The sequence below is a fragment of the Odocoileus virginianus genome, chromosome 6, assembly GCF_023699985.2.
Source record: "Odocoileus virginianus isolate 20LAN1187 ecotype Illinois chromosome 6, Ovbor_1.2, whole genome shotgun sequence".
NCBI classification, from domain to species: Eukaryota; Metazoa; Chordata; class Mammalia; order Artiodactyla; family Cervidae; genus Odocoileus; species Odocoileus virginianus.
Window position 1 is genome coordinate 59,813,155 of NC_069679.1, and position 144,179 is coordinate 59,957,333.

Here is a 144,179-nt window from a genome sequence, read left to right on the forward strand (position 1 = left end):
CACTAGACCATTCAGGTATGACCTAAATAAAACCTTGTATGATTATACAGTGGAAGTGACAAATAGATTCAAGGGATTAGATCTGATAGACAGAGTGCCTGTAGAACTGTGGACAGAGAGGTTTGTGACATTGTACAGGAGACAGGGATCAAGACCATCCCCAAGAAAAAGAAATCAAAAAGGCAAAATGGTTGTCTGAGAAGGCCTTACAAATAGCTGAGAAAAGAAGAGACACTAAAGGCAAAGGAGAAAAGGAAAGATATACTCCTCTGAATGCAGAGTTCCAAAGAATAGCAAGGAGAGATAAGAAAGCCTTCCTCAGTGATCAATGCAAAGAAATAGAGGAAAACAATAGAATGGGAAAGACTAGAGATCTCTTCAAGAAAATTAGAGATACCAAGGGAACATTTATGAGCACAATAAAGGACAGAAATAGTATGGACCTAACAGAAGCAAAAGATACTAAGAAAAGGTGGTAAGAATACACAGAAGAACTATAGGAAAAAGATCTTCACGACCCAGATAACCATGGTGGTGTGATCATTCACCTAGAGACAGTCATCCTGGAATGCAAAGTCAAGTGGGTCTTAGAAAGCATCACTAGGAACAAAGCTAGTGGAGGTGATGGAATTCCAGCTGAGCTATTTCAAATCCTAAAAGATGATGCTGTGAAAGTGCTGCACTCAATACGCCAGCAAGTCTGGAAAACTCAGGAGTGGCCACAGGACTGGAAAAGGTCAGTTTTCATTCCAATCCCAAAGAAAGGCAATGCCAAAAAATGTTTAAACTACCATACAACTGCACTCATATCTCATGCTAGCAAAGTAATGCTCAAAATTCTCCAAGCCAGGCTTCAATAGTCTGTGAACCGTGAATTCCCAGATGTTCAAGTTGGATTTAGAAAAGGCAGAGGAACCAGAGATCAAATTGCCAACATTCGCTGGATCAAAGAAAAAGCAAGAGTTCCAGAAACATATCTATTTTTGCTTTATTGACTACACCAAAGCCTTTGACTGTGGGGATCATAACAGACTGTGGAAAATTCTTAAAGCGGTGGAAATACCAGACCACCCGACCTGCCTCCTGAGAAATCTGTATGCATGTCAAGAAGAAACAGCTAGAACTGGACATGGAACAACAGACTGGTTCCAAATAGGGAAAGGAGTACGTCGAGGCTGTATATTGTCACCCTGCTTATTTAACTTATGCAGAGTGCATCATGAGAAATGCTGGACTAGATGAAACACAAGCTGAAATCAAGATTGCCAGGAGAAATATCAATATCCTCAGATATGCAGATGACACCACCCTTATGGCAGAAAGCAAAGAAGAACTAAACAGCCTCTTGATGAAAGGGAAAGAGGAGAGTGGAAAAAGTAGGCTTAAAACTCAACAGTCAGAAAACTAAGATCATGGCATCTGGTCCCATCAGTTCAGTTCAGTTCAGTTCAGTTGCTCAGTCATGTCCGACTCTTTGTGACCCCATGAACTGCTGCACGCCAGGCCTCCCTGTCCATCACCAACTCCCGGAGTTTACACAGACTCATGTCCATTGAGTTGGTGATGCCATCCAACTATCTCATCCTCTATCATCCCCTTCTCCTCCGGCCTTCAATCTTTCCCAACATCAGGGTCTTTTCAAATGAGTCAGCTCTTCGCATCAGGTGGCCAAAGTATTGGAGTTTCAACTTCAACATCAGTCCTTCCAATGAACACCCAGGACTGATTTCCTTTAGGATGGACTGGTTGGATATCCTTGCAATCCAAGGGACTCTCAAGAGTCTTCTCCAACACCACAGTTCAAAATCATCAATTCTTCCGTGCTCAGCTTTCTTTACAGTCCAACTCTCACATCCATACATGACCACTGGAAATACCATAGCCTTGACTAGATGGACCTTTGTTGACAAGCAATGTCTCTACTCTAACATGCTCTGTAGGTCGGTCACAACTTTTCTTCCAAGGAGCAAGCGTCTTTTAATTTCATGGCTGCAGCTACCATTTGCAGTGATTTTGGAGCCCCCCAAAATAAAAGCCATCCACTGAACTTCATGGCAAACAGATGGGGAAACAGTGGAAATAGTGGCTGATTTTTTTTTGGGGGGGGGGTGGCCTCCAAAATCACTGCAGATGGTGACTGCAGACATGAAATTAAAAGACGCTTGATCCTTGGTAGAAAAGCTACAACCAACCTAGACAGCATATTAAGAACCAGACACATTACTTTACCAACAAAGGTCTGTCTAGTCAAAGCTATGGTTTTCCCAGTAGTCATGTATGGATGTGAGAGTTGGACTATAAAGAAAGCTGAAGAATTGATGCTTTTGAACTGTGGTGTTGGAGAAGACTCTTGGGAGTCCCTTGGACTGCAAGGAGAATCAACCAGTCCATCCTAAAGGAAATCAGTCCTGAATATTCATTGGAAGGACTGATGCTGAAGCTGAAGCTCTAATACTTGGCCATCTGATGTGAAGAACTGAGCCACTGGAAAAAACCCTGATGCTGGGAAAGATTGAAGGCAGGAGGAGAATGGGATGACAGAGGATAAGATGGTTGGATGGCATCACTGACTCAATGGACATGAGTTTGAGTAGGCTCCGGGAGTTGGTGATGGACAGGGAAGCCTGGCATGCTGCAGTCTATGGGGTCGCAAAGAGTAGGATAGGACTGAGTGACTGAACAGAACTGAACTGAATTCATCTAATTGACTTCTGATCCAATTTCTTAATCTAAAAATTTAGATATTGAAACTATTGTTATCTATACACTCTATAGTCAGGTCATCTTGTTCAATTAGATTTTCAGAGATGATAATACAAATCAGATTTTTCTGGTTCTTTTTTAAATCTCCTAAACCACAAATCTTTTAATTAATTTTAGTTAATTAATGACAAACTGAAATTTCTGAGGAATAAAAAACATGCAAGTAAAACTTATCTTTTTCTATGTTTATGTATGTTTACATTTATATATGTTATGTAAACGGTCAATATTACAAGTAAAATATTTGAAATGAAAATATAGTAAAATATCTGCAGTCATATGTTTCACAAGAAAGCAGTTTTAAAATATAGTCTATTGAATGAGGCAGCCACCTGGTGACAGAAAACAGAACTTACACTATATTGCATGAACCGAACGTCATAAATATTCTACATAAATCAACCTCAAAAAACATAATAGCGCTGTCCAACAGAAACATAATAGAAATCACACAGGTAATTTAAATTTTCTAATCGCCTCTTTTAAAATGTAAAAACAAAACAAAACAAAACAAAAAAACCCCAGTAGTTTTAATAAAGTATTTTCACGTAAACCAATATATTAAAACTATTTATCATTTCAATATGTGATCAATACATATATTTTTCATGCTAGGTCTTCAAAACACAGTGTGTGTTTCATAGCACATCTCAGTTCGGACAAGCCATCTTTCACGCGGCTGTAGCTAAATGGCTCCCATGTGGAACAGCGCTTATCTAGAGAATGAAATGAGACCAGCAGTTTGATAGCCTAAGTTCATTCATTTCTCAGCCCTCTGTCCACTCTTAAAAGTTCCTCCCACCCCCTCTTTAAATTTTACTTTATTTTGTAAAAGTTTGGCCACCAGTATACTTTGGAGTGCTTAAACGACCCTCAAAAGCCTGTTGGCGAACGACAAGAAGACCGTTGGAGGGTCCAGGTCTTCTCTGCAGATCACTAGGGCGTTAGGTTGGCCTGCGCTGTCCTTCGATTCTGCTCGCTCTGCGCTCAGCCGCTTCCGGCTGCGGTCAGGTACATTCCTGGAGAGCGGCGGTCGCCGGCGTTTGGACCGAGGGGCGCGTGGGGATATCAGGGCCTGGGGTGTCTGGCCGCCTTGTGACATCACAGCATCATGCTTTGGGGGTTCAAGTTCAGCGAGGCTCCTGGCTTCCAGACCCCGAAGGTCAAAGATTTTCAGTGGGAAACAGCCGGGACTGGAAGAGGCAACGACTAGGTACCCGCTGTAAGTCGTTGCTTCCCATGCGGGCCTGTGATCTGGCGAAGACGGGTGAAACGACACATGCAGAGTCCAAAAGACCCACGGAGCGGGGCGTTCCTCCCCACCATTTCCCAGGAGCACCAGCGGGGTCTTCCGGATGGACCCCTACCTCTGCTGATTGGGTGTAGCTTGCCGCCACGTGATCCAGAAACGGGCGGCCACCGCTTTCCCCCGCCCCTCTCACCCCCTCCCCACCCGGAGGTCGCGGGAGGCGGAGAGCAGGTTTCCTAGGAAACCGCAGCGGGCAGTTGTGTACACACCAGGCCCCAGGAAAGGGAGGGTGTCCAGCCTGCTGCTGCAAGACCAGGATTAAGAGGCGGGAGTGGACTCTACTCTGTCTCCGATTGCCCCGGAATCCATCCTGTCTCTGGGATAAGGTGAGTGACTGTAACCTGGTGGCCTTTGGGAGTACCTCACCTCTAAGCAAGACCCAGGAGTCTTTGCTCCCCTCTCCTCACTCTCTCTCTGGCCACACCAGGAGGAAGATACGAGAAAAGCAACGTTGAGGTCAAAAGACCCTTGTAATGGTGCAGTGGAGATGATGATAATAATGAGAGACAGTGACGTGACTTTATCTGAGGCCATCAGGTTTACCGGAGCAAAGCTGAAGAAGAAAAGGAGAGGGAGGGTGGCACACAGCCATCTGGGCAGCCTTTGCTGAGAAAAGGAAGTGCTCCTTGGACACCCTTGGTACCGCTCACCTAGAACTGGAAGGGCATTTGTTTGGCGCATCAGTAATAATAGATGGAATTCTGATCGCTTTATACCCAAGGCAGGAAACAATTTGACCATACAGGCCTTCTAGTTTGTAGAAAAGAAATTGATTTTCTCACAATGACACTCTCCCCAGCTCTCATGGCAGACAGAAACATGGTCCTTTGAACTCTAATTATTGTTCTACTCTGACCAGTCATGTAAAACTTAAGGTATTGATTGGGTTGGCCAAATGCTTTAGGTATCATCTTGTGGAAAACCCAAATGAACTTTTTAGCCAACCCAATATTTCTTTAAGTTATACCATATAGGACCCTGTGGCATGACAACTAATTCAAACCATACAATAAATTGTTATCAAATACCAAACATGTGTCAGGCACTGTGATAGGGTCATTGTCCCTGCCTTCAGTGAACATGTAACCTGGTAAGGAACAAAGACCTGGAAGTATCACAGTACAGTAGGACAGGTGTATTTATGCCATATTCTGGCCTTTATTGGAATTATGAGCAGGAGAATGATTATAATACAGACAGAATTAAAGTCTTCACACAGAAGACCCTTGATTTAAATTTTTAAGGGCATATGGAGTATGCCATAAAGTCAAGGGAAAGTTAGGGAGGGGAAACAGCATATGCCAAAGTACAGAAATATCCCATGCCATTCAGAGAACTATAGTTGTGGCCAGAGCAGAGCCTGGGATGCTCCCAGGAATTTGTAGTTGATGAGCTTGAAAGTTAGGCAGGAGTTAGAGTTTGGACACCATGAATACCCTGCAAGGGTATTCTTGCCTACTCCCCTTAGTAGCGTGAGCAAATTTCCCTTTTGGGAGGTTGCTGGCTTCCCAGGTGACTCAGTGGTAAAGAATCCGCCTGCAGTGCGGAAGACATAGGAGATGTGGGTTCAGTTTCTGGGTCGGGAAGGTCACCTGGAGAAGGATGATGGCAACCCACTCCAGTATCCTTTCCTGGAGAATCCTATGGACAGGGGAGCCTGGCAGGCTACAGTCCATGGAGTCGCAAAGAGTCAGACATGACTGAGTAATTGGCGTCATGGTAGTGTAGAGGATAGATTGTCAGGAAGTGAGACTATAGGGAAAACTTCAGTTAAGTTGAAGTAATGAAAACCTGAATCAAAGCAGAAGCAATTGGATAGAGGGGAAGGGGAAAAAAAACTTGATAGACATTTAACAAGTACATTTTAGAAGTACGTATATGCGGAATGATTTAATGAATGAGCAAAAGTGGGGGAAAGAATGAAAGAGTGATTGAGCATCAGTTCCAGGCTTCTCACTTGAATAATTAGAACAATGATGTCATTTACCAAGAGAAAATATGCATTAGGAGAAGCAGGTTGGCTAGAAAATATAATGAGTTCAGTTTTGAACATACTGAGTTTGAGACACATTCTGATGGAGCTTTCCATGTGGGTAGTTGGGTTATTGCACAGAAAAAAGCAAGATAAAAATTAGTAATTTTTCACCAAGCAGGAAACTATTAATCAGAAAATTAGGCATTAAATAACAAGTAGAGAAAAGTCAAGGAGAAAAAGTCAAACCAAAAAAGAAAACTTAAAGAGTCATCAGCATCATCAGATTTCATCTCAGAGTCAAGTTAAGAGCTGAAAGATGTCCAGTGTCTTTGGCATTAAACCAGTGTTGACCTGGAAAAAGAAGATGCAGTTGCCTGAGGTGTCCCCACTGAGACAGCAGTAAATTGAGAACTGAATAGAGGTACTGAAGTGTTGCTAATTACTCCCTATGTTTGCTAATGCTCTAATATGGTGCTAATGACATATCTAAAAGGTTTTTGTAAAGGGATCTAAAATCAGCTAATCATTGAATATAGGATAGGAGAACTTTTTTTTTAAGATAATAATGACCTAATATTTGTGTATGAAGAGAAAAGAGACCCTAGAGAAGGAAAGATGGGAATAAATGAAAAGAAGAAAAATTTGGCAGATCAGTGTTCTGAAGAGTCTGAAGAGAATGGGTTGAGTACACAGGAAAAGGGATTCATTTGGGACAGGAGAAAGAATACTTTTTCTAAGATGAATCAGACAATGAAATAAACACAGTTGACTCTTGAACAATCCACGTATAACTCATAGTTAGCCAGCTTATCCTTCATTTCTCCTTATCCTCAAATTCAAGAAGTCATGGACTGTGTCAGTCAGTCATTTCAGTTGCTCAGTCGTGTCCGACTCTTTGTGACCCCATGGACTGCAGCACACCAGGCTGCCCTGTCCATCACCAACTCCTGGAGCTTGCTCAAATTCATGGCCATCGAGTCAGTGATGCCATCCAACCGTCTCATCCTCTGTCATCTCCTTTTCTTCTTGCCTTCAGTCTTTCCCAGCATCAGGGTCTCTTCCAATGAATCAGTTCTTCACATCAGGTGGCCAAAGTATTGGAGTTTCAGCTTCAGCATCAGTCCTTCCAATGAATATTCAGAACTGATTTCCTTTAGGTTTGACTTGTTTGATCTCCTTGCAGTGCAAGGGACTCTCAAGTATCTTCTCCAACACCACAGTTCAAAAGCATCAGTTCTTCACCACTTAGCTTTTTTTATGGCCTAACTCTCATAAGCATATATGACTACTGGAAAAGTCATACCTTTGACTAGACGGACCGTTGTCAGTAATGTCTCTGCTTTTTAATATGCTGTTTAGATTTGTCATAGCTTTTCTTCCAGGGAGCAAGCATCTTTTAATTTAATGGCTGCAGTCACCGTCTGCAGTGATTTTGGAGCCCAAGAAAATAAAGTCTGTCACTGTTTCCATTGTTTCCCCATCTGTTTGCCATGACGTGATGGGACCAGATGCCATGATCTTAGTTTTCTGATTGTTGAGTTTTAAGCCAGGTTTTTCACCCTCCTCTTTCACTTTCATCAAGAGGCTGTTAGTTCCTTTTAGCTTTTTGCCATAAGGGTGGTGTCATTTGCATATCTGAGGTGTTGATATTTCTCCCTGCAATCTTGATTCCAGCTTGTGCTTCATCCAGTCTGGCATTACGCATGATGAACCATGTAGTACTGTAGTATTTACTATGGGAAAATATCTGCATATAAGCGGGCCTGTGCAGTTCAAACCTGTGTTACTCAAGGGTCAGCTATATATTTTAAGAGGTATGGGAATTTAAGAAGTGTCTATCTCATGACATCATGGCATCATTGTTCTCTGTGAAAATAGAAACAAGATCATCTACTGAGTGAGAGACAGAACTTGAGGTGAGTGGTGAAAGTTTAAAATAGTCCAGATGTTGTGAATCTCGGGTCTGTATCTCTGGTCCTACTCTTTAGGAGAGGAAGTTGAAGAGGAAAATATAAAATATCTGTTGTTGGATTCAACTGAGGTTAGAGACCGTGCATTCGTAGTGATTTCAATTCACATGACCAACCAGTCAAGTGAAATCTTTCAGCAGCACTCCAGAGCAGAGATCAGAAGTGACTGGATCAATCCAAGGCTTGAGATTTGAAGGATGAAAGCTATAGATGCTCCTGGTGGCTCCTGGCTCCCTGGAGAAACTTGAGAAGACCTGCAGTTTCTGAGATAGACAGGTCCTGAAAAGAGTGAGTACAAGCTGGGCATCAGGACACTCATCTCTAGATGGAATCGGAAGTTGGAAGCCTTAGGACCACTTTAGTTTGGAGAAAACATGGGAGGTTTGTGAATGCCAGGAAGGTCCATAATTATGCATTATTAATTATGCATAATCAAATAATCAGATGTAGTTATAAAAATTATATAATTTGAGGGCTTTAAGTTAACTTTTGTTTCACTAATTAACTATTGAATTATAACAGGGTTTTTCCTAAGTGAGGGCATTGGTGAAGAGAAGTTAAGATGAAGTGAAAGAAAGGTTGATATCACAAATATGCATATTTCTCTCTGAAGAAAAAGTAGTCTTTGAAAAAGAATAGATTCATGTATATGTATAACTGAATCGCCTTGCAGTACAACTGAAACTGTCACAACATTGGTAATCAACTATGCTTCAACATAAAATAAAAAGTTGGAAAGAATAAAGAAAAAATAGTCTTCTTGAATAAATGGAGAGTTATATCTTGTTCTAAAGGAAGATTCAATACTGGAAAGGTGGAAGTTCTCCCTAAATTAATTTTTACAATCTAATTTCAGTCAGAGTCCCAAGTGAATTTTTAAAACTAAGTGAAAAATAATTATAAATCTTATTTGGAAAAATAAATATGAAAGAATAACCAGGAAATTTAAAAAAAAAGAAATGAGGTAGAAATTTACAATATAAATCAGTTATTAATATAAGATAATACTGTAGGAATAAATAGAGCTAATGGAAAGCACAGATTAGAAAGTCCAAAATTAGACTCAGGTACATATGAGAATTTAGTGAATAATGAAAGGAGCAGTTAATATCTTCTCTAATAGATATCTTGGGCATAGACTATAGGCTAGAAAACTTGGATTGCTGTTTGGTGACTCTGGGGGTGCTAAAGGCAGGCTTTGTCCCTTGTGTGGTGGTGGGCAGACAGACTTTTCCTTTGGTGCTCACAGACATTAAACCAGAATGTAGGGGCCCTCCTTTACTTGGGATGCCATCCAAATAAACCTGGGAGGAAAGACTGTAGTCTGCATCTCTATATGGGCCTCTGATGGGGTATCTAAACTCCTTCAGGTAGTTCTTTGCTGCATGCTCCCTTGTCTGGCCACTCCTATGCTGTAATATTTGGGGATTGTCCAAGAATAGTATAAAGAGATAGCTGCCAATTGGAAGCAGGGAAGGAATGATCAGTATTACTTTCAGTAGATCTATCATCTAACCACTGCTTACCATCTTCACTACAACCACCCAGTTCCAGCTGCCACCCTTTCTCACCTTATTACAACTGCTCCTTGACTGATTTCCTTGCTTCTCTCATCAACCCCTGCAGTCCATTTTCAACACAGTAGCTAGGGCAATCCTTTTCAAAACCCAAGACAGCTTGTGTTATTCTTTCATTCAAAATCCTCATATAGCTTTACATCTTATTCAAAAAGAAATCCACCCCACAGTACTTCTCTGACTTCATATCCTACCAGTTTTCCACATGCTAGCAAGGTAATGCTTAGAATCCTTCAAGCTAAGATTTAACAATACATGAACTGAGAACTTCCAGATGAACAAGCTGGATTTAAAAAGGGCAGAGGAACCAGAAATCAAATTGCCAACATCCGTTAGATCATAGAGAAAGCAAGGAATTAAAAAAAAAATCTATTTCTGCTTCATTGGCTGCATTGAAGTCTTTGACTGTGTGGATCCAACAAACTGGAAAATTCTTCAAGAGATGGTAATACCACCTTACCTGCCTCCTGAGAAACCTGTATGCAAGTCAAGAGGCAACAGTGAGAACTGGACATGGAACAATGAATTGGGAATTCATTGTTGAATTGGGAATTCTCCTTTCAGAATTGGGAAAGGAGTGCGTCAAGGCTGTATATTGTCATCCTGCTTATTTAACTTGTATGCAGAGTACATCATGAGAAATACCGAGTTGGCTGAAACTCAAGCTGGAATCAAGATTTCAGGGAGAAATATCAATAACCTCAGATGTGCAGATGACACCACCCTAATGGCAGAAAGTGAAGAGGAACTAAAAAGCTTCTTGATGAAGGTGAAAGAGGAGAGTGAAATAGCTGGCTTAAAACTCAACAATCAGAAAACTAAGATCATGGCATCTGGTCCCATCACTTCATGGCAAATAGATGGGGCAACAATGGAAACAGTGACAAATTTTATTTTCTTGGGCTCCAAAATCACTGTAGATGGTGACTACAGCCATGAAATTAAAAGATGCTTGCTCCTTGGAAGAAAAGTTATGACAAACCTAGACAGTGTATTAAAAGGCAGAGACATCATTTTGCCAACAAAGGTCCATCTAGTCAAAGCTATGGTTTTTCCAGTAGTCATGTATGGATGTGAGAGTTGAACCATTGAGAAAGCTGAGCCCCGAAGAATTGATGCTTTTGAACTGTGGTGCTGGAGAAGACTCTTGAGAGTCCCTTGGACAGCAAGGAGATCAAACCAGTCAAATCTAAAGGAAATCAGTCCTGAATATTCATTGGAAGGACTGATGCTGAAGCCGAAACTCCAGTACTTTGGCCACCTGATGCAAAGAGCCGGCTCGTTGGAAATGACCCGGATTCTGGGAAATACTGAGGGCATGAGGAGAAGGGAGCGACAGAGGATGAGAGGTTGGATGGTATCACTGCTCAATGGACGTGAGTTTGAGCAAACTCTGGGTGATAGTGAAGGGCAGGGAATCCCGGTGTCCTGCAGTCCACAGGGTCACAAAGAGTCAAACAAATCTGAGTGACTGAACAACAATATATTAAGACCAGGATTCCTATATCTTTATTTTTATTTATTTAAATTATTTATTTATTTTACTTTACAACATTGTATTGGTTTTATATTTTTCTAAAAAGTATTTATCTGGAACAATATAATGAATATATTACAGTCTTTTGGACTCTGTGGGAGAGGGCGAGGGTGGGATGATTTGGGAGAATAGCATTGAAACATGTATATTATCATATGTGAAACAAATCGCCAGTCCAGGTTCAATGCATGAGACAGGGTTCTCAGGGCTGGTGCACTGGGATGACCCAAAGGGATGGGATGGGGAGGGAGGTGGATGGGGGGTTCAGGATGGGGAACACATGTACACCCATGGCGGATTCATGTCAATGTATGGCAAAACCAATACAATATTGTAAAGTAATCAGCCTCCAATTAAAAAAAAGTTTATATTAAAATAAAATAAAAATTAATGACTGTAGCCTACATTTTATTGAAGGTATGTAGTTATTTAGTATTTCATACCATTAAGAAGTTGACTAGTTCATTTTAATAAATACTTATTGCCATGCCTGTGTTATGTTACTAAGTCCTGAGGATTCTTTTCTTTGCTAACTATACTTAGAAAACTGTATTCAGTTTGGGACATCACAACATAATAGAAAGAATGAACTGGAACTGATTCAAGGAAGAAAAACAAGAATCTTTCTAGTAAGAGAACTAAAAGTCATGAACTTGGGGCAAGATAAAGGTATAGATGAGAGCTGATTATGTTCTTCAACTATTAAAGGCTCATAAAGTGGAAGAAAAATTATGCTTGTTTTATTTGAATGCAGGAGGTAAAATGACAGTGAACGGGGAGGAGTTATGGAGAGACAGAATTAAGTTCAGAATAAAAAAATAACTTTCTAAGAGAATATTTCAGATATGGAATGGACTGTCTTGGGGTCTAGACATTCTTGGTAATGTACTGTTGGAAAATGTTAAGTCACAGGTGAGTAAATCCACCTAAGTAATGTTAAGATTGCTTTACATGATATGGCATGATTCTGGTACTTATTTCAACTTTTCCTTTTTCTTAACAGATATATTATTATAACCTTTATTTTTAATGGAAGATGATTGAAAGTGAAAACGTAAACCAACACGACATAATTAAAGAACTGGTGAGTCAAAACCAGATTTCTTTTCAACTACATTTGTAAGAATATTAAATGAAACATTTTTACACCTCTCTGGAGTTTATCTAGAGATTTCTTCTATGATCTTTGGAAGTAGAGAAAAACCATATATATGGTACAGCTTTTCTCCTTGTGAGTCAAAATGTCATCAATAAAACACAGTTTATAACTTCTAATATCAAAAATAATTTATTATCTTACAAAGGTAATAACCCAATTCCTTTTTTGAAAACAGTGTTTATGCAATGGTTTATCTTATGAGATGATTGGACAAGAAGGATCAGATACGTCAAAACTGGAAATGTTTTTCTCAGGGTATCCTCGTATAGTTGGATTGTCATTATTTCCTAACTTAACAAGTCTCACAGTTGTTGCTCAAGATATAAAAGAAATTTCAGGACTAGAAACTTGTTTACAGCTTAAAGAACTTTGGATTGCCGAATGCTGCATAGAGGTAAGTCTAAACATAACCTTACGTGAAGTATTTGTACTAAATTATTTGGCTTTGGAAAATAATTCATTGAAGTATATGCTTGAGGCATGGATCAAAACAGATAAATTCATACATGATGAATTAAACCCTTCACCCAATAAAACAAAAGAAACATTTAAATGGGCAAAATATAAAAATAGATGTATACAAAGGATAAAATAGAAATAACCTAAAAATAGACACATTTTACTTTTTAATAATCAAATCAGATCAAGTAATACCCAGTATTGCTTCATAGTAAAACTGGTTTATTTTAACAGTATTGGTTGTGTGAAAATTATAACATCTGTATTGAAAAGCCATATTGCAGAATAAATCAAGAGCCAGAGATAGGTATATACCTTTTGACTCAGAAATCCCTATTCTAAGATTTTATCCTAGAGAAGTAATTAAAAGCAGAAAACTCTATACATAAAGTTATTTGTTGTAATATTATTTATAGTAGTTAAATTTTTGAAACAAATAATCATATGAGATTATTTCTAAGAAAATTATTATAAACATGAAATATTTTGTAAATACTGTAATTTGAAAGATTATAAAAACTTTTTTTAGATGGCTTTAAGTTTAAAAATCCCACAAAATTGTCTAGGTATTATGATTATAACCATATAAAATAGGTATCAAATTGATTAAAATTTAGAGAATATGAAAATGGAAAATAGATGTATTTAAGTAGAGCAATTATATGATTTTTTAATTTCAGTTCATTTTGCTGGGTATTGATTTTGCAGTCTATTCTGAAAATGTGATTTTTAAAGGAAAATGTACTTAAAATGTACCTTATTGGAAGGATTAATAAAACATAAATATTCAGTCTCCTCTTTTTTTTTTTTTTACAGAAAATTGGAGGTCTTCAAGAATGCAGAAGTTTAGAAAAGCTATACTTATATTATAATAAAATTTCTAAAATAGAAAATTTAGAGAAATTATCCAGATTGGAGGTTCTTTGGCTGAACCACAATGCAATTAAATATATTGAGGTAAGATAATTTCAGTGATTTATATTTAAAGTCAATACTCCTGTAGAGTTTAACCAGTGTCCAAGAAATATTCATGACTAGTTTAATTATTGTTGAGAACTAATGCATATATAGCATATTATAACATATAGAGAACCTCATATGCATAAATTTCTTTATTCCTTCCACCATGTCTGGGAGGTAAGATGTTATTTCTTCTTTAAGAGTTAAAAATAAAAAGGAGGTTTAGAGAAGTTTTATATATAACTAGCTCTCTATGTGTTCTTTTTCCTCCACCTCCTCTTTTCCTCTCTACTCCGCTCCCTGTTCCCTTCTCCTTCAGTAATTCTCTCCAGCTTCCAGAGAACAAGGTAGGCTGCACTGAGTTCTGAGCTTGTAAAGAAAACAGCACCCAGTGCTTGAAACACCAGGAGAGCTAACCAGCTTGCTCAGATGACTTATAAACATAGATTTTAATGATTTCTTCTAAATTATATGTTGCCTAAATTTTTAGGGCTTGCAAACTTTGAAGAATTTAAGTGATCTCAACCTTGCTGGAAATCTAATAAGCAGCATTGGTATGTACAGTTTCATTTGAAATATGAGATAATGTTACAATAATTTTTTGTTAGTATAAAAAGTACAGTCTTAGATTTCTTTCTTTTAGACTTTTTGTATGATGTCTTTACAGAGCATTTCTAAATCTACAGTTAAAGGACATGGAAATACTACCCATTGATCAGTGGTTACTAAATGTGCAACGTTACTGTTAGGAAAAGATGGTCACATACAACTCAGAAACATGACAAGATAGGAATAGGAGGCAAAAGGAGAAATGTAACTTTTTTCTCATCTTGTTTTTTTAAATTTAAGGTCGCTGTCTTGATCCCAATGAACACCTAGAAAGATTAAACCTTTCTGGTAACCAAATATGTTCTTTCAAGGTACGTTTAAGTGGAATAATTTATTTTTATTTATCAACCTGAATCATGAGCCATGTTATTGCAGAAAATGGACTAAATATTCCCCTCTTAAAGAATAATTTAATTGTTTTGGGCTACAGAATACTTCCACAAATTTTCGCATTATCTGATAAATTGGCCCTAATGATCTGACACTATTAAAACCAAAAAAATAACTATTTAGTTGGTTTTTAGGATACCACTTTCTCTTAGTTTTTCTCCCATATTTCTGGCTATACCTCTTCAGTTTTCTGGTTTTTCATTCTCTTCTAGCACCTAAAAAATGGATTGTCCCAAGCTGGTCCAAGATCTTTTCTCATTTCTATCTGCATTCATTCTCTAATCACTCTAATCATCTTACAACTTTAAATACCTTTAACCACTGAGAGTGAAAGTGAAGTCGCTCAGTTGTGTCCGACTCTTTGTGACCCCGTGGACTGTAGCCCATCAGACTCTTCCGTCCATGGGATTCTCCAGGCAAGAATACTGGAGTGGGTTGCGATTTCCTTCTTGGGTTCTCTCTGACCCAGGGATCGAACCCAGGTCTCCCTCATTGCAGGCAGACGCTTTAAGCTCTGAGCCCCCAGGGAAGCCCCACTAATTACTCCTAAATTGGTGTCTCTATTTTGCCTAAAAAAATCATAGACATCTCCTATGCTAACTCAAACTGATTTCCCCTTCACCAAATCTTCATCTCCTGCAGCCTTCTCCCTTTCTCTTAAAAGGCATCTCTACTCTTCTGATAAATTAAGCCAAAATCTTTAGAGTTATTTTTTATTCCATGCCCTATATCCAGTCCATCAGCAAATTCTGTTGGCTCTACCTTCAGAATATGTCCAGAGTCTGACCATTTTTTAACCGCCTGTATCACTGTTAGCCTGATTCAAGACACCATCTTCTCTTTCTTGCATTACTGAAAAAAAAACCCTCCTACCAGTTCTCCCTGTGTTTACCCTTCACTATACTCAGTCTGTTCTTTACATAGCATCCTGCCCCTTTAAATATATGTCAGATCAAATCACTTCTACTCAAAAACCCGGCCTTGGTTTCTCATATCTTTCAGGGTAAAAGCCAATTCTTACAATGGCCCATCAGATTCTATATAATCTAGTTTCCCCACTGTCTCTCTGACTATACCTTCTATCACTCTCTGCTTTGTTTACATCATTCTAGCCTCTCTGGTCTCATCACTGTTCCTTAAATATATTTAAGACAGTCACCTTCAAGCCTTTGCACTTGCTGGAATATTCTTCCCCCATATATCTTCATGGGCTTCCCTCGTAGCTCAGTTGGTAAAGAGTCTGACTGCAATGCAGGAGACCTGGGTTCAATCCCTGGGTTGGGAAGATCCCTTGGAGAAGGAAATGGCAACCCACTCTGATATTCTTGCCTGGAAAATCCCATGGACAGAGGAGCCTGGCAGGCTACCATCTATCGGGTCGCAAGAGTCGGACACGACTGACTAAGTGCACAGCGTGCTCACATATATCTTCATAGCGCATCTCATTTCTTTCCAGCCTTTATTTGAATGTTATGTTCTTAGCTATGCCTTTCTTGCCTAATTTAAATAAATAGCAGCAATCCCCTACTACCTCTCCCAACTGGAAGCATTCCCATCATTTTCCCCCTGTTCTATTTTTCCTGTTGGAACTTATCCACAAAGCTTACTAGAATACAAGCTCCATGAGTACAGAAACTCACCTGTTTTATTCACTGCTATATCCACAATACTTAAAGCAGTATTTGACTTGTAGTAAACCTCAATAAATATTTGTGAAGTACATAAATGAGAGAGAAAAAAACAAATAAGAAGACAATGTTTATGGCATATAGTGTGGGTAAAAATATATAGCACTAATAATTTTGACAGTGTCAGAGTGAAGTACATATTCAAACACTTCCTCTAGGTAATACTGAAGAAAGGTGGGCAGATTTACTATTTAAATAATTCTGAATTGATCAATATTAAAGTAGGCATTCTTTTACTCAAAAAAGATTATAGAACACCAAAAAGCTATAGAATGAGGCAGAGTGTTTGAAGTGAAAGTTGCTCAGTTGTGTCTGACTCTTTGCCACTGCATGGACTGTAGCCCACAAGGTTCTGTCCATGGAATTCTCCAGGTAAGAATACTGGAGTAGGTTGCCATGCTCTTCTCAAGGGGATCTTCCTGACCCAGGGATTGAACCCAGGTCTCCTGCATTGCAGGCAGATTCTTTACCATGAGGCAGAATGTTATAAGCACCTTAAAAGAAATTTAAATAAAATTTAATTTTATTGATAAAATTAAAGAGGAAATATTTGATGTGAACATTGAAGGGCTGACAGAATGTCAACAGGCAATGTAGGGAGAATCTTCTACAACATAGTAGGAAGTAGGCATTCCAAAGATGAGAAGAACCATATGCAGAAGTGGAGGTAGGAAATCAAGGGGTTTATTTGTAGTAACAGCAGCAACAGAGATCAGAGGGAGCTATGAAACATACATTCAAAATGCTGTGGGAGGTAATATTTAAGCCAACAAATGAGACATGAACTGGGGTTACCTAAGGAAAGAGCATTCCAAGCAAAGGTGTGCAGGACCTAGGTGGTGGAAAGATGGTGGCAAATTAAAAAAACTAGAAATCCTGTCTGGAGCAGAGTGAGGGAGAGAGTATGAGTCGAGGCTGAAGAAGATAAGTGCAGAATGCTGGGAGGATGAGGTATCACCCTGCCAAGAAGCCATATGGAAGCTTCTCTCACCCTGGTCTGCCATGGCAGCCTTGTGGCGAAGAGCAGAGGCTGGACGGCCAGGAAGACTGTCATTCTAGCCCTGCCGCAAACCAGGGGCAGCACAATACAACGGAAACGTGATGCTGAAGTGACATAGTAACAGAAGGTTCTTAGAATAAAGACTGAACATTATAGGCTATTTTATTACTGCTCTCACTGTTAGAATGTTAACCTATTTCAGTCTCCTCACCAAAAGAATGGGATTAAATAGGACTATTGCAAAGATTCACTGCATGGCATAAAATTAAAAAGGCTGTCTACAATAATGGCAGCTACTTCTCAAAAAAACATTGAATATAACTCAGCAACTTTTACTATTCTCATACTAGGAATGTTCCTGAAATACTACTATTCTGAATGTTTATGTCTAACCTTTCCAGTCACCCTAAAAACATATTATCTTGGTGGTGATGAAAAAATTTGTGTGCCACTTTCCATCTGTACCAGGTACCATACCACTAATCTTCAGTGAGATGTTGTGCTTTCATAGATTCCAGTGTCATCTAACTTTAGCGTGTAGGTGGAAGATTCCTGCGGAAGTCTTCAAAGATCACACCCACCATAGCTTAGACTAATGGTCAGATGCAATCCAGCCACCCAGAAAAGAGCTTCTTCATGCTTCAGAACTATCAATGGTTTGCCTTCCTTGCCCTGCAGAATTTGACCAAATAAGTCTCTGCACAAGTCTATTTAGCACTCTCCTCTCTAGAGAAACACTGCTTAGTGCCACTCCTGGGCTATGGGCCCAGCCATAGCCTCAGGTCCAGGCAGGAAGCCAAGTTCTCACTTGTCCATAGATAGCTGGGACACACATTGTCCACCTCCTCCTTACTGTTGATTCTGGCAGCCTGACTTCATTACTTGTTTCCTGATTCCATTTGTACTTTATCTTCTAAATTAGAACCTCCTGATTCTTGCCTTGGATTTCCTTTAATTATGATTCTGAGTCCCCTAACTAGCATTGCATTCCATCAAGTCCAGCTCTACCACAGTACCCTCCTACCCCAGGCCCCTATTATTACCTAATATTACCTATATATTACCCTAGTAATATTGTTATCGAGAAAGATGTGAGGATGTCTTAAAGATTGGTGGAAAGTAATAAGCATTCAGTTCAATCCATGTTATTTATTTAGTGTCTGCTGTGTTCTAAATGCTTAGTGCTGGGAATGCAATGTTAATAGGACACAAAGTCTGCTCTTAAAGAGTTTATCTCAGGAGTTGCCAAACTTTTTCTATAAAGACCAGGTAAAATAATTCAGGCTTTGTGGGCTACATATGGCCTGTGTTGCACATTCTTCTTTATTTTTCCCCAAGTTAAAAAATATAATCACCATTCTTAGCTTGTGTACCAAGGACATGTGCTATATGCTGTGCTAGTGTGTGTGTGCTAAGTCGCTTCAGTCATGTTTGACTCTGTGACCATATGGACCATAGCCCGCCAGGCTCCTCTGTCCATGGGATTCTCCAGACAAGAATACTGGAGTGGGTTGCCATTTCTCCCTCCAGGGGATCTTCCCGACCCAGGGATTGAACGTATATATCTTATGTCTCTTGCACTGACAGGCGGATTCTTTACGAGGCGGATTCTAGTGTAGTGCTATCTGAGAAGCTCGGTCACATCCAATTTTCCCGACAAGAGTACTGAAGTGGGTTGCTATGCCCTCCTCCAAGGGATCTTCCCGACCCAGGGATTGAACCCACATCTCCTGTGTCTCCTGCATTGCAGATGGATTCTTTACCTGCTGAGCCACAGGGGAAGCCTGGACCAAGGGCATACCCTTGGTCTATAACTTGTGGGTAATTGGCAATAAGGTGTGATAAATTCTTTCACAAAGGTAAGGACAGTGGCTAAGCAATTTCATAGGAGGATCATAAAACCCAAGCCTGGGGGATGAAACAAGGTCCTAAAAAAATGATACCTAGTTTGGATATTGACAGATTAAGATATAAAATTGGGGCAGATTTCAGTCCATTCAAAGGCAGAAGCATGAGTAAATGTCTTAAGATAAAAAAGGGTCTGGCCCATTCTGAAACTTCAGGTTGTTCAGTATGGCTAAAACGTAAAATGTCAGGATAAATAGAAGAGACTTCTATTTATAGAAGGGCTTCCCTTGTGGCTCAGCTGGTAAAGAATCTGCCTGCAATGTGGGCGGATTGACCTGGGTTCAATCCCTGGGTTGGGAAGATCCCCTGGAGAAGGGAAAGGCTACCCATTCAGTATTCTGGCTTGGAGAACTCCATGGACTATATAGTCCATGGGGTTGCAAAGAGTCGGACACGACTGAGCAACTTTCACAAATAGAAGAGACAAAACACAAGAGTTAACCAAAGGCCAGATGCCAAGTAAAGGAAGGTGTAAACAATGATTGTAACTTCAAGGTAAAAGATGTAATTACATTACCAACCCCTACCCTTCCAGAGTCTGTGAGGAAAATGAGGGCCTCAGGAGAAAGCTAGATTTCAGTTGCCCTTAATAGGCAGAAATGGAATTTATAGAAACAAAAAACCTCAAACCAAAAGAAAACCTAAAACTCAGGAGTTCAGTGGTAATTATGATAGAACAGAGGTGCCATAGTCTTTGGTGATAATGACAGAGCTGGAGGCTGAGGAAAAGAGTGAGTGGTGGTCAGTGTGGGGAGTTTGATGAAGCTTGTAGGAGACCTGCACCCTTGTTACTGCTGGGCAGTTGTTAGCAAAGGGGCTATGCAGAGAGGGAATGAGGTCTGAAGGAATAAATGGGCTCCAAGATTTCATGTGGAATACATGATTTAGTAAATACTCTTTGGCCTTCTACATTTAAAACGCATGGAAACAGAGTCTGCTGTTTAATTATTGATCCATTTTTCAAGTATTTAGCATCTTTTTCACTAGAGAATAACATTTATTCATCTAAATCACTTTGACATATTAAGGTACATAATTAAAATGCATTAATTAAATTATGGGTGGTCTTAAGAATTCAAATGCCTTTTTTAGAAATGGACAGTTGAAATTAGTTTGTTACTGTTCTAGGACCTTACTAACTTAACCAGGCTACGTCACTTAAAGGATTTATGTCTGAATGATCCTCAGTATAAAACCAATCCAGTTTGTCTGCTGTGTAATTATTCCACACATGTGTTATATCATTTGCCTTGCCTTCAAAGACTTGATACGATTGATGTGTCACCAAAGCAGATCAAGGAACTGGCAGATGTAAGTGTATCCCAATCAGGTATCTGTGACTTAAGTTTAATTAACTGCTTCTTTCTGGCTATGTCAACATGTGGTAGGTAGTATTATTTTGTCAGTGTTGTTACCAATTCTACTTCTGCCCAGTGAGCTGGATATTTCACATAAATGCATATAAATAATAATAATATTAGTACTAGAACCTCAATTTTGATGACAGTACTAGAAGGTAAAATAATAGAAAAACATTTATAACTTATATAAAGCTTAAAGAAGAAAATCTGAAAAATTATCATCAGTGCTAAGAATATACGAAAATTAATAAAATCTAAACAAAGTAGAAATGAAACAAGTAACTTCCTCTCATTTGAAATATTATATATCAAAATTAGAAAATACCAACATGGCTACCAGGATTAGGTAGATTTTAATCTAATTAAAGATGGTTTGGGGTTCTCTGTAAGTATAAGTGGATCCATCCACACTGCCAAAATCTTGAAGATGTCCAAAATCTTGAAGAGAGCTTTTCCTGGGCTGTCACTGATGGTGAATCTCCCAGTAAAGGGGTTACTTTGACATGGTACTAAAGGCTTTGTAATTTGAGAATAGAGTTCATAGGAATTTACCATGTTTATTAATATTCTTTCCACATATTTCTACTTCTCCTTCCAGTCCATTGAGTCCCATTTGTTCATTTAGTTAACCATTCAATAAACACTTTATGAGTATCTAGAATGTGCCAAGCATGTGGATGCCCCCACATAAAGCCCTTCCATTCTTTCCTTGTGGTTCATCCATTGTCTCAACATAGATGAAGAATGTCTTTACCCATTTATCTTGTTTCTCTTCTCTTGTTAGCCTGAGGATTTATTCTCAAGTTCCCTTCTTTCCTCTCTTCTTTTCAAAACTGAGATTATCTTTTCTCCCATTCCAGTCTAAGAAGTGAGCTGTCTTGTAATATTGAGCAAAGGGCTAGAGAGTTATTGTCTACTAGCAGAGGTTCAGAGTCTTTGGAGGGTCAGGTAGGAATGTCTTCTCTAACAGTGTTAAGTCAAAAATAATTACAAAACTTTGCAGTAACAACCATATTTTTGAAATTTCCATTATCATCTCTGTGTTTTTTAATCACACACTTTCTAAAAGGTGAGCAGGGTGAATGCGCTTCACTAAACTACTTGTCTGATTAATTTATCTAACAAATATTTAATGCCTATTAGACATTGAGACACAGTTCAGGGCACTAGGAATAAAATGACCAAAATAGATAAAACCCCTGCTTCCATATGGAGTTTACATTCTAGTGAGAGAAGACAGATAATAAAGACTAAATGAGTAAAAAACTAGTATGTCAGATGGTGATAAATGCTATGGAGAACAACAGGGTGAAGGAAACAAGATTGTTGGTAAGCACAGCAGAAGGGCTGTTGGCTCTTTTATATAGAATTGTTGGGAAATGATTTATTTAGGCAACATTTGAGGAGAGAACTGAGGAAGTAAGGGGGCAAGCTCTTCAGGGATCAGCAAGAACAAAGGCCTTAAGCAGGAGCATGCCTCTCGTATTTTAAGAACAACAAGGAGGCTAGTCTGACTGGAGCTGAGTAAATAAAGAGGAGAGAGAGATGAATATGGGAGTGGCGGGGGCGGTAGGGGGAAACCATGTGAGATTGAAGAATGGGATAAGAACTTTGGCTTTTACTTTAAGTGATGTGAGGCCACTGGAAAATTTTGAGAGGAGATGAAACGAGATGCCTTATGTTTTAAAGTATTAGTCACTCAGTCATGTCCGACTCTGTGACCTCATGGACTGTAGCCCGTCATGAAATTCTCCAGGCAAGAATACTGGAGTGGGTAGCCATTCCTTTCTCCAGGGGATCATCCCAACCCAGGGATCAAACCCTGGTCTTCCACACTACAGACAGATTCTTTACTGCCTGAGCCACCGGAGATGCAAAGGGATCTTTTTTTGGATAATGAATTAAGAATAGAGGATTCGAGGGAAAAGGTGAAAGCAGAGAGACCAGTTAGGTTCCAGAAACTTGGATGAGAGATGTTGATGGTTTGATACAGGACACTATAGAGAAGGTAGTAAAAAGTAATCAAATAGTGGTAGTAGTTAGAACATGGAACCCATCTGGATTTGCTGATAGAATTTAAAGTGTAGGAGAAGAAAGTAGAGAATAATTCCAAGCAACTGGCCCAAGCAACTGAAGGAAAAGGAGCTGCTATTTGATGAGATGAGGAAGAGTATGGGAAGAGTATATTTAGAAGGAAGAATCACAGTTTAATTTTAAGCACAGAAGGCTTGAATAATCTTTTGAACATCTGAGATAGATATGAGTCTATTTAAGAGAGTTGCCCAGGTTGAAGATATAAATATGAGAATTGAAAACAGAAGGATATTACCAAGCTGAGGACCGGACGAATCACCGAGGGCATGGTGTGGATGGGGAAGTGTGTCACTTGGGTAGGTAGGTCCTGACTTTATTTGCTACTTGTAGGCAAAAAAAAAAAAAAAAAAAAAAGCACCATTTGCCATTTCCTTAGTTAATGACTTTTTTTTTTCCTCAGTGGCACCCAAGAAACAAGCTCTTCTTGGTTAGGAATTTTTATCTGCTAATCATCACACAAAACAGCTTTCCCCACTCTTAAACTCTCCACTTTTATGAATGCCTTATTTTTTGCACAAGAATTAAATGATTTCAGTTTCAGAATTTCATAGTATGTGTGGGAAAGGGAATTATTTTGCTTTTTCAGCATGCATATATTTGTTTCCATTCCATCTTTTATGCCAAATAATTCTGTCGGGATCTTGACTATCCACTCTCTACTCAATAAATCCAATAACAGTATACAGCCTTCCAACTTATCTGAAGTACAGATTTCCTGATAAAAAGAAGTCTCTTCATTATTTCAGGTAAACAGTTAAAACCAGCTAGTTTATTTGTTTATTTTCTTCTCAGCTAGTTCTTTTTACTAGTATAACTCATAAGCACCATTTACTTTGTGTATTTCTTTTTTGTATTCTTTTCTTTTTTTTAATTTATTTTTTAACTGAAGGATAATTGCTTTATGGAATTTTGTTGTTTTTTGTCAAACCTCAACATGAATAAGTCATAGGTATATATATATCCCCTCCTGTTTGAACCTCCCTCCTATCTCACTCTCCATCCCACCCCTCTAGGTTGATACAGAGCCCCTGTTAGTTTCCTGAGCCATATAGAAAATTCCCATTGGCTCTCTATTTTACATATGGTAATTTAAGTTTCCATGTTACTCTTTCCATTCATCTCACCCTCTCCTCCCCTCTTCCCCATGTCCATAAGTCTATTCTCTATGTCTGTTTGTCCACTGCTCCCTGTAAATAAGTTCTTCAGTACTATTCTTCTAGATTCCGTATATATGTGTTAGAATACTATATTTATCTTTCTTTTTCTGACTCACTTCACTCTGTATAATAGGTTCGATATTCGTCCACCTCATCAGAACTGACTCAAATGTATTCCTTTTTATGGCTGAGTAATATTCCATTGTGTATATGTACCACAACTTCTTTATCCATTCATCTGTCAATAGACATCTAGGATGCTTTCATGTTCTAGCTATTGTAAATAGTGCTGTAGTGAGCAATGGGATACATGTGTCTTTTTCAATTTTGTTTTCCTCAGGGTATATGCCTAGGAGTGGGATTGCTGAGTCATATGGTGGTTTTATTCCTAGTTTTTTAAGGAATCTCCATACTGTCTTCCATAGTGGCTCTATCAGTTTACATTCCCACAAACAGAGCAAGAGAGTTCCCTTTTCTCCACACCCTCTTCAGCATTTATTGTTTGTAGACTTTTTGATGATGGCCATTCCAACTAGTTTGAGGTGATATCTCATTGTAATTTTGAATTGCATTTCTCTGATGATGAGTGATGTTGAGCATCTTTTCATGTGTTTGTTAGCCATCTGTATGTCTTCTTTGGAGAAATGTCTGTTTAGGTCTTTTTCCCACTTTTTGATTGGGTTGTTTGTTTTTCTGGTATTGAGTTGTATGAGCTGCTTGTATATTTTGGAAATTGATCCTTTGTCAGTTGTTTTATTTACTGTCATTTTATCCCATTCTGAGGGTTGTTTTGCTTATTTCCTTTGCTGTGCAAAAGCTTTTACATTTAATCAGGTCCCACTTGTTTACTTTTGTTTTTATTTCCATTATTCTAGGAGGTGGGTCATAGAGGATCTTGCTTTGATTTATGTCATCAAGTGTTCTGCCTATGTTTTCCTCAAAGAGTTTTATAGTTTCTGGCCTTACATTTAGGTCATTAATCCATTTTGAGTTTATCTTTGTGTATGGTGTTAGGAAGTGTTCTAATTTCATTCTTTTACATGTAGCTGTCCAGTTTTCCCAGCACCATTTATTGAAGAGGCTGTCTTTGCCCCATTGTATGTTCTTGTCTCCTTTGTAAAAAATAAGGTACCCATCGGTGCATGGGTTTATTTCTGGGCTTTCTATCTTGTTCCATTGGTCTATATTTCTGTTTTTGTGCTAGTACCATACTGTCTTGATGACTGTAGCTTTGTAGTATAATCTGAAGTCAGGAAGGTAGATTCCTCTAGCTTCATTCTGCTTTCTTAAGACTTCTTTGGCTATTTGCGGTCTTTATTGTTTCCATATGAATTTTGAAATTTTTTGTTGTAGTTCTATAAAAAGTGCTGTTGGTAATTTGATAGGCATTGCACTGAATCTGCAGATTGCATTTGGTAGTACAGTCATTTTCACAGTATTGATTCTTCCTACCCAGGAACATGGAATATCACTCCCATCTGTTTATGTCATCTTTGATTTCTTTCATCAGTGTTTTACAATTTTCTGTGTTCAGTTGTTTTCTCTCCTTAGGTAAATTTATTCCTAGATATTTAATTCTTTTTGTTGCAGTGGTGAATGGGATTGATTCCTTAATTTTTCTTTCTGATTTTTCATTGTTAGTATATAGAAATGCAAGTGATTTCTGTGTATTGATTTTGTATCCTGCAACTTTGCTAAATTCACTGATTAGCTCTAGTAATTTTCTGATACTATCTTTAGGGTTTTCTATGTACAGTATCATGTCATCTGCAAGCAGTGAGAACTTTACTTCTTCTTTTCTGATCTGGATTCCTTTTATTTCTTTTTCTTCTCTGATTGCTGTAGCAAGGATTTCCCGAACTATGTTAAATAATAATGGTGAAAGTGGACACCCTTATCTTTTTCCTGATCTTAGGGGGAATGCTTGCAGTTTTTCACCATTGAGAATAATGTTTGCTATTGGCTTATCATATATGGCCTTTACTATGTTGAGGTAGGTTTCTTCTATGCACGTTTTTTGAAGTTTTAATCATAAATGGGTGCTGAATTTTGTCAAAGGCTCTTTCTGCATCTATTGAGATGATCATATGGTTTTTATCTTTCAATTTGTTAATATGGTGTATCACATTAATTGATTTGCATATGTTGAAGAATCCTTGCATCCCTGAAATAAACCCAACTTGATCATGGCAAATAGATGGGGAAACAGTGGAAACAGTGGCTGACTTTGTTTTTCTGGGCTCCAGAATCACTGCAGATGGTGATTGCAGCCATGAAATTAGAAGATGCTTACTCCTTGGAAGGAAATTATGACCAACCTAGACAGCATGTTAAAAAGCAGAGACATTACTTTGCCAACAAAGGTCCGTCTAGTCAAGGCTACTATTTTTCCAATGGTCATGTATGGATGTAAGAGTTGGACTATAAAGAAAGCTGCGCACCAAAGAATTGATGCTTTTGAACTGTGGTGTTGGAGTAGACTCTTGAGAGTCCCTTGGACTGCAAGGAGATCCAACTAGTCCATCCTAAAGGAGATCAGTCCTGGGTGTTCATTGGAAGGACTGATGTTGAAGCTGAAACTCCAATACTTTGGCCACCTGATGCAAAGAGCTGACTGATTTGAAAAGACCTTGATGCTGGGAAAGATTGAAGGCAGGAGAATAAGGGGATGACAGAGGATGAGATGGTTGGATGGCATCACCCACCCAATGGACATGGGTTTGGGTGGACTATGGGAGTTGGTGATGGACAGGGAGGCCTGGCGTGCTGTGGTTTATGGGGTCGCAAAGAGTTGGACATGACTGAGCGACTGAACTGAACTGATCATGGTGTATGAGCTTTTTGATGTGTTGCTGAATTCTGCTTGCTAAGATCTTGTTGAGGATTTTTGCATCTGTGTTTATCACTGATATTGGCCTGTAGTTTTCTTTTTTTGTGTTGTCTTTGTCTGGTTTTGGTATCAGGGTGATGATGGCCTCATAGAATTAGTTTGGAAGTGTTCCTTCCTCTGCAATTTTTTTAAAGTTTTTTCTTGAAAATTTTTGAAAGAGTTTTACCTTGTGGTTCAACTGGTAAAGAATCCACCTGCAATGTGGGAGACTTGGGTTTGATCCCTGGATTGGGAAGGTCCCCTGAAGAAGGGAAAGGCTACCCACTTCAGTATTTTGGCCTAGACAATTCCATGGACGTCCATGGGGTCACAAAGAGTTGGACACGATAATGGTGGTATTAACTTTGGGCTCCCCTTTTGGCTCAGCTAGTAAAGAATCTGCTTGCAATCTGGGAGATCTGGGTTTGATCCCTGGGTTGGGAAGATCCCCTGGAGAAGGGAAAGGCTACCCACCAGTATTCTGGCCTGGAGAATTCCATGGACTGTATAATCCATGGGGTTGCAAAGAGTCAGACACAACTGAGCAACTTTCACTTTGAAGGATAAGCATTAGCTCTTCTCTAAATGTTTGATTGAGTTTTCCTGTGAAGCCATCTGGTCCTGGGCTTTTGTGTTTTGGGAGACTTTTGATCACAGCTTCAATTTCAGTGCTTGTAATTGGGTTGTTCATAATTTCTGTTTCTTCCTGGTTCACTCTTGGAAGACTGAACTTTTCTAAGAATCTGTCCGTTTCTTCCAGGCTATCCATTTTATTGCCATATAGTTGTTCATAACAGTCTCTTATAATCCTTTGTATTTCTGCATTTTCTGTTGTAACCTCTCCTTTTTCATTTCTGATTTCGTTGATTTGATTCTTCTCTCTTTTTTTCTTGATGAGTCTGGCTAAAGGTTTGTCAATTTCATTTATCTTCTCAAAGAACCAGCTTTTAGTTTTATTAATCTTTACTATTGTTTCTTTCATTTCTTTTTCATTTATTTCTGCTCAGATCTTTATGTTTGTTTCCTTCTACTAATTTTTTTTTTTTGCTGCTTTTTCCAGTTGTTTTAGGTGTAAAGTTATATTGTCTATTCGATGTTTTTCTTGTTTCTTGAGGTATTGCTATAAACTTCCCTCTTAGAACTGCTTTTCCTGCATCCCATAGGTTTTGACAGGAAGCAACAGTTAGAACTGGACATGGAAAAACAGACTGATTCCAAATCGGGAAAGGGATATGTCAAGGCTGTATACTGTCACCCTGCTTATTTAACTTATATGCAGAGTACATCATGAGACATGCTGGGCTGGATGAAGCACAAGCTGGAATCAAGACTGCTGGGAGAAATATCAATAACCTCAGATATGCAGATGACACCACCCTTATGGCAGAAAGAGAAGAAGAACTAAAGAGCCTCTGGATGAAAGTGATAGAGGAGAGTAAAAAAGTAGGCCTAAAACTCAGCATTCAGAAAACTAAGATCATGGCATCTGGTCCCATCACTTCATGGAAAATAGATGGGGAAACAGTGGAAACAGTGGCTGACTTTATTTTTTGGAGCTCAAAAATTATTTCAGATGGTGACTGAAGCCATGAAATTAAAATACGTTTGCTCCTTGGAAGAAAAGTTATGACCAACCTAGACAACATATTAAAAAGCAGAGATATTACTTTGCCAACAAAGGTCCATCTAGTCAAACTATGGTTTTTCCACTTGTCATGTATGGATGTGAGAATTAGACTATGAAGAGAGCTGAGTGCTGAGAAGAATTGATGCTTTTGAACTGTGGTACTGGAGAAGACTCTTGAGAGTCCCTTTGGACTGCAAGGAGATCCAACCAGTCCATCCTAAAGGAAATCAGTCCTAAATATTCATTGGAAGGACTGATGTTGAAGCTGAAACTTCAGTAATTTGGCCATCTGTTGCAAAGAACTGACTCACTAGAAAAGATCCTGATGCCAGTAAAGATTGAAGGCAGGGGGAGAAGGGAATCAAAGAGGCTGAGATGGTTGATTAGCATCACTGACCCAATGGACATGAGTTTGAGTAAACTCTGGGAGCTGGTGATGAACAGGGCAGCCTGGCGTGATGCAGTCCATGGGGTCACAAAGAGTTGGACATGACTGAGTGAACTGAACTGAACTGAACTGATAGGTTTTGAATTGTTGTCTTTTCATTGTCATTTGCTTCTAGAAATTCTTTGATTTCCCTTTTGATTTCTTCAGTAACCTGTTGGTTATTTAAAATGTGTTGTTTAATCTCCATGTGTTTGTGTTTCTTACAGTTTTTTTTTTTCTTGTAATTGATGTCTAGTCTCATAGCATTGTGGTCAGAGAAGATGCTTGATATGATTTCAGTTTTCTTGAATTTACTGAGGTTTGATTTGTGACCCAAGATGTGGTCTATCCTGGAGAATGTTCCATGTGCACTTGAGAAGAAGGTGTATTCTTCTGCATTTGGATGGAATGTCTTGAAGATATCAGTGAGATCCATTTCATGTAATGTATCATTTAAGACTTGTGTTTCCTTACTAATTTTATGTTTTGGTGATCTGTCCATTGGTGTGAGTGGGGTGTTAAAGTCTCCTACTATTATTGTGTTACTGTCAATTTTTCCTTTATGTCTGTTAGTGTTTGTCTTATGTATTGAGGTACTTCTATGTTGGGTGCATAGATATTTACAATTATGCCTTCCTCTTGGATTGATTCCTTATCATTATGTAGTGTCCTTCCTTATCTCTTGTAATCTTTATTTTAAGGTCTATTTTGTCTGATATGAGGATTGCTACTCCAGCTTTCTTTTGCTTCCCTTATGCATGGAATATATTTTTCCATCCTCTCACTTACAGTCTATATGTGTCTTTAGGTCTGAAGTGGGTTTCTTTTAGACAGCATATGTATGGGTCTTGTTATTGTATCCATTCAGCCACTCTGTGTCTTTTGGTTGGAGCGTTTAACTCATTTACATTTAAAGTAACTATTGATATATATGTTCCTATTGCCATTTTCTTAATTGTTTGGGGTTGATTTTGTAGATCTTTTTTCTTCTCTTGTATTTCTAAACTATGTAAGTCCCTTTAACATTTGTTGTAAAGCTGGTTTGGTGGTACTGAATTCTCTTAACTTTTGCTTGTCTGAAAAGCTTTTTATTTCCCCATCAATTTTGAATGAGATCCTTGCCAGGTACAGTAATCTTGGTTGTAGATTTTTCCCTTTCAGTAATTTAAGTACATCCTGCCATTCCCTTCTGACCTGCAGAGTTTCTGCTGAAAGATCAGCTGTTAAGCATATGTGGTTTCCCTTGTACGTTACTTGCTGCTTCTCCCTTGCTGCTTTTAATATTCTTTCTTTGTGTTTAGTTTGTTGGTTTGATTAGTATGTGTCTTGGCATGTTTCTCCTTGGGTTTATCCTGTATGGGATTCTTTGTGCCTCTTGGACTTGATTGGCTATTTCCTTTTCCATGTTGGGGAAATGTTCAACTATAATCTCTTCAAAAATTTTCTTATACCCTTTCTTTTTCTCTTCTTCTTCTGGGACCCCTATAATTTGAATGTTGGTGTGTTTATATTGTCCCAGAAATCTCTGAGACTATCCTCAATTCTTTTCATTTTTCTTACTTTCTTCTACTCTTCAGAAGTTATTTCCATCATTTTATCTTCCAGCTCAGTGATTTATTCTTCTTCTTCAGATATTCTGCTATTGATTCCTTCTAGGGTATTTTTAATTTCAGTAATTGTGTTGTCTCTGTATGTTTATTCTTTAATTCTTTTAGGTCTTTGTTAATTGATTCCTGCATTTTCTCCATTCTATTTTCAAGGTTTTTGATCATCTTTACTATCATTATTCTGACTTCTTTTTCAGGTAGTTTGCCTATTTCCTGTTCATTTATTTGGACTTCTGTGTTTCTAGTTTGTTTCTTCATTTGTATAGTTTTTCTCTGCCTTTTCACTTTTTTTTTTAACTTACTGTGTTTGAGGTCTCCTTTTCCCAGACTTCAAGGTTGAATTCTTTCTTCCTTTTGGTTTTTGCCCTTCTAAGATTGGTCCAGTGGTTTGTGTAAGCTTCATATAGGGTGAGATTTGTGCTGAGTTTTTGTTTGTTTGTTTTTCCTCTTATGGGCAAGGCTGACTGAGGTGGTAATCCTGTCTGCTGATGATTCAGTTCAGTTCAGTTCAGTTGCTCAGTCATGTCTACTCTTTGTGACCCCAGGACTGCAGCACGCAAGGCTTCCCTGTCCATCACCAACTCCTGGAGCTTACTCAAACTCATATCCATCAAGTAGGTGATGCCATCCAACCACCTCATCATGTCCGCCCCTTCTCCTCCTGCCTTCAATCTTCCCCAGCATCAGGGTCTTTTCTAATGAGTCAGTTCTTTGCATCAGGTGGCCAAAGTATTGAAGTTTCAGCTTCAGCATCAGTCCTTCCAATGAATATTCAGTACTGATTTCCTTTAGGATGGACTGGCTGGATCTCCTTGCTGTCCAAGGGACTCTCAAGAGTCTTCTCCAACACCACAGTTCAAAACCATCAATTCTTCAGTGCTCAGCTTTCTTTATAGTCCAACTCTTACATCCATACATGACTACTGGTAAAATGCTGACGATTGCATTTGTATTTTTGTTTTGTTTGTTGTTTAGATGAGGTGTCCTGCACAGGGTGCTACTGGTGGTTGGGTGATGCCAGGTCTTGTATTCAAGTGGTTTCCTTTGTGTGAGTTCTCACTATTTGATACTCCCTAGGGTTAGTTCCACTAGCAAAGTAATGCTCAAAATTCTCCAAGCCAGGCTTCAACAGTACATGAACCATGAACTTCCAGATTCAAGCTGGATTTAGAAAAGGCAGTGGAACCAGAAATCAAATTGCCAACATCCGTTGGATCATCGAAAAAGCAAGAGAGTTCCAGAAAAACATCTACTTCTGCTTTATTGACTATGCCAAATCCTTTGACTGTGTGGATCACAACAAACTGGAAAATTCTGGACATGGAACAACAGACTGGTTCCAAATAGGGAAAGGAGTACGTCAAGGCTGTATATTGTCACCCTGCTTCTTTAACTTATATGCAGAGTACCTCATGAGAAATGCTGGACTGGATGAAGCACAAGCTGGAATCAAAATTGCCTGGAGAAATATCAATAACCTCAGATATGTAGATGGCACCACCCTTATGGCAGAAAGCGAAGAAGAACTAAAGAACCCCTTGATGAAAGGGAAAGAGGAGAGTGAAAAAAGTAGGCTTAAAACTCAACATTCAGAAAACTAACATCATGGCATCTGGTCCCATCACTTCATGGCAAATAGATCAGGAAACAATGGAAAGAGTGACAGACTATTTTTTGGGAGCTCCAGAATCACTGCAGATGGTGACTGCAGTCATGATATTAAAAGATGCTTGCTCCTTAGAAGAAAAGTTTTGACTAACCTAGACAGCATATTAAAAAGCAGAGACATTACTTTGGCAACAAAGGTCCATCTAGTCAAAGCTTTGGTATTTCCAGTAGTCACGTATGGATGTGAGAGTTGGACTATAAAGAAAGCTGAGTGCTGAAGGATTGATGCTTTTGAAGTGTGGTGTTGGAGAAGACTCTTGAGAGTCCCTTGGACAGCAAGGAGATCAAACCAGTCCATCCTAAAAGAAATCAGTCCTGAATATTCATTGGAAGGACTGATGCTGAAGCTGAAACTTCAGTACTTTGGCCACCTGATGGGAAGAGCTGACTCATTAGAAAAGACCCTGATGCTGGTAAAGATTGAAGGCGGGAGGAGAAGGGGACGACAGAGGATGAGATGGTTGGATGGCATCACCGACTCAATGGACATGAGTTTGAGTAAACTCCAGGAGCTGGTGATGGACAGGGAAGCCTGGCCTGCTTCAGTCCATGGAGTCACAAAGAGTTGAACACAACTGAGTGACTGAACTGAACTGAACTGAACTGAGGGTTAGTTCTCTGGTCGTCTAGGATCTTGGAGTCAGTGCTCCCACTCCAAAGGCTAGAGCTTGATCTATATCCTCCCACTCGACTGTAAATCCCGTGCAGCACTGGGAACATGTCTGGTTCATCACTATGATGTCTTCATCAAATGTGATATAACTCCCAGTGGCTCAGCTCGTAAAGAATCCACCACACCCACGTCGAGAAATCCAAACAGGCAGAAGCTCAAGGTCAAGGAAACTCTCAGGTGCCATGGAAAGAACAGGAGTTTCTGAGGCAGGCTGGCCACCATTCTCTTAAGAAACCTGAAGTGCTTTCCAAGACTTCTCAAGCCTCCACTTCCCAGTCCATAAAATGGGGAGAAGCTAGTCGTGTCTGCAAAGCTCCTAGTGCCTGGTGTATTTCTTAATGGTGGATTTAATCAGTTTATTATGATAAGCATTAATAACTACATGAGTCATTGATATTAAGAAATTCAAGATAACTGAATTAGATTGACAGTTTAGTAACTTGCTCAATCTGAAACAAATTCATTTAGAGCATCATTTTACAAATTTGAAGAAAAAAAACATGAAGTGCTATTTCTTAACCATGATTTTTAAAAATGTATAATGTTACCTTTGCTTTTATTCTCTTAAATTTATTTTTTTCAATTAATCAAATAGGAATAATACATTAGCTTTAATAGTACTGCTGCATTACTTAAATGGTACTATTTGTAAATTGAGCTCTATCTATATTCTCTCTATGTTGTCATCCTGAAAGTAAATGTAAATATGCCCCACACTTAAAATATTACCCACAGAGAAAATCTTTGAAATTTTATATTTTGCTTATTAAATTTGAGTAGAGAATTCTGTATAACCATTATCATTTCAACTAATATTAATAGTAACTGAGCATGTAAAACTTTAAATTATTATATAAACACACCACACTCATATAATACCACTAATAATTACCTATAATGTTTTTTGTTTCAACTAACCTTCTGGTTTTTTTTTCACTTTTAGACCACAGCAATGAAAAAAATAATGTATTACAATATGCGTATAAAAACTGTTCAGAGGCATCTTAATGAAGATCTTGAAAAACTGAATGATCGAAAATGTAAATTACAGAAGTTGCCAGAAGAACGAATAAAATTATTCAACTTTTTGAAAAAAAATGTAAGATAATATTGTAAAATTTCAATAGCCATGTCTTAAGAAAACTGGCAGATGGCATTATCTTTTAAATTTTTTATGTATATATAGAATTATACATATACATTAGTACCAAGTTTGAAGTAAGTTTGCCCTGAAAATGTTTTGATTCTAGGTATTTAACTCGGCTTCATTCTGTGCTTAGAAGTCTGCAATTTAAAAAGGGTATAGGCTTATTAATTTAAAAAATTTGAAAAATGCTGGGTAATCCAATATGATTCACTGAGTTATAGAGATCTGTGAGACTTATTTCACTCCATTTTTATTAGATACCTGCAGGCTGTGCTCAAAATTCATTTTTTGTCTAAAGAGCTAAAATATTCCTTTACTAACACTATTAAGGTATACAATGTGGGAACTTTATAACAAGCTATACTTTAGTAGTTATATGTTCCTTTTTTATTTAGAATAAATTGAATTTCCTTTATTAAAAGTAGACTCTGAAAAATGAAGAATTACCTCAAAACAGAATTTTGTATGTATCAGAATTTATTGTATTTTAAAAGTATAGGAAAATAATGGTTTATTTAAAAAATAGTGTTACAAAAATAGTCACACTACTTGGGAGTAGGAGAATTGAGTCCTTACTTTATACTTTACCAAAAGCTAATATAATGGGGAAAAAGAATTAAATGTAAAAATAAAATCATAAAAAGGCAGAGAATATATAGATTAATATATTTAACTGCTCTCAGTCTGCCAAATAAGAAAAATACTATAAACTCTAGAAAAACACTAAAAATCATGAAGAAAAGAATTAAGATTTGATTTTAAAAAGGTGCTTTTGTACTATAAAGAATCATTAATGAAAATAAATAATAGATGACAATCTGAAAATTTTTGTTTAGGATAAAGGTACTCATAAACAAAAAAAAGGAAATATCCAGATAGAAAAATTGAACAAATGCCATGAACTTTCATTTTACAATAGAAGAAATAAAAACTGACTAATAAACATTTGAAAGAAGACCCCAGTCTGACTGTTAATTTCTGGGTATGAAATAAGACAACAAGCAGCCATTTTCACCTATAAATTGGTCATAGCGTGCCTGGTGAAGATGCATGTGTGCACGCTCAGTCGCTTCTGACTCTTTGCTACCCCATGGACTGTAGCCCACTAGGTTCCTCTGTCCATGGGATTTTTTCAGGCAAGAATACTAGAATGGGTTGTCATTTCCTACTCCAGTAGACTGGAATGGATTGTCATTTCCTACTCCAGGGGTTCTTCACAACCCAGGGACTGAACTCGAGTCTCCTGCATCTCCTGCATGGGCAGGCGGATTCTTACTCCTGAGCCACCTGGGAAGCCCACCCGGTGAAGATGGGTGTGACTTACTCCACTGAAGAGGGTGTAATTGGGTCACATGTATTACTTAACAGTCTAAAAACGCTCCTAGCCTTTGACCTAGTAAATCTACTACTAGATTCGGATAAATACTTATATAGAAGAATATTCATCACTGTGCTATTAATAATAATAAAAACTGGAAACTACCTAAATGTTTAAATTTAAAAAGAGAGGAAGAATTATTCATTCTAAGATAGAATGGTATGTAGCCATTAAAAACCAAGTTTTTAAATACATTTAGTACTGTTTCTGAAATGAACAAGTTTAAATTCAATTATAGCCAAAAAATATTCTTAAAGTTAAAACATTAACATAATTTAAATTATTTATTTGAATAAAAAGTCACAGGAGAACCCGTATATGGAAATCACTCTTTATCTGCCATTTTCATATGCAAATGGATATATTAATATGTGGAAAATAATAGCTAAAGGTTATGTAAACTACAGACAGTTTTATAAAATATGCTTCCTTAGTTTTTTAACAACTATATATAGCCATTACAGAGAAGGAGTAGAGAAACAACAAATTAGCCTATTTGTATACACCTCTCTGTGTACAGTGCAATTTATCTTGAAATCCATCCTACAAGACTGGGGTTAGGGTAAGGCAAATGGGGCACTCACTCTGGGCTCAAAATTTAAGGGAAGGTCCAAAACCTCCATAATAAAGATAAATCTTATACTTTAATATAATAATACATTTAAAAAATACCAATGAATGCAAAAAAGTCCTTTATGAACAAAAAAAATCCCAAATATCATTTTATTTGATAGTTATGTTGATAACTATTGTGCAGTCATATAGGAGACTGAGGCAAAGAGAAAAATGTGCACTGCTATACCCATGCTTTTTTGTATTTTCTGTTAATTTTTCCCAGAATACCAAAGTAGTTGAAAAAGTGAAAAGTAGGAGTGGTAAAAGTCACATTATTTCTAATTTATATATTTTCTTATCATTTTACTTTAATGGAAGCTAACTCATCAATAATATTTTAAAATTTACTTCTTTGCTTTTCTTATTTTTAATTGCGAGGACTGCTATGTTTGAAATAGTTAATATTGTCTTTCATTTGGGCAATGGGTGACTGAACTTGAACTAAAGTTATAATCATGTGTTAGCAATGGTTTTATGAAGTTTGACTTACTTGTATCTAGGTTTCTACTTTACTAATTTAAGTTAGCTAAATATTTAATAGATTACACTAAATGATTTTGCTCTCTGGCACATTGATTTCAACAGTTGGAACGGGAACTGACTGAACTCAAAGGATCTGGCAAAGCACACAATGATAGATCCAGTAACAATAAAGTACCTGAGCTTGAAAAGTCAAAAATCTGTGAAACTGTCTCAGAAGAACCAAGTCTTCAACAGAAGATAGTGATCAAACTAAATGCCTTGAATGAAAGGGTAACATTCTGGAACAAAAAACTAGATGAGTATGTTTAATGAATTATCTAGTTGTTCAAATTTGAAACATGAAGATAAAGAAAGTTCTAGGTCATTAGTTGAGCCCAATTCTCTCCTTTAGGAATGGAAAGAATTACAGTATGAAGTACAACACAAAATGTGTTTCCAGCCCAGTTTTTAGGAGAGATGGGCATCTCTGGTTCACAGCTAAATTTAGTTTTTTACAGAGGCAATAATACTTTACTAGAAACAGTGCATTTCCTTTGAGTGGCTTCTTGTCACACTGTTACTCTAATATCTGCAAACTGAAAACATTAGTTTTTTTTAACATTAGCTGCTACTGGTGCAGAAACTCACAACATAGATGAGACTGGGCAAAGCACATAAAAAGTTGTCTGGAAATATGTAGAAACAAACTCAGGTTGAGTATCAACTAGAAACAGAAATCAAGAAGACTTAGTAAGTCTATGAGTTTCCTTTTACTTAAGAGGGCACTAAGTGAATAAGTTAGTTTGCCCTATAATAAATAATACTAACAATAACTAATACTTACTGAGTTCTTCCTCAGTGCCAAATTCTTTTCTAAAAGCTTTACATATATTTTGCATATAATCCTCAAAAAGGCCTATTCAGGTGTAAGTACTATCAATAATGTTATTTTCTGAGAAATTGCAGTAGAAAACTGTTGTGATTTGTCTAAAATCTGAGAATCATAAATGGTAAAGCCAGGAGTCTTCTAACCTTCACTTATTCTGAGGTTAACAAAATTTGAAGTGATTGTAATTGCCAAAAATAGAATGTCTTTTACTTGGTTTAACTGTTAACACCAAACTTTCTTTATCCACTAATGAAAGCCTTATATTTTGACATCAACTTAGAAGAAGCTATCATGAATTTTAGTATTGTGATTTTTAGATAATTTTAATTTTTTTTTTTCATAAATAGAATTGAAGCAATTTATCGTATTGAAGTAAAACGAAAGAAGAAAAGTCATAGTTTATTAATCCCATTTTTGTTAATTGAATTGGAGACGGTGGGAAATATCCACTTTGAAGAAGGCACTCGATCTGATGACTGGTAAATCTTTTGAAATTTAGTTATAGCTTTAAAACTAATCTTAAGTGCTTAGGATCATAGACCAAAATATCAACTTATAAAAATCTTAAAGTGTCCCATTTCAACGCACTTTCCATATAGAGTATTCATCAACTGAAAATTGGCAGTTACTTACTTTCAGTTCAGTTCAGTTCATTTCAGTCGCTCAGTCATGTCCAACTCTTTGCGACCTCATGAATCGTAGCACGCCAGGCCTCCCTGTCCATCACAAACTCCCGGAGTTTACTCAAACTCATGCCCCTCGAGTCGGTGATGCCATCCAGCCATTTCATCCTCTGTCATCCCCTTATCCTCCTGCCCCCAATCCCTCCCAGAATCAGGGTCTTTTCCAATGAGTCAGCTCTTCCCATCCGGTGGCCAAAGTACTGGAGTTTCAGCCTCAGCATCAGTCCTTCCAATGAACACTCAGGACTTATCTCCTTCAGGATGGACTGGTTGGATCTCCTTGCGGTCCAAGGGGCTCTCAAGAGTCTTCTCCAACATCATAGTTCAAAAGCATCAATTTTTCAGCGCTCAGCTTTCTTCACAGTCCAACTCTCACATCCATACATGACCACTGGAAAAACCATAGCCTTGACCAGACGGACCTTTGTTGGCAAAGTAATGTCTCTGCTCTTTAATATGTTATCTAGGTTAGTGATAACTTTCCTTCCAAGGAGTAAGCATCTTTTAGTTTCATGACTGCAGTCACCATCTGCAGTGATTTTGGAGCCCAAAAAAATAAAGTCTGACACTGTTTCCACTGTCTCCCCACCATGAGGTGATGGGACCAAATGCCATGATCTTAGTTTTCTAATGTTAAGCTTTAAGCCAACTTTTTCACTCTCCTCTTTCACTTTCATCAAGAGGCTTTTTAGTTCCTCTTCACTTTCTGCCATAAGGGTGGTGTCATCTGCATATCTGAGGTTATTGATACTTCTCCCGGCAATCTTGATTCCAGCTTGTGCTTCTTCCAGCCCAGCGTTTCTCATGATGTACTCTGCATAAAAGTTAAATAAGCAGGGTGACAATATACAGCCTCGATGTACTCCTTTTCCCATTTGGAACCAGTCTGTTGTTCCATGTCCAGTTCTGACTGTTGCTTCCTGACCTGCATACAGGTTTCTCAAGAGGCAGGTCAGGTGGTCTGGTATTCCCATCTCCTTCAGAATTTTCCACAGTTTATTGTGATCCACACAGTCGAAGGCTTTGGCATAGTCAATAAAGCAGAAATAGATGTTTTTGTGGAACTCTCTTGCTTTTTCAATGATCCAGCGGATATTGGCAATTTGATCTCTGGTTCCTCTGCCTTTTCTAAAACCAGCTTGAACATCTGGAAGTTCTTGGTTCACGTATTGCTGAAGCCTGACTTGGAGAACTTTGAGCATTACCTTACTGCCGTGTGAGATGAGTGCAATTGTGTGGTAGTTTGAGCATTCTTTGGGATTGCCTTTCTTAGGGATTAGAATGAAAATGGACCTTTTCCAGTCCTGTGGCCACTGCTGAGTTTTCCAAATTTGCTGGCATATTGAGTGCAGCACTTTCACAGCATCATCTTTTAGGATTTGAAATAGCTCAACTGGAATTCCATCACATCCACTAGCTTTGTTCATAGTGATGCTTCTAAGGCCCACTTGACTTCACATTCCAGGATATCTGGCTCTAGGTGAGTGATCACACCATTGTGATTATCTGGGTCATGAAGATCTTTTTTGTACAGTTCTGTGTATTCTTGCCAACTCTTCTTAATATCTTCTGCTTCTGTTAGGTCCATACCATTTCTGTCTTTTATCGAGCCCATTTTTGCATGAAATGTTCCCTTGGTATCTCTAATTTTCTTGAAGAGATCTCTAGTCTTTCCCATTCTGTTGTTTTCCTCTATTTCTTTGCATTGATCACTGAGGAAGGCTTTCTTATCTCTCCTGGCTATTCTTTGGAACTCTGCATTCAAATAGAAATATCTTTCCTTTTCTCCTTTACTTTTAGATTCTATTCATTTCACAGCTATTTGTAAGGCCTCCTCAGACAACCATTTTGCCTTTTTGCATTTCTTTTCCATGGGGATGGTCTTGATCCCTGTCTCCTGTACAATGTCACAAACCTCTGTCCATAGTTCATCAGGCTCTCTGTCTATCAGATCTAGTCCCTTAAATCTATTTCTCACTTCCACTGTATATTCACAAGGGATTTGATTTAGGTCATACCTGAATGGTCTAGTGGTTATCCCTACTTTCTTCAGTTTAAGTCTGAATTTGGCAATAAGGAGTTCATGATCTGAGCCACAGTCAGCTCCCAGTCTTGTTTTTGCTGACTGTATAAGTGAAGTCGCTCAGTCTTGTCCGACTCTTTGCGACCCCATGGACTGTAGCCTACCAGGCTCCTCCATCCATGGGATTCTCCAGGCAAGAATACTGGAGTGGGTTACCACTTCCTTCTCCAGGGGATCTTCCCAACCGAGGGATATAACCTGGCTCTCCCACATTGGAGGCAGATGCTTTAACCTCTGAGCCACCAGGGAAGCCCTGCTGACTGTATAGAGCTTCCTCATCTTTGGCTGCAAAGAATATAATCAATCTGATTTTGGTATTGACCATCTGGTGATGTCCATGTGTAGAGTCTTCTCTTGAGTTGTTGGAAGAGGGTGTTTGCTATGACCAGTGCGTTCTCTTGGCAAAACTCTATTAGCCTTTGCCTTGCTTCATTCTGTACTCCAAGGCCAAATTTGCCTGTTACTCCAGATGTTTCTTGACTTCCTACTTTTGCATTCCTGTCCTCTATAATGAAAAGGACATCTTTTTGGGGTCTTAGTTCTAAAAGGTCTTGTAGGTCTTCATAGAACCGTTCAACTTCAGCTTCTTCAGCGTTACTGGTTGGGGCATAGGCTTGGATTACCATGATATTGAATGGTTTGCTTTGGAAACGAACAATTTACACCTATACATTTCTCTGTTTACACAGTTGCCATGCACCAACGTGGAAACATCCTAATAGTAATTATTTACTTTTTACTCAATTTCCCTTCACCCAAGAGCAGAATATAATCTAGAAAAGTTTATGGTCAAGAATTCATTTTATGTATGTCTACACTGTTTATTTCTGGAATGAATATAGCCCTGGTTTCTGACTACTGGTTGAGAAGCTAGAGCAGAAAAGGAATGGCAAAGCAGCATTGGCAGCAGCAGGTTGCAAACACTGAAGGATGCTGCCTAGTGTATTTCCTGGGAGTCCACAATCAGAGTCAAACTAGTTATCTAGAACTAGCTAGAGTCAGGGTGCACATAGACTTTATGAGTTTTAAAATAAGGCAGATACTTAAAAACTAGGAATTCAGGTGAAAAGTCCATCTGGACAAAAACAGAACAGCCACCCAAAACAGAAGCCGGAAGCAGGCATCTACACTTCAGAATCAAGGCCTACTGGTAGACACAAGAAAGTGGTTGTGTTGCTTCGGCTAGAGAGTGTGTGTGTGTGTGTGTGTGTGTGTGTGTGTGCACAGTCACTCAGTCGGGTCCAACTCTTTGTAACCCCATGGACTGTAGTCCACCAGGTTTCTCTGTCCATGGCATTTCCCAGGCAAAAATACTGGAGTGGGTTGCCATTTCCTACTCCAGGGGATTTTCCCGACGCTGGGATTGAAACTGTGTCTCCTGCTGAGCCACTGGGGAAGCCCAGCTAGAGGGTCCAGCCCCCAAAAACGATCCTAAAAAAGAGCCTTGGCACAAAAGAGTCACAATTACAACTTTCACGTTTCTGCAATCACTTTCTCAAAATCAGGAAGCCTATGAATGAGCTGAAGATTTCCCTCAAACTCTAGAAGCACATTGCAAACTTGGATTGTGGAGAGAAACCAGGAAACATTTAAAGCTACAGAATGGACTTGGTATTTCACCCCCGAGGATGGTTTTACTCAGTCGGTGTTGAAACAAATACCGATTTTGTGGACTAAAATGCAAAACTTCAGTAACTTTTAGAAAAGAAACATGTCTGAAAGTATCTGCCTGCAATGCAGGAGCTGCAGGTAGACATGGGTTTGATCCCTGGGTAGGAAAGATCCCCTTGAAAAAAGCATGGCAACCTGCTCCAGTATTCTTGCCTGGAGAATTTCATGGACAGAGGAGCATGGCAGGCTACAGTCCATGGCTTTGCAAAGAGTTGGACACGACTGAAGTGACTTAGCACCGCAGCAAGCATGCACACACTTTAAGCAAAGCCCCTGATTCTATTAGATGAGGCTCTAACTCACCTCTGTGAGTAAAAGCTACTGAAGGTTCCTGGGGAACTTTGGTGGAAAAGTATGACACCCTGCCCACAGGAAAAGGAATATTTTTAAATATTTTCTTTTGTATCAGTACACCCATTTGCCCAGTGATTATCACTGTTTGTTTAACCACATAATTTGTTTTTTATGTACAAACATAAAAGGTGGGCTTCCCTGGTGGCTCAGATGGTAAAGAATCTGCCTACAATGCAGGAGACCTGGGTTGGATGCCTAGGTCGGGGAAGAGCCCCTTCTCCCTTTTGGAGAAGGGAAGGCAACCCACTCCAGTGTTCTTACCTGGAGAACCCCATGGACAGAGGAGCCTGACGGGCCACAGTCCTTGGGTCGCAAAGAGTCAGACAAGACTGAGCAACTGTCGCTTTCACTGTTCTTATAAAAAGTGCCTTTTCATATAAAAGTTACTCATCCCACTTTCCATGTAAACAAGTAGAGGCCTTGATTTTTCCAGTATAAGAATTGAATGGTGTCTCTTGCAGGATGTGTGCATCATTCTTCAGTCATTCATTTGTATTCACTCAACCTACATGAGTTGTTTTTTCGTTCTTTCTTTTTAACTTACCACAAAGTAAGCTCTTTACAAAACAAGTAGATTAGCTTTTACAAAAATATGTAAAAGCAAGATAACTAAAAAGCCATTTAGGTAACTGCATCAGCCTGATAGTAATTTAGATAGCTTTGGTGGATTTTTAATAAGCATTAATAATTGTTTACTTGATCTTAATAAGAATAACCTGGATCCGTTTTAAGGGGACCATCAGATATATGTTGGCAGCATTTCAAGGACTGTTGGTTACTTTTACCGTACTATAAGCTTGACGACTACCTTAGCCCTGATCTTTTATGTATATTAAGAAACAACCATTCAGATGCTTTAAATTACTCTATGTGGCACATAAGTAGTAACTTTATTTAAACACTGATCATTAATAATATTTTTAAAGCCAATGGTTTACCATTTAAATAAAAAGTACTGGAATAGAGCTAGAACTATAAATATAAAGTTTATATAAATATAAACTAGAAAATATAAAGTTTTATATCAAAAAAACCTTTCTTTATAGTACAAGAGCATTGCAGATTTCTAATTGTGTATCGCTGAATATTTCTTAGCTTCATTTCTTTTATAAAATTAAAGGGCTTTATTTTTCAGTTTAAAAAAGTCCCGACTTTACAGAGACTTGCCTGTTGAGTAGACTGTTGCCACTATAGCATTTTCATTACAGATCATATTATTTACCTATGCATTGCCAATTTAGTTATCTATTGACATCAGACAACATTTATCAAATGGGGACTCCAAAGCATCAAAGATACTGTCCTTGTAGTTGAGAAGCTTTTAACTTAGTTATAGATACAGGGCATTTGCAATGTAAAGAAATCACTTCTAGGTACCACAGAACAAAATATGTGACTCTGTGAGCTCCCTGGGGACAGACAGAACATGCCTTATGAATCATCTAGTATAGGGGTAGCTGAATTCATAATTCAGTCAATAATTAGTAATTGAAGTCTCCATATCAATTTATAGATACTTAACAGGTTCACTTTTGTCTATAAAATAACTTAGTAATTAATCTTTTTATTTATAAACATTTCATGCTGCCCTGTTTTAGGCAGCTACAGAAACTTAGACTTTTTGTTTTATACTGTTTTATATTTGTTTTTGATATAGTGTAAGTAAGCAAGTAAGTTAACAGTGTTTATTAAATGCTTGTTTAGGATTTTAAAGTGCATTTTAATATATTTGATTAAGCTCCAGTCATTTAAAATCATATACATTCTACATATGCTAGACGAGTACATCATTTGTATCTTAATAAACATTTGTAGGCATCTCTCTGTGTAACTGAATACCTCAGTTTATGTGCATATCACCACTATGGATGCTCACACATTCAGGTCTTATTGAATGAGTGAGGGCACCCAGTGAAATGAGGGGCCTTCACTCACTTAACCTCTGCAGATTTTGATGCTTTTAGCAATTCCTTTCTTATAACTTCACCTCTCTAGTTATTTTTTGTACTTAGACACTTTCTACTTTCTTTTTACACTCTCCCTTGATAATTTCTTCTACACCTGCACTGTCAAAATTACTTAAGTTTTTCTCCTTTACACCAGTCCTGAATCTAGCCCAGTGTCCAACTGACAAGGCAAATTCAACACATTTAAAAGGGAACTTATCCAGAAAGTAATAAAATACTAAGTGGGGTTAGAATCAGAAAGCCTAGGTTCACATTCTATCAGCATAGTCTTAAAGCAGTTATTTAATCCATCTGAACGTTATCTGTAAAATAAGAAAAATGAAATTCTATCACAAAAGGCAACTGCTAGGATTAGACAAGTTAATGTGAAAATCTTTAGTCCTTAATCTTTTTGCTTTTGTTTTCCTCATCCTGCCTACAAACCATCCTTTTCTTCTGACTCCTCCATTCCTGTTTGTAGTACTACCGTTGTCTTAGTCTTGGAGGCACAATGAACCCTGAAGCCAATCTTGACTCTATTCTCTTCCTCAATATTCAGACCTAATCAGTCTAAAGAAGACCCTCAGTTTCTCTCCATGTCTCTTGAATTCATTCTCTCCTTCTTTGTAACAAAATCACCTGCCCTCACAACCTTCTCCTTAGACTATTGCAGTATTCTAGCCTGGTGAATTTCATGGACAGAGGAGCCTGGCAGGCTGCAGTCCATGAGATCACAAAGAGTCGGACACAACTGAGTGACTAACACTCTCACTTCAGACTATTGCTACATCTAGTACAGTGTCTGTCTGTAGCGAGCACTCAGTACTCACCAGCCAGTCAGTAAAGACACCTAGTTTCCCATATGCTCTCTTGCTACGCCAAGAACACTCTGTTAAAAACAACAAAAGCCTCTTGTACCAACTTGTTATCTTCCAAATTATATTCTAACTCTTCACTGACATTCAGTATCCTTCACTGTATTGTCTCCAAATTACCTTAAACCTTTTTCAAACTGCTTCAGAGTCAGCTAAACTATGCATGCCTCACTGCTTTGGAGTATACCTGGTACAGCATCACATAGGTGGTTTTCTTTGTTTTGCTTCCTTCACCCAGAATGCCTTACATCCCCAGCCCTTTGTGAGGGATTTTCTTGTCAATCCCATCAGCTGTAGTCATTGTTATTCTTTCTTCTTTTTGAATCTTCGTAGGACTGAGTTGTATCTCTCTTATACTCTATAATTTTGCTTATACTTGAGCTATTACTTTTTCACTTTGTTGGTTTATAAACTCAGTGAATATAGAGACGTATCTTTTTAATCTTTGAGTCTTTTCTATTTTGTTCACTTGCTCAGCAGTCATCCATTAAGCTTCTATCATAAATCACATTCTATACTAGGTGCTAGTGGTAAGTGGGGCACTTGAGGGAGATGCTTTGATCTGAATTTTGAAGGACAGATAGATGTTAACTATACAAAGAATTAGAGGAAGGACTTTGCAGGCAGAGGCAACAACACAGCATGTGAAAGGGTGTGTAAGTAGTATAATACATCTAGAGAGCTCAGTAGTTTCACATGACAAGGGCCTGATCATTAACGGTCTTACGGCTAGGCTGGGTAGTTTGAATTTTGCCCTTAAATCTACTGGACTATTTGCAGGAAAGGTGTAGCAGATTTCAATATTATTTTATACAAAGCCCTAGAGAGTCTTTGTTTCAGGATTTCAGGTTCAGACTAAAATGCGGATACCTCAAAGCAGTGATGACATGCTCCTCGGTGCTGCTGCTGCTAAGTCACTTCAGTTGTGTCTGACTATGCAACCCCATAGATGGCAGCCCACCAGGCTTCCCCATCCCTGGGATTCTCCAGGCAAGAACACAGGAGTGGGTTGCCATTTCCTTCTCCAACGCATGAAAGTGAAAAGTGAAAGTGAAGTCGCTCAGGTGTGTCCGACTCTTAGTGACCCCATGGACTGCAGCCCACCAGCCTCCTCCGTCCACGGGATTTTCCAGGCAAGAGTACTGGAGCGGGGTGCCATTGCTTTCTCCGGCTCCTCAGTGCAGGTAGCATATATTCAGCTGTGAGAAATTACTATCCTCCATGAGGTATTGATGATATTGTAAGTCTCATTAATTTTCTGTCGGCATAGGTCTGTTCTCCCTCCTCCAGCAGTTTTCCAGCCTCTGAATAATGTTTCCCCATGCACACAGTGTGGCCAGGTGATTGAATGAATTGCTTTACTTCTGTGACCCCAGATAGCAGAGCCCTTGTCCTCTTAGTACTAGGGTTCTCTATCTCCAAGACTCTAGGAATTTCATATAAAGAAGAGATAACTGCTTAATTCCCAGAGAAAGAAAAGCTCTATGAAAGGCTCACACTACTTAGAGCTTCCTGTGCCATTTCTGGTTCTTGCATTCCTGGGAGACCAGACTAGAAGCGAGTAACTGTCCATTTGTCGAACATGCAAGCAATAAAAAACAAAGGTTAAAGTCAAAGAAAGAGATCCATCATGGAGTCAGAATGGCTCTTTCCTACAACAATTCCCACTGTCAATGTCCATTCCACAATGTGTGGGAAAAGGCAGTGATGGCTTTCATCTGCTCCATCAGATGGATCTTTCTGGGAGTGTGCACCATTGGTGCCAGTGTTCCAGTGTTCCAGATGTTGAGATTTGTCTTTCTTTGTTTCTCTTTGAAAAAAATTTTGTATTTTTTCTTTTTTTTTACTTCTTTTTCATTAAAGTAACATTGGTTTATAACATTACTTGTTTCATGTGTACAACAGTATACTTCTACTTTTGTATACATTATAGTGTGCTCACCACCAAAAATTTAGCTTCCATCTGTCACCATACTGTTACGTGCATGCTCATTCAGTCGTATCTGACTCTGTGATCTCATGCACTGTAGCCCACCAAGCCCCTGTGTCCATGGAATTTTCCAGGCAAGAATACTGGAGTGGGCTGCCATTTCCTACTCCAGGATATCTTCCTGACCCAGGGATCAAACCTGCATCTCCTGCATTGGAAGGCAGATTTTTTACCACTGGAGTCACCATACAGTGGATCCTCCTCATCTTAAATTTCAAATTAATCTAAATTCTGTGCTACTGTAAGACAGGGCCAAAATTACTTTGAGCACGATCAGGTGAGGGCAGCAGAGAGCACATGAGTCCTTAGTTACTTTTTCTGAGATCTTCACATAGCAGGCCGCTACTTCATTTCTTAGCTCAAATATCTTCTCCAAAGGTTCTACCCAAGACCTCTCTTAAGTATCCCATGCTCCATTCCTTACCCCAAACCTTTCTTTATTCGGAGCACTTGTCAGTTTATATATTTTATTTTATTATGTCCTGTTTATTTTGTTGTCCAGCTCCCTTGGAATTATAGGGTCAAGGAGAGCAGGGATCCTGCCTCTCACTTCTGTATCACTAGTTATGAAGCTATGGCAATAGTCCAACTGAGAGGTGATGGTGATTTTAAGTAGGATAATAGCAGTGGTGATTAAATAGAGTCATATTCAGGATGTATTTTAGATACAGAGCCAAACAGACTTGCGGAAGAGTTGGATATTGGTAGGAAAGAGTGGAGGCATGATGTATTCCTGGGATTTTAACCTAAGCCACTAGTTAGATGGTGGTGCCGTACACTGAGGTGGAAAACAGGAGGTGCAGGTTTAAAGGCAGGTGTGTTAATGTGAGTTAAATTTGAGAGGACTGTTACATGTTCCAGTGAACATAGCAAGCAAGTAGTTAGATGTTCAGGTGTGGGTATATTCAGTTAAGTGGGGTAAAGGTAAAGCCTGAAAATAAAATGTTGGAATTTACTAGTATAATAAATATAGGTATATATGTGTGTGTGTGTGTGTGTGTATATATATATACATATATATTTAAAATATATATTGCCAAAGGGCCAAGTGAAATCACCTATTAATAGGGTTTATGGAGACAAGAGGGGAGCCAGAGACTGATTCCTGGGGCAGTCCAACATTTAGAAGTCTGTCAGAGGAAAAAGAAGCTGCAAATAAAATCATGAGAGAGTAGCCAGTAAGATGCAAGCCAGAAACGTGTAGTTTCACTGATGCCCCCAAAAGAAACTATTACAATATTGGAGGATTGCTCCATATCTTTTAGTCAGAACAAATATATTATTATTAATAAAAGAGCTATTATTTTTCCCTGGTGAATCAGATGGTAAAGAATTCACGCAGTACAGGAAAACCAGGTTCGATCCCTGGGTTGGGAATGGCAGTGCTGGAGAAGGGAATGGCAACCCAATCCAGTATTCTTGCCTGGAGAATTCCATGGACAGAGGCTGGCAGGCTACAATCCATGGGGTCTCAAAGTCTGACAGGACTGAGCGAGTAACACTTTCACTTTCAGAGTGTAGCAGTTCTTTTATTGATTACATAAGAAGAACAAAACAGCATGTATCTTTAGCAGAAACAAAATATGGGCTATTACTTTTTTCATATGTAACTTTGTGTTCTTAACATTTTAAGGAAAGTCTGTTATTTTCTCTGTATATATTTTGTATTTCCATATAGGTTTAATTCCTGCTATGAATTAATTCTATCACGTTTTTGTACATGGGACTTCAGAACATATGGTATTACAGGAGTGAAAGTAAAACGTGTCATCAAGGTTAACAACCGTATTCTGAGACTAAAATTTGAAGAGAAATTCCAAAAGTTTTTGGACAATGAGAATATGCATGATTCAGAGTAAGAAGCTGACTTCCATAAGAAACATTTTTACAACAGCCTGCTTTTATTTTGTAACAACAACAACAAAAAAAGTCTTTCTGGTTAAAGGTTTACAGTATTGAAAATATCCTTGTTAGTAAGTAGTTCCTTTAATGCATCTTCCTGACTAGGATGACCTCATGGTTTATCCACACTGAAGCTCTTTTTGAGACTGAGGAGGAGTGGAAATTTAAGAATGACACTGGAACATCCAGCGTAAATGGGAAATATCCTGGCTAGGGCATATGCTCATCCTACCCGTGGCTAGGCTTTTTTGAAATCAATTCTAAAACTTTTTTTGTCTTAATTATTCTTAAGGAGCTATCGAAAGATGCTGGAATGCCTTTTTTATGTTTTTGATCCTGAAATTACAGTGAAGAAAAAGCATCTGCTACAAATACTTGAAAAAGGATTCAAAGACAGCGAAACAAGCAAGGTAGCATAAAATGTTATTCAAAATAATGCTTTCTTCCTAATGAATAAAACTCTGGCACTGATTAAGCATAGTTTGATTCTCAATCCTTTCATTTATAGCAAACTTCTACTGTTTCACAAAAAAGTTAGTGCTATCCTGAAAAGTACAGACCCTCAGTACTCAAGAGGGATTGGTTCCAGGACCTCCCACAAATACTGAAATCCAAGGATGCTCAAGTCCCTTATATGAAATGGCATTCTGTTGGCATATAGCCTGTGTACTTCCTTCTGTATACTTTAAATATAATACCTAATATAATGTAAATGCTATGTAAAGAATTATAGATACAATATAAATTCTGTGTAAATAGTTGTGGAAGCAGGGCAAATTCAAGTTTTGCTTTTTGGAACTTTCCAGAATTCTTTTTTTTTCCCAAGTATTTTCAATCTACAGTTGGTTGAATCATGAATTATTTTACCTTTATGATTGTCTATTTAATCTTCCTAGGCATTTTACATTTTATATTGTGATCCTTTTGTGAATGATCTTGAAATCCACTTCTTTAATCTGTTTTAAATGCTCCAAGGTCTTCTCCATCTTGAAAAAATTCATTCACTTAACACTGCTGTGCTTTCTGTCATTCTGTTTTTCTCTACTTTTACTACCACCATTTCTTTGTTCTCTACTTCATCTTCCCCACCTTGATACTGATACTGCTTTATCTTTGATCACTTATGAGCTCCAAAACATCCAATCAACCTTTCTCAGTCCTCCACCCACTTGATGAGACAGCTGTAGTACAGAGCAGTGTTTCCTAATCCTTTTCTCATCACGGCACACATAACCTGAAAATATTGCTGCATTTGAATCCTGGCTTTCCTACTCACCAGCTGGGTGACTTCACCTCTCTACGCCCATTTGAAATCCATTCTGGGAAATGAGGGTAATAATAGTATCTCCTTCACAGAGTGGTTAGGATATAGTAAGATATACATGATAAAGTTCTTCGATACTTGTTCATAGCACCATTAGTCACAATAGCCAAAAAGTAGAAAGAACTCAAATGTCCATTAATGGATGCATGGATAAATAAAATGTGGTATATACATACAATAGAATATTATTCAGTCATAAGAAATGAAATTCTGATACATGCTATAGCATGGATTAACCTTGCAAATATAATGTTATATATATTACATTATATTAAGTAAAAGAAACAAGACACTATGGGACAAATATTGTCTGATCCTGCTTACATAAAATATCTAAAATAGAAAAATTGGTAGAGACAGTAGACATTTCCAGGAGTTGGGGAGGATAGAGGGATGGAGAGTTATTGTTTAATGAGTATACAGCTTTAGTTTGGAATGAAATTCTAGAAATAGGTAGTGGTGATAGTTGTACAACATTGTGGGTGTACTAATGCCAATGAATTGTACACTTTAAAATGGTAGCTTTTACCTTATTTTTTTTACCACAATAAAATAAGGATGGCATAGAAAAACCCTAACAAACTCTTTGGCCAACCCAGTAATTTCAAAATTTCGAGATAGTGACAAGGAGGAGCAGACCTGAGTCTAAATCATGACTTTGCAATTTCTGCTTCAGTCTTAGATAGATTATATAATCTCTCTTAGCTCTAGTTGTTTTTAGCTGATAAAAACACATTTTTGTTTCTTTTTTTTAAGAGCTGCTTTCACAGCAAGTAATATGAATATTCCTGATAAAATACTTTTAAAGAAATAACTCGTCCCAATGCAAGCTAAAATTTCCAACATTAGTACAATCAGATATATCTGGAAAATAATGTAGACTATTAGACCAGTTATTAGACTGTTTATTTAAATAAGAATCTTCAGTGTAATATCCACCGAATATTATATTTCATAGATCTATTTGCATATGCATTTAAAATACATTACATGAATGGTTTTATGGAATGAAGTTGTCCCTGAAGATTATCTACTTCTTTGCAGTGAGTGACCTGAAGGTTCCTTGCCCAGACACATGAACATAAAATGATAAACCATCTGTAGTAAAGTTGAAGTATTGTCAGTCTTATAAAAATTCTCAGACTTTGCTTTTTCTTTATAGCTGCCTCTCAGAAAAGAAGCTGTCATTCTTGCTAATAGCCTAAGTATATGTGAGTGTCCCAGAATTGAATTACTACAGCAGAAGTACAAGGATGAGAAGAAAAACTCTCTTGAGCATGAGCTCTTCAGGCATGGTATTATAAATATGCAAAGTTTCTGAATTTTTAAGCTCTTAAGTCTTCCAATTCATTAATTACTTTCATAACATTTTTGATGCTTGGTTTTATCAACCTGGGAAGTTTTCTGAAACCCCTTTTATTTAGGATTTACCAGTGAGGTAATACATGACTTTCTGATCTGCTATTTTAGTCAGTCTGTCAACGAATATTTACTGAGTGATTATTATCAGCAACATCAATAGGATGAGATTCATTTGTTACTCATATTTAATCTCTCTTATATGAAATAAACAGTTTTCACAGTCTGCTTTTGTTCATTAAGATGTGTCCTAAAAATATGTATATGTTACACACACTCATCATACAAACCCCAAATTCACTGGAAAAAGAAAAGAGAACTCTGTCCATTTATGTAATAATCATCATATAAAGCACTTGGGAAGTCAAGCCTTGTCCTTAATTATCAAAATATAAGATGGTAAGAAAATCTGGTTATAAATCTAAAATTGGCAAAAGAACTTTTCCCAGTCTCAGGGTCTTATTTCCAGTGAGTTGGCTCTTCACATCAAGTGGCCAAAGTATTGGAGCTTCAGCTTTTCAGCATCAGTACTACCAATGAGTATTCAAAGTTGATTTCCTTTAGGACTGACTGGTTTGATCTTGCAGTTCAAGGGACAAATCAATTAGGTTCTCCCAATTTACATTTCATAGCTCGTACATAGTTTTAAGAAGTTACGTGAATACCTTATGCATAGTAATTACAAGTTACTTCATAGGATTCAGTGACTCCTAGAGATTCCTAGAAGTTAGTGAATTTCAAGGTTCCTTAATAACTTAAGGGAAAAGAAATGTTCACCATTCAGTAGACATACTGAGTGCTATGTGCTAGATACTGATGATACAGAGATGAATTTTTACCCAGTTAACAAGAACAACAAATTTCTTAAATTACTTAGTGAAAATATTGTTAAACTTCTTTCTTGTCTGTAAAGCTTTGCTTGATATAATCACAGGAATCCTCTTTTATAACCATTTTATTTATTCAACAAATATTTATTGAGCTCCTCTATTTTGGATCAAGCAGTGTGCTATGTGCTATACGGATATCTAGGATCCCTACCTTTACAGAATATACAATCAAGTCTGGGGGCAGTAAGGAAGCTAAAATTGGAAAATTATTAAGATGAATTTGTGTTAAAATGTTTTGTTTTTTCATACTAGGCATCCTCCTGATTACAAAGGTTTTCCTTGGCCAGAGTGTTCAGGCTTGTGATCAGGACTCCATCAGTCAAGCCAACTACCCAATGATTAATTCAGTGTTCATTCCTCGAAAATATTTACTAAGTATGTCTGCCATGAAATAAATCTTTTTTCATCTTTCTGACTACAGAATATTTTCATTTAATAAAGATGCTTATAATTTAACCTCTATCTAACAAAGCTTATAAACTTCTCTATAAAACCCTGTTCCTAGTCACTAATGAGCTTCTGTATTTCTCTTCCCTACTTCAATGACAGTTATATATTTCTGTGCATATATATTTTATTTTGTAAAAGTTACTTTTATATTTTATACACACATATATATGTATAATATATTGTATGTATTTCAAAAGATAGAACCCACCCAACTTTTAACAACAAAGTAATATCTTTAGAGTAATATATTTATCAAAAGCTATATGGTCAAATTCTGATTAGAAAAGTGAAAAAGTATGAAAAAGAAAAGGATAAATGGAAAAAAAAAAAGAAAAGAAAAGGATATGAATAAAACTGAACCCTACTAGTCTGTTTAGTCAAAGGGTGACTAGTTTTGATAGAATTAAGAAATTATCAAGGATGGTGGGAAGATAGAAAAAAACCTCAATAACATATTATTTGGAACATACTGCTGCTGCTGCTAAGTCGCTTCAGTCGTGTCCGACTCTGTGCGACCCCATAGACGGCAGCCCACCAGGCTCCGCCGTCCCTGGGATTTTCGAGACAAGAGTACTGGAGTGGGTTGCCATTGCCTTCTCTGTGGAATGTACTGAGTTTGTTGTTTATTAGTCTGTGTAAGGGTGAAAAGCGTATATTATGTTTCACTTTGAAGAGTGTTTATTTATTTTGCTTGTCTTTATTATTTTATCCTAGATTCTATCATGGGACAAAGAAACTGTGATTGCAGTGTTCGGCAGTGCAAGTGGTTTGTCTTTGATCATGACCTTGTTTTGCCTGAATACATTGTGGAATTTGAGTATATTACAGTGGTATGAATGTATTTTTAAAACCGGAATTCCTTAAATGAGAACAGAACAGTAATTTGAAGCCTAATAATGTTATGTCAAGTTTATGCTATATTATATGTACAGGCATACCTCAGAAATATTGTGGGTTCAGTTTCAGACCCTGCAATAAAGTGAATATTGCAATAGTTAGTCACACTAATTTTTGGTTTCCCAGTGCATATGCCGACTGGGCGACTGAACTAAGCTGAACTGATAAAACTTACCTTTATACTTACTGTAGTCTATTAAGTATGAAATGTCTAGAAAATATACATACCTTAATAAAAAAAGTAGACTTTATTGCTAAAAAATGTGACTCATCATCTGAGCTCAGTGAGTTCATAGCCTTTTTGCTGGTAGAGGATCTTACCTGCATGTTGATGGCTGCTGACTTAGGTGGTAGTTGCTGAAGATAACTGGTGGCTGTGACAATTTCTTAAAATAAGGTAACAATGAAGTTTGCTGCATCTGTTGTCTTTTCCTTTCATGAATGACCTATCTGTAGCATTGCAGTGCTGTTTGATAGCATTTTACCCACAGAACTTTTTTCAGAATTCGACTGCTTTATCAACTAGGTTTATGAAGCATTCTAAATCTTTTTGTTGTCACTTCAATAATCTTCATAGCATCTTCACCAGGAGTGTAAACCATTTTCTTTGCTCATCTGTAAGAAGAAACTCCTCATCTGTAAGGTTTTATCATGAGATTGTAGGATTTCAGTCACATCTTTGGGCTTTATGTCTAGTTCTCTTGCTGTTTCTAAACTATATCTGCAAATGCTTCCTCCACTGAAGTCTTGAGAGAAAGAAAGTGAAGTTGCTCAGTCGTGTCCGACTCTTTGCAACCCCATGGACTGTAGCCTACCAGGCTTCTCTGTCCATGGGATTTTCCAGGCAAGAGTACTGGAGTGGGTTGCTATTTCCTTTTCCAGGGGATCTTCCTGACCCAGGGATCAATCTGGGTCTCCCACACTGTAGGCAGTTGCTTTACCATCTGAGCCACCAGGGAAGTCTTAACTTCTTTCATATTCCTATTAATGTTGATATTTGAACTCTTTCCATGAATCATGAATGTTTTTAAAGACATATAGAATGGTAAATCCTTTCCAAAAAGTTTTCAATTTCCTTTGCTCAAATACCTCAGGAAAATCTCTACCTATGGCAGCTATTGTTGTTGTTCAGTCACTCAGTCGTGTCTGGCTCTTTGCAACTCCATGGATTACAGCACACCAGGCTTCCCTGTCCTTCACCATCTCCTGGAGCTTGCTCAAACTCATGTCCATTGAGTCAGTGATGCCGTCCACCCATCTTGTTCTCTGTTATCCCCTTCTCCTCCTGCCTTCAATCTTTCGCAGCATCAGGGTCTTTTCTAATGAACCAGCTCTTCACATCAAGTGACCAAAGTATTGGAGTTTCAGCTTCAGCATCAGTCCTTCCAATGAATATTCAGGACTGATTTCCTTTAGGATTGACTGGTTTCATTGCCTTGCAGTCCAAGGGACTCTCAAGAGTCTTCTCCAACACCACAGTTCAAAAGCATCAATTCTTCAGCACAACTCTCACATCCATACATGATGACTGGAAAACCATAGCTTTGATTAGATGCACCTTTGTAATCAAAGTGATGTCTCTGGTTTTTAATGCACTGTCTGGGTTTGTCATAGCTTTTCTTCCAAGGAGCAAGCATCTTTTAATTTCATGGCTGCAGTCACCATCTGCAGTGATTTTGGAGCCCAAGAAAATAAAGTCTGTCACTTTGCCATGAAGTGATGGGACTGGATGCCATGAGTTTTTTGTATGTTGTTTTAAGCCAGCTTTTTTCACTGTCCTCTTTCACCTTCATCAACAGGTTCTTTAGTTCCTCTTTGCTTTCTGCCATAAGGGTGGTATCATCTGCATATCTGAGGTTATTAATATTTCTCCTGGCAATCTTGATTCCAGCTTGTGCTTCATCCAGCCTGGCGTTTCTCATGATGCACTCTGCATATAAGTTAAATAAGCAGGGTGACAATATATAACCTTGACGTACTCCTTGCTCAGTTTGAAACCAGTTTGTTCTGTGCCTGGTTCTAACCTTTGCTTCTTGACCTGCATACAGGTTTCGCAGGAGGCAGGTCAGGTGGCCTGAAATTCCCATCTCTTGAAGAATTTTCCACAGTTTGTTGTGACCCACACAGTCAAAGTTTTTAGCCCAGTCAATAAAGCAGAAGTAGACGTTTTTCTGGAATCCTCTTGCTTTTTCTATGATCCAGTGGATATTGGGAATTTGATCTCTGGTTCCTCTGCCTTTTCTAAGCACATTTAAACATCTGGAAGTTCTCGGTTCACGTACTGTTGAAGCCTAGCTTGGAGAATTTTGAGCATTACTTTGCTAACATGTGAAATGAGTGCAGTTGTGCAGTAGTTTGGACATTCTTTGGCACTGCCCTTCTTTGGGATCGGAATGAAAAACTGGCAACTATAGCCTTATGAAATGTATTTCTTATATAATATGACTTGAAAGTAGAAATTAGTCCTTGATCCATGGGCTGCAGAAGGAATGTTATGTTAGTAAGCATGAAAGCAACGTAAATCTCATTACACATCTCCACCAGAGCTCTTGGGTAACCAGGTTCATTGTCAGTAGGCAGTAGTATTTTAAAAGAAATTCTTTTTTTTTTTTTTTCTGAGCAGTATGTCTAGACAGGGGTCTTAAAATATTCAGCAAACCATGTTGTAAACAAATGTGCTGTCATCCAGGCTTTTTTGGTCCCATTTATAGATCACAGGTAGAGTAGATTTAGCATAGTTCTTAAGTGCTGTAGGGTGTCCAGAATGGTAGATGAGCATTAGCTTCAACTAAAAGAGCCCTTAACAAGAGAGACAGCTTGACCTTTGACTCTCTGAAGCTGAGCACTGACTTCAGTGCTATGAAAATCCTAGATGGCATTTTCTTCTAATAGAGTGCTGTTTCATCTATATTGAAAATCTGTGTATTAGTGTAGTTACCTAAATTAGTGATCTTAGCTAGATATTCTGGATATCTTGCTGCAGCTTCTACATCAGCACTTGCTGCTTCACTTTGCACTTCTATGTTATGGAGATCTCTTCTTTCCTTAAACTTCATGAACCAGGCTCAGCTAGCTTCAGACTTTTCTTCTGCAACTTTCTCACCTCTCTCAGCCTTCATAGAATTGAAGAGAGTTAGGACTTTTCTGTGGATTAGGCTTTGACTTAAGGGAATATTGTGACTGATTTGATCTTCCATCCAGAGCACAAAATCATTTTCCATATCAGTAATAAGACTGCTTCACTTTTTTTACATTCATATGTTCACTGGAGTAGTACTTTTAATTTTCTTCAAAACTTCTCCTTTGCATTCAAAACTTGACTGTTTGGAGCAAAAGGCCTAGCTTTCAGGCTGTCTCAGTGTTCAACATGCCTTCCTCACTAAACTTAGTCATTCTAGCTTTTGATTTAAAGTGAGAGGTATGTGACTTTTCCTTTCACTTGAACAGTGAGAATCCATTCTAAGGTTATTAATTGCCTAAATTTTAAGATTTGGGTAAAAGGGAGGCCCAAAGAGAGGGAGAGAGGCAGGGAAATGGCTGGTCAATGGAGTAGTCCAAACACAGTTCACTGTCTTATATGAGCGTGGTTTGTGGCAACCCAAAACCATTACAATAGTAACATCACAGATCACCATAACAAATATAATCTTAGTGAAAATGTTTGAAATATCATGAGGATTACCAAATGTGACAGAGACATGAAGTGAGCAAATGCTGTTGGAAAATAGCACCAATAGACTTGCTTGATGCCTTCAATTTGTTAGAAATCCAATAAAGCAAAATGCAACAAAACAAGATATGCCTATATATAAATGTAAAATAACTATTCTGTGAGGGATTTAATTTTCAAAGAAAATAATTATTACACCTAAATTTTTTATTTTGAAAATATATTACATGAGTAGTATATAGCTGTAGTCTCACTAGAAAAGAATAAAACTGTATTGGAGAATATAGAATACACATGAAAATCTGCTTTCACCTCAGCCCTATCCCACTCTCTTTCATTAAGGCATCCACTGTTAATAGCTTTGTGGGTTTGCTTTCAATCTTTTTTACTATTTTGAAATATTATATTTATTATTAAAATTATTTTAATATATATAGATCCTTATATTCTGTTCCATTGATCTCCCTACCTACCATCTTGTTTTGCTTATTACAACCAGATGATATGTTTGGATATGTGATAAGGCAAATTCTCTTCCACTTATTTTTTTAAAAATTTCTTGGCTATTCTTGAACATGAGGAGGGCACAGAAACCCACTCCAGTATTCTTGCTTGCAGAATCCCATGGACAGAGGAGCCTGGCGGGCTATGGTCCATTGGGTTGCAGAGTCAAACATGACTGAAGCGACTTAGCATGCACGCACACATTCTTGAATGTTTTCATTTCCAAATTAAATTTTTAAACAGCTTGTTAAGTTCTATTTAAATGTCCTACTAGGATTTGATTGTAAGTGTATTGAATTTAAATTTATTTTGGGGTGAACTGACTTCTTTGTAGTGTTGGGCCTTGCATCCAGGAACATGATACATTATTCCATTTACTCAAGTCCTCTCCCATATTTTCCTCTATATGGGTCTTAAACGTTTCTTCTTATATTTCTTGTATAGTTCTGGGCATTTATATTTTATGTTGTTATGAAGAGGATTCTATCAGTCAAATATACTTTCAACAAAAGACATAGAAACCCAAGCAAACAGCAAACAAAATAACTGAAAAAACAAGAAGTGGAGAGGCCAAGTCCCTGCGGTTGTGACTGACTTCACAACAAAGTGATGTCAGCAAAGACAAGAGCTCCATCATCCTGCTTGCCCCTTTATGAGCTGTTTTAATCTGAAGATCAAATGTTTCCTTTAACTCTGGGAAGTTTCCTTTTAATTCCTTTATCATTTCTTCTCTTCTATTTTCTGTTAAGCCCTCTTGAACTCCTATTTGGTAAACATTGAACATTCTGAACTGTTCCCCCGGCCAATGTATTTTAATTTTTTTTCTCTGTATTTTACATTTCCATCTTTAAATTCTTTGTTGTGAAAGATGCTCTCTATATTAGTTTCCACACTGTTAATTTGATTTGCTGTAGTATCCATTTGGTTTCTCAGGACATTTATTGAATATTTCGTACTTCACTAATTGTTTTTATGGTGACTTTGAAGCATTTACCCTATTTTTTCTATAGCCGTCTATTCTTTTATGGATGTTTTGTTCTCCTAGATTTTAAAAAGAATTCTCTTATGGACCATTTTGGTTTTTTGTAGAGCCATTTCTGTTGTTCATGTTGTTTTTTCCCAGTCATCCACAATTCTTATGATAACTTAATTGCCTAATAATTACCTAGAGCTTCCTCCTACTACTTTACTTGTTCACTCTAAACACCAAGTTTCTTGGAATCTTCTCTTTGAAGCGGTTATCTCCTGCATATATTTTGGCTGCAGGTTACATTTCTGCTTCTATTTGTCAGTTCAGTCTCTTCTAATTTATATCTCACAACTTTTAGTCTTTTGTTGGTGCCCTCTCCACTGTGATAAAATATTTTTAAAATGTCTTTTTCCAGTTTTAAGGAATTTTCAGGAGGAAGGGATGAACATACCCATTCTTAGTCCACAATTTTAATCTATTCTCATAGATTTCCTAATGTGATACAGATCATCATAGATATTACTATATAACGGAAAAAGTTTTAATTCATCTTTCCTACATAGCCTGTTTTTCAAAATGATAAATACAGCAACCAAATTTTCAATGTTTTTAATAAATTTTTTAGGTCAAGGCTCACTCTTTATTTTCTTCATTCAACAATATTATTCTAGAAGAAAGCAAAAAAAATTCAGAAGGATCAGTATTGTCCCAGGATTTGAAATTTGATGATGAAGTTATAAAAATGGATCCTAGGATCAAGCCCAGACCAAAACTTATGAGTTTGGATGATAAAACGATACTTTCCCTTGCCAAGACTAGTGTTTATGGTCATATTGTGGTGAGTATTACAAGGAAATTCTATTGAGATGTTAAGCTTCCTTCTATATCTTGACTCAGCCTGTCCATTTCAAATCTGCTACCATTCTATCCAGACTCTATCACCAACCTAGATACTTCCATGGGGCTACTACACAATTTTAGGAGGCTCCATGCACATAATACTCCATTAACGTGCTCTTTGGATGCTGTTCAGTATATAGCTAAGTATAACTCAGTACAAGGGGTGTGCGTGTCTGTGTGTGTTGGGGTGGGGATGCATGCCTACTAGAGCTGTGCAACAGAGGTTTTGTCCTACTTCCGCTTCAAGGCCACAACCCATTCTCCATACTGAAGCCAAAGTAGTCTTTTCCAGCGCAAATCTGATTTGTCATCCCTCACCACTCCTATATGAAATGTGCAAATGCCTTTCATTGTTTTCAAAATAAAACCAAAGTCCTTAATATGGCCTGTAAGGTTTTATATGACCTGGTCCGAGGCCTGTCTTTCCAGACTCTTCTCATATTACCCTCCCTGTAGCAATCTATAGTCAGCCTCTTTTTTGTTTGTTTGTTTTCGTTTTTGTTTTTTTTTATTTTTATTTTTTACTCAATATTAGATTTTTTTTTCCATTTATTTTTATTAGTTGGAGGCTAATTACTTTACATCATTACAGTAGTTTTTGTCATACATTGAAATGAATTAGCCATGGATTTACATGTATTCCCCATCCCGGTCCCCCCTCCCACCTCCCTCTCCACCCGATCCCTCTGGGTCTTCCCAGTGCACCAGGCCCGAGCACTTGTCTCATGCACCCAACCTGGGCTGGTGATCTGTTTCACCCTAGATAATATACATGTTTCAATGCTGTTCTCTTGAAACATCCCACCCTCACCTTCTCCCAGAGTCCACAAGTCTGTTTTATACATCTGAGTCTCTTTTTCTGTTTTGCATATAGGGTTATCGTTACCATCTTTCTAAAGTCCACATATATGTCCTTTTTGTTTCCTAAATGTACCTTTTGCCACCACACAGAGTCTCCACGCTAGCTACTTCATCTACCCAGAATGTTCTCACGTGAACTTCTTTCTCCTATTTAGCTCCTACACATATTTTAGATCTATACTTAAGCATTAAGTCCTTCTCTTATCTCTAGGTCTAACTAAGAATCTAAGTAAGATTCCTTTGTCATGTGTTCTGTGTTCTTCCTAAACTATAAATTCCACAGGGACAGAGGCTATGGCTGTTCTTAGTCATTTATATTCCCAGCATGAGGGTAACAATATAAGACTGTGCAGTGTGCATTGCACAGAAGGGCCACATCTAAGGGGCAACTTTTAAATATACAGTAGTATATTTACTACAACAACTTTCTGATGACTGGTGGTGGAATTTCTTTTACTAACAAAATCAGTCTATTGTGACAATTTTCTAAAAGCTGGAAATAAAGGTGTCTTGAGGTAAAGATGCCTTTTTATAATTTACTCATAAATACTGTGTGGACCAGCATTAACTTTGCCATTATCTAGCACAATACCTAGCACATATGAGATACTCATTGGATATTTGTTCTAAAACAGAGTGTCTGAGCAGTTCTTACAGAGAAAGTGAGTTGTCTGCTTGAACCTACAGAAGTAGTAAACAAATTGATATTAATTGATAAGTGATAACAATACTTAAGACAAGGTATTCTTATTTGACATATCTTTCTATGCATTTACTGAAAACTGAGGTACAGATAAAAACTCAGAAATTATTTTTATCTTGAAAGTCAATTACTTGGCTCCGTTTTGACATTTTAAAATCCAATGTTTATGATGACAGTTTTTTCCAAATGATTATGTGACGCAGAAAGAGAATGCAAAACATATTTTAAAATAATAAATGAGGTCAACAGTTTTCAGTCTGCTTCTAAAAATATTCAAAACATCTTTTTAAGATAATTTATGAAATTGCTTTGGTAAAACTGTATTAGCATCATCCACCAAATCTTCAAGTCTTGATTAAGTCTAGATTAAGTCTAGACTTAATCTAGAATCTAGAATCTTCAAGTCTAGATTAAGAATTGTTTTTAGAGATGAAGGAAAATTTTATAGCATGATAGCAATATCACCATCTGTATCATAAATATGCAGTATACTTAATACAGGAACAATCTTCCAGCTGACAGTATGGAGAAATTGTTTCTGAACTATAATGTCAAGATTTCATATTTGATTAATGCATTGTTTATAATAAAGCCTCAATAGAAAAGGTTTAATAAATCAGTGTTCTGATAGGACTGAGCTTCTAAAACATGTATCCTATAGATTTAAAGAGATTAAATAAAAGTAAAAAAATAGCACCAGAAAGTAGGTCTTTTTTTAATTATCTTTGGTTTGGAAGATAAGAAGCAGAAAGGAGAAGAGTTTAAGACTTTGGAATATCTTGGCCAGTGTGACCTCCACCTGACTATTAATTTCGTCAATACCCATAACATAAGAATTTAAGAATTCATCTTAAATTTGTCTATATTTCTTAAAAGCCAGCAAATTTTCTACAGTTTCCAGTAAGAATTCTAGATATTAGAAGGCTATTTAGACATCACACCCTTTATTCTCCTTTATTTGTGCCATTACTGTAAGAGAAATTGAAGGTACATATGTCTTATTTTCTTTTCAGTTATCCCCACTAGATTGAGTTTTATGAGGACATCCATAAAAATAAATAAAATATATATAAATGAAAAGCCCAGAGTAATATAATTTTATAATTTCTTACAGCACAATTAAATACTAAAAATTAGAGTTGTCAGTTATAAGTCTGGCTTTTGCACTGATTTATTCATCTAGCATTTACTGAGAATTTGCTATATTTTAACCATTGAAGCAAGTACTAGGTGTTCAATGAATAAGTTTTCTTCCCTGCTCCAAGGATATTATTTTAGTGAAGAAGACAGATATATATACAAATACAAGACATTTAGATCCGCTGAGAGAGGTCCACAGAAAGAGGTGGTTTTGTGTGAATTTCTGAAGGATATGGAAGATTTCATTGTTTTTGTCTTCCATGCCGAGGAATACTTTATCTGTAAGCACATGGTTTTGAAAGACCTAGTGTCTTATCTAGGGTGTGTCATGGTGGGAATATAGGTGTAGGTTGGAATATAAAGATACATAAGACTGACTGAAAGAATGAGATGTTATAGCCACATTAGGACTCTTTGCCAGGCTACTCTGTCCAAGGAATTCTCCAGGTAATACTGGATTGGGTTGCCATGCCCTCCTCCACTGGATCTTCCCTACCCAGGGATCAAGCCCACGTCTCTTATGTCTCCTGCATTAGCAGGTGGGTTCTTTACCACTAGTGCCACCTGGGAAGCCCATACAGATATCAGAGTCTCCCCTAAATATAAAAATATAGTAACATTCATTTTCATATAGTCCAGGATCAAATGGGCAGGGAAAATCTGGGTCAATTTGTGATGCAGAGACTTAGACATCTCTCAACTCCTTCTTTGATGTTGTATCCTCCCACTTTAACACCCTCAGCCTTTCTTCCTTAGTCCTGGGCCCTCATTTGGTTTCCTGTAATCAGGGTATATCCTCGCCATCCTCTCTCCTGTGAGGCAACCTAGCCAATACCCAAAATCTTTAGGGCCTACATTGTTTACCAGCTAGCGTGAGAAATAGAACTGCCCTAATGAATGTAACAACAAAATATTTAATCATCTTCTAAAAAGAATTTCACGCCAATTATTAGTAAACTTAGAGCAAGTGGAAAATCAAATTAATCAAGTACCAGTTCCAATACTGCTATTATAAACTTTATCTTGTAAAATCAGATTATAAAAACAGACTGTACTTTTAAAATTAGATTTTTTTCTCATTGGCTCTCTCTTAATGTTATTTAATAGCTATAATTAGAATATAATTTGCCTTACTTTTTATTTACATTTTATTTTACTTCAGAGTCTGAATCTACATGGAAACAGCTTGAGTAAATTGAGAGATCTTTCCAAGTTAACAGGACTTCGAAAACTTAATATCAGCTTTAATGAATTTACTTGTTTAGATGATGTATACCACCTGGTAAGAACTTTTTTGAAATTATATAAGTAAAATTATTAATTTAATGGATAAATTATTTTTGTAATAATTACCTCATCTATACCATATTAAAGATATATAGCCCAAATCAGGAACAAAGCATGCATAAAACTATAGTATGTTACTTTCTCTAAAATAGGTCTTAGAGTTAGATTCTGTTTACAAACCACATATACACCTGTGATCATATCTGAGTTCTAGCTACTTGAAAGTAAATGTAAAACTACTCCAGACTCGTTTTTAAATTGTCATTTATAAGCTGTCATTTCCAATTTCTTCTGCTATTTTTTCTCAGTCTTTTTTTTCTCCTTCTTGTGAGTCCTTATTTCTTCTTCACTTTTTGGTTTACCACTTCACAGCTAATGTTGTCTGTTCTTCCCATCTGTTCATTATCCTTATGGTTTTCTTGTCCTCTCTGCCTTGTCCTTTCTACCCAAACTTCAAATACATAGATCTTGTTTGACTTGTGTTTGCCTTCTTATAAATCAAAGGACAAATATAGTAAGTCACATGTACACACAGGTACGGATCTTGTCTGGAATTTTTTCTCTGTTATATGTCATGTAACAATAATTACATATGGGTTCCAGAACTGCAATCCAGCATCTCTGTTTCCATAGGTCTCAGGTCATCGACATGCCTTTTCAGAATATATCCAATGAGATATATTCAAAATATGTCTCAGCTCTTGCCCGTTTTCTACCTCCTTGTAACCATGTCAAGGCCCTTGCACCATTACTTCTCCTACTGTGGTGAGAGTTTGCCACTTTGTTTATTGGCCTTAGATTTTAGTATTTAAACTCCCTTTTTTCTTCTAGTAAACCAGAATCTTTTTTTATTAAATTGGGGTAACATTGGTTTATGACACTACGTAAGTTTCATGTGTACAATATTATTATATTTCAACTTCCGTATACACTACAGCGTGCTCACCACCAGAAGTTTAGTTTCTATCCATCAGCAAGCAGTTGGCCACCTTTACCCATTTTGCCCGCCCTCCACCCTACTTCCCCACTGGTAATCACTACTCATATAGCCCATGTGGTTCCTTTTATTTATGTGTTTATCTTTATTTGGTTTGGTTTATTCCTTTATTTTGTTTTTTTTTTAATTCCACATATGTGATATAATACAGTATTTGTTTTTCTCTGGCTTATTTCTCTCAGCATAATACCCTCCATCCATGTTGTTGCAAATGGCAAGATTTCATCTTTTTTATGTCTCAGTAGTATTTCATAGTATATATATACCACATCTCCTTTATACATTCATCCATTGATAGGCACTTAGGTTGCTTCCGTATCTTGGCAATTGTAAATTCAGCTATGAACTCAGGGGTACGGTATTTTAAATTTATGTTTTTATACTCTTTGGATAAATACCCAGAAGTTGAATAGCTGGATCAGATGGTGGTTCTATTCTTAATATAAAACAGAACTCTCCATACTGTTTTCCATACTGTAAATTGGCTGCACCAATTTACATTCCCACAAACAGTGCATGAGGGTTCACTTTTCTCTACATCCTCTCTTGTTATTTCTTGCCTTTTTCATAATAAATCATTGTGGTTTTGATTTGCATTTTCTTAATAATTAGTGATGAACATCTTTTCATGTTGTCCATCTGAAAATAACTTTGGAAAAATGACCATTTAGCTCCTCTGCCTATTTTTTAAATTGGGTTGTTTGGTTTTTTGTTGTTGAGTTTTAAGAGTTTTTAATATATGTTTTATATCAGCCCCTTATCAGATATATGATTTGCAAATATCTTCTCCAGCTTGGTATGTTGTCTTTTCATTTTGCTGATGGTTTCCTTTGCCATGCAGAACTTTTTAGTGTGGTGTAGTCCCATTTCTTTATTCTTGCTTTTGTCCACGTTGCTTGAAGAGTCTTATCTAGAAACACATTGCTAAGACTGATGTCAAAGAGCATACTGCCTTTATTTCTTCTAGGAATTTTAATGGTATTAGGAAACTGGACAGGCACGTGTAAGGCCAAAGTCCTTTTTAACAGAATTTCCTATAGGGTTTGGTATGCAACTGAGAAAAGAAGATAGTTTAATAGAGCTCCCAGGACTATATAGTAATTGGTGGCATTTTTTGTTTAATTTTTTTCTAATGATTTTCTAGCAGTTCCAAAGGTTATAAGAAACACTGTAATTTTGCTAAGGCACAAATAAAAAGAGTAAACTCTAAAGTCACACAGGATGAGTGAGTTTAGCCAGCTGCCCAGTGTGTATATTGCAGTGTGGCTATGTTGTTCTTTTCATCATCATGGCCGCACAGCCTACTCATTGAATAACTATTACCATGGTCCCTTTACATGTAAGGGAACTGGACAAATTTTATGCCCAAGTGTTATTTTTGAACTTTAGAACTAGGTATAGACTCCTCAAACATCAAGAATCTGATATATAAATATGTCTCTAAAAATGACTATAAGGATCTTCAGGTGTTCAAAGAGAGGAGACACTGTATATGTAGAATAAAACACAGATCCTGAAAACCATATACTACAAATATGTGGTTTAGTAAATTATTATAAGGTGAACATGCTTGTAACTATCGTCCAGGTCAAGAAATAAAACTCTGCCACCCAGAGCATAAATCCTTATATGCCCCATTCCTTCAGGAAATCATTATCCTAACTTCTATGGTTATCCTCTCCCTGCTATTTTCCCCCCACAGTTCCATCACCCAAATGTGCATCCCTAGCACAGCCGTTTGGTTTCCCCCATTTTTTAAATGTACTGTATTTTTTAAGTCTCTTTTAAGTTTCCCTTCTATTCTCTTTCACACCCCACTGTTTATTTGTTAGAGAAGGAAATGGCAACCCATTCCAGTTTTCTCACCTGGAAAATCCCATGGTCAGAGGAGTCTAGTGGGATGCACTCCTTGAAGTTGCAGAATCATAAAACAGTTGTAGAAAAACTTGCACCTTCCAACCCAAAGAGTTTCCCACAGTCTAGACGCTGCCAATATATTACTTATGATACAACTCTACATGCCCTCCACCCACCGGTTTTTTTTTTCCAAATTGGCAACTGGATCCAGAGATTGGATCAGACTGAGATTGCATTCCTCTGGCAAGACTGTAAGAGACATATAATGTCTAGTCATCACTTTTCTGATTCAAGGAGGCTATATCCATTGTTCTTCAGTTGCTCAGTCGTGTTTGACTCTTTGCCAGCCCATGGGCTACAGCACGCTCCCCTGTCCTTCACCATTTCCCGGAGCTTGCTCAAACTCAGCTGCATTGAGTCAGTGATGCCATCCAACCATCTCGTCCTCTGTTGTCCCCTTCTCCTCCTGCCTTCATTCTTCCCAAAATCAGAGTCTTTTCCAATGAGTCAGCTCTTCCCATCAGGTGGCCAAAGTATTAGAGCTTCAGCTTCTGCATCAGTCCTTCCAATGAATATTCAGGGTTGATTTCCTTTGTTCTCCTTGCAGTCCAAGGGACTCTCAAAACACCACAGTTCAAAAGCATCAATTCTTTGGCACTCAGCCTTCTTTATGGTCCAACCCTCATATCTGTACAATGAGACTACTGGAAAAACCATAGTTTTAACTGGACGGACCTTTGTCGACAGAGTAATGCCTCTGCTTTTTAATACACTGTCTGCCATAGCTTTTCTTCCAAGGAACAAGTGTCTTTTAAGTTCATGGCTGCAGTCACCATCTGCAGTGATTTTGGAGCCCAAGAAAATAAAGTCTTTTACTGTTTCCGTTGTTTCCCCATCTATATGCCATGAAGTGATGGGACCAGATGCCATGATCTTAGTTTTCTGAATGTTGAGTTTTAAACCAGTTTTTCACTCTTCTCTTTCACCTTCATCAAGAAGCTCTTTAGTTCCTCTTTGCTTTCTGCCATAAAGTTGGTATCATCTACATATCTGAGGTTATTGATATTTCTCCTGGCAATCTTGATTCCAGCTTGTGATTCATCCAGCCCAGCACTGAATATTCATTAATTCATTGAAAATTATGAAATAGATTCTTATTCTCATTTCTTTTTCATTTATTAATTGGAATATTTTACAGAGACATTTCCCCTTATCTATTATTTGGATACCTAGTAGAACCATTCATATAGAAAATCCAGAACAGATATTTGATTATTTGCCTTTACTTACAAACTTTGAAGATAATGAATTAGTTCCTTATTATTTCCCAAAGATGAGCAATTCTTTTTCTGTTTTAATATCATTAGGAATGCAGGGACTTAAACATATTTGATGTTATTCAATTTATTGCAATTATCATCATGACGAAGCTGAGATTTTCTTATCCTTAGCCAGTGGAAGCATCATAAAGTTATCTCCTTTAGCCATGACTCTCATAGTCTGTGATAGCTTCTTTTCCACCTAGCATGAATGATTTTCCATACACATTTTGTGTATTTTTCTACTGCAGACATGGAGTCAACTATTTCTTCAAGAAGCCCTGGTTTCTTTTAGAGAAGTGGTATTTCAGGACCACAACCTCGGTTGGTCACTGTTTATAAGTCTTTCCATTGGACAGGACTTGTTGTGAGGGGTGTGTGTGTGGGAGTGGGGCTGGTATATATGCGTATGTATAACTAAAACTAACCTTATGAATTTATATTGATATTTCCAATTCAAGACTGCAAATCATTTAGCCTAACCTTTCCTCTGTTGTTGTTTTGGTCAGTTGTTAAGTCATTTTGGACTCTATCCTATGAACTGCAGGACACCAGGCTTCCCTATCCTTCACTATCTCCCAGTTTGCTAAAACTCGTGTCCATTGAGTTGGTGATGCCATCCAACCATCTTATCCTCTGTCATCCCCTTCTCCTCCTGCCCTCAATCTTTCCCAGCATCAGGATCTTTTCCAAAGAGTCAGATCTTCCCATCAGGTGGCCAGAGTATTGAAGCTTTAGCTTCAGCATCAGTCCTTCCAATGAATATTCAGGGTTGATTTCTTTTAGGATTGACTGATTTGATCTCCTTTCTGTCCAGGAACTCTCAAGAATCTTCTCCAGCACCACAGTTCAAAAGCATCAATTCTTTGATGCTCAACCTTCTTTATGGTCCAACTCTCACATCCGTTACATGACTACTGGAAAAACCATAGCTTTGACTATATGGACCTTTGTCAGCAAAGTGATGTTTCTGCTTTTTAATATGGTGTCTAAATTTGTCATAGCTTCTCTTTCAAGTAGCAAGTATCATTTAATTTCTGACTGCAGTCACTGTCCACAGTGATTTTGGAGCCCAAGAAAATAAAATCTGCCACTCTTTCCGTTTTTCCCCCATCTACTTGCCATGAAGTGATGGGACAGGATGCCATGATCTTATTTTTTTGGGATATTGAGTTTTCTCTGCTACATACATCTATATCTTTTTTCAACACCAATAATCCTGATTTTCAAGGTTACAAGGTGATAGAATTAGTATATTTAATAATCATTTATTTGTTTTATCCCATGTTACTAATACAACAGCCTTGGAATGACAGCACTAATACCCACATCAGCTTGTTACCATAACTATTTTTTTTTAATTTTGTGTATGCTCTTTCCAGTCTTCCCTATTTTAAAAAAGTTAAAATTATCATACTATATCTACTTTGAGCATGTAGCCCTTACACTCTGTACACTCTACCTTTTAGATCATTGGTAATTGTATATTTAATTCTCATCACCAGTCCTTAGATTGGTATCAAACATCTTAATTGTCAGAAAAATATTCTATTATAGATTCCTAAAGAAGGGCTTATAGGAACAAAATCCCTTAAGTTACTACATGTTGGTAATAGTTTATGTCCTTTATACCTGAAAGATGGTTTTGTTAGGTATAAAATCCTTGACTCACAATTTTGTTTCTTGGGCATCTTAAATGTTATTTAATTTTCTTGTGGCATAAAGTGTTGCTGTAGAAAAGTCTGATGAGAATGTATAATTTTTTCTCTTATAAGCCACAGGCTTTTTTCTTCTAGATGTCCAAAGGAAGTTTTTTAGTTTTCATTAAAGTCTAGTAATTTTATTATAAGAGTATGTCTTGGCATTGCTTGTTCTGGGTCAAGATTTCACATTCACAGTATACTCCTCCAAAATAAATATTAAAATCATTTTTTTGAACTGAAAGTTTTTACCAATTTTTGTTTCCTTGCTTTGGTTTTCTTCTTAAGGAACTCACATTATCCATATATTGAATCTTTTCTTCACTATTTGTCACTTTCTCTTGAGTCCTTTTTATAGCTCCGTTTAGATTTTTTAATTGATTTGATTTTTTAAAATTTCTGTCTTTTTCACTTTCTGTTTCTCTTAAGGTGTTGTCTGTTGTTTACTCTTTTTGTCTTTGGCTAGTTTAGTATTCACTTCTGAAATGATTTTATTATTTTATTTTAGATTCTTTTCTGGGTTCTTTCACTTTACTTCTGAGTTTTTCTCATCCAGATTTCTGTTGTTATTTTGTATCTTGTATCATTCTTAACATCTTTTTGCTTGCTTTGAAATAACAGGTTTATGGTTATGATATGTTTCTTGGGCATGTTTTTCTGGTATACTTTTATTGCTCACAGCAATATTTCTGTGTCTCTTTCATGCATGCATAGTTTGTTTAGCTTTGCCTGGGATTTTAACTTAGTACTTTTCTGCTGCTCATTTTTCAGTGAAATTACTTCTTCTTAACTTTTAAAATGAAAGTGGGTGATGGGGAAGCTTTTGTAGTTTCACAGATCTCCCTCTTCTGCTATTTATATGTACTGTTAACAGTTGTAGCACTTATTTTCTGGGATTTCCTGACTCTATTTCCTTCTTCCACTTCCGTCTGAACTTTCTCTTTTATTTGCCTCCTTTGTCCTTATCCTGTTTGATTTTGACTTAGCCCAGCAGTTTCTTCTCCAAGAAGGATTCAGTTCTTACCAGAGCCTGGTGGGGCAGTTAGAAAATTCATAGGTTCTAGACTGGTCCAGGCCCTTCAGACCTTTTTACTCTGGGTTTCATGTACTCATCTGGTATCAGAGAAGGCAAAACTCCCACTTTCAACTGCACTCACTGTGCCTTCAGAGAGTCCACTGAATATTGGTTGGCTATTTTGGGGCCCAGGTCTGTCAGATGATGCCCTGACGCTTCCTTCTTCCTCTCACATAGACATGGACACCATGTAGTCTTGTGGTTGTTGGCGGTTTATCCCCACCAACCTCTTTTGGGACTTATGGGGCTACCTTGTTATGCAGCTTTATTATAAATGTTGTCCATGGAATTTTGGTCTTATTTTTACTTTCTTTTTATGTGGGGATTCAGAGAGGTTGAATACCTGTGCTGTCTCCGCCTACGTATTTTCCAATAATCAACTTTGTATGTGTGTTTAATATTAATTATATTTATCTCTGTATCACAAAAGGCTATGCCCTGATTTAATCACTCACCTGTTACTTCTATCATCTAAGTTTTTATGTTTGCCTTTAGTTTATCTCATTTTTTACCAGCTGAGCCACTAGGGGCTCAGATGGTAGAGACTCTGCCTGTAATTCAGGAGACCTGGGTGCAACCTCTAGGTTGGGAAGATCCTCTGGAGAAGAAAATGGCTACCCACTCCAGCATTCAGGCCTGGAGAATTCCATGAACAGAGGAGCCTGGAAGACTACAGTCCATGGGGTCGCACAGAGTTGGACATGACTGAGTGACTTTCACTTTTACTTATCTCATTTTTACTATCATTTTCCTTAACTGTGTCTCTAACATGGAGAGTTTCTGTACTTTATTGTATGATAGGCATTAGGTTCTACTAGGTTGCAGAAAGTAAACAGATGGTTACTATGTGTTCATTACCCTGTCTTTGCCTTGTGAATCAGAATTCCTAATCTATGACTGTTTATATAATGAAAGACCTGAGCTTCATAAATGGTGGAGATACATTATATAATTTTTATAGATTTTTTAAAAATCTAAGCAAGACATCCACATAAGGTAAAATTGAAATATCAAAAGCTGTATATCTGTCATTCATTCACTTGAACTATCAGGAAAGGAGAGTATCCAAGCCAAAGAAATAGGAGCAGATTTTTTTTCTCTGAAAATAACTATGCCATAATCAGAGTTGGCCAAGGAGAGACAAGTATGTATGGCTATTTGCTACTTTATAGATTGTAGAAATAATACTTGTCTTACCTTTTCCAATGAAAAATTTAGTGTTAAAATATTTCCAATGCCTCAAGACAGATAATCTACATTTAGAGATTGAACTATTATCCCTAAAATATTTTAAATAGGTCTTGTCAGTTTTAATCTGTGTAATTTGGGCTGAATTGTACCATAACTTAAAAAAGATTTAAACCAAAACACAAGAAATACTAAAATGCCAAGTTCTCCGGCAAAACTGAAAATATTATTCCTTGAATATTCATGGAGTGTATGGAGTCTCTTTTATATTTTGGAAATATAAAAAAGTGAAGATCCTACCTCTGTTTTCAAGGAAAGAAGACAGCTATCTTTATATAATGAATTGTTCCCAAATGCTAATCAGCATGCAAGTGTCAGAATTTGGGGCAAGTTTTTAACCATTTTTTGATGAAAAATGGCAAAAGATGGACCATATAGTAAATTTTTATAAATCTAAATTTATTTAATTTAAAAGACTGTTCTAAGATTATATCCTTAATACTTTCTACTGCCAAATATCCTTTTGTTCAAGAAATTATAATGATAGTAAATTATAGGATATTTTTTACTGTGCTTACTTAAATAATAAAAGTCAGTAACACTATTTAATTTCCAGAAACTTTAGATTTTAATGATCTGAACACTCAACTCTTGAAACCTGAGTCATTGTAATAATAGGTGCTATTACAACAATATGAACTATGCATTATATAGCAGTAACTAATTCTATGGTGAATTAAAATGATTGTTTAAGTTATAAAGAAATCAAGTTTATTTTTAATTTATAGTAATATTTTTATTTTAATAAATATGTTGCAAAATATTTTCTTCATGTTTCCTTTATCACTTCCTGGTTCTGGGTCTGAGTTAGTATATACTTTAAAAGAAAATTTTGTTTGCACTGGATAGAAGTAGCAAATTGTTTTAAAGATTTCTTACAGTTAAGTAAAATAAAGATCTAAATATATACATGGCCAAAGATGAGAAACTCAACAAGCAAAAAAATAGCTGCTATCGATACAGGCTTCCCTGGTGGCTCAGACAGTAGAGAATCTGCCTGCAATGCGGGAGACCCAGGTTCAATCCCTGGGTCAGGAAGATCCCCTGGAGAAGGAAATGGCACCCACTCCAGTATTCTTGCCTGGGAATCCCATGGACAGAGGAGCCTGTGGGGCTATAGTCCATGGGATCTCAAACATGGAAAAGGTGTGCAACTTCACTGGTAATAATGTAAATTAAAATAAGGCCGGTAGGTTCGTAGATATTTAAGGAATGAGCATTCTCAAATCCTATTGTTGGAAGAAAAAACTGATACAAACTTCCTTTAAACTACTTGGCAATATTTATCGAGTCAACAATATAGAAATCCTAAAAACCATTAATCTTATTTCTAAAAACCTTTCCTGAGAAAATATTGGAGTCTTGGTTAAATTATTATGAACATGGACATTTGTTGCAATGTTGCCAAAAATTAGAAGTCACATAAATGTCCATAGCAAAATATTTTTAAAATTCTAATAATTTACATATTAGAATATTTATACAATCATGAAAAATCATTTTGAATAATATTTAATAATGTGTGAACATGTTATAAGGGAACAAAATTCCATATAATAGAGTAATAAATTTGTTTTATATAAGAAAAATATATGAGCATATAATAAAAAATGTTTTCAGTGATTCTTTCTGAGCAACAGAATTATATATGCTTTCTTTTTTTTATTTACTGTATTTCCCAGACCTCCAACAAGAACGTGTTACTTTAATATTTTTTAAAAAATTATTATAGAAAAATCCTGTCCTTTTAAAAAAGGAAATTATAGAATGTAACAGGTTTAGTTTCTGCCTCTGAAGATGAACCTTTTTAAACTAGGCCATGAGTTTAAACCAGAAGCCTAGATATAAGAAGTGTAATTCTTTGTTGGGGACAAATTTTCTTGTTAGTTTCTCTTTGCTGTCTCATCTGTAAAAACACATACTGCCACTCTATGTTACAAGGGTGAAGAGAGAAGAGAAAATTACTAAAATAAAATATCTGTAGCTCTTTATTAATAGGAAAAGAGGTACTTTGATGCCATTACTGCAGTTTCTGTTTTCTGTAAGGATTGCAGAAAGGCTACTGTTTCAATTTTCTATAAGGATTACCAAAAAGCATGTAAAGTACTTACAGAATCAGAGAGAGAAAAAAAGAACTGTGTAAATACAAACCATGATCCTTCTGGCATCACTTCTATTTGTATGTGTTGCAGTATAACCTTGAATATTTGGATGCAAGTCATAACCATGTGATAACCCTTGAAGGATTTAGAGGTCTGATGAAACTTAAGCACTTAGACTTGAGTTGGAATCAATTGAAAAAATCTGGCGATGAAATAAATATGTTATGCAAACATACCACAAGCCTTCTCACTCTTGATATTCGACATAATCCATGGCAAAAGGTATGTAACAGACATGTTTATAAAAAACAATCATTTTTATTTCAAAGCTGTTTTCTCATTATTATTCAATAATACCCAGAAGCAAACTGTCTTTGTCTCAGTAGAGTTCCTTGAAGTATTTCATAAGTTGAATATAATGTATTGATCAAGTGAATCAAATGTTATTATAGAAAAGTCATTAATTTCACATCAGATCTTTTTGCAGCCTCTAATAGTTTGAGAGTATTGTGGTCTTAAGAGCATCAGATGTCATTGCCATCTGAAAACCTTTAGAGAAATTTTATAATGCACTATATATAGCTCAGTGTGCTAGAATCCTAACTGTAGTGAGGCACAGGAACCAAGAATAATAGAGTATTATACTGTGAGAGAAACATACTGGTAAAGGGGGAACAAAGTTGTCACATTCTCTGATAAACCTAAATTATAAAGTCTTATTTATGTTCTGTTATAAAAGGAAATTTGAGCACTGTTTTTTCTCGTCACAAACATATTTAGATTCATGCTAAGGACTTTCAGTATTCAATGATTATATTGAAGAATATCTCCAAGTATTTAAAATAAGCCCCAAGCTTATAATTTCAAGAATACATCTTTTCTTGCATTTCAAAAATGCATATAGACCGTGTTCAACATTTTAAAAAGGGACTAAAGCATGATTGTTTCTGTTACCTTGGCCATATTACTATGTTCATCCTGTTGTATTTCTCCTTTTCACACCATAAAATTGAAGCATATTTTTCTTTTACCAAATCAGACTTCCTGAATGATCATAATAGAGCTATAGCCCTGCTGCCAAATTAAATGTCAAGAGCTGAAGATCTGTATTGGCTCACCCAATTGGCTGAGTAGCTAACTGCTGATCTAGATAAACAGGAGGCACTGCAGTTCTTTGAACACTTTCCATCACTGTCACTTTTCAACGGCTAGTGGGATTTCCTCCCTTCACAACAGTAGAAGTATCCAACTTCAAACAAAACAGATTAATTCTTAAATATAATTTAATATCAACTATTATTTGAAGAATTAAGTTAAGCCTTTATTTTTAGACATATATAATAAAGTAGGAGGTGCATAATTTGAATTATGTGGGAAGGAATGAAGAAAAACTCCTTTCCATGTCATAATATTATGTAATATTTTGTAAAAAATTACCTTTTGTTATTTTTCCCAAGCCAGCCACATTAAGGCTGAGTGTTATTGGCAGATTAAAGACTCTTACTCATTTAGATGGAGTCCTCATTTCTGAAGAAGAAGCAACAGCAGCTATGAAATTTATTTCTGGAACAAAGATTACTCAGGTTGGCTTTTACTGTTTAATATTTCTTGTTCTATTTAGAATATACAAATAATATTTCCCATACTCTTATTTCATTATTGAGATTTTGTATTCTCTCTTAGCATGCTAATAAAAAAAATTCATCTATAGCAATCACATCACTAGAAAAATTTTTCTGCTTAAATGTATCCTATTAAAATACCAAATGGTTGTATGGAGTCTGATCCCTGGACACTACCCCAAAAATACCTCTAGGGTAACTGTTTTTTTCCTAGTCAACCTGAACTCACCTGAGTCCTTTCTAGAGCCTTCATGAAAATAAGCAACTTTCTGTGGATAAGGTAAGCCTAGAGACCTTGAGAAAGCATTTAGTGACTTATTTAACCTAGTATTGATATTATATGTGTCTGGCTGAAAAAAACAAAACCTATTAACTTGGGGAAGGGGGAATACCTGTATTATCCAGATTAAGAATGCTACTTTAACTAAAGTTGCTTTAATATCCTTAATATCTCCACTCTAGTTATCTAGGTATTTACTTTCTGTAGAATGTTTGAATGTTAATTCCTTAATGTAATGTTTAATTTTGGATCTGTTTAAAGTGAAGGAAAGAAACTTTTTTGTTGATCAGAATATCATTGACTCCTAAAGAAGACATGGGGATTTACCCTACCAGAAATCAAAACTTGCTAAAATCCAGTGTGGATTTGGCAGAGTTAGACAAATAGACCAACACAACAGAATATAAAGACCCAGTGTAGACCCACACATACACGGAAAAGTGATAAATCCAGAGCTGACAGTATAGATTAGGGAGTCTAGTCAATAAAAGGTACTGGGATAACTGCATTAAGGTTTCACTGCAAAACACAAAACCAAAATATTTTAGAAGAAAAGATCAGAAATTATCATTATAACCTTGAATTAGGGAAGAATGTATTATGTAAGAAATAGAGAGCATAAACTATAAAAGATTGGATTTGTCTATCTTAAAATTAATACATCTAATCCTCAAAGGGTAGAAAGTCAAAAGACAAGCTATATAATGGGACAAGAAATTTGCAACATATCTAACTGACAAAATTAGATAAAATTAGACAAAATTAGACAAAATTCTTTATATATCCAAAATATATTAGGAAAAAGACAACCAATCAAACAGAAAAATGAACAAAAGATTTAAATAGACACTTCACTGGAGAGGAAATCAGAACAGCCAAACAACTTAGGAAAAGATGCTCTACCACATTAATACTCAAGATAATAAACATTAAAACTTTAATGAGCTACCAATTTATGGCCACTATTGGGGAAAAAAACACTCTTGACAATACCAAGTTTTAGCAAAGATTTGAAGTAAAAGTTATTACAATTGGTGTAACCACTTTGGAAAACAAATTGACCCTATCCAGTAAAGCTGAATGTATACATACCCTAAACCCAGCAAGTTATATACTCCAAAGAAACTCTTGCATATGTGTACCAAGAGTCATGCACAAGAGTATTCATAACAGTAATGTTTATAATAGCAAAAAAAACCCCTGAAATCAGCTCAGTGTTCATTGACTTTGATAAGGAAATACTATATAACAATGACGTATGAATAAACTACAGCTATAGGCAGAAGTGTAGATGAATCTCATAATGTTGAGCAAAAAGCAAGTTACAGAATACAAACATTCAATTTTCACAAAGTTCAAATATGTGTAAGACTAATATTTTATTTATGGATAAAAACATAGGTCTATAAAGAAAACAAGTAGTGGTAGATACAAATTTTGAGATTATTTGATTGCTTCTTAACAGGACTGACTGATTCACTTGAGATGACTGATGGCTTCTGAGCAGCAGAGAAAAAAGATTAGGATGGGAGACCCAGGGAGCTTCTGGGGTATTAGGAATATTCTAGCTCTTAAACTGGTTTCATGGATGAATTACATGGTGTTTGTATTATAATAATCCTTTCACAGTTTTATAAATATTATTTTATTATGGCTAAATGACTGACAAAATAAAAACTGAGTGAGATACATGATTTACAGTATATCAAGTTACTGGAAACACTTTAAGACATAGAAAGTGTCATATTTTAAAATCACTCATTGGATCAGCCACCTGAGAGACAGTGCTTCTAACTGTGTATACATGGGCCTCTCTGTGCTAGTTCCTTATTCATCATGTGTTTTTCTGTTTTATTAGTTATCTCTCTTACGGCATTCTAGTACTAAAGAAGAGAGACCACGGATTCTCAGCACATGGCCTTCTGCCAAAATTCTGACACAGACTTCAAAGTTAGGACCACATTCACATATGAGTGGAAATTGGTACTTGAAGGTAAAAGCAATTCTATTAAACTTAATGTAAAAATCTTAAGTTCAGTTGATTTTAGTCAGCTTGCCCCTTATGTCATAAAGAGGGTACAGACAGGTAATGGGCAGAAAACTGGGAGAGACAAATTAAAATTGAAAGAGAAGTCAAGTTGTGACTGGCTATGTCACAGGGCTAGACATTGGGACTAGGCCTCAATGTTCCAGATGTTCAAGCTGGATTTGGAAAAGGCAGAGGAACCAGAGATCAAATTGCCAACATCCACTGGATCATAGAAAAACCTAGAGAGTTCAAGAAAAACATCTACTTTTGCTTTATTAACTATGCCAAAGCCTTTGACTGTGTGAATCACAACAAACTGGAAAATTCTTAAAGAGGTGGGAATATCAGACCACCTGACCTGCCTCCTGAGAAATCTGTATGCAGGTCAAGAAGCAACAGTTAGAACTGGATATGGAACAACCGACTGATTCCAGATTGGGAAAGGAGTATGTCAAGGCTGTATATTGTCACCCTGCTTATTTAACTTGTATGCAGAGTGCATCATGTGAAATGCCGGGCTGAATGAAGAACAAGTTGGAATCAAGATTGCCAGGAGAAATATCAATAACCTCAGATATGTAGATGACACCACACTTATGGCAGAAAGCAAAGAGGAACTAAAGAGCCTCCTGATGAAAGTGAAAGAGGGGAATGAAAAAGATGGCTTAAAACTTAACATTCAGAAAACTAAGATCATGGCATCTGGTCCCATCACTTCATGGCAAATAGATGGGATAACAATGGAAACAGTGACAGACTTTATTTTCTTGGGCTCCAAAATCACTGTAGATGGTGACTACAGCCATGAGATTAAAAGACGCTTGTTCCCTGGAAGAAAAGCTATGGCCAACCTAGAAAGCATATTAAAAAGCAGAGAAATCACTTTGTCGACAAGGGTCCATCTAGTCAAACTATGGTATTTCCAGTAGTCATGTATGGATGTGAGAGTTGGACTGTGAAGAAAGCTGAGAACCGAAGAATTTATGCTTTTGAAGTGTGGTGTTGGAGAAGACTCTTGAGAGTCCCTTGGACTGCAAGGAGATCCAACCAGTCAGTCCTAAAGGAAATCAGTCCTGAATATTCATTGGAAGGACAGATGCTGAAGCTGAAACTCCAATACTTTGGCCACCTGATTCAAAGAACTGACTCGTTAGAAAAGACCCTGAAGCTGGGAAAGATTGAAGGCAGGAGGAGAAGGGGATGACAGAGGACGAGATGGCTGGATGGCATCACCAACTCGATGGACATGAGTTTGAGCAAGCTTCAGGAGTTGATGATGGACAGGGAAGCCTGGCGTGCTGCAGTCCATGGAGTCACAAAAAGTCGGACATGACTGGGTGACTGAACTGAGCTGAGACCTCAACAGTGGTCACTCTAGCACAGGAATTTAGGATAAAGGTACACTACAAAACCAATGGGTAGATTCTGATAATATATCAAAATAAACAAGAGGACTTTAAAGCTCAGAGCCAGAGACCAAGTCAAAAGTTTGGATGGTAAGGTAAAAAGAATCAGGAATCCTGGCAAGGGAATAGGGGAACTGGTCAGAATTCACCCAAAGCTAGGGGAAAATGTTATGGATCACCCGCAGCTTCTTGCTTCATAAAGCAGCATGTAACCTCTTGCCAAAGGGAGAAACTGAGTTAACAGAATCTGACCCTTGAAAATGGAAGATATTAGTGCCGTTGTTTTTATTACAGGATACAGAGATATTTAGCTGTGATGCTGGCTCAGTTATAGTCTCAGCTGACCCCATGGGCAGTTCTGGAATTACAGTGGCCCTTTAAATCTGTCCTCAGTTGGGCTGAGAAGGCCAGGCCTTTCTTTGCCAGGCCTTTCTTTCCCTTCATCATTGGGTAGGCGCCAACCTGGGAAGGGGCATGACCTAGAGCAAGGCAGCTCTCTGCAGCTGATGCTGTCCCTGAAGGGACTGACAGTTGAAGGCTTTCTGCCAATAGCACTACCAGCAGCTGAGACAAGGCCTTCAGTACTGGGAAGCTGACTGGCACAGCTCAGTTCCTACAAAACCATATAAGTCCCTCTTTGAGTTATAATCTCAAAAAATAATCAGAATTTTACTTTTCTGTAAATAAAGAGCTTTGCCATATCTTTAGTTCCTAAAGGATTTTTTTTTGTTACCACATTTGAATTATTTCATTAGCCTTTTTATCTTACAACATTGAATTCTGACATGATTCAGAAATAACATATAAAGTGAATCATTCTACAGATAACTGCCTTAAATTTAGATGGGCAACATCTTTTTGAAATCACAAATTTAGAAAAATTGGAAAATTTGAAATGGGCTTCATTCAGCAACAATAATCTCACTAAAATGGAAGGCTTGGAATCTTGTGTTAACTTGGAAGAGCTCACATTAGATGGAAACTGCATCTCAAAGATAGAAGGTAAGATGTTAGATAATCCTAGAGTCTTAAAATATGAATGTCTAATTAAGAAGAGTAAAAAGTGAGTAACACTGATGAAGGAATTTATGAAGAGGAAGATCTTCCAAGAAGTCCCAAGAAGGTTTGGAGTAGAATATTCTGTCTAACTTACTTCAGCCATGTCCAACTTTTTGTGACCCTATGAACTGTATCCCGACAGGCTCCTCTGTCCATGGGATTCTCCAGGCAAGAATACTGGAGTGGGTTGTCATGCTTTCCCTCCTCCAGGGGATTCTCCTGACCCTGGGTTAGAACCTATATCTCTTATGTCTTCTGCATTGGCAGGCAGGTTCTTTACCACTGGTGCCACCTGTTAAGCCCAGAGTATTCTAAACACCTCTTAGTGGAATCTGTGGTTGGTTACTATATATAATGAGCCCAACTAACTGACTTTCATTTCCTCTGCCTTCCCTCCCATCTTTGAACCCATGTTTACCATCTATTACCAAACCTAGCATGTAACAAACTAGGCAGAAGTCAAGATCTATACCATTGTGTATACATTAATAAATGAATGAATGAGGTATACTTTTGAAAAAGATAAGTACCCATACAGAAACACACACACACACACATCAGCATACTTATCTAGGTATAGGATATTTCTGGATGTGCATTTTGGTAACAGGGTTGTCATTGAGAGAAGGTAAAAGTTGAAAACCAAAGCCTGGGAAAGAGACTTAATTTATTTGCTTTTGAGTTGTTTTTAGCATGTATGTGTACTACCTTTTTCATAAAATAGAAATTTTTACTTTAAAAAATTACATATGCAAAGCAAGCATTAATTACCTTTAAAAATAGAATGTTTAACAGTCATTATACTTTAATGGTGATTAACAATAGTTTATAAAAAAGTGCTTGATCATAGGAATCACTTAGGATACTAATCAAATATATGTACAGATTCACAGGCCTCTCTTCTATAGATTTCAGCTGAGTAAGAGGGTAGAGAGGTGCAGCCCAGGCATCTGTGTTTAGAACCATCACTAGTCTTCCACTCCCATACAGTAGGGTGCGAATTTTGCTTTGTATATACAACTGAGAACCCATTTCCTTTTTATTCCCTGCCATATGCTCATTGAAAGGAAGAATCCTTCAACCTGTCTTTTCCCTATACCCACTTTTCAAAGATAGCTACCCCACTAAACTTTAACAGATATTTACCTTTTTTTTTTTCCCCAAACACAGATAGGCCTAATATCCAATTTGAGGACTTTTGCTTTGATAGTACATCCTAACTGGCCCCAGATTGATTTACTTTCAGCATTTCATAGTCCCATGATAAAGGCTGATGTGAGAGGGGAACATGAATAAAATTTATTGAGTACTCATTTATTTGCCAATAGCTATAACTGATACTTTTCAAATATCACTCTATTTAATTCCATAGCCCTTAGAAGTAGATTTCAGTATATCCATTTCATGGATGAGGAAAATTAGGCTCAGAGTTTACATAATTCTACATAATTTATCTATGGTCCTAAATCTAGTACTGTTACATTTGAAATCAATTCTGACTCCATAGTTCTGGTCTTTCAACTGGATCATCCTATCCACAGTTACAAAGTGTCTACAGTACATATTATATTAATATATAGGGATTAGATTGTAGTGAGAGGTAGCATTTCTGTCTTAAAGTACTTCTAAGCAGAAAAAGGTAGAATTAAAGTTCTTTTTTTTTTTACTGGAAATGATGCCACAGTAAGGAATACTTTCCAGAGCATTATATTCTAGTTCCTTACCCTTAATGTTTTACAGTACGGGTTGGTGATTACTTTAAGCTTTGTGTAGAGCTTTATATTATTGTGATGATGAAAATGTTAATTAATTACATCATTAAAAGGTTATTTGAAAGCTTAATTCAATATTCCTACACAGTGCTTTCCCTTAACATCTTAGAAAAATGAGTCTACTTAGAAATCCAAAGTTAGAATTTAACATATTAGTTGGGACTTAATGCAGATTATATTCTTCTTTAACAAAAGGAAAAACAATGATGATCAATACTATAAAATCTGTCAAGTGACTTGAACTTAGCAAAAGAAAACAGTAAGACAACCAGCAGCTTATTTTTTAAATTAACCTTTCAGTGCTGTCTGAATCTTTTTTTTGAATTTGCTTATTTTTCTAGGCATTTCCAAGCTGACTAAATTAACCCGCCTCAGCATAAATAATAATCTCCTCACTGGTTTGGAAAAGCATACTTTTGATAACATGCTTCATCTGCATTCCCTTTCTCTTGAGAACAATAGAATCACTTCACTGAGTGGTTTACAAAAAGCTTTTACACTAATTGAATTATATGTAAGCAATAACTATATTGCTCTCAATCAGGAGATCTACAATTTAAAGGTGACTATCTGGGGGCACTAATGTTTTTATTTTTCTAAATATTTTATTTATTTATACTACAAAAGTAATACATGCTCTCTATATAGAATTTGGAAAATATAGAAAAATGCAAAGAAGAAAATAAAAATCAGGAAAAACAAGGTTTGTTAAAATGTATCTGCATTCAATTTGTGTACACATACAAACATGTGAGTGTGTAACCATAGTGTCCCCAAGTTGATAGCTTCACAGAAATATATTTTAGTCCACAAATAAAATAACCCGATCCCCCATTCCTTCTAACTGTGCCTTCCTTAAGTATTTCCAAGGATTGCCTAACCTGACTGGGGGATAAGATTCATTAACAATTCCTGTTCTCAGAGCAGTTCTTGATTATCTTTCACTGCTTTCTGGTTCTTATTGATAGCTTCTACCCTCTCTGGTCAGCTTTGCCCAGCTTTGCCTTCTGTAATTCTCCCCAGTAAACCTCTTATATTGAGGCTCCTGTATAACAGGTTTTACTGGAGGTTTTAATAAAATGGCAGTTTACTACAACAAAGAATAGGGATTTACTTCAAATGTAATGTGGGACCTCATAGTTTCTAAAGTTCAAAGGTCATTTCTTACCACTGAGTCTCCCAATGGCCTGTCTCCTTTTGCTGACACCACGTTGCTAGGGCTTTATCTCCTGCCAAAAACTTACATCCATTTCCTATCTTTTCTTACTTGCAAACTTACCCTCATCATATTCCCCCAATACAACTACTTCTAGAGCTGTAGAGTCAACCTAATCAACAATAGCTACATAATAAACATTTTACATTATAGATGCAGAGTAAGTAGTTTTACCCTCTCTTCCTTCACAGCAAAGGCACATCAAAATATCTTATCTAATAAGGAAGTACATTGAAGTCTGCTACTCCCTTACCAGGCAGAAGCGCTTCAGTTTTATCCCTCATCAGAAGACTGTGTTTTTCATTGCTTCATTTCACTACTTTATTTGTATATGTGCTTGCGTGTGTGCTCAGTCATGTCCAGTTCTTTGAGACCCCATGGACTGTAGCACACCAGACTCTTCTGTCCATGGGGTTTCCCAGACAAGAATACCAGAGTGGGTTGCCATTTCCTCCTCCGGGGGATCTTTCCCACCGAGGGATCGAACTGGCATCTCCTGTGCCTCCTGCATTGGCAGGTGGATTCTTTTACCACTGAGCCACCTGGAAAGCCCATATTTGTATACTACATAATAGCCACATACTATTTAATAGACTGTTATTCCATAAACATAGCATATGTTTTAAACTTCGCTAAGTTCTTTCCAAGTCTTTATCATGGGTAATACATTTAGCAGTGGTATCCAAAAAGTGATTCTGATCATATAATATAGACCACTGAAATACTGCACAAAATTATACCTTTAATAGTCTGAAAGTGTACTATAAATAGTACACTCCAAAGATCTCAAATCACTATGGAATGATAGAGTAATTCAAATATTAAAATTCAAGGATGATTAAACTCAAGGGGAAAAACTGGTTGGAGTGAGTGTGTATGTATGTCACATTAAATGTATGTATTTTTATTATGCAGGGTTTATGCAACCTGGTTATTCTAGACATGTATGGAAACATTATTGTATGGAATCAAGAAAATTACCGGTTGTTTGTAATATTTCATCTTCCAGAACTGAAAGCTTTGGATGGAATCTCAATTGTAAGTTTTTTGTTGACTCATAGCATTTGGTCCAAACTGCATATTAATATATACCCATAGGTCATAGTCATTTTGAATGTTGCTTTATCACTAGTATGTAACCCAAACTTACTATGCTTATTAAAATCTGGATCCCCAAAGCACATTTTAGATCTGGGTTTTAATTTTTTCTCCTTTGGCCAGTTTTTAATTGTCTAAATGAGGTGGCACAGAAGAGAAGATACTGCTTACATTTACACCCACTGAATTCAATGCCTAAGAAATGAAGAGCACAATTTTATAAGACAGGATAGAAAAAAACTGCCCTGAGCCCTATCATCTTCTTGGGCCTAAAACCTACTTCCTGTTACCTGGAAAAATACAGTTAAGATTTAAGGAAAACATATTTGAACCAACGAATGGTATGTCAACATTACTAGTAAACTGTACTAGTAAAAAATAACTTTTTGTACAGTGTTAAAAAATAACACAGAACATAGAATTGACTATGAAAGCAATATTTGGAAACTTGAATTCTGTAACAAGCAGGTTCATTCAAAGCTTCTGATTTCCGTGTAATTGGATAGCACAACAAATGTGTGGAGAATAGCACAACAAATGTGTGGAGAGTAAAAAGCTCCCTGTGTAACATTGCCTAGCACCTATCAGACAATAAAACTCTTCAAGTTTCTAGAAAATTGAGAGATAGTTTATGATTATTTGTGACTTTGAGGTACTCTGATAAGATTACTAATTCTAACCCTGCTTTTTTCAGGACCCTCCTCAGAATGAAGAATCAAAAATATTCTCCCTCAAACATGAACAGTTCTCTAGAATGTTGCATACTGGGTTTTGTTTAGGTGTTGGTTTTCACTGAGGGTTGTTTTTAAAACAGGCATATGAAACTGGTACTGCATGTGCACCAGGGTGTTGTTGAGAATATTATCCTTCCTATCTCTCTATGCCCTCAATTGAAGGGCCACTCAGAAAGTGCTTTTTGAAGTAAGTGTAGAAAAAACATTTCCCCCTAGAGAAAAGTTATGGTCTCCTCGCTGACAATGAATATTAGTTAACTATTTTCCTTTTCACTTTGACCACCTTAAAGCTCAGTGCCAAATTTGTGGTTCAGTAACAGAAACCCTGTAGGACTTATGGTCTCTCTCCCTATCCCAACATTTGATCTCTTCTAACTTACATCATTCTCAATCTTCACTATTATTTACATTTTACTATTAGATTATATGTTCCTCCTGTAAGCTGCCACAAATTTTTTGTAGGATGAGGTAGAACATATGAATTAATCATGGGACATGAAGATTAGTCTGAATAATCTAGACTTTGACTGAGAAGTAATGGGAAGGCATTGAAGTTTTTGAGTAGGGGAATAACATAATTCAAAATTATATATTAGGAAATTTAACAGCAGTGTTTAGAGCAATAGACCAAAAAACCAGTAGGAGACTATTAGCTTAGTCTAGATATGAGGTACTGAGAAACTGAAATGAACCAACGGGAAATAGTATTAAAAATGAAGAGTTGAAAGTTAGAAATACCAGGAAGAATTGACAGAACTTGGCAACCAATTAAATTTGCAAGATGAGGAAAGGAAAGAATAAAAGAGGTCTATAAGGCTTGAGTCTATGCCAGTAAGAGATATCATAACAGAAATATTATAGGAAGAAAGTAGTTTCAGGAATAAGATGATTAGTGTTGGACACACTAAGTTTTATACAATTGTGGATCATCTGATTGGAGATGGCAAACAGGCAATTGAAAACACAGGACTAACTTTAGATATGGACATTTAATTTACAATTGTTTAGATTTGGAAGTAATTTAAAGAAAGTTGTCTAGTTAAAACCAAAGCATATACCATTGACTAAGGAAAGAGAGAAAGTAAAGATATCTAAGTGAGGCTTTAATACTTTCATTTAGTAAATGTAAAGAGGAAAAGAAGCCACCATAAGTAGATGTAGCAGGAGGTAGAAGGCAATATGATCCTAGAGTGTTTGAGAGGTAAATAGACATTGACTTTAGAAATAACATGGTCCAAAGCCTATATCTTGTGAATGAACACAAAGAACTCCAGATAATTTAAATGCCTTATTGCAAGTGGCATGACTTTTTAATAGTAAAGCGCGGACAGCTAAGTCTCACTCTGTCTCCAGGGCTCCGTGGATATATAATCATACCAGGAAGTAAGGTAATGTCACTGGAAGTTCCAACCTTCTAATCATGGTTGATTTTCCTGGCAACCAGTCCCCATTCTCAGGGACTTTCCAAAAGTCATCTTGTTAAGATAAACTCAGGTGTGGTTGAAAGGCTTGTTAGGAATAACAGCATGCTCCTTTCACCTGATGGTTCTGGGGCTATTTCAGGAATTGAAAACAAAAACCCACAATATTATAATAAAAGATTCCAAGATGTGAGAGTTGGAACATAAGGCTGAGCACTGAAGAACTGATGCTTTTGAACTGTGGTGTTGGAGAAGATTCTTGAGGGTCCCTTGGACAGCAAGGAGATCAAACCAGTAAATTCTTTAGGAAATCAATCCTAAATATTCATTGGAAAGACTGATGCTGAAGCTGAAGCTCCAATGCTTCGGCCACCTGATGCAAAGAACTGACTCATTAGAAAAGACCCTGATGCTGGGAGAGATTGAAGGCAGGAGAAGAAGGGAATGAGAGGATGAGATGGCTGGATGGCATCACTAAGTCAATGAACATGACTTTGAGCAAGCTCCAGGAGATGATGAAGGACAGGGAAGCCTGGCGTGCTGCAGTCCATGGGGTTGCAAAGAGTCGGACATGACTGAGTGGCTGAACAACAACATGGCTCTAATACAGGAAATAACAAGAGTTTTAGGAGCTATGTGCCAGGAACAGTAGATGAAGACCAAATGTATATTTCTTATTATAAATCACAATATCACAGCTATGCCCTTGTCTTTTTACAGCAAAATGATCATAAATTCAAAAGATTTTGGAATATTGCTATAATCCCATTCAGTTATTATACAGTCCATAATCATGGAAATGTCTCCCAGGGTGAGGCTACTCAGATTTACAGCTTTCCATTGGAGACTTTTGTCAGTTTCCTAAAACAGGAGTAGTCTCAGAAAATATAGCTTCACCCTTTCAAGCATCTGCTATTATTGAACTGAGACAATATCAACTCTTGCTCTACCCTCTTTTGAGGTAGTATAAATAATACTGATTTCCCTCATTACATTACGTATTTATTAATTCCTTTACCCACAACTTCCCTTCCCCATTCTTTCCATTTATACCCATATTTTTCCACTTCTGGAAGGGATATTAGGTTTGGCCACTGTGCTGGTCTAGATTGCAGACAGCGATACTAGTCTACCATATATCTCCCCTCAGCCCACCTCCCTTAAAATAGGGCGAGGTGATAATAGGTGCAAAACTAGTGGGCTATTTTTGCTACCAGGGAATACAGATACATTCACTGTTAATTCCAATTTTGCCAGATGGAGTGAAGGTAAAATCTACCCCCATTAGGCCTTTAGGAATTCTGACAAGATGTTTAAAAGCATAGTTTCTTGCTTAAAAATGATCCCTATTTCTAGCACTTATAATTGCAGGTGTGTTTCTGTGACCACTGCATTGGGTAGGAAAAAAAAGTTGAGGTGAGTGAGGAAGAAGGAAAGAAAGTATAATGATTTTACCAGCATCATCCTTCCTTAGTAAGAAGTGCATAGTCATATCAGCATCCTTCCCCTGTCCCCAGATCCACCAGAAAAATAGATGTCTATCCATCAGGGACACTCTTTTTAGCTCCACTCATGTTCAGTGAGTGTGAGCACACTCAGAAAGACGTGTAAGCCAGACCCCAGACTGTCATGATTCTATCTCCCCCTGTTTTAGACAACTAATGTTTTAATTGCCCACGCCAATTCTCTATCAAACTACTACTCTGAAAAGGATAGTTTCCCGCCCATTGTTGCACAGTATGGCTGTAAAGCATGTTCCTTGGTCTGAAGAAATAACCATCAACTGTCGAAATTGGTGTCATATCTTCAGTTCCAGCTCTTTTATAGCACTATGTGCATTTGCATTTACACTGGATAAGCAAATCCCAGTCCAGGGTCAGTATCTATTCCTGCCAGAACCTATTTGTAGCTCCCCAGGGCTACCAGCCTCAGTCTGACTTGCCAGCTCTGTTCAGGGCCTTCCCACAGGGAAATCTGCCACACAGCCATCTGCAGTCTCTGTCTCTTTTGCTGGCAGCTGGAACAGTGCTTATTGGCATTTTGTACCTAAGAGGGTGCAAGAGGAATATCTCTAGATTCAGCCTATCTCTGCATTGCTATAGACCCCCAATGTCCACCTATTTTATAGACGCAGGTGGCCACCTTAAGTGAACATATGGGTCTATCTGCTTGTCTATTTCAATCACCTTCCAAAATTGAAAGCGAGTTCAGATGGGCATCAACGTGCCCTACTTTAATATACCCACCGATTTCCATAGGGCTGTGCCCCATATGGACATCATTTTAACAGGTCAGGTTTTCATCATTCTTCTGCCTGACCATATGGCCAAGCAGGAACAGTAGATGAAGGTTTCTTATTATTATCAGAGTAACACACCAGAGAACTCACCACAGTGTTGTTCCTCAGGTCCCAAGGTCCCTAGCTGGTCTGCCTTCTTCTCTGAACCTTTCAGTCTCTTATGTGTATTTTATATGTAATATCCAGAGGGTTTGGCTATACTTAGTATGAAATAGGGAGAAATGAGTCCACTCCATTTTGACCTGGAACCAAAGAATTAAAGACATTCAGTCATTTGTAAACCTGGAGAAGGGCGTGGCAACCCACTCCGTATTCTTGCCTAGAGAATTCCATGGACAGAGCAGCCTGAGGGGCTGCAGTCCTTGGGGGTCGCAAGGAGTTGGACACAACTGAGTGGCTAAGCACAGCAGAGTCATCTGTAAGAGAGGACATCACTTTCTAAATACCCTCACATACAGGAACCAGCAGAGACCGAGTGTGCAAAAGATTTGTTTGGTGGCAGACTGACTTCTGATATGATTGCTGAACGACAAGGACACTCAAACTTCACCCAAATGCAAGAACTAAATTGGACTTCATCATCCATCAGGTACAATCATTTTAGTATGTGATATTCGATATTATGAGGGCTTCCTTGGCAGCTCAGTGGTAAAGAATCCATTCGCCAAGCAGATGTGGGTTCAATCCATGAGTCAGGGATATCCCCCAGAGTAGGAACTGGCAACCCACTCTGGTATTCTTGCCTGGGAAGTCCTGGCACAGGGGAGCCTGGCAGTCGCAAGGACAGTGAGGTCGCAAGTTTCAGACATGACCAAACAATAGCAATTTGATACTATAATTAAATGTGTCGTCATTATTATTTTTGTAAGGTTTATAATTTATACATCTTACCCAAATATAGCCAGTAATTCAGAAAATCGACTACTCTACTTCACAATCTCATATTAACTTTACCATCTTTGAAGTGCATTAATAACTTTTATTATCACACATTGTAATTAAAGATGTCATCAAGCTCTTTCTAAGACTTTATATTTCTATTTTATTTTATAACCAAGTTTTTTAAATGGGAACATACTATGTTTGCTCCTCACATTGTATCACTCTAATCCAGAGTTATCTGGCTTTCACTGCTAGCATTCCTCTGATGCTGTTCTCATGAATGTTTTCATTGTTAGATAATGATAATGGTTAATAAATCCTTTTCTCTTCTTTTTTCTATTCTGTACTCTTCATAGGCAGATATTTCAGCCGCTGTTTCAACTTATGATGAACCCCTAATTTAGCCTGAACCTAGGCTCCTCATTTGAATATTTGTTCCCTAGATAGCATCGAGGAAATATCATTCTTCTGTTGTTGCCCAAGCCAGAAATCTAAGGTCCACTGCTCTCTCTCCTTTGTCCATTTTTAATTAATCACTACATTCTACAGAGTCTGTGTCTTAAGTGTGTGTCCTAGTTCCCCTCTACCTTCTTTCCATAGTCATTGCCATTGTCCTAGATTGGAGAATTACCTATTTAGAAACTATTGTTTTTTGTCTCATATAACCTTATCTGCAAGTCCATCTATTATCCATACTGCTTACTACAATGCAAGTTTTATCAGATCACTTCCCTTCTCAGCATCGTTCAGTGGCTTTCCACTGTAGAGAGAATAAAATTTTTAAATCTCTTTGTATGACATGGGAGGCCCTTTCATTACCACTCCATTTTTATCTCTTGTAATCATTACCTTTACTGCACCATAACTCTTTATACTCCAGAAATTCTAAAATATTCTATTCCTTAATCTCAGTCACAAAATGCTGTTTCATGTTTCTGCCTTTGCTTGCAGCTGTTTCACTGCCGGGAACTCTTTCTTGCCTGACAGATGCCCCAAATTCTCCAAGTCTCATTTTAAGATCTTTCTCCCTCGTGAAGTCATTTCTGACTTCCCCAAATAGGTTTTTCTTTCCCTAAAATGCTGTTATACCTAATCGTATTGTGGCAATTTTCCTTTTTTTATTATAGTTTTTCTGTATCCCATTTCTTGAGTGCATGGACAGTGTCTTTCATATTTGTAGACTTTCTAAACACATTGTCTGCACTTAGGAAATAACTAATGAAAACATGTTGAAAGAATAAGAAACTTACTAATGGATAAAATATGTTATAATTATAACTTAAGAGTTGAAGATTTAAAGATGTGGTTAGGCTTTTGTGCAGCAAAGGAAACCATCAACAAAATGAAAAGACAACCTACTGAATGCGTAAAATTATTTGCAAATTATATGACCAACAAGGGGTTACTATCCAAAATATATAAACAGTTCATACAACTCAATGTTAAAGAAAAAACCTGATTAAAAATGGGCAGAAGATCTGAACTGACATTTTTACAGAACTAACATATGACCCAGCAATTCTATTCCCAGGCATTCATCTGGAAAAAAAATAAAAATTACTAATTAAAAAAATATATGCACCCTATGTTCATAGCAGCATTATTTACAATTGCCAAGATATGCAAGCAGCCTAAATGGCCATAAACAGATGATATGTAAGATGTAGTGTATATATATGTATATATGTATATGTACAATGGAATAGTACTCAGCCACAAAAGAGAACAGAATTGTGTCATTTGCAGCAACATAGGTGGAGGGTATCACGCTAAGTGAAAATAAGTCAGACAGAGAATGACAAATACTGTATGATATCACTTGTACATGATCTAAAAAATAAAACTAGTGTATATAACAAAAAAAAGACTCTCAGATACAAAGAATAAACCTGTGGTTATTGGGGAGAGAGAAGAGGGGAGCAAGATAGGGTTAGAGAGTGAGCTACATATGCCTGTATAAAATAAGTAAGCTACAAGAATATATTGTACAACAAAGGGAATATCGCCAATATTTTATAATAACGGTGAATGGAGTATAATCTTTAAAAATTGTGAATCACTATGTTGTACATCTAAAATTTATATAAATTTGTACATCAACTATACCTCAATTTAGAAAAGAAATAAATGAAATAAATTTGTATATCTTATAAAGAAGGAATCAGAGCAAGGTGATTTAACTTTATGCTCTTCTTCATAGCTCAAGTGAAGGTAAAACAGTTTTAAAGCTATCAACTAGGAATCAAGCATTCTGACTAATTATCAAAACATCCTTATAAGGTGGAATGCCATAAAAGTTTTCAGGAGATTACACAGAAAACTGTTTTTAAAGACCTTATCTACTTCCTCCTTTTCTTCCCATCCCAAATCCCTTCCTGGCATTTCAGAAATAACCCGTTTCATATATATCCTCTACAGTTTACAACTGAAAGTCTTTTGGATTACCATATCAACTTCACTATGATTTCATGAGCACGTATGTGAATTTATAAAGAAATTGGATGTTTCTTTTGTGATAGTGCTGTTTATGTGGTAATAGACATATTTCTTAAGTCAATGAAGTTCTATGTCATTTTTCTTACACATATACCCAACAAAAATATGTATTTACCTGATCATTTGATCCATACATTTTATATTATGGCAATTCTTTCTCATAGAATTTGTCAGATAAATTTTTCAAATGGCTTTGGTGTTACATGTGAGAGATTTCACCAATATAATATGCCTATTAAAGTTATAACTACATTTACTCTGTCTCAATTCAGAACTGTGGATTTGATTCCAGTTGACCAATTTAGAAATGTGTGTAATGTGAATCTCCAGAACAATAATCTTACCTCATTCAGTGGATTAATCTATCTGCCTAATGTGAAGGTGAGTCACTCACAAATTTTCTTTTTTTCTTTTAAGATTTCCAGTGCAGGTTGTAATCTTCTTTACTTTGGACTAAAATGTATATTCATGTCATTAAAGAAAAGAAATTATTTTTCCTAAAGCATTTTTTCACCAAGAAAAAAAAGTATTACTTCCCAAAGTGATTTCAAATGACCTTAAATTTTTTTTCATTTATTTTTATTAGTTGGAGGCTAAATACTTTACAATATTGTAGTGGTTTTTGCCATACATTGACATGAATCAGCCATGGATTTACATGTGTTCCCCATCCCGATCCCCCCTCCCACCTCCCTCCCCATCCCATCCCTCTGGGTCTTCCCAGTGTACCAGCCCTGAGCACTTGTCTCATGCATCCAACCTGGGCTGGCGATCTGTTTCACACTTGATAGTATACTTGTTTCAATGCTGTTTTCTCAGAACATCCCACCCTCGCCTTCTCCCACAGAGTCCAAAAGTCTGTTCTATACATCTGTGTCTCTTTTTCTGTTTTGCATATAGGGTTATCGTTACCATCTTTTTAAATTCCATATATATGCGTTAGTATACTGTATTGGTGTTTATCTTTCTGGCTTACTTCACTCTGTATAATGGGCTCCAGTTTCATCCATCTCATTAGAACTGATTCAAATGTATTCTTTTTAATGGCTGAGTAATATTCCATTGTGTATATGTACCACAGCTTTCTTATCCATTCGTCTGCTGATGGGCATCTAGGTTTCTTACATGTCCTGGCTATTATAAACAGTGCTGCGATGAACATTGGGGTACACGTGTCTCTTTCAGATCTGGTTTCCTCGGTGTGTATGCCCAGCAGTGGGATTGCTGGGTCAAATGACCTCAATTTTATGTGATTGTCTTATAAGCAGTGAATCTTCCTCTCTAAAAGGATATGGGATGGAAAGCTGCCTCTGTCGTGAGCGAAGTTGGAGGGCACTGTGGTTCTCAAAGTAGCCTCATTGCCTCCTGTCCTATAGCTTTGAGACATCTACTAAGGCCTTTTAAACTTAGGGAAATAACAATCTCTCCAACTAAAGAGTTATTTCATGTAAATAAAGAAGTCAGGAATACAGATTGAGAAAATTGAGCAGCTTTCTAGGGTCTCCATTACTTCATCTGAAATGGTGTCATTTCTCAGCATGTCAAATAATAAAAAACACTTTCAAAGTCAAATCCAGACAATTTGGGACATAAAAATTTGTCATTGTTAACACTAACATATTAAATTATGTTGTATAGTCCAAGTTTTATCCATAGCTAAATATATCTTAATATGTTTTTATCTTTATCCATAGCTAAACTATCTTAATAGTTTTTAGGATTGTGATAACCTCAAACCAAAGATATATATACAGCATCATTCTTATTTTAATAGCTGAGTAATCATGGATTCTTTCTGTAGGTGTTATGCCTAAACTATAACCATATTGAATCAATCATACCCCGACTAAAGCCTCAGACTCACTTGACCAGTAGACAACTGCTCTACCAGAAAGTGCCTTCAAGTGGCTATGGGCAGCAAGGAACTTCAAAAATAAACAGGTATTATTCTTTTTTTACAACTATAAATAATTTTGGTTGGGAATTTTAAAAGCAGTTAGTCATATCAATGCCAGTAGTAACATACATTTAGCTTATTTAATGGAGAAGGCAATGGCAACCCACTCCAGTACTCTTGCCTGGAGAATCCCAGAGATGGCAGAGCCTGGTGGGCTGCCATCTATGGGGTCACACAGAGTCAGACACGACTGACACGACTTAGCAGCAGCAGCTTATTTAATACTTAGTAGCTGCCTAGCAAAAATAAACTTTGTAAATAAAAAGATACCAAAATACTCCTTTGTTATTGTTTTTTCCCTGCTTTTTCCATTTCATACCCATATTGTAAAAAAAATGAAAAAAGTAAAAGAAAAAGCCTTGTATGTTTAAGGACTGTGGGGTTTTTTTTTTTTTTTTTTGAGATACAATTCACATACCATAACACTTACCCTTTATGTACAATTCAGCATTAGTCATGAGGGAAATGCAAATTAAAACCACAATATGATACTTCTTTAACTCCATTAGAATGGCTGTAAAAACTGTAGACATCTAAGTGTGAAATTCCTGAGTCAACTTCTTAAGAAACCGCCACACTCTTTTCCAAAGCGGTTGTATCAAATTCTATTACCAAAAAAAGTTTTGAGGGTTCTAATTTCCCCACATCCTCACTAACATTTGTCTACATTTTTTATTACAGCTATCCTAATGGAGTTAAAGAAGTATCTTACTGTGGTTTTAATTTGCATTTCCCTTATGACTAATGTTGAGCAGCTTTTCATATGCTTATTAGTCATTATTTTATCTTATTTGGTGACTGCTGTTTAAATATTTTGCTTATTTTTCAGTTATGCTATTTGGTTTTTTATTATTAAATTCATCAAATATTCTGGATACAACACCTTTATCAAATAAATGATTTACAAGTATTTTTCTCTAAATGTGTGTCTTTTCTTTATGTTTTCTTAAATGATATCTTTTAAAAGAATTTTAATTTTGATAAAGTCCAATTTATCAACTTTTTCTTTTACAGATTATGATGTTGTTGTACCTAAGAACTCTTTGCCTAACCTAAGGTTACAAAGATTTTCTCATGATTTCTTAAAAAAAATTTTTTTCCCTTACGTTTAGGACTATAATCCATTTTGAGTTTATTTTTGTATATATTGTGAGGTAAAATGTGAGGGCTAAATCGAATAGCCTTGGTAACTTTGTTGAAAATCAATTGACTGTAACTGTAGAAGTTTATTTCTGGACGCTTAATTCTATTCCATTGATCTGTGAGTCTGTCCTTTTGCGAGTTCCAGACTGGTTTGATTACTGCAGCTTTATAAGTTTTGAAATCAGGAAATGTAAGCCCTCCAACCTTGCTCTTTTCAAAGATTATTTTAGATATTCTGGGTTGTTTGCTTTTCCTCATAAATGCTATGATGAGATGGTTATTTTCTGGAGAAAAAGAAAAGGGAGAAAACCTGCTAGACTTTGATAGAGATTGAATTGATTCTACTAATCAATTTTGGGAGTACTACTGTCTTAGCAGTAATAGTCTTCTACTGTGTGAACATGAGATTTTTTCTATTCATTTAGATCGTTATCTCAGCAATGTTTTGTAGTCTTCTGTGTATACATTTTGCACTCCTTTTGTTAATTTTTCTGAAGTATTTTATCATTTTTTATAATTTGTGAACAAAGTCTTAATTTCATTCTCAGTTATTACAGATGTATAGATATTCAGTTGATTTTTGTATATTAATCTTTTACCCTTTATCTTCATGAATTAATTTATTGGTACAATGATAGTTTTTGTTTTGTTTTGTTTTGGTGGATTCCTTCAGATTTTCTAATTACAAGATCATGTCATCTGAGAATAAAGACAGTTTTACCAATTTCTTTCCAATCTAGATTTGTTGCTGTTCAGTTGCTCAGATGTGTCAGACTCTTTGCAACCCCATGGGCTGCAGCACACCAGGCTTCCCTATCCTTCACCATCTACCAGAGCTTGCTCAAACTCATGTTCATAGAGTCAATGATGCCATCCAACTATCTCATCCTGTTGTCCCCTTCTCCTCCTGCCTTCAATCTTTCGCAGCATCAGGGTCTTTTCTAATGAGTCGGCTCTTCACATCAGGTGGCCAAAGTATTGGAGGTTCAGCTTCAGCATCAGCCCTTCCAATGAATATTCAGGATTGATTTCCTTTAGGATTGACTGGTTTGTCTCCTTGCTGTCCAAGGGACTCTTAAGAGTCTTCTCCAACATTACAGTTCAAAAAGGATCAATTCTTCAGCGCTCGTCCTTCTTTATGGTCCAACTCTCACATCCATACATGACTACTGGAGAAACCATAGCTTTGACTATTTGGACCTTTGTTGACAGAGTACAATGTCTGTACTTTTTAATACACTGTCAAGGTTTGTCATAGCTTTTCTTCTAAGGAGCAAGTGTCTTTTAATTTCATGGCTGCAGTCACCATCTATAGTGATTTTGGAGTCAAAGAAAATAAAGTCTGTCACTATTTTTTTCTTTTTCTTGCCTGATTGTGCTAGCTGTTGCTTTTTATTCTGAGTAACTCTTTCTGTATTTCTTTGTTCTTTATCATATAAAATTGATTTTAAAGAAGAAAAAGTGATTATTATATGAAATATAAAGCAGAATATTATAGCTTAATTTGCTCTATTAGTAAATTAATTCTTTTTCTTCAATTTGTAGTAAATACATAATAAACTCGGAGAAGGCAATGGCAACCCACTCCAGTACTCTTGCCTGGAAAATCCCATGGATGGAGGAGCCTGGTAGGCTGCGGTCCATGGGGTCGCAAAGAGTCGGACGTGACTGAGCAACTTCACTTTCACTTTTCACTTTCATGCACTGGAGAAGGAAATGGCAACCCACTCCAGTGTTCTTGCCTGGAGAATCCCAGGGACAGGAGCCTGGTGGGCTGCCGTCTACGGGGTCACACAGAGTCGGACATGACTGACGTGACTTAGCAGCAGCATAATAAACTGCCTTTTTATGTTTATACAAACAGCTAGTTTGAAATTAAGTTTATGGGCCAAACTGACATTTGTGTTTCAGAGATACAACGAGCAGTGAAAATTTGCCTCCAATAATGAACAGTTTAGAAGTTCTTCATTTGGGCTACAATGGAATTTGTAATTTGATTCAGCTACAACTTAACAGACTAAGAAATTTAAAATTCCTCTTTCTTCAGGGTGAGTAGCAACACTGTTAGTGTGTAAGTCTTTATTATTAAAAACTGACTTGATTATCATCCTATTTTGAAAGCAGATTAACCATCACTATTAGAACAGATTCATTGACAAAGATATTTGAGTAATTATAAATGGGTTTATCTTGAGTTATTTGTATAAATAATGTAAATGCAATATTCTTGGGCTATAAAAGACTGCATTCTAGCTCACCAAAGCACATGCATTTTTTTATCCAGTATGAATGACATACTAAGGGCTGGGACTAGAATGGTGTCTTGGTGTCAGTGGGAAGGGTGAGTAAAGGGGGAATCCAAAAGGTCATTTAAAAGAAGTAAATATTAGGACTTAGTGATTAAATATACAAGGAGAGAAAAATAGTTCAGGATGTTTTCATGCTTTCATTAAGACATTGGAGGCAGGAACGGGGATCAGGATGGGGAACACATGTAAATCCATGGCTGATTCATGTCAATGTATGGCAAAAACCACTACAATATTGTAAAGTAATTAGCCTCCAACTAATAAAAATAAATGAAAAAAAAAAAAAAGACATTGGCAAACAAATTTCTAAAGCTAGGGAGAGGATAGTGTTGTGACCACTCTGAGACATAAAAATGGAAACTTTTTCAAGTAGTGGTACTGGACCACAGATCAGATCCCAGTGGAGGTGATAGGTCAAGTCATAGTATATGTGCTTATTTAGGAAATAATGATAGAAGAGAAAGAAGAAACACCAAAAAGACAGGTGGAGACACAACTCCCCCCACTACCTGTCAATAATTCCCTTCCACACCCCATCCCCAGCATTAAGAAGGCTGGGAAAAAAAAGAACCAGCAGAGGAGTCATTAAGAAATTTTGAAAGAAAACCAAGAAATACAAACTCTCGATGTCAGGAGAAAAAGGGTGATTGACCAAAGTCAAATGATGAAAAGAATGCGGCCTGTGAAAAGAATATTGGATGTAGACAATTGGATTCAACAAAAAGGAGACCACTGGTAACCTTCAGAGTATCAGATTTGGAAGTGTGGGAAATTATTGGATAGGCAGCAAAAACAATAGACAGAGGTTAGAGGCTGCATGTTCAAAGAACTTGTCCTTGAAAAATCGGTAAGAAATGGTAGCTAGTAAAGTTATGAGCGTATTTGAAGGTTTGTAAAGAGGTCAGTTAGGTTAAAGATACAGAACAGGAGGAGATAAAAAATTCTAAGGTCAGTCTAAAGGGAGAAGAGGGTAAAAGCTGTAGAGAAGTACAGAAATGTGGGCAGTAATAAGATAAGGTTATATCAGATATATCAAGTTATATCAGGATATATCAGAGTTAATGAACCTACATTTCACCTGCTGCATTAAATTTGCTAAGATAGTGGAAAAGTCTTTAGGGAAAGGGCAGGGTGTGGCTGTAGGGAAGCAAGTTAGATTCTTAAGGATTAAGAGCTAAATTTATCTAAAATGTAACTATCTAGTTAAATAAGTGGGAATTTTCAAAGAGTAGCAAATTCTACTAGTCATAGAAATGTAAGATCCCTGAAACCACATTTAGCATTGTTGTTTTAGATCTCTTTCTTAAATATGTTTAATGAGCATTCTAAAGTGAATAATTCATTCTAAAGTGAATGCTACTATAGATATTATTCAACACTTAAAGCTATCTCATGTGATTTTTATACCACTGGATTTAAAATATTAAAGTGACAGTCCAAATACATAATTTTTTGAAAGTGATATACACCTGAGTCATTTTTCTTAATCTGACTTAATAGACTTTTTTTCATTTATAAGTAAGGCACTGGTAATGTTTCAATTTAACTGTGTGATTTAATTCTGTGAGAAATTTTATTGAAGGTTATGATGTTATCAATTTATCTAAAGAATAAAATAAAATAAGATAAATTTCCCATATTTCATCCATTCTGAAACACCCCCTTTAATATTTTAACATCTTGAAATCAGGTGGTATCTTAATTGATGGCATAGTTTATCTAGCTGAGCTTTTTTTCCCTTTCTTATATATAAAATATATATATATATATATATATGTCAATATACAAAATATTGACATATCTTATCAATTGTTGGCATCTTAAATTCTATGAAATATGTTAAATTACAAAGAGAAGAACTCCAAGAAAGTGGGATGACATATTCAATAATGTATTAGTTTTCTAGGACTGCCATAGAACAAAGTACGACAGACTGGATGATTTCAACAACAAAAGTTTATTTAAGATGTCAGCAGGGTTGATCACTTCTGCGCCCTCTCTTCTTGACTTGTAATTGTACTCTGTATCTTCGCATGGTCTTCCCCTCTGTGTCTATGTCCTAATCTCCTCTTCATATAAAGACACCAGTGATACTGGATTAGTGCTCACCTAATGACCTCATTTATTTAACATTAGTTACCTTTTTAAAGACCCAAATACAGTCACATTCAGAGGGACTAGGGATTAGGACTTCAACAGATAAATATGAGGAGACACAATTCAGTCCAATAATAAACAAGGAAGATAAATAGTGGGCAAAAGACAGAATGGCACTGTAAAAGGTCTAAGTTATGCCTAGTGTTGCTACCTTCATGTCATTCAGCAAGACAATTTCTCTGACCCTCAGTTTTCTGATGATTAAAAAATGATAATATTTTCCCTGTCCTAATTTGAGAATCTAATAGAAATAAAAGCATTTGGTCAACTCAAGGTTCCTCTTCTTATATAAGTTATATTTACAACTATTGATTGCTACAGCAGAGAGAAATCATAGGTTATAATGAAAGAATTGATGTTCTAAAAAAATAATAAATTCTTAATTTTTTAATGTAATTGCAGTTCAAAAATATGTTGAGAAGGAGTTAACAGCATGATTAAGGTATAACTAACATACAGCAAATTAGTTTATTAATACAGCATAATTAGCAATGCAGCAAATTAGTTTATTTTAATAATTAATATATCTATTTGAATGCTTATTAGAATAATCCAGTATACTCAGGAAGCATATCTTTTTTTTCTTTTTAACTACTTCCTAGTACATTTTGGTCTTTTTTTGTTTGTTTTTTTGGTTTTCATTTTATTTAAGTATAGTTGATTTGCAATGTTGTGTTAGTTTCTGGTGTACAGCAAAGTGATTCAGTTATATATGTATAAATATATATATTTATATACATATATATTCTTTTTCATATTATTTTTCAATATGGTTTAGCATGGGATATTAAATATAGTTTCCTGTACTATACAGTAGTTCCTTGTTGTTTATCCATTCTATAGAATGGATGTGTATATATATATATATATATATATATATATATATAAAATAGTTTGCATATGCTAGTCCCAAACTCCCAATCCATCCTTCCTCCACCCCCTACCCCCTTGGCAGCAAGGGGGAACAAGTCTGTTCTCTATATGTCTCTAAGTCATTTCTGTTCTGTGAATAGATTCATTTGTGTCATATTTTAGATTCCACAGAGTTTCCCTCATAGCTCAGTTAGTAAAGAATCCGCCTGCAATGCAGGAGACCTTGGTTTTATTCCTGGGTTGGGAAGATCCCCTGGAGAAACAATAGGCTAACCACTCCAGTATTCTGGCCTGGAGAATTCCATGGACTGTATAGTCCATGGGCTCGCAAATTGTCGGACACAACTGAGTGACTCTCACTTTCACTTTGGATTCCACATATAAGTGATATCATATGGTATATGTCTTTCTCTTTTTATTTCACTTAACCTGATAATCTCTAGGTCCATTCGTGTAGTTGCAAATGGAATTATTTCATTCTTTTTTGTGGCTGGGTAATATTCCATTGTATACATGTACCACATCTTTATCCATTCATCTGTCCATGGACATTTACATTGTTTCCATGTCTTGTAAATGGAAATGGCTCTTGTAAATAGTGCTGCAGTGAACACTGGAGTGGAAGGATCTTTTTGGTTTATTGTTTTCTCCAGATAAACTCCTAGGAGTGGGATTTCTGAATAATATGGCAACTCTACTTTTAGTTTTTTAAGGCAGCTCCATAGTGTTCTCCACAGTAACTGCACCAATTTATATTCCCACCAATAGTATAGAGGGTTTCCTTTTATCCACCCCCTCTCCAGAATTTGCTCTTTGTGGACTTTTTCATGATGGCCATTCTGATGAGTGAGAGGTGGCACTTCATTGTAGTATGAATTGCATTTTCTCTAATAATGAATAATATTGAGCATTTTTTCATGTGCCTCTTGGCCATCTGTATTTCTTCTTTGGAGAAATGTCTGTTTAGGTTTTCTGCCTATTTTTTAATTGGGTTGTTTGTTTTTCTTGTTATTGAGTTGTATGAGCTAGGAAACATATCTTTTGCAACACTTATACATCTACTTTTATCAGTATCAACTATTTTAGCACTTAACTGTTGAAGAGACAGATTGGGTCAATTCAGTACATTTTCTACATCATATCTTGATCTTTCACACATAAAGGAGAAGTTTTACCTAGTATTATTTGATGATGATGCTACCTTCCTATAAATTAATGTTTTTCTCCTTGGAAACATGTTCTTTTAATACTTCACTTTAAAAAAATCATTTGATAAAAATAGTTAAACAAAGATAGTTAATTTATTCAGTTTGGGCTCACTTGACATATCATGAGTTACCTTTTTTCAGGAAATGAAATTAGTCAAATTGAAGGACTTGACAACTTAGAAGTCCTTCAAGAATTGGTAGTGGACCATAACCGCATCAGAGCATTTAATGATAGTGCCTTTGCCAAACCAAGCTCTCTGTTGGCACTTCACCTGGAGGAAAACAGACTGCGAGAGCTGAGCAAATTACAACCTTTGGTAAAACTAGAGAAACTCTTCCTAGGATATAATAAAATCCAGGTAACATTATTTTGTTTTGTTATAAGATTTGCAAGACTTAATCCCTCTAAACAGAAAGCTGTCAAACATACCAATGAATATTTTGCTAGTGAGCTACTTATCATTTATATGACATGTAAATACTCTGGGATGCAGAAATGCTCACCCTACTTCTAGACTTATAAACCTGACCAACCCACATGCATCCACCTGGATATCCTCTAAGAGATCTTTTTAGTTCCTGACTGCTCTTGGTCCAAGCTGTTTGTGCATCTCAACCTCAGACTCCCTCTGGGCCTCTAAACTTAACATTTGTACTTGGTCTACCTGACATTTGAATCAACTCCTGATAATGAACTTTGACTTGGCTTTAATATTCCATCTTTCCCCACTCAAGGCTGCCTGCCTTGCTTTCACCTGATCATAATTCAGCCTATTTCCATTAGGCCACTGCCCTAACCAGCCCTGCCCAAGCTGTCTTCTGAGACAGTATGCAGATAAGAGGTATATACATAATCATACACAATCCTAACATGTCTTAGTATTTTGCTGATGATTGGTTAGCCCTCCTTGTACCAATTTTGTTATTTCTGCCCATACCTCTAAGACAACCTTGAAGACAAACTGAACTGTGTACTGCCCTGCAAGGGCAGGGACCAAGTCTTTCTTGCCCAAATTTGTATTAGTATATAGCATTGTGCCTGGTACATAGTAGATACATGATTAGTATTTGTTTGTGGCTCTACTTGCTGAAGTTCAGGAAGATTTTCTGGAGTGATATAAAAGCCTGAGCAATACCCTTTTCTACCTAACAACTAGGAAATATATATATATACAGAGAAGATAACATACAATTAATACATCAAGGTTCAAACAACATTCATCTGAGAAGATGAATGCCAAAGCTGGCAACGGTTCTTTCAAAGCTTTATCTAGAAGAAATCTAAATTAGGAAAATCGCATTCCTATAGGAACTCTTTCCACTGATAGAAATTGAGCTAACACAAAGGATTTATCAAATCAGACTTAAAGGCATCTGAGACTTTACCCAGTATCAAGCTTTACTAATAATTTCAAGGATACACATGGTTTGGGGCCTTCCTGTGGCTTCTCTAATTCTACTTCCAAGTGATCTAAAATAGGTCTACAATTTTTTTATAGTTACTTGATGAATTGGCTAAACCCACTTGTCATTCCAAATAAGAATAAGAGCATATCAATAGCCATTTCATTACTGTGAACTAGCAACTTAAGCTAATTGTGTTGCCTAAATTTTGTCAGCAATAACATTTTAGAAATAATTTTGCAAAAACTAAAATGTATTTGCAAACTTTCACCAATGTTAAATAATGATAATCTCATTCAGTAGCAAAAGCAACTCATTTAACTAGAAAGACAGTTTTTCAACCATATATATTCCCAGCAAATATGTCAGTATTCAGTCTATTCAACATGACATGCTCCTTCCTGGTTAAGGTTGTGCTTGATATATACCTTTGAAATTGTTTAGACTAGACTTGCCTCCTTTTCCACATATCTAGGTCAGTCCTCTTAGGAATTAACCAAATATAATCTGAGTTTTAGAATAGATCATAACTCTTCTGAAAAAAATATGGTCTTTCCTAACAAGGGCTGCTGTATGGCCTGTTTTCCATGTTGGCATATCATCTTTACCCAATCATGTATTTGGAATCAATAGTAAACAGATCTATCTTTAATCAACAATGCAGAATATTGTCACTCAAGCTCATTTCAGAAGATTCAACTCATTACAATCCAACACCTACATGTAATAACTTCAAATCAGCATATATAAGATGTTGGGTAACCAAATAATAATTTACTGCTTAATTTTTAATAGGATATGGCAGAACTGGAAAAACTTGATGGTATCTCTTCCCTCAGAGAACTTACAGTTTATGGCAATCCAGTGAGTGTTATTTTTCTAACTTATCAGTTAATTTACTTTAAATGTAATCTATAGTTGTATATAATTTATTTTTATATACTTTGAGAAAATATTTAATTTTATCTGTTTCCACATGCATAGACAAGTTATCCAAGTACAATTTATTGACTAGTGTCTTCTTCCAACTGATTACAATATAAACTGCCATTGTCATGTACAACAGGGTCTACTTCTTGGTTCTACTTTGCATTCATTGGTCTATTTGTCAGTCCCTATAACAAGATCAGTCTATGTTAATTACTAAAGTTTTATGTTAAGTCTTGATATCCACTAGAGAAGGAACCTCTAATTTTCCCTCTCTTCCTCCTTCTCTCTTTTTTTCTTCACTGTCTTAGCTATCCTTGGCCCTTTACACTTCCTGTGAGCTTCAGGAAACAGCTTCTCAAAGTTATATGAGAATCTTGTTGATAATTTAATTGGAAATTGGAATTGCATTGTATTTATAAATTAATTTTGGGGAGAATTTGGCACTTTTACTGTTGGAGTCTTTGAAGGGATAAAATAAGCAACTACCCTTACTCACCTAACATTTGAACACATTGAGAAATATGACAGTGGCAGACAGAGAGACTGTTTTGCTTAGTTTAGAATTTTGACAAAGCCAAATGGCCCTGCCAACAGTTGCTAGAATTAATCCTGATGACTCAGTAGCGGGAATGCTTGACTGAGGCCTTTCCACATGGAAGGAGAGCTTCTCCTGCAGGAGCGAAAGGCATTCTCCCAGCAGTAAGCTCTTTCTGAAGAGAAAAGACAGGAACTAAACATGACCAGTTTAATCTTCCCAGATTTATCAGTTAAGTCACTCTACTTCCCCAAGTAGAGGGGTGAAGGGACTGAGAGAGCTAGTAGTGCCACGTCACAGAATTACTTCCACCAAGAAAGAAACACAGTAAGCAGTCTCCCCAATACTTTTAGCTTTGATCCTTCGCATTCACAAACATAAATATCCCTGTGTTTATTTTATGTTCTTCAATAAAGGTCTATGCTTTTCTCCTAAAAGTTTTAATCATCTTTGGTTTAATCATCCTGTTGTTGTTTTTTTTTCATTTCTCTTCTTTTAATAGCTGTTTTAAACAATATCTTTTTTATATTTTTTTAGTTGTTTGCTCCTAGAATATAGAGATTCTGGTTTTTTGCATATTACTCTTTATCCAGGTAGCTTCTGAACTCTCTCTTAAATTCTAAAGGATTGTAAATTTTGTTGGATTTTCTCTGTAGACAATCATAATATTTGCAAACAATGACTCTAATCTTTCTTTCCAATCCATATGGTTTTATTTCCTTTACATCTCTCAGTATACTGACTAGGACGTCTAGTACAGTGTTGAAGAAACACACTCATAGTTACTGACTTCAAAGGATGCTTCTAAATTGTCACTATTAAATATGATGTTTGCTGTAGGTCTTGGGTAGATAATCTTCAGCATTTTAAGGCAGTCCCTTTCTAATTCCAGTTTGCTCCTTGTTCTTATCAGGAATGGACACTGGATTTTAACTAATTGGTAATATAGTATTTGTCTTTAATCTGTTAATATGCAAATTAAATTAATAGAATATAGTGCTAAACCATCCTTAAATTCCTGGGATGAATATTACTTGGTCATCTTTTATACTTTACTGGATTCAATTTGTTAAAATTTCATGTAACATATTTGTGACCCCATGGTACAGTCCATGGAATTCTCCAGGCCAGAATACTGGAATGGGTAGCCTTTCCCTTCTCCAGGGGATCTTCCCAACCCAGGGATTGAACCCAGGTCTCCCACATTGCAGGCGGATTCTTTACCAGCTGAGCCACCAGGGAATCCCAAGAATACTGGAGTGGGTAGCCTATCCCTTCAGGGGAATCTTCCCCACCCAGGAATCAAACTGGGGTCTCCTGCCATTGCAGGCAGATTCTTTACCAGCTGAGCTAAAGAGAACTCTTCAATTAATTTTATGAGGCAAAACAGCATTGATTAACTTGAAAAGAGAACAAAATCATAATCATTTTACTTATTTCCATAGAGATACATTGAACTTCCCTGGTTGCTCAGTTGGTACAGAATCTGCCTGCAATGCAGGAGACCCTGGGTTGATTCCTGGGTTGGGAAGATCCCCTGGAGAAGGGATAGGCTACCCACTCCAGTATTCTTCGACTTCCCTGGTGGCTTGGCTGGTAAAGAATCTGCCTGCAATGCAGGAGACCTTGGTTTGATCCCAGGGTTGGGAAGATCTGTTGGAGAAGGGAACTGGCTACCCACTTCAGTATTTTGGCCTGGAGAATTCCATGGACTATACAGTCCATGGGGTTGCAAAGAGTCAGACATGAGTGAGAGACTTTCACTTCTACTTCCTCTCTTTTTCTAGTCTATGAATTAATTTATATAAAAGAAGACTTGTATGTTCCTTGAAGGATAATTAGATCTTATCTCTAAAACCATCTGAACTTAGTATTTTTTGAAGTTAGACTTTGAACAACTTATTCAAATTCGCTGACATGACTGAGAGACTGAACTGAATGGATATATATCTAGTCATTTTCTATTAAACTGATAAGAATATATACTACAGTATACTTAAGAACATATGCTGCTGCTGCTAAGTCACTTTTAGTCGTGTGTGACTCTGTGCAACCCCATAGACAGCAGCCCACCAGGCTCCTCTATCCCTGGGATTCTCCAGGCAAGAATACTGGAATGGGTTGCCGTTTCCTTCTCCAGTGCATGCATGCATGCTGAGTCGCTGCAGTCATGTCCAACTCTGTGCAACCCTATGGACAGCAGCCCACCAGGCTCCTCCGTCCACAGGATTCTCTAGGCAAGAATACTGGAGTGGGTTGCCATTTCCTTCTCCATTAAGAACAGATACTAAATTCAATACTGAGAACTTACATTTTTCAATAAAATTGTCCTTTTATCTAAATTTTAAATGTACTTCCATCATAATACTTTCATAAATTTTTAAAAGCTTGATTATATCTGTGTTTTGTCACCTATTTTATAGCTAAATTTTTTTTTGCTTTTTCTTATATTTAATAAGTCTTACTATCAAACTAATCTCTTCAAATAACCAAATTTTGGCTTTATCAAGTATAATTTTTCTTTTTTTAGTTCATTAATTTCTACCCTCTATCTTTAGTTTCTTGGGATTTCTTTTGTAAAAAAATCTGAAGTAGTAGAACGCCTACTCATTAACTTTTAATATTTTTTCTAAATTAATAAATTTTAGGCTACAAAATAACAGCTTTAGCAACAGCCTTAAAGTGTTGATATGTAGTGTTTTTCCTGTTATTTCTTAGAATCTACTTTATAAAAGATTTCTTCTTTAACTGTGAATTACCGGTGTGTTAATTTCAAACCTATTATGTATTTTTAGTTATCTCTTTGTCATTTATTTCTAGTGTTGCTATATTTTAATCAGAAGAGAGTTTATACATTCTTCGGTTTTATGAAACTTGCTTTGTGGCCTAGAATGTGGTTATTTTTAAACTCAAGTTATGACTTAGAGATCACTCTTCATTGATATATATGTATCTACTACCTTTTAAAAAAAATAGATTATTTATTCCCTTTTGATAATGTTTCTTTCTTCCTTCCTTCCTTTCTTTCAATCACAAACAGTGCTGTATACATCTTCTGTGTTGTCAGTCCCCCAGATCATATCCATATTCAGAGATTTGCTAGAAGATTTGCTGAAAGTCATGGGACTTAGCATATAGTTGTGCTAATGGCTAAAGGTTTATTACTGTGACATAATGAGGATACAAAGCCAGGTGATGAAGAAAAAAAAAAAATACGCAGAGTGAAGGAATCCATGTGCAAGCTTCCTTATGCTTTTTTCTTCACATGAGGGAGTCACACAGTGTACACTCTTCATGCAATAACAAACATGTTATTCTCTGACCAGGAAATCCCATTAGATTGAATGGATTTCAAGGATTTTTTTTGGAGGCTTGTCACATAGGTACCCTGTGCCTATCACATACAAAAATTCCAGGACCCCAGAAGGAAAGCAGGTTGAACAAGAATCCTACTGTTTGTAAAAGTAGTCTAGGCATAATGAATTACCTTTATCACTTAAGGAATGGTGGGAAATCTTCCAAAATCCAAGTATCAAACCCTTGTTAAAACTTACCCTTGCAAACAGATCCTTCTAAAGTTAACAGCCTCAAACCTACTGTGTTAACTCTTTCTACACACTTTCTCATGCATATATGCAAGTAATTTTAGAGTAGGTTAACACTATGAAGTGATGATTCATACAATTCAACAGATGTGCATTGAATTAAATTGCATAGTACTTATGGGAAATTGTAAGTTTCAAACTAATTACTTATAAGTAAACTTTTATAATATAATCCTATTCATGAGTTGGGATTGACTGTAGTTAATGAACAATATCATATACTCTTCAAAGAAACTAAACCTCCATATGGTAGCCTTGGTTTAAAAAAAAAAAAAAAAGCTCTTATCTTCATTTAGCATAACAGAAAACTGAGAAATCTTTTAAAAAGGGAGTTTGTATTTGTATCATTTAATACTATATATTAGCTGTTATCTGTCATCTTTGCTGTCTATGCTAAATATCCTTCTCTATAAAGGTTAATATATGAAATAAAGAGCTTTTTAAAGGAATGAATTGTTATTTTTAACTTTATTCAGATTTGTAGAAAAATGCTACATCGCCACGTGCTTATATTTCGACTGCCTAACTTACAGATGTTAGATGGAATTCCTGTGAATTCAGATGATAGGGCAAAAGCTGAATTTCACTTCTCTGAACTACAAGCAAAGAAAAATTCGGTAATAATAATTTACACTTTTCCTTTTCAAATATATAAATTAGTAGTAGATGAACATTATATCATGCATTTTTACTTAAATGTTTAAATCTAGTGTTATGATGCTTCTGTAGACTATTTTAGTATGTATTTAATGGTTATTGTCAAAAGCAGCTTGATCTGGTGAACAGAGCACATACACACACATAAAAACTAGGAAAGCTCCTTATTCTAAAAACATACTTTAATGTAGAGCAAGTTATTTAAAACTGTGTGCCTCTTGCTCCATATGTCAGGTGCTGCTAGAAGTTAAGAAACTATAACATATCACTCTTACAAACTGAGACTAACAATAAAACTCTTTCCCTTTCTATCTCCTAAATGGAAAGAGTTTTATTGTTCATGGGCCTTTTGCCCATGAACCCAAGTAGGATATCCAACTGTGATAGGGACAAGGTTAGAGAGGGAAGAAGCCACAGAAGCATATCATTTGGCAATTCTATCATTGACCACCAGGATTTTTCATAGCCATCTTCAAAAGACTAAACACAGAAAAGCTATGGGTTTTGAGCAAAGAAGTAATATTATTAGAGCTGTGCCTTTGCAAAGTTTAAGGAAGAAAAGCCTAGAGGCAGAGAAATCAACTTAAGAGGCTTTTAGGATAATCCAAGAGAGAAATTATGAAGACCTGGACTAGGGTGGGGCAGTGAAATGTAAGTAAACCTCTAATGTAAGTGAAAGCCAGAGAGCAAGGGCATTAGTCAGTGAACAGATTACTTTTAAAAGCTAATTGAAGAGGAGAGAGATAAGACTACTGTAGATGCTTTCACTCATCTCACTGGCTTACCCCACACTCTCCATTCCCTCTATAAAACAAACTAACCAATTCCTAGCATTTAATACTAGTAGGCTCCTCTCTAACTAACTTCTGCCTTAAGCAATAGAATCACAGATTTATTAAAAGTTGGCTATGTTTTTTCAAAAACGTATGCCAATCTTTTATTTTAAATAAATAGATATAAAAGTACAAATTTTAAATTATTATTTCCATGTTTCTTTGAAAACCAAATGAGATCCTCTGAAGAATCTGGATAAAGATCAACTACACACATACATGAATAATATCAAATTAGGTTGGGGGTAAAAAGAAAACCTGCAAAATAAGGGAGAGAATTATAAAAAGTCAGATAAAATATGTGGGGAAATTTTTAAAAATCTAGGCAGTTTCTTGTATTCAAATTTTCTCCATATGTTGTTGAAGTCTTGTTACTTTAATGAAACTGAGCTGGAAATTGTGGTGGCTTTATCAGTCAGATAAAATACCAGTCAAAGGACACTTCCTTACAGAAAAGGCCTTGGCCCTTCATCCAAAGATGGTGGGCACATGTACTTTTATGTTTTAAAATCCTTTAAAGGATTATAAAAAGATTACAGATCTAATTCTTATTATTTCCTGGACTTTTTTTTATTAACCAAGGGGATTCTATTATTGATCAAAATAACTGTAGATACCTGTGAAACTTACAGCTGTACAATGTTAATAAAGATTATCTAGATTAGGCAAAGGAAATTGGTTCATATATGGGTTATATCTACAGAAGTTTTTCTAAGAACTGTGCTTTGTGTAAAACAATGTTAGCTACTAATCTATATGATACAATTGAGAGCACCATCTAAATGTCATCTACCACAATTATTGTCACAGTCTCTAGTCTTTAAAAAGAGAACAAATAAAATTTAGTCCAAAGATTTAAGCTTCCTTTCCCTTTCTTTTATATTCCATGAGCAAGTCACTTCTTGCTTCCAGAAGTGAAAAACTAAAGGAAACTTTAGTTTCTTGTTGCTGTTATAACAAATTACCTCAAATTTAGTATCTTCAGACAACACAAATTTATTATCTTAAAATTCTAGAGGTCCTAAGTCCAAAAATAAGTCCTGTAGAGCTAGAAGCACAAGTATTGGCAGGGCTGCAATATCTTCTGGAAGCTCTGCAGATTCACTTGGTCTTTGCCTTTCAGCCTTCTAGAGGTTATCAGCATCCCTTGGCTTGTGGCCCTCTTCCAACAAATAGCATAACTTTGACCTCAGCTTCCATCATAACATCTTTTCTCCATTGTTATAAGGATGTTTGTGATTGTGAAGGGCCTACCTAGTTAATAGGGCATAATCTCCCCATCTCAAAATCCTTAATTTAATTATACCTGTACAGTCTATTATACCACATAAAGCATTCACAAGTTTTGGAGATTAGGATGTGGACATCTTGTGGAGGGGTAGCATAATGCTGTCTACCATACCACATATGTGAGGCCTCTAGTGAGAGACCTATACGAATTGTAACATTAAATTTTATAAATTCTATTTTAAGGTAATGCTGGCTACATTTTAAAAAATCCATATAACTTCATAAATACTAAATTCCATATGAATAAATCACTCAGAGCAACTTCAAAGATCTCAATTTCCATATATATTTTTAATTGGTTTAATATAGCAAAAAAAGTCATAAACTCAAATTTTAGTCATCGATGGATGTGTATTTCACTAAAAGTTTTTCTTGTTTGCTTCTTTTCTATTTATCATATAGTGAACTAACATTTCCCCCAGTCTATACTATGATTTGTTTTCAGTGATTCCAGATACCTATTCTTGCTATTTGAATCAGTGCCATATGTAAGAATGGAAAGAATATCTTTCCATTTATCCTATATATGTATATTTTATTTAAAAGTTAGGTTTTTAAAAATTCATCTATATATGGTTAATAAAATAAAGGGAGCACTTTAAGTCTTTATTTCAGATAAATCTATTTTTTAAGATGCAATAATTTTTATTTCCCTGTCCAGAACAAAATTGAGTTATTATTTCATTTAGCTGTTCAGAAGACACAAGAATAGAATACTTTTCAAGTTTATCAGTTCATTCTAATGTATTTTCCTTTGTTTTAGTTGCTGCTGTTCTTTTTTTTAAACAGCAAATAAAGAGGGAATAAATGAAATCTAAAGTCACCCTTTAAACCATAACATTCTGATGCTTTGGTTTCAGAAGAAATTTGACAGCTTTCTAGATTAGTGATGGGAAGAAACTCCAATGAAGGAATTAGTTAGGGAATTTGGGATCTGCTTTACTAAAAGGCCTGATACCTTAGTTCTCATTACAAAGCTGCATTTTAGTTACATTTACTGAAATATGAGGGAAGTGTGTAATTTTACACACTTATAAGCCTATATCTTGAAATAAATTGAATCATATATTCAGAATTCATATTTTTTAAAATATAAACAAGGTCAGTCTTACTAAAGACAGAGCAGGCATCCATTTCTAGGGAAACCAATAGTGTCCAGTCTATAATACCCCTCTCCTCCATTTGTTGATTCCTGAAGCTCTTTTACAAGCCTCTTAATCCGGAAATCCTGTGTACAGAGGAGGTTGGTGGGCTATAGTCCATGGGGTTGCAGAGTCAGACTGAACTAACACTTTCACTTTAATTCTCAATTAACATAAAATGTTAGAGGGTTAGTGCACTCACTAAAAGTGATTGTGGTAAGATGCTTTGCTTGTGTTAAGTCGTATCATTTGTGTCTGACTCTTTTCGACCCCACAGACTATAACCCACCAGGCTCCTCTAGGTCCAGTGGATTCTTCAGACAAGACTACTAGTGTAGGTTGCTATGCCCTCCTCCAGGGGATCTTACCAACTCAGGGGTCGAACCCGAACCTCTTATGTCTCTTGCATTGACAGGCGGGTTCTTTACCACTGCACCACCTGGGAAGCCCCATGCTTTTCTTAGTCCCCACTTTATTTATTTGTTTTTGAAAAATTAATCAACTGCAAGACAATTGAAGAGGTAATGTGAGGAGCACAAAGATGTAGAAGATATAACTCTTACCATCCAGATACTCCTGTTCAGAAAAAAAGAAAAGCTATTGCAAAAGGGGAAAGGCTTAATTCTCATTTTCCTAATTTTACACTTACCATGTTAGGACCCTTTGGAATGGGGAGGTGCCATCACACTAATTTGCAATGATGCGTACAATGCAGTTTGAAAAAAGTAAAAAATAAGGTTCTGATGGGGGGTTAAGGACTCCAAAGTCTGTCTATTTCACCGCTTTTGCCTCTCTACCAACTCTGAGTTTAGGCAACCATTTAATTTCTGACCTAAAAAATTTTAAGTTGAATTTCAAATGGGGCTTGTGGTAAGGCTAAACCTATTGATCTGAGTTTTAGAGGCAAGATGTTCCTAACTTCTATTTTTATCATGTAGTTTATTCCTGTTACCAGCTCTCCTGTGGATGGTGCATCATTTAGCCAAGTGAAAGCTCCTCCCATAAAGATAACAAATGTAATTCTGCCTGGTGGATTTAGCCATTACTTGGGATCTGACTTCACTTTAACTCCTGAAGTTGAAGGTATTTTGAGAGTTTCTGAAAGAATGTAAAAAAAAAAAAAAAAACCAAAACACTCCATTTGATACAAAAATCTCACTTTGGTTTCTAATACTTAAAATTGCATATTTTAAATTACAAATTTACAATTCCTAAAAGTGAATTTTTGTTCAAGTTTCATGTGACCATTCTGATTTCAAAGAATCTATAGTATTTTTTGGTTCTATTCAGCTACTAATATGTTGCAGTTAAAGATTTGCTTGCAATTTGAACTTTGTGATACTGGATTTTTCTTGGCATTTCCTTTCAAAACTTTTATTCCATTTTGTGTATTTCATAGCAAATGACTACTAAAACCTGTAGTGCATTCTGCTAAAAGTAGAGGTTTAAAAATATTCATAACAACAGACTCTTGGCCCTCCAAGTGTGTCTTACAAAAAGAAGATCAAACTTCATCCTTGAAACCACAGTATTACTTTATATATTCATGAAGCTATTAGTAGGGAAGTGTTTCAAGAGGTAGCTCTGTAAATGGAGTATATTAAAAGGTCAAGGCATGGAAATGGTTCATTCTATTATTACATTTGCATTCAGGCTTAGATGAAACCTTTTCCCTAATTCCAGATGTTGGCTGGCTATCATTTTTATGAAATTGGGGATAGCTAGAAGACCTTGCTTCTTGGAAGGAAAGCTATGACAAACCTAGATAATGTATTAAAAAGCAGAGATATCACTTTGCCAACAAAGGTCTGTATAGTCAAAGCTATGGTCTTTACAGTAGTCATGTATGGACATGAGAGCTGGACCCTAAAGGAGGCTGAGCACCGAAGAATTGATGCTTTCTAACGATGGTGTTGGAGAAGACTCTTGAGAGTCCCTTAGACTGAGGACATCAAACCAGTCGTCCCTAAAGGAAATCAACCCTGAATACTCATTGGAAAGACTGATAGTGAAGCTAAAGCTCCAATACTTTGGCCACCTGATTGCGAAGAGCTGACTCATTAGAAAAGACCCTGATGCTGGGAAAGACTGAAGGCAAAAAAGAAGAGGGCAGCAGAGGATGAGATGGTTAAATAGCATCACCGACTCAATGGACATGAACCTGGGGAAACTCCCGGAGATAATGAGGCACAGGGAGACCTGGTGTGCTGCAGTCCATGGGGTTGCAAAGAGTTGGACATGACTTAGTGACTGAACAACAACTCTTTCCCTGAGGGCTCACCTCTTCCATTCTTTTAAACATCCCACTTTGCCTCAAACTACTGTTAGACAATAAAATTCTAAAACTGAGTATCACAATAATGATAAAATGATCTAAAAACCTACTAAGCATAGTAGATCTCTCTATGCAATTATTCTTAAAAGAAACTCAATTTTTAAAAATCCATATAATTTAGTCTAAGATGTTAATTTTTTAACTTATTCTTTATACTTCTACTTATTTATAGCTTTAAGATTTAATCATAGTGAGAATTTTAATGCTTTTGTCCAGATGACAAAGCTATCAGTAAAACTGGATATACCAAATTGTTATTAGCCTCCTAAGAGTACAATTTCATCACTATCATCTTCAGGATTGTCTTCAATATCTTTTTTTCTGGGGGGGGGGGGAGGTTAGGGATTAGTTCAACCCTGGATTCATTTCCATAATTTTTTCCTGAGATATCTTTAAGATTCATTGTGCAACTACTTTTTAGGATTTTCTGGAAAAGTCCTATTTCTTTCCTATTTTCTGAGTATATTACCCCAATTTTTGTTTGAGAAGTATGGTCACTTTATCTATGTATTTATTTACAGCACACAGCTCTGGATACTTAGATTTTTAAAATTACCAAGAAAGTATCAAATTGATTCACTAACTCAGAAAAATTTAAACAGCATTTAAGTACTAGAAATATATTCCAATTTTAACATTTATTTAAAATTTTTAATTCATGCTGTGAAATGTGTATAGCATACAGTCAATTGAAGGACAACCATAGCTTATTAATTTTATTAATGCCTTTCATTGTTTCATAATTCCTAATTTCAGACAAAAAAGCCAAGAACGCAGGGATGCTGACAAATAATCCTCGGAGCATCCATGCAGAAATAGCTTTTCGGCAACTCAGAGGGATAAATCTCTCTCCATCTTTTTTATCACATCAGAATATGGCATCTCCAAGTGCACAGATGTACCAGAGCAACCAAGATGAGGGAAGGTAAAGCTATCCTGTGTTTTAATATCACTTCTCATCATAAAACCTCCCAAATTTGCTGATCATGTATAGAAATAGGAAATATTGTTATATACTATTATGTATTTACTCTGTGAGCTGGGGGAAGACTGTCAACATATTCTCTCACATTCACCGAATCTTTCTCAAAGTCCGGCATATACATCATAATTCAAACAGAAATGGCTTTCAAGGTAGAATAGTGCTCACCTTGTACTTATGTGAGGAAACATTGAAACAATTATGGGAACCACTTTTAATTGTATTATCTCCCAAGTCACTTCTACTTACTGAATATGCAAAGCAGTTCACTTATATTTTGAACAACAGATAAATTCAACTCTGAAATCACAAAGGCTGAGAATTAGTAAATTCTTCAGACTTGTAATTCCCACTTGCCTTTCCTCCAGTTTGGATCCTAGTCCTTAGAGGCCAGGTGAAGGCTAAAGAACATGATATTCTTATTAAGATTTCACTCTGCTGCTCAAAACCTATCCACCCAGATTTCCAGTTAATATTTGCCCTCTAGCTTCTTTGTAGCCAATCTCTGGAACACCTATTAAGCCTGGCTCTTGCCGTACTGACTTCCCTGCTATAATCAGTCATGTCCCACTAAGTATATATTTACTGAGTATACTGTGTTGATATCATGGGCTTTCCTGGTAGCTGCAGGAGTCCCCAGTTCAATTCCTGGTTGGGAAGATCCCCTGGAGAAGGGAATGGCAATTCACTCCAGTATTCTGGCTTGGAGAACTCCATGTACAGAGGAGCCCGGCAGGCTACAGTCCATGGGGTCACAAAGAGTTGAACATGACTGAGCAACTTGCACTTCACTTTATGTTGATATCATATTTTTATATCAATGGGTTATCCTCATGATAACCTGACTTACAGTTAGTCAAAAACATGGTATTTTTCTCTCTTGTGGTGTCTTTTTGAAATTGTACACATATAAAATACAAAAATTATTTACTTCAGAATTACCTTAAGTTAGCTGATCCATTAAGAAATTGTCACCACTGTTTAACTCATAAATATTTTGTTTCTGACAGGATTCCTGGCAGCCACTTTCCAAGATCAAATCGAATGTAACTGCCTAAAGAGAACTGAATATACACCAAGAAACCTATTTCCGCTTAGAAGTTGTGCAAAAACTAGCAGACAGTGTTGGTGATAAAAATATACATATAAGATAATCACGTTACTTATGTTACTGAAGCACTTCAGTTCCATATGAAGATAACCTCTATCATCCTTGGTGAATTTTATTTAATATCACCTCTCTTAAACTTTCTTTACACTTAACTTATTCATTTGATTTTCTATGTTAGAAAAATCATGAAATATACAACAATTTGAAAAGCTAAAGTGACATAAAATGAAGTCCAAAGAATCAAATATTTAGTCCTGTTATTGGAAGCGTTTAGTTGTAAAATCTCATTTTGACTTGATATATAAAGATACTAAGCAAAGGTAATTTTAGGAAATAGTATGTTTTCATTTGTAGAATATCTATCCATTTAGGCTTATCTAAAACTAAAGAATACATTTCTTACCAAACACAACTATTCTTAAATCAGGTTGAGTTTTGTTAGTTGAACTACAGATGAGTTTTTTTAGAACTATATATATTTTTTTTAAAATAGTGTTAAACGGGGTTTGTCCTAAGAATTATTTAGAGATGTAAATCATAGGCATCAATAATACTTCCTGAAGGTGGCTAACTATGAGTGCAACTCATGCTAAAAGAATAAAAGAATACTATTTCATATACAAAATTCATTAAATGTGCCCATAGTGATAGAATTTTACAAGTAAGTTGTAGGTTAAGTAAACACATGTTCAAAATGAGTGGACACATTTAAAATTTGGACTCATATTTCACTGGAAATAATTTTTCTAAAATAATTATATTGCATACTACTAGGACAAATCTCAAATCAATCAAATGTAGTTTTGAATTTATTAAACACAGTTCTTTAATGATTAAATTGCCAATCATATTTTTATATCAAGAAGTTCCATGATTCATGAAGTATTCTGTTTAAATTTTTCAGGTAGTGGTTCAACATTGCATGTAATTTTCATATTATTTTACGTGTTCCTTACATGAAAATAAATTATTTTTACTAAAATATTTGTATTTTATAATCTATCAAAATAGTTGTAAGGATATTTTGGAAATTCCGATGTGCATGCAATAGTTTTGTGTCTTCTTTAAATACTCTATGTTTGTAATTTAATCATGTAATATTTAAAATTTCAAACCTAATACAGATTGATTTTACCCTTCTTAATGCGTGGTATTTAAACTATTACTCTAAGGTAAAAATAAGATCCTTTGTTTAAAAAGGAACTATGCAGTTCTTAAGATGTCCAGAAGATGTCTTTGTCACCCCTTAGTTTTGAAAACTACTTTCACTAGTGTTGTGATAAGCATCTGCTCATTATTACTTGCTACTAACTTGACATCATTTGCTTTTTCTTCCTGTCATGCTTATGTGTAAATGAAATGCTCAGTATATTCCACTTTTATAGTAAAACGTGTCTTTGTAAATAATAAACTGGATGGGAAAAACAGGTTTTCACTGGAGAAAAATTTACAAGAGTAGAAAATTATAAATCAGGAAAAACATAACTTATTCAGCATCCACTTAATGTTTGAAATTTTTTTCCTTAGCCATTTTTTCTATGCATCTCTAATATATTTGAGATCTACCATTTGATTTTTTATGAACACACTGTTCAATTGAGATATTTTTATTATAACATTTTAATTAAATCTGAATTTCTTCCTGAAAGTAAATTTGTAATACTTAATTTAATAGTAACAAACACTGAGAATAATAACAAACATATTTAGGCATTTCTGGGTGCTGACAGAAACAGACATTGACTAACCTTAACATTTTAATATAAATATATAATAAATTCTATATGAAAGCAGTGAGGGGATGATAACTAAGATAATTTGGCATAGTAGTTCTGAAGATTTTTCTACCAGGAAAGCAGATGATGATACAATATACTCCCCTAGGAATGCCCAGACAGGTTAAGCTGTTGGTTATGTGAAATTCTTAAAGCAATATTTATAACTTCATCCCCTTCCTATTCAACAAAACAAATGAAAATATAATTGAGTATGAGAGATGTTTTGACAGACCTGCTTTAGATCTGCTCTAAATGATTTTTTTTAAGTAAATCAACTGTGAAATTTTACATTATTCATAATATGCTTCACCACCAATTATATAACAAAACAAGCAAGTAGTGCTTATTTTTATAAACCACTAGTCCATATTTTGGGCTTCCCGAGTGGCTCAGTGGTGAAGAATCTGTCTACCAATGCAGGAGACTCGGGTTTGATTCCTGGGTTGGGAAGATCCCCTGGAGAAGGAAATGTCAACCCACTCCAGTATTCTTGCCTGGGAAATCCCATGGACAAAGGAGCCTGGTGGACTATATAATCCATGGGGTTGCAAAACAGTTTAGTGACTAAACAACAAACAACAACAATCCTAATAACTTATGAAGTATATATAACATGCACTGTCTCCATTCATAGATTTTTTTTTTTTAAATGGCCTTAACAGGAAAAGATATCACACCAAATTCTAGATTTTTTCAACTCTAAATTCATTGTTTTTTCAATTACTGCAAATAACTGACATGTAATCATTCCTAATGTGCTGTTTAATCAGCTGTCGTTGAGCCCTAATGTGTGCAGAAACTGCAAACTATTTATTTATTCTCTTTCAGTGTATTTAGCATAGGGAAAATGTTTAATTTATACAGTAAAATTAGTTCTTTACTCCCTAGCAAATGTCTTGATAAGTTTGAGTGCAGTCAAATGCATAATTATATGATTTGTTTTAAATTAAAGGACAATTCTACAAACAATCTGGAAGGCTAAAAATCAGGGCCCTTTAGCTATAGGCAAGGAACCTGCATTGCTGAACTGCATATAGATGTCAAAGTGATCTGATTTCTATGAAGTAATCGTCTGACTTTTATGAAGATTGACTGTAAATATTTATTAGAACTTTATTATTTACTTTACTTTTCTACTACTTACACAAAATTAACTATGGTTGTGAACATACCCTTGCATAGAATATTTAGTGTGGCTGTGTGTGTGTGTGTTTGCACGCACTCATGACTCATTTTAAAATAGTCCTTATATTTAAGTAACATGTCGTTTCACTATTTACTCATAAGCTATCATACACTATGAGAAGTGTTTAATGTTTTAAAACATTAGATCTTACTGTTTAGTCATGCTGTAGGCTCTTAGCTCCAATTAAATGTTACATAAAAAGAAGTAAATTATAATTTTATAAGAGTAGAAGCAAGCAACTTGTGTCTGACTTCTGTTAGTTAGTCAATGAGTTTAATATTGGCTTGTTTTGGTATAGAAACTGGCTGACTCTTTTAAATTACTCTGCTATAAAACTTAGAATTTTGGATGACCTCCTTTTAACTACATTTCTTGTTCATGTCTATGAAGTGAAAGTGAAAGTCGCTCAGTCATGTCCAGCTCTTTGCAATTCCATGGACTGTATAGTCCATGGAAGTCTCCAGGCCGGAATACTGGAGTGGGTGGCCTTTCCCTTCTCCAGGAGATCTTCCCGACCCAGGGATCAAACCCAGGTCTTCCACATCGCAGGCAGGATTCTTTACCAGCTGAGCCACAAGGGAAGCCCAAGAATACTGGAATGGATATAAAAGGTTGTTGCTGAGCCATGAAAGACGCCAGGATTCTTGGCCTCCAGAGGAGAGGAATTCAATCTGGGGCCAGTGACGAGGCTTGATTGCTCAGAGCTTTTGTGTAATGAAGTTTTAATAAAGTATAAAAGAGATAGACAAAGCTTCTGACATAGACATCAGAAGGGGGCAGAAAGGGTGCCCCCCTGCTGGTCTTTAGCAAGATGTTTCACGTCTGTTCAGTTCAGTTCAGTCACTCAGTCGTGTCCAACTCTTTGTGACCTCATGAACCACAGCACACCAGGCCTCCCTGTCCATCACCAACTCCCAGAGTTTACCCAAACTCATGTCCATTGAGTAGGTGATACCATCTAACCATCTCATCCTCTGTCATCCCCTTCTTCTCCTGCCCTCAATCTTTCCCAGCATCAGGGTCTTTTCCAATGAGTCAGCTCTTCGCATCAGGTGGCCAAAGTATTGGAGTTTCAGCTTCAACATCAGTCCTTTCAATGAATACTCAGGACTGATTTCCTTTAGGATGGACTGGTTGGATCTCCTGGCAGTCCAAGGGACTCTCAAGAGTCTTCTCCAACACTACAATTCAAAAACACCAATCCTTCAGTGCTCAGCTTTCTTTATAGTCCAACTTTCACATCCATACATGACTACTGGAAAAACTATAGCCTTGACTAGACAGACCTTTGTTGGCAAAACAGTGTCTCTTCCTTTTACTATGCTGTCCAGTTTGGTCATAACTTTCCTTCCAAGGCGTATGCGTCTTTTAATTCCAAGGGTGTTATGTCTGTTAGAAAGCTATTAATCAGATAAGAGGGACACCTCAAGGCTGAGGGAGTTTCACCAGGCCCTTCTCCCACAATATGCATTTTTGAGATAGGATGGCAAGAGGTGTGTCATCCCCCAGCTATAAAACAATTGATATGAATACTGGTTTGTTGAACTATTATCAGCCCAAGGTTTGAGAAAAGAAAAAAAGTTAGTCTTAGGTGGAACCATTTTGAAGAAAGGCAAATTCCAAAGCAAATACATAGTTTCATTAACATAGCTTAAAAAAAAATTTCCATAAAAAAAATGCATTGGTTAGCTCAAAGTTTGAGAAAAGTTAAGTTCAGGTGAAATCAGGTGTCGTCACGGCAACACAGAATTTTAAGAGAAACCTCCTTTTAATTTTGTATAGAGAAGGGAAAAAAATCTGACACTTGTAGTTTGTTTCCTCCTGTGGCTTAAGGGAGAGAGAAAAAATGTCTAACCCTTGCAGCTGATTTCCTCCATTTGAGACCCCTGGCCTTCCTGCCTGTTACCCTCTCAGGTAGCCTATCCATTCTCCAGTGAATCTTTCTGACTCAGGAATTGAACTGGGGTCTCCTGCATTGCAGGCGGATTCTTTACCAACTGAGCTATGAGGGAAGCCATCATCTCTTTATATTTTCCTCTATTATTGAAAGTTTGTTTCTTTTTAAAAAAGTTGAAATATAGGTGATGTACAATATTATGTTTAGTTTTGGGTGTACTACATAGCAATTTGACAGTTACATACACTATGAAATGTTTGCCTCTATAAGATTTATGACCATTTGTCCCCATACAAAGTTATTAACAATATTATTGACCATATTCCTTATGCTGTATATTACATCACTTGGCTTATTTATTTTACAGCTAGAAGCTTGTACCTTTAAATCTACTTCACCTTTTACACCCTCTTCTCCTATCTGCCTCCCCCTCTAGCAACTACCCATTATTTGTATCTATGAATCTGTTTTCATTTTGTTTTTTTATATTCTACATATAAATGAGATTATATGGTATTTTTCTGTCTCTACCTGACTTATTTCACTTAGCATAATACCCTCTAGATACACCCACATTATTGAAGTATTTTAAAGAAAAAAACTACACCAAATTGCAATTTTAGTTTGCAATTGCCTTTTGGAACTAGGTCAGCAAAAGTACATAGTTATTTTATGACTATTTTATTTCTGAAGTTTTTAACCTTATAAAAATATGAATTATAAATATTATATTATTCCTCTTTTTCTTTGATTTATGGATAAAATTATTTTGTAAACTACAGAAAAGATATTTCTCTGACCCAATTTGTGCACTTTTTAACTCAAAATTTTGTTTTAGTGATGATTTTTCCTTATAATTAAAGTAAAATAAATTATTTTATAGCAAAAACATGAAATTCTGTAACCTAAAAATAGAATAATACATTCAAAGGAAATTAAAAGTCGCTTTGAAAGTGTTAATTACTTGAAATCAAATTATTTATTATTTACATGTAATCTATTAGGAAACCTTAACTATATGCTCTTTTAGGTAAATAAAAAAGCAAATTCAAAAACAACAAAAGCAAATCATCAGCATCATTTTCATATAAAGTACTGGTGGTTCTGAAATGCTAATTTTAAAATTAGAATATTATTCCTTATATTGTATCATTAAAAATAAGAGTATTTATTTCTAAAATGCTCCAAATAAAAATCCATTGGGATGACATTTTGATAACTTTTTTTTTCATTTTGATCAAACAAAATGAAAATGGATCTCAAGTATTTTTCACAAATAATATTGTACATTTTCTTCCAGTTTTTAATTTTATGATTCTAATGAATTTCCAAATGTTTAAAGTATGTCTTACCAACAGAGTTCCATTTTTGAATGTTGCAAATAGGAAAAAAGGTCAGTGATGATCTTAAATGAATCATTTATAGTTTATAGTTTTGTAAACCATTATGGTTACATTTATTTTTAAATAACAATATCTGTCTTTTAAATAGAAAAAAATTAAGATCATGTGGTTTAAAACTGTGGATTTTAATCATGGACCTGTATGTTTTACATCTAGCTTACTGTAAAACATTAAAATGTTTTAAATAATTTTAGTAGTTTGGCTCTACTATTTGTCTTATCTTTAATTATAACATAATGCCCCCCCTTCCATCCCTGCCCTCAAATATTTTACAAAATTTTTTCTCAAAGAACAACCAAAAAAAGACTAATCTGTAAAAATATATCAATAACATTTTTAAGTTGACAATTATTTATTATATCATCCTATCAGTGTGGCTGAAAACAGGTATTTACAAACACTGGTAGCCTACTTTCCTATGGCCTTTCACTTTTTATGAAGTTCCTTAAATGATTTCAATCAACCTTAATGGTGCATTTTTAGTTAAGAAAATAAAATGCAGAGAAGTCAATTTGAGTGCCCAGAAGAACAAATGTCTTCAGAAAGAATAGGCATAAATGGGTTTAGAAAACAGAGAGAATAGGAGTAAAATGCAGGGAGCAAAGCACTCAGGGAAGCCAAATACAATGGAAAGAGTAAAATACTGCAGAGCTTTTAAAGCTACATACAATGGGAACAATGGACTTGATCCAGTCATCTATGATAAACTGTTAAAAGATAGGTGGAAAGCAAGCTGGAATTCTATAAAGAGTGTTAAGGAACAGTAGAATGAAGAGCTTGAAATCTAAAGAGAATGAATGCAATCATTCAATAGTATGGAAATGAAGTCAAAATTGGCATATTTCCCTGGTTAATTTACCTTGTGACCAACTCTGTTCAGTTTTAGGTATTAAGCCATTATTAGTAACAAAAAGTCTTTAAATTGCCAGCATTGGAGTTTTAAGCAACAGCGTAGTGTATATCTGTGAATTTAATGTGTACATACAACTGTCTTAGGGGACAAGGGGCAAAATTTCCCCTTCTACGCCTCCTGAGTTCTTATGGCTGGACTAATAATAAAATTTACACATGACAGATAACAGTAGAAAAGGCAACTTAATTTCATGCACACAGATCATAAAATGATGCTCAGAGTAACCAAAAGCAGGCAGTTTTTGTACCTCTTTTACATGAAGAAAATTTGTAAGGATTTGACAGGACAAACTCAGGCTTGGGTTCTTAATTAATAAGGAATTTAAGCAAAGTTTAGACTTGGGTAGTAAGTTAGTAAAGAAGTAACAAGGTTTATTTATACAAGCTCTGGGCCCAGAACTCCCTGTCTTTCTACCTCTGGGTACAATGAGGGCACATTTAACATGTGAAATTTATTTCTTGCCCTCAGAGAAACAGAGGAGAGGTCAATGTGTCCCTCTTGCATCGCTCATTTTTTTAAGTAACTTTAATTCAAAATAGTCAATACGCCATTGAAGCATATTTTGGGAAGGCCCCAACACCAGATAAACATACACAGATATATACAAGTAAAACTACAACATACAGGTCTCATATAATTGTAGCAATTTAATACTGTGGTCTGTAGCAATCAGAACACTATGTCAAACTTCCTATCCTCCAAAAACAAAAAGCCTAACAAAGTTAGTGGCAAAGATGCAAGTGTACAATTACAAAAACTTGAAAAAGAAGGCTAATCTAGATAACATATACAACTCATAGGATAGGATACTTTGGAATATATTTTTTTAATTAGCTGGAAGTCAATCATTTGTTTTCTATATTTTGAGAAAACTATTATTAAATATATTGACACACTTTCCTGTTTTACTGATCAGAATAAATGAAAATTTTTATTTTCAATGATTTATAGTGTCTGAGGTGATAGTTACACATGATTTACAATTTTAGAGAAATATAAACAAGAGAATTGTGTAGTTAAGTTCAGTTCAGTCACTCAGTTGTGTTCGACTCTTTGCGACCCCATGAATCGCAGCACGCCAGGCCTTCCTGTCTATCACCAACTCCCGGAGTTTACTCAAACTCATGTCCATCGAGTCAGTGATACCATCCAGCCATCTCATCCTCTGTCGTCCCCTTCTCCTCCTGCCCCCAATCCCTCCCAGCATCAGGGTCTTTTCCAATGAGTCAATCTTCCCATCAGGTGGCCAAAGTATTGGAGTTTCAGCCTCAGCATCAGTCCTTCCAATGAACACCCAGGACTGATCTCCTTTAGGATGGACTGGTTGGATCTCCTTGCAGTCCAAGGGACTCTCAAGAGTATTCTCCAACACCACAGTTCAAAAGCATCAATTCTTTGGTGCTCAGTTTCTTCACAGTCCAACTCTCACATCCATACATGACCACTGGAAAAACCATAGCCTTGACCAGACGGACCTTTGTTGGCAAAGTAATGTCTCTGCTTTTTAATATGCTATCTAGGTTGGTCATAACTTTCCTTCCAAGGAGTCAGCGTCTTTTAATTTCATGGCTGCAATCACCATCTGCAGTGATTTTGGAGCCCCAAAAAATAAAGTCTTACACTGTTTCCACTGTTTCCCCATCTATTTGCCATGAAGTGATGGGACCAGATGCCATGATCTTAGTTTTCTGAATGTTGAGCTTTAAGCCAACTTTTTCACTCTCCTCTTTCACTTTCATCAAGAGGCTTTTTAGTTCCTCTTCACTTTCTGCCATAAGGGTGGTATCATCTGCATATCGCAGGTTATTGATATTTCTCCCGGAAATCTTGATTCCAGCTTGTGCTTCTTCCAGCCCAGCGTTTCTCATGATGTTCTCTGCATATAAGTTAATTAAGCAGGGTGACAATATACAGCCTTGACGTACTCCTTTTCCTATTTGGAACCAGCCTGTTGTTCCATGTCCAGTTCTAACTGTTGCTTCCTGACCTGCATACAGGTTTCTCAAGAGGCAGGTCAGGTGGTCTGGTATTCCCATCTCTTTCAGAATTTTCCACAGTTTATTCTGATCCACATAGTCAAAGGCTTTGGCATAGTCAATAAAGCAGAAATAGGTGTTTTTCTGGAACTCTCTTGCTTTTTCGATGATCCAGTGGATGTGAGAAATGCAAATCAAAATCACAATAAGATATCACCTCATACCTGTCAAAATGACTATTATCAGGAAGTCTACAAATAAAAAATGAGATGAGGACATGGAGAAAATGAAACCCTAGTACACAGTTGTTGGGACTGTAAATTGTAGTCACTATGGAAAATGATATGGAGTTTCCTCAAATAATTAAAAATAGAAGCTTCATTACTGGGTATATATCCGAAGAAAACAAAAATACTAATTTGAAAGGATATATTCACCCCAATGTTCAAGGCAGCATTATTTATAATAGCTAATATGTTCTAATTAGCTATGTTCTAAATAGCTAATTATTTATAATAGCTAATATGCTTCCACAACCTAAGTACCCATCAACAGACAGATGAGAAAAAAAGATGGGAATTGAAGGCGTTTTAATTCCTTGTTTCTTACATTGCTATGGACCAAGAAGTTTTATTCTGCAAAAAAATAAAAGTGAGACTAGAACTAAGAGTCAACGCAGAAGTTCCTGGCTCCCATTAAGAATCATACTGACTCCCCAGATAGAGATGACTGAATCATATATCTGGGTTTTCTCAGCTGAAGTAGAAAAATGCCACAGTTTAACATTTGCACACAATTTTTCCTGTATCTTTCACAAAGCATTTCAGTCATTTTTTTCAGCCTACTGATGAAAAGAATTTCCTTCCAACCAGGTTCATATTTACAGCTGTTTGTTTCTAATCAGAGTATATAATTTTCCCCTGCATTCAAAAGACTGTGTGACATAATAAGAAATATATTTAGTCTTTCTCTCTGGTTCCTGTCATAAAGCTCCTAAAACCCTTGGAACTTCCTGAGTGACAGGAGTGTCTTTTGTCATTCATAAGGAGCCCCTTTAGAGCACACCAGAGTTTACACTAACAGATTGCTTGGAGTTGAGTCCTAGATAGTTTACGCTAATGAGATAACTTAAGGTGATGACCTAGGAGCTGGTCACCAGAAAGACCAAGTAATTAGTTAGAGTTGGAACTTTCAACCCCATCTCCAACTTCTGGGAGAGAAAGAGAAGTGAGGGCTGGAGATTAAAGATCTACAAGAACGCTTTAACAATGAGGGTTTGATGAGCTTCCAGGTTAGTAAACACTTCCATGTGGTGGGAGGGTGATGCCACCCAGATCCATGGGACAGAATCTCCTGTGCTTGGGACCCTTGTGGACCCCACTCCATGTACCTCTTCATCTGTATCCTTTATAACGTCTCTCATAATAAACAGGCAAACATAAATGTTTCTGAGTTTTGCAAGCCATTCTTACAAATTGATCAGTCCTGACAGGATTGTGGGAACCTCCAGTTTACAGGCAGTGGGTCAGAAGCACAGGTAACAACCTGAAATAACAATTGGTGTGTATAGTGGGGCCAGTCTTGTGAGACTGAGCCCTTACCCTGTGGCACCTGATACTATCTCCAGAGAGATAGTGTCAGAATTGATTTAAATTTGTAGGACATCTAGTCAGTGTCTCCAGACAGAAATGCTTGGTGGTATGGGGGAAAAAACATATTGAAATGTGTGAAGAATACTGAAGACTATCCAAATACCGAAGTAATAATTATTGCAGGTAAAAATCATCTATAGATACTAAAATTAGTAGATGGAAGAACAAATTTGTATATTTGAATGGTCTCTAAGAATTTCCCCACAAGATACTTTTTCATTACAAACAGAAAAATAGAACCTTTATTGTAGAAAAACCTCGTAAACACCACTTTAAGTGATTAGAGTTAACATCACCAATAATAAGATATGTCAATATCCTGATATGGTACACTAATAAGGGTACAACATCAGTTCTGTGATATTCTTGCCAAAAATACATAACCTGATCATGAGAAAATATCAGAAAAACCCAAACTAAGAGACGCTCTATATATAAATGGTCAATAACTCTTCAAAAAGGTCAAGGATGTGGAATGACAAAAACTGGAGAACTGTCACAGATTGAAGGAAACTAAGGAGACAAAATTAAGTGTAATATGTGGGTTCTGGATTGGGTGTTGGACGAGAAAAACAAAATAGGAAAACTGGTGAAATCTGGTAAAGTATGTAGGTTAGTTAACAGTATCATTATTGACTGCTCAGTTTCAATTATTCTGTTGTGTAAAATATTATGTAAAATGTTAACATTAGGGGAAGCTAAATGAAAGGAAGTGCATCATTTCTGCAACTTTACTGTGCTTTTTAAATAATTCCTTTTAAAAAAATAATTAGAAATTTGAAAAGTAAATTTTGGACAATGTTCCTAACTCTTAATTATCATTTTATTGATGCTTATGTGTAGGAGTAAAACTATCATTGAGCCAAATTACCACCTGTATTTCACACATTCTTCATGAGATTGGGGGTTCAGGAAGGGACCTTTAGGGATCTTCTGAATTTTATTTTCATATCAGAATCAACAAGTAATATGGTTTATTTTAAAATATGCCTTTCTTTCATGAGAACTTAACTCATTATGAAGTCATGATATTTTGAAAAAATTTGGTTAGCAATTTTTGGTAAGGAAATTTACCCACTCTATTCAGGGAACTGAAATAAGTACAATTATACAAATAAAAACTTTATAATTACCCAAAAAAGGGATTTTTTTTCTATTAGAAAAGAAGCACTATTTCGGGGTTTTTTTTGTTTTGTTTCAAGGTTTTACTCTACTAATTAATTGAACTAAAAATATACAAAGTAGTACTAGAACAAAAACCAAACTATGTCTTAGCTACAAAGATGGGAACTTAGTTAGTGACATAGCTTAGAAGAAGTGGTAATTGTGGAGGAGACAGCTAGTTACCACTCAGCATCTGTTCTGTCATTCTCCTTTAGTAGAAGAGCTCATTATTAGATAGGCATAGTGCCTCCCCTGCAGTTAAGTGTGACCATTTGTTTTGGCCAGTGACATACATGGGCTAGCATTGTATGGAAACTTCCTGAAAGTCTCCTTAAAAAGGAAAACAATATCCCTTTCATCCATCCTGTGGTATAGAATACGAATATGATGGAAGAGCACTAGTTGGATAAGGAGAGAAAAGACCATAGGGAGGATGGCATAATAAAATGGATGGACCCACCAGCCTATGTTCAGTGCAGCTCAGTTCAGTCGCTTGCCATGTCTGACTCTTTGTGACCCCATGGATTGCAGCACGCCAGGCTTATCTGTCCATCACCAACTCCCAGAACTTGCTCAAACTCATGTCCACTGAGTCAGTAATGTCATCCAACTATCTCATCCTTTGTCATCCCCTTCTCCTCCCCTCTTCCATCTTTCCTAGCATCAGGGTCCTTTCCAATGAGTCAGTTCTTCACATCAAGTGGCCAAAGTATTGGAGTTTCATCTTTAGCATCAGTCCTTCCAATGAATATTCAGGACTGATTTCCTTTAGGATTGACTGGTTTGATTGCCTTGCAGTCCAAGGGACTCTCAAGAGTCTTCTCCAACACCACAGTTCAAAAGCATCAGTTCTTCGGCATTCATCTTTCTTTATGGTCCAACTTCCACATCCACACACTTCTCCTGGAAAAACCATAGCTTTGACTAGACAGACCTTTGTCAGCAAAGTAATGTCTGCCATACCAACCCTGGAACACCTAAACCCAGATCTATTCTATACAGCAGAGAAATAAATTTATACTTTATTAAACCATTGTCACTATGATTTATCTGTTACATGAAGTCCAACCTATTCCTAACTGATTCAGGAACATTACCAGAAAAGAGATGCAAAGGACTTTTATATTAAAATTTTAGCAGACAAATATGACTCAGTGATAATTGAGAAAGAGAGCAAAGAAGAACTGTAGATCTTAGGGAATAGCATAAAATGGAGGATAAAAAATGAAGGCAGGAACTGGTTTTGAATGAGTTATATTAGAAGGTCACTGCAAAGTCCTTTAGTATCAGTATAATGGGGGAGAGGCATAGAAGAATAATCTCTAGAATTTCAAGCTATTAAATACATTAAAATGAAAAAGGAATCATACTTAAATTCACCACTTTAAATTCTCTACAGTCCATGGGGTTGCAAAGAGTCTGACACAACTGAGCAACTAGGCACAGCATATGTATGGATGTGAGAGTTCGACCATAAAGAAAGCTGAGCACCGAAGAATTGAAGAATTGATTCTTTTGAACTGTGGTGTTGGAGAAGACTCTTGAGAGTCCCTTGGACTGCAAGGAGATCCAACCAGTCATCCTTAAGGGAAGTCAGTCCTGAACATTCATTGGAAGGACTGATGCTGAAGCTGAAGCTCCAATACTTTGGCCACCTGATGTGAAGAACTTACTCGTTGGAAAAGACCCTGATGCTGGGAAAGATTGAAGGCAGGAGAAGAAGGGAGAGACAGAGGATGAGATGGTTGGATGGCATCACTGACTCAATAGACACAAGTTTGAGCAAGCTCTGGGAGTTGGCGATGGACAGGGAAGCCTGGTGGGCTGCAATCCATGGGGTCGCAAAGAGTAGGACACGACTGAGTGACTGAACTAACTGAACATATTATAAAGTGGGTATGGTAGACTGTGAGCATTATTCCTTTTGTCTACCCAGGTAATTCCTTCCCCCCACCCCTTTCTTCAGATTTCTTTGGGAACTGCTCCTTGATTCTATGTGTTACTACTGGGGCTGCTGATCACAGGGGTGGGCACACAGGACCTTAAACTGAGATACAGACAATGAGAGAGAGCTCTTTATTTCCTCCACAGCAATTGCTTAACACCAAGGATATGAGTCTGAAGCCTCTGAAGGTATCTGTCTGCCACTGGGAGAAAATCTATTTGAATAAAATAAAGCAAACCAAGAGACGGAGAAAGTCTTGACAGTGGTATTTGAGTCTCTGGTTGCAGTCTTTCCTTAAGCTCTACCCTGGGACTTCTCAATTACATAAGCCAATAAATCTTTTTGAAAGTGAATAAGTGAAAGTGAAAGTCACACAGTTATGTATGATTCTTTGTGACTCCATGGACCGCAGTCCACCAGGTTCCTCTCACCATGGAATTCTCCAGGCAAAAATACTGGAGTGGGTAGCCATTCTCATCTCCAGGGGATCTTCCTAACCCTGGGATCAAACCTGGGTCTCCTGCATTGAAGTCAGATTCTTTACCTTCTAAGTCACCAGGGAAGTCCAGTAAATCCTTTTAGGGGGTTCAATTTCTCTCATTTGCAACCAGAAGTATTCCGAGCTTAATGCAAAAGATCTAAAAGATAATATTGTCTCTATTTTGAGTCCTACAAAGAAAGAGTAATTTGGAAAAATGTAATTCCCTCTCTTCCTACTGGGAAAGTAGAAAGGATATTTGGGCATCAATTCATAAAATATGAAGCACTAAAAAAAAGTTCAAAAAGTAGATTAGTTTTAAAACTAAAGGAAATGCATCTTCTCTAAGCATCAGAGGAACTAGGCTTGCGAAAAGTTGTGAAGTTAACAATTGCTTGAATAAGTCAAAAGCAGAAGTAAAGACTTAGATTTAAGCTATACCATAGGAAATTCATGTCTGATATAAGAATTTCCTGGGCTTCCTAAGTGGCACTTGTGGTAAAGAACCCACCTGCCAATGCAGGAGACAACAGGGACGCAGGTTCGATCCCTGGGTTGGGAAGATCCACTGGAGGAGGGCATGGCAATCCATTCCAGTATTCTTGCCTGGAGAATCCCATGGACAGAGGAGCCTGGTGGGCTACAAGTCCATAGGGTTGCAAAGCGTCAAACACAACTGGAGTAACTTAGCACACAGCACATAGGAAATTCATGTTTGATGTAAGAACTTCCTAGTAGAAAATAAATAATTGAATGTTTCATAAGATTAATTTTAAAAAAAGATTAGAATCTGGCTTGCTTGACATGGTATAAAGTTCAAATAACATTGTAATAAAAGTAAAGAATCAGACACAACTGAAGCGACTCAGCACAGCACAAAAAGTAAAGGCATCCTTTCTAGTCATGTCGTTATCTATCTATGTAATCTTAAGTTCTCTGTATCCCTGGTTTTTCACCTCTAACACAAGCATCTCTTTCACCTCTGAAATTGTGAGTAGAATTTGGTGATGTTCATTTTAAAAATTCTTTTTCCAACTACATTATGCACTTCATTTTTTTATTGTCATGTACACTTAAATCTACTAACTCTATAAACCAACTCTCTTTTCAACTTCAGACACATATCTAGGAATCCGTTCATAACTTGGGACCACTTTTTAAAAAGTTTTCATTGTAGTAAAATACAGAACATGAAATTTACCATTTTAACCATTTTTATTTTTTAACTGTGAAAAATACATAAAATTTACCATCTGAACCATATTTAACTATACAGTGCTGGTGGCATTAAGTACACTTACAGTGTTGCACAACCATGTATCTAGAACACTTTTCACCTTGCAAAACTGATATTCCATTGTAATAATATTCCATTTTAATTATAGAACATATTTTGCCTATCCATTCATCTGTTGATGAACATTTGGTTTGTTTCTACCTTCTGGCTATTGTGAAATAATGCTGTTATGAACACCATTGTAAAAGTATCTGTTCAAGTCCCTGTCTTCAATTATTTTGGAACTATACACAGAAATAGAATTTCTCAATCATATGATAATTCCAAATTTAATTTTTCTGAGGAACCACCATATTGTTCTCCACAGCAGCTGCACCATCTTATATTCCAATCATCAATGCACAAGGGCTCCAGCTTGGGAATACTTTTATATATTAAAATATTAATTATTTTAAAAATAATATAAAGTACTTCCAAAACAAACATTGAAATGATCATCTAAATCATCATCTAAATGATCTAAATGATCATCTAAATCATCATAAATGATCATCAGATGTACAGAAGAGATTTTTGGACTCTGTGGGAGAAGGCGAGGGTGGGATGTTTCGAGAGAACAGCATTGAAACATGTATATTATCTAGGGTGAAACAGATCATCAGCCCAGGTTGGATGCATGAGACAAGTGCTCGGACCTGGTGCACTGGGAAGACCCAGAGGGATCGGGTGGGGGAGGGGCGGGAATCAGGACGGGGAATACATGTAAATCCATGGCTGATTCATGTCAATGTATGACAAAAACCACTACAATATTGTAAAGTAATTAGCCTCCAACTAATAAAAATAAATGGGAAAAATAAATAAATAAACATTCAACAAACAAAACAAACAAAAAAACACACCACCATGCTAATACAACTATCCTTTAAAAAAATCCAAGTGTTTTCTCACTTGTATATTTTTACAGAATTATACTTTACATAACTTTTGTTTTTACATTATAAATCTAAGCATTTTCCATGATATTAGAGTACAATTATCATTTTAATTTTTGAATTATATTCAACTAAAGAGAAATATTTTCTTAATCATACCTTCAAATATTCAAATTGCTTCCAATTTTATATCACAAGAAATATGCAATAAACACATACAGATATAAATCCTTTTTCTTCTGTTGAATATTTTCCATAGGAAGGTATTAATCAGCTAAAAGTTATGCACTTTTTATAGAACTGTTGATAAATATCACTAATTTTTTTTTACAAAGGGATCATATACTTTTGCATTACCCTAGCACTTTCACCAGAAGGAGCTGTGATGGGTGATATTGTTATCCTTCTTTGTATCACTAATTCTCTAACATTTATCACCTTATAAACACATAATCCATGTTTACTAATGGCATTCATGAATAAATAAATGAGAATGCCATTTAATTGAATCCTATCATTGAATCTTATTTTGTTTGCTAATTTAGGAGAAACCCCTTGTGGCTCAGCTGGTAAAGAATCCGCCGGCAATGTGGGACACCTGGGTTCGATCCCTGGGTTGGGAAGATCCCCTGGAGAAGGGGAAGGCTACCCACTCCAGTATTCTGGCCTGGAGAATTCCATGGACTGTATAGTCCAACTCACAAAGAGTTGGACACGACTGAGCAACATTCACTTTACACTAGTACATTTTGGACTGGTTTAAACTATTTTAACACAATTAAAAATTTGGCCTTCAAGTCAGGAGGTCCATAAAAAATGACAATATGTAGGCCTTCTTGGCATTTAAACATTTTTCTATGCATTTCCAATATGTATGTCTTCTTGGTATTTAAACATTTTCCTACACATTTCTAAATGTAACATAATTCCACTCAATTATAATCTTTCTTTCTAAACAAAATATTATTGTGGGACCACTTTCCTAACTTCCCACAGTTTATTGTATTAGGTAGAAATAGATTCTATTTCAGCATTTATGTATAAGGAAATTAAGCAGTATCAGCCACACTCAACTTATCATGACCAAAATGTAATTGGCTCTAAGTTTTGTTTGTTCGTCTTGTGAATTTTCTATTGATTAAATGGTTGAGCCCTTTAACATTAAATGATGTTTCTTTCTTTCTTTCTTCTGCAAAACTGACTAGCACAAAAAAGGATCTGCACATAGTAGGTATCAATAAATATTCTGGTATACTTATTAAGCTATATATTTTCTACTTGATCTAATTGAGAATAGTTTTAAAGAATCAAGACAAAAATAAATTATATACACATTAAAAATACACATGACAAAGATCCCCTTTTTATGTTAAAGCAGTAGAATAAAATTATCAGATGAAAAGGAAGCTTTAAACTCTCCTGATGCTCAAGGTAGTATTCAATTCTTCATAGATTGTAAATTATAATGGGAATGTTACTAGAACTGTCAAATTCTTCCCAAAGCAATCTTCAAGCTAATCAACATAGACAATCACCCTTTTCATTTCTATAGCAATAAGAAAATTTTAAGCAATATCTTTTGACTATCTTGAAAATTGCTTAGTTGGAGGCTTTATTTTTAAATGCAATAAGCCTGAAATATTTAACGTAATTTGCAATACAGCCTAGAGAAAGAATGAAACATTTGGTAAATTTTTCCTAATTGTTTCTGATTGCTGCCTGGGTAGCTCCAGCACTTCTCCATCTTCAAAATCACCTCTGAGGATTTCAAATCTTTTGACCACTGCTTTTAATCAAAGAGGCTAAACATAAAATAATTGGACTATTATGTGGCAAAAATCCTAACAACACTGGCTTTCACATTTTTATTTAATTGACCTTAAAGAGATATTCCTCAGAAAGTAAATTGTTGGCACTTAATGAACTCTGATAAAGGTGACATGTTACCCGATGTTAACATTTTTTTTTTTTTTCCGATGTTAACATTGACAGAAATCTCTCTTTCAGGAAAAGTGGTCAGTAATGAAGTTAGAGTTCAGTTTTCCAATGATAATTATTTTTGCTTAGGTCTGCTTAGCAATAAATAAAGCTTGCTCTTTTGTTAAAGCATTGTTACCTACAAAACTCATACAACTTAAAACAAAATGCACACACAAAATTATTGCCTGTCTTTATTTCCACCCATACCATGAGACTTTTAACACATAAATAACACAAAAACAGAAATACAGAATTAAATGGAAATTTAAGAGATGCAGCCCAATGTCTTAAAACAGGAAAGTGAAGTCTGGAGAGTTTATATGACTTGTTCAATGTCGAATTATTGAGTTTCTCACAGAGAGTGAATTATATTTTAGATCTCATTATTTCTGATTAAATATGCTTTCTGTAGTTTATGAAAATCACTGGCCTTGCCCTTCACACTAAGAGCACTGTTTCTTAATTTTCCAGTATTTTAATCTGTAATAAAGTTCCCATATCCATTTATCCAACATTGAAGAAGAAAGCAGTTATTGAGTTCATGCTTTGATAAGGAGCAAGGAAAATATTGCTTTAGTAAATGGAGGTTATGAAAAGAGGGCAAAATATTTCAGAATGTTGTCAGGTAGAGCTGCTTTTATTTCTGAATAGGAGTCATACTCTTTGGGAGGAGGCAGTAATGGATGGAATATTGGTGCCGTAATTGAAAGGAGGCGAAAACTAGCTCAAGACCCTCCTCGTTGTTCTTAAAGACTGTTCACTGTCTAATAAGGCAACCTATTCACTGCATGCATCAGGAGAAAAAGGGATAAATTCTCCTTCTGGAAGAACCCATATTACTCTGAGGTTTGTATTTTTAATATGCACTATAATTTTAAAGAAAATGTATACTGGAGAAAAGAGACATATATGAATAAAGGAAGTCTTTAGAGAGCAAATGTAACTTTGGGCATATCAACATACAGAAACAGTGGCCAAGGGATCCTGGATTGTAGAATTCAGAGTGGATGCCTCTACACTAACTGGGCCATTTAAGGGGAAAAAATGTTTCATTTAATTTTTGTTAGTAGAGAGCATGAGTATTTGCTGGAGAAGGAAATGGCAACCCACTCAGGTGTTCTTGCCTGGAGAATCCCAGGAACAGAGGAGCCTGGTAGGCTGCCGTCTATGGGGTCGCACAGGGTCGGACACAACTGAAGCGACTTAGCAGCAGCATGAGTATTTGTTTGGTTTTACTACATGTGTTAGGAAGGGCATACATGCATTTAAAAAAAAGCTTATCTCTAACATTTTATTCATTATTGTTGCCTGGAGAAAAAGTTATAAGGAAAAAAATCCATAGTCTAGTTTTATATAAAAACCACAAATAAAAATGATTGTTCCTTAATAAATGGTTATTTCCACAAGTAAATGCATCTCTTTCTTGCATGCTGCTCTTTACTGATGTAGACATTTCTCACTAATTACAAAGTATTTTAGGAGAAAAATTTCTATGTAAAAACATGAATCTAGTATTTGGCTTGAAAATTATAGACAGAATTTTTTAATAATTGTTCTGATATTCATTTCTATACACTTGGTTTTCATTTAAACCAAGAACCTTAAAAGCAGATCTAATAATATTTTAATGATTAGCATAAATTTTAATAAAAATTGTTATGTTTAAAATAATATTGCTAAAGACAAGCCATAGGAAAGTTTCTTCCATTAATACCTAGTCATTGCTGGTTCAATAAAATAGGATTCCCCTGTATTTTATATGTTATATACAACATATACTTTTGATATATAAGTACTTTACGTCTATATCTGTGTGTATACACTAATATGTGTATACTTTATGTATATACTAAAGTTAGGATTTTATATCTAACATTAGCAATCCTAATAATTTTGAGCATGTATTCATAAATTCAGTAAATGTTCTCATTTAGCATAAAATGAACTAACTTTAAGGATTCCTACTGAAAAACACCAAAATAGTCAATATTCTAGGCAGTCTCTAGTTATCAGAGCTCAAAATTTACCAGTATACCAAATGCCTTATTGTAACTTTTAACTGTAATATAACACTAAAAACTAATATAGCTTTTCTCCTTATGAAAGCATCATTGCTATAATTTATTCACAGAAACTAGTAACTATATTTTTTAATTATTCTCTGGATAAAAGTGTTATTATAAAAACAAAAATCCACTGTGCCAGTTTTCTAGTTATATAGCAGCTTGATGGGTTTGAGGAAGGGTAGAGTGGGTATTTTTGACTGTCAATTTATTTTTGTTTGCTGGCTATTTTATTATTTTGAGATTATCAAAGCTACACATATTGATAAAAAATATACTACCAGTACAAGAGTAATGGTAAAAAGTGCAAGCCCCCTTCCTATCAAACCCCAGTTAGCCTCTTTAGAGGTAGAATTCTATCAGTTTCCTCTGTGTCTATTAAAGATAAGTATATACAAAGCATGTTCATGCACACATTTAGTTTTTATATAAGATCACAGTAATTTTAAAAAATTTTACTTAGTAGAAGTTGGACATGCTAAAATGTACATTCTTTTAAATTTATCTAAAACTATCCTCTATTTAAGAATGTTTTGCATTTTGCTATTACAAATGTTCTAAGTACATCTTGGTACAAATATCATTACATACTTAGGTGAGATATCTGTAAAGGAAGATATCTGTAAGGTATTTCTATAGATAAAACTTATATCAAAGGGAGCTGCATTTAAAATTTTGCTTGATAGAGCAAAATTTCATATGTACCTCTAAAATGCCATCCCACCAAAGTTGATTATTGTAGATATTGTTATTTATATTTGATGTAAACTGTATTTGCCAAATGTGGTTTCATTTCCCCTAAATTATTTATCTGTGAGTAACCTCCAATTTTCATATTTTAAATATGAAGAGGGCATATTTTAAACCTGAAGAGGGCATCACAATGCAAGCTCTAGGAAGTAATTCCAGCCAGTGGACATTTCCATTCAACTGCAATAGTATGATGAGTCTGGAGACACTATGAGAGGGTATATACGTTTTCTTCTACCTTTACGCAAATTATACCCAACTCTCCCCCACTGTCACATTCTTACTTAATTACAACTTCAAATGGAAATTTTATCAGAGAGTTTATTTACTGTATTTCCTTACACTATATTCATTCTAGGAAATTGAAAATAATGTTCGCACAATTCTAAACAATTGGTTCACTTATTAAGCAAAGAAGTTAGCAGGCAAATGCCAGGAAAAGGACACTTATTTGAGGCTACCAACTTCAGTTCTAGCTTTAGAAATTAATATTACTAATAATAAGACATTGTATTGTTGGTAAAACTGTCAATAGAAGAGGTTAACTAATGTTCCAAACTTAATACAGGAGACTAGGGATAAAGATTTTGAAATCTGCACAGTCAACTCTTAATTATATATGCCAAAATAAAGGAAAATCATTATTAATTCATGTGGCATGCAATTTAATTTTTATAGTCAAATTATAAATATGTCCGTTGATATTTACACAGAGTTTGGTTACTCTTAAAATTTGATCTTTCAGTGAAGTTATATTCACAAACTTTACAAAATGTAACAACTTCAAAACACGTTTAAATACTTCAATTTAGCGATTTTTCAGGCTATCAAAAATTGTTCTCTTTTTAAATGACTCTAAAGTAAGTTCCAGTGGTGATAGCTTTTTAAAATATTAATTGAAAAGTTCTAAAATTTTAAAAATCTAAGCTATGAAGTTACTGGTGTGAAATAAGTAAATTTAAAAACTGCAATGAAATTCAAAATTCATCAAAATCAAAACCTGAGAAATTTTATCTATTCACTCTATGCTTCTCATAGGAATTACCGTAAGATTTTCAGAACTATAATTTAAAGTGCATTGTCTTTTATAACAAAGCATAAAACCAATTAATGGCAAAGCTATGATTACATTATATATTATTTGATGATTCTACTTATAAATACTTATGTGGTCTGAGACTTTTTTTTCTCTTTTTTTTTTTTATTAGTTGGAGGCTAATCACTTCACAACATTGCAGTGGCCTTCAGCATACATTGACATGAATCAGCCATGGAGTTACATGTATTTCCCATCCCGATCCCCCCTCCCACCTCCCTCTCCACCCGATCCCTCTGGGTCTTCCCAGTGCACCAGGCCCGAGCACTTGTCTCATGCATCCAACCTGGGCTGGTGATATGTTTCACCCTAGATAATATACATGTTTCGATGCTGTTCTCTTGAAACATCCCACCCTCGCCTTCTCCCACAGAGTCCACAAGTCTGTTCTATACATCTGTGTCTCTTTTTCTGTTTTGCATATAGGGTTATCATTACCATCTTTCTAAATTCCATATATATGTGTTAGTATACTGTAATGGTCTTTATCTTTCTGGCTTACTTTGCTCTGTATAATGGGCTCCAGTTTCATCCATCTCATTAGAACTGATTCAAATGAATTCTTTTTAATGGCTGAGTAATATTCCATGGTGTATATGTACCACAGCTTCCTCATCCATTTGTCTGCTGATGGGCATCTAGGTTGCTTCCATGTCCTGGCTATTATAAACAGTGCTGCGATGAACATTGGGGTGCACATGCCTCTTTCAGATCTGGTTTCCTCGGTGTGTATGCCCAGAAGTGGGATTGCTGGGTCATATGGCAGTTCTATTTCCAGCTTTTTAAGAAATCTCCACACTGTTTTCCATAGTTGCCACCTCTTCTTAATATCTTCTGCTTCTGTTAGATCCATACCATTTCTATCCTTTATTGTGCCTATCTTTGCATGAAATATCCCCTTGGTATCTCTGATTTTCTTGAAGATATCTCTAGTCTTTCCCATTCCATTGTTTTCCTCTCTGTCTTTGCACTGTTCAATAAGAAGGCTTTCTCATCTCTCCTTGCTATTCTCTGGAACTCTTCACTCAGTTGGGTATTATCTTTCCCTTCCTCCTTTGCCTTTTGCTTCTCTTCTCAGCTACTTATAAGGCCTTCTCAGACAACCACTTTGCCTTCTTGCATTTTTCTTGGGAATAGTTTTGAACACCATCAACTGTACCGTGTTACAAACCTATGTCCATAGTTCTTCACGCACTCTATCAGATCTAATCCCTTGAATCTGTTTGTCACCTCCACTGTATAAGCATAATGGGTTTGATTTAGGTTATATCTGAATGGCCTAGTGATTTTTCCTACTTTTTTCAATTTGAGCCTGAACTTTGCAATAAAGAGCTGATGATCTGAGCTCCAGGTCTTATTTTTGCTGACTGTATAGAGCTTCTCCATCTTCAGCTATAAAGAATATAATCAATCTGATTTCAGTATTGACCATCTGGTGATGTCCCTGTATAGAGTTGTCTCTGTGTTATTGGAAAAGGGTGTTTGCTGTGACCAGTGCATTCTCTTGGTAAAACTGTTAGCCTTTGCCCTGATTCATTTTGTACTCCATGGCCAAACTTGCCTGTTATTCCAGGTATCTCTTGACTTCCTACTTTTGCATTCCAGTCCCCTTTGATAAAAGGACATCTTTTTTGCTGTTAGTTCTAGAAGGTCTTGTAGGTCTTCATAGGACTGTTCAACTTCATCTTCTTTGGCGTTAGTGGTTGGGGCATAGACTTGGATCACTGTGATGTTGAATGGTTTGCCTTGGAAATGAATGGAGATCATTCTGTTGTTTTGAGATTGCATTGAAGTACTGTATTTCAGACTCTTTTGTTGACTCTGAGGGCTACTCCATTTCTTCTAAGGGATTCTTGACCATAGTAGTAGATATAATGGTCATCTGAATTAAATTTGCCCATTCCTGTCCATTATTTACTTTAGGATACTTTATAGTCAGACTTTGTAGTCACCCAGTTCCAAAGCTGGGTTCATCCCTTTTTTTTTTTTTTTTTAGGTCTCCTTACCACTGCACCCCATTCTTACCCAAATGCAACCCTTTAACAAATTTTGGTATTCTATTCGCCTGCCCTGAAAGTTCAACTTTATAATTCCCAAAGCCATTTCACCTCTTTAACCTGTGCTGCAGCTCTGCATGGTTTTTTCATACCCATGGTCAGATCATGGTCAGAGATCTCTGGGAAATGGTAAAGAGTTAGGGGTTTATGGGTGGTAGGTTTTTTCCCCCACTTTTAGGCAAGAGGAGTGACTTGGGTATAAACTGAAAATAGGCAATGTCATTACACAAAAAAATGTATGCCATGATAATATATGGATAAACATATTCTTGGACTAAAGAAGCAGCTCCATATTTTTTCATTTTATGTGAATCAGCAGCATAAGAGAAAAAATATGGATCTTGGAGACATGTAGATATGTGCCCAGTTCCAGATCTTACTGTATTTTACTTTTCTGAAGCTTGGATTGCTTATCTGAAATGAAAAAAACAATAAGCTACCTTATAAGGTTAACTAAATAAAGCACTTGTGTACCTGGCTCTATGTATGAGCTAAATATTTGTTGAATGGAAACATGAATATATCCCTACCTGGGTCACCTCTGCCATACCTTCATCCAGCTAATTTCTCCTTATCTTTTGAAACTCAACTGCATTCATCTCAATTTGCCTAGAATGATTTCTGTATTTCTGTAGCTCAGGTACATATCTGCTTATCACACCCTTTGTAATTACTGATGTCCTTATTGGCTTCCCAAGTCATATTTTGGTAAATTCCTTGAAGATAGGGATCATTTTTATTTGACTTTGTATTTGCAGCAATCAGTGTGGTTTCTGGCAAATAGCATCCATTATTTCAACAAATACTGAATCAATACTTTATATACAAGTAACCAAAGACCTTGTACCATAAGTTTTACTAATTTTATTCTAAAAAAGTATAATGTACAAATATATTGGGGAAAAAAATTAACCACCAACCATCTAGAGCAAGTATTTCAACAATAAAAATGTTCATTCTGGTTGCACGCATGCTGAGTCGCTTCAGTCATGTTGATTCTTTGTGACCGCATGGACTATAGCCTACCAGGCTCTTCTGTCCATGGGATTATCCAGGCAAGAATACTGGAGTGGGTTGCTGTTTCCTTCTCCAGGGGATCTTTCCAACTCAGGGATTGAACCCACATCACTTTGGGTCATATGTAATATGGGTGACAAAAAATGGAAATTATAAATACAGCCTCTGTACCTCAAGATTAGTCCATTGACTCGGTGATGCCATCCAACCATCTCATCCTTTGTCATCCCCTTCTCCTCCTGCCTTCAGTCTTTCCCAGCATTAGGGTCTTTTCTCATAAGTTGGCTCTTCACATCAGGTGGCCAAAGTATTGGAGTTTCATCTTCAGCATCAGTCCTTCCAATGATTATTCAGGACTGACTTCCTTTAGGACTGACTGGTTGGATCGCCTTGCAGTCCAAAGGACTCTCAAGAGTCTTCTTTGACATCACAGTTCAAAAGCATCAATTCTTTGGTGCTCAGCTTTCTTTATGGTACGACTGTCACATCTATTTATGACTACTGGACTAGACGGAACTTTTTTGGCAAAGTAATGTCTCTGTATTTTAATATGCTGTCTAGGTGGGTCATAACTTTTCTTCCAAGGAGCAAGCATCTTTTAATTTCATGGCTGCAGTCACCATCTGCAGTGATTTTGGAGCCCAAGAAAATAGTCTCTCACTGTTTCCATGAAGTGATGGAACCGGATGCCATGATTTAGTTTTCTGAATGCTGAGTTTTAAGCCAACTTTTTCACTCTCCTCTTTCACTTTCATCAAGAGGCTCTTGGCTCTTTAGTTCATCTTCACTTTCTGCCATGACTTTGTGTCATCTGCATATCTGAAGTTTTTGATATTTCTCCCAGCAATCTTGATTCCAGCTTGTATCTCATCCAGCCTGGCATTTCACATGATATACTCTGCATATAAGTTAAATAATAAGGGTGACAATAAAGGAGACTTGATGTACTCCTTTCCTGATTTGGAACCAGTCTATTGTTCTATGTCCAGTTCTAACTGTTGCTTCTTGACCTGCATACAGATTTCTGAGGAGGTAGATAAGGTGGTCTGGTATTCCCATCTCTTTAAGAATTTTCCACACTTTGTTGTGATCCACAAAATCAAAGGCTTTAGCATAGTCAATGAAGCAGAAGTAGACTTTTTTCTGGAACTCTCTTGCTTTTTCGATGAGCCAGTGGATGTTGGCAATTTGATCTCTGCCTTTTCTAAATCCAGCTTGAACATCTGGAAGTTCATTGTTCACATACTGTTGAAGCCTGGCTTGGAGAATTTTGAGCATTACTTTGCTAGCATGTGAGATGAATGCAATTGTGTGGTAATTTGAACATTCTTTGGCATTGCCTTTCTTTGAGATTGAAATGAAGACTTTTCCAGTCCTGTAGCCACTGCTGAGTTTTCCAAATTTGCTGGCATATTGAGTGCAACACTTTCAGTGTTTTTGCTGGCATATTGAGTGCATTACCCTTCAGGATTTGAAATAGCTCAACTGGAATTCCATCACCTCCACTAACTTTCTTACAGTGATGCTTTGTAAGGCCCGCTTGACTTCATATTCCAGGATGTCTGGCTCTAGGTGAGTGATCACACCATCATGGTTATCTGGGTCATGAAAATTTTTTTGTATTCTTCTGTGTATTCTTGCCACCTCTTCTTAATATCTTATGCGTCTGTTAGGTCCATACCATTTCTGTCCTTTATTGTGCCCATCTTTGCATGAAATGTTATCTTGGTATCTTGAATTTTCTTGAAGAGATCTCTAGTCTTTCCCATTCTATTGTTTTCCTCTATTTCTCTGCACTGATCACTGAGGAAGGCTTTCTTACCTCTCCTCAT

At 36.3% G+C, this 144,179-nt stretch overlaps 1 protein-coding gene across 1 annotated transcript; it reads left to right on the top strand.

The window, feature by feature from the left end:
- Positions 1–4,110: 4,110 nt before the first annotated feature.
- Positions 4,111–116,854, top strand: LRRC9 (leucine rich repeat containing 9). The gene is made up of 33 exons (XM_070469426.1): positions 4,111–4,398; positions 12,135–12,215; positions 12,466–12,684; positions 13,566–13,706; positions 14,200–14,263; positions 14,559–14,629; positions 20,433–20,615; positions 33,731–33,886; positions 36,513–36,709; positions 37,626–37,757; positions 48,559–48,735; positions 49,075–49,192; positions 51,269–51,401; positions 52,608–52,730; positions 53,520–53,635; positions 59,472–59,684; positions 63,613–63,732; positions 74,126–74,317; positions 75,493–75,618; positions 77,796–77,930; positions 80,197–80,374; positions 82,545–82,765; positions 84,335–84,457; positions 89,430–89,560; positions 92,622–92,730; positions 94,151–94,290; positions 97,361–97,497; positions 102,138–102,355; positions 104,196–104,264; positions 108,947–109,087; positions 113,331–113,475; positions 115,484–115,652; positions 116,720–116,854. Exons 2-33 carry the CDS (start codon positions 12,168–12,170, stop codon positions 116,757–116,759), a joined length of 4,485 nt encoding a protein of 1,494 aa, XP_070325527.1. The 5' UTR covers positions 4,111–4,398; positions 12,135–12,167; the 3' UTR covers positions 116,760–116,854.
- Positions 116,855–144,179: the final 27,325 nt, after the last annotated feature.

Coding starts and splice junctions, on each gene's coding strand:
- LRRC9 (XM_070469426.1), top strand. CDS start 12,168: ATGATTGAAAGTGAAAACGTAAACCAACACGACATAATTAAAGAACTG. Junction 37,758..48,558: donor GGCACTCGATCTGATGACTG/GTAAATCTTTTG, acceptor ATTTCCATATAG/GTTTAATTCCTGCTATGAAT. Junction 48,736..49,074: donor GAGAATATGCATGATTCAGA/GTAAGAAGCTGA, acceptor ATTATTCTTAAG/GAGCTATCGAAAGATGCTGG.